The following is a 144179-nucleotide window of genomic DNA, read 5'->3' as shown; positions in this document are numbered from 1 at the left end:
TACGGCTCAACCCGACAAGCTAATCACCCAATTGCGATGGCCTCACGACTAAGTCCTCACACTAGGACATCTACTATGACAAAACCACGCCAAATTTGAATGTGTCAGACCCGATGACGAAGGCTTTACCATGAGCAAAGCATGAGCAACACCGGATAGCCATAGGTGTTTAACAGATCATGTAAACTAGATTATTGACTCTAGTGACAGTGGGAGTTTGTTGGAAGTATTCCCCACAGGCAATAATTTTATATTATTATATTCCCGTTTTCATAATTAAGAGTTTATATTTCATGGTATAACTGCTATGATCCTGGAATATGTGATTCAGTGGAAAACTCATATGCATGTGTGGAACAATAAATGGTAAAGAATGGTTCCCAGTCTCGCCTCTAAGACTGGCTCAAGTGTTATCGCTGATCATGTTTTCCGGATCTTAGAGTATCGACAAGTTTAACGATAGTCCTAAAACAACATTGAGAGTATAACGTTAGAAGAACATTCATATTAAATCGACCGAAAACTTGTTTGTTATACTTTGAGAAAATATATTTTGAAATCAATTGTTATAACCTAGAGTACTAGCATGTGTTTTAGTTCCTCGGACCATGAGAGTATCGTAGTCACTTCCTACCATACGGTGGACTTTGGGGTTGCTCAAAAGTCATATATAACAAGGTGATCATAACGACAACTTACGGGTTCATTGGAAAGTTTGACAATGGACTAGATAGCTCGAGAGTGGGGATTTGATCCTCCGACAATGGGGAGATGTTATTAGTGCCCTCTCGGTGTGATGGCAGCAATCATCATCTGGCCAGACACAGGTGACCATGTCACAGGAATGCTGGAACATTTTAACGAGAAAGAAGAACAAAACCGACAACGAGGATGGCGACATAATGAGCATGTGCATGACTCAGGAGGATACCGGGACACCTCAAGTTTTGTGAAGTACCGTGAAGTAAAGGGAACATAACATGATAACCAAAGGTTCACTCAAATTTCACTCATGTTATCATAGGGATTGATATTGACGTCCACGGTTCCGCTATCGGTCATTCAACAAAGGAGTTTTGTTTATGACCTATGGGGCCACAAGCTTAAGGTAATCATTCTGCTAAGTGTTAGTATGATGAGAGTATCGAGGATTTATTTGTGGAAGTTTCATAAATATTCCGAATAGTATCGAGAGGAACCAGAAGCATTTTTGGGTCACCGGAAGGGTTTCAGAGATTAACGGGCAACATTGGATATTCCAAATAAATAATATAGATGAATTATATTTCCAGAGGTGTTAAATAAATAATAAAAGGCTCTAGTAATTGTTGGAGGGCTTTTATATTTAATTTAATATCAACAGACCTTAAAAGGCCTAGTGGTGGAAGGCAACTTGGGCCACCAAGGCCCAAATGGAGGTGGCGCCCCACCTTTCTTTGAAGGGGAGGCCGAATTGGAGTGGGGGAGGGTTTACCCTTCCCTAGGCCGGTGCACCGAGGGAAACCTTCGCTCCTTGTGTGGTGTCCCTCCCTCTCCCTCCAAAATATATATACTAGAGGATTTTTGTCCATTGAGATAAGTTTTCAAGCCTCCTCTAGTTCATCTATTTCTAGTCTACTTGATCCAAGTTGATCTAATTAGAGTTAGAACTAGTTCCTCTAATCCTCATAATTAGAAGCCCAGTGTGGTACTAATATCCCCTCTCAAATTCTATGGCAATGATTAGCTCTAGACGGTAAAGCGTTGTCTGATCATGAAGATTGTACGCTCACAACCAACAAGAGAGGCCATGCTTTCGGTCTTCCGTTCGAGGGCGGTTCGAGGGATTGTCATCAATGGTTCGAGGGATTCCAAGTAGGATCCACACTGACTCGTCTACTTCCGCTGCACTCAGAGTCAGTAACGATCGTTTTTAACCACAAATAGTAGGAGTACCCCCTACTGTGTATATGTATTAAAATAAATTAGTAACACTGTACATGGTATTTACAATCCATCCCCCTTTGGGGGAGGAATGAAAAGGTTGAATTACAAGGAGGCTAGGATGAGTGGAATGTACTGTTTTTGTTCTTCCCTAACCCTATGAGTGAGCAGGGAGAAATCAGCCTTAAGTCTATCCAACCAGGAAGTTTTCGAGGGTGTGATCCCTCTGAAGTGCTTGTTGTTGCGCTCCTTCCAGATGCTCCAGGCGGCCAGCAAGAATAACTCCATAAAAAGTGGCCGATTCCAGTCTTCCTTTGCTTTGGAAACGTTTTGTAGCCTTGAGTTACCGTGAGGCCAAAGAGGCCAAGGTGGGACCAGCAGTCAGAGCTGAAATGGCACTCGAAGAATAGGTGTTCTAACGTCTCTTCAATTTGTAGGCCACAGAGAATGCAATGATGAACCTCTCCAATATTGTAGTGTCGTCGTTTAAGCATATTCCTAGTGTTGAGGTGGTCTGAGAGAATCAACCACCCGAAGACTTTAATTTTCATGGTGGACTTTGAATTCCATATCCATCCGAAGGCTTGGTGCGCTTGAATTTCTCTGAAGCAGAACATATAATATTTCTTTGTGGTGAAGATGCTAGCGCCCCAAGTGTATGTCCACTGATCAAGCTCATTGGAAAGATGAACATCCATAACTTCAAGTTGTAACTGCCTTAGTTCTGTATGTGCTTGTCGGGAAAGTGGCAGATGAAACGCCTCGCGTACTGACGTGATGCCCAAGAAATCTTTCACGGAAAGATCTTCATTTATTACGTAAGAGAAAGCGCGAGGGTATGACTCAGCCAAGATCTCGTCTCTCCACATGTCTTTCCAGAAGAGGACATTGTGACTGTTTCCCACTATTGCCATCGAAATACCTCTGTATGTTGGCATTAACTTGGACACATCTCTCCACCAGAATGATCCGCATGGATCCGAAGCATGTGGGATTTGGTCCATGTAATATGTCTCCCAAATTAGTTGCACCCATGGTGTCCTAGCCATTGTAGAATTTGTGTGGATATTTTACCAACAGGGCATCGCCTTGAATGAGAAGATTGATCACACCCAGACCACCACTAGCCTTGGGGCAACACACCATGTCCCAAGATGCTAAGGAGTTGATTTTGTCGCCCTGGTCAGTTTTCTTGAGCCATAAGAATTTCCTTCTTATTTTGTCCAGTAGTTCAATGATTTTTGTCGGCAGCCTCAAAGTACAAATGGCAAAGATAATGAGCGAGGTAATCACAGAGTTGAGAAGAGAGAGTTTACCGCCATAGGAGATCATGTTTAGGGTGGCAGATAAACATCTCTCGACCGAGCAGACTAGAGGCATGAGCTCTTGGACAGTAGGCCTAGTAGTGCCAAGTGGTAACCCAAGGTAAGTGAATGGCATTTTTCCCACAACACAACCAAAAATGTTTGCAAGCTCATCACTTTTTTCTGGACTAAAATTGATGGGTATAAGAGTGGATTTGTGAAATTTTATTTTTAACACAATTGAGGAGGCACAATCAGTGAGAATATTCTTGATGATCTGAGCTTGTAGCGTACATGCTGGTATGATCAAAATAGTGTCATCAGCTTACTGGATCACCGGGTAGTCCTTTTGGTTTGGTGAATGAAAAGTCAAACATATAAGATCCCGCTGGAAAGCATCATTGATGGCTGCTTGAAGGAGGTCGGCTGCCAACACGAAGATGAGAGGGGAGAGGGGGTCGCCCTGTCGTACTCCGCATTTGCAAAGGAATTGTCGGCCAGGTGTTCCATTAAGTAGCACCGATGATTTGGCCGAGGAGAAGATGCAACTAATCCAGCTGATCCATTTATCATTAAATCCCATGTTTTTCATAATGTCAATCGTGGCCTCATGTTCGATTGTGTCAAATGCTTTGGCAAAATCTAGTTTAAGGAGCATAATTTCCTTTTTGGAGTGTTGACATTGATAGATGTACTTGTATGCCCAAGCAAGACAATCTTGAATAGTTCTCCCCTTTAAAAACCCATATTGGTTGCGATGAACAATCTTTAATATGATTTTTTGCAAACGGTTAGCCAGAATTTTAGTGATGCTCTTAAGACAACAATTTAAGAGTGCTATTGGTCTATTTTCGTTGATTGTCTCGGGGGAACTGATTTTTGGGATCAGGGTAATGAAACCATCATTTATGCTTTCAAGTGAAAGATTGCCCGTGTTAAATTGGTGGCATAGCTTGTAGAAATCCTCTTTGATTATTGGCCAACATCTCTTCAGAAACACCCATGTGAAGCCATCTGGGCCAGGTGCCCTATCCGCAGACATCTCTCTAATTACATTGTCAGTCTCCTCATTTGATAAGGGAACAGTGAGAGCATCAAGGCCATCACATTTCTTAATAATTCTGTGCAGGTCAAACTTCATATTATGGCCAGACGATGAACCCATCCGTTCCTTGAAAGTTTGGAAGATGATTGATTCTTTCCCTGCATGATCTTCAACAATGGTCCCATCAGCAGTGGCTAGAGATGCAATATTGTTCTTTCTGTATCATTCAGAGGCCATAGCTTGAAAGAACTTAGATGGTTCATCACCAAATTTGACCCATCTAATGGTGCACCTCTTTTTCCAATAAAGTTGTTGATATCTGAGGAGTCGGAGAATATGTTTCTTAAGTATTTTTCTGAAGTTGTTCTCTGGTATAGTGAGAGTACGTGTATTTTCCAGTTCATCTATCTCACAAAGAGCTTTATTTGAGTTCTCTATTGCCACAGAAAGTTTAGAAATTCCCTTGCTCCAATGTTTGAGATCTCTGCGTAGGTTTTTGAGTTTGTGGCAAAGAGTTGTGGCAGGATTAGAGGAGGTGACATTTTTAGCCCAAGAGGTTGCAACCACATCCATAAAGCTTGGGTGTTAAATCCAATATGTTTCAAAATGAAAGAGTTTGGATCTTGGGATGGCAGTTTCAATGTTAACCACACAAGGTATATGATCGGAGACGGGTTTACCTAGTGGTTTTACCATGGTTTATGGTATGCAGTAGTCCAGTTTGTGCTTGTGAATCGGTAATAATCGTTGATCCAAACCTAACATGCATCATCACTATAGGATCGAAAGTATGTCTAGAGGGGGTGATTATACTACTTGACGAGATAAAAATCTATCATTTCCCAATTTTATTTATGGGCAGATTTTAGGAAATTTCACAAGTCAAGCAATCAACCTACACATGCATTTCTAAGAGTATAGCAGCGGAAAGTAAAACATTGCATATGAAGGTAAAGGGAATGATATAGATACGCAAACGCAATGGAGACACGGAGATTTTTTGCGTGGTTTTGATAGATGGTGCTATCGTACATCCATGTTGATGGAGACTTCAACCCACGAAGGGTAATGGTTGCGCGAGTCCATGAAGGTCTCCACCCACGAAGAAGCAACCTTGTCTATCCCACCATGGCCATCGCACATGAAGGACTTGCCTCACTCGGGTAGATTCTCGCGAAGTAAGGCGATCTCCTTGTCCTTACAAACTTCTTGGTTCAACTCCACATCACAACGGAGGCTCCCAAGCGACACCTAACCAATCTAGGAGACACCACTTTCCAAAAGGTAATAGATGGTGTGTTGATGATGAACTCCTTGCTCTTGTGATTCAAATGATAGTCTCCCCAACACTCAACTCTCTCTCTCTCAGATTTGGCTATGGTGGAAGAGGGATTTGAGTGGAAAGCAACTTGGGGAAGGCTAGAAATCAAGGTTCAAATGGTAGGAACGGAATCTCTTGATCTCAACACATGAGTAGGTGGTTCTCCCTCATAAAATGAATGGTGGAAGTGTAGTCACATTCTGATGGCTCTCTCACAAATGGAGATGGGGGTGGAGGGGTATATATAGTCTCCACACGAAATCCAACCGTTACACACATTTGACTCATATCGGTGGCACCGATCAGTCCGAAAATGTGAACTTTAGGTATCTCGGTAGGACCGATGTGCTAGGGCTTAGGGCAAAACGCGTCTCGGTGGAACCAATTGCATCAACACGGTGAGACCAGAGTGAAGCAATAAGGAAATAGAGAGTTGGTCAAGCCATCTCGATGAGACCAATTGCAATTTCGGTGAGATCAAAATAATTGCAACAAGCAAAAGAGAGTTGGAAAGGCCATCTCGGTGAGACCGAGATCTGTATTGGTGAGACCGAATTGTTAGGGTTCCTGGCAGTGGCTATGTCATGAGAACTTGGTGGCTTCGGGTAGAAAGAATCAGTGGGGTCGAGTTGGAGATTAGGGTTTTGACATATTTGAATGGAGAAATTGGTTGGGGGTTTTGGAGCAATATCACTAAGCATTTGGGCAAGTAGACCATTAAGAAACACCTCATCCCCTTTTAATAGTATTGGCTTTCCTGTGGACTCAATGTGATCTTAGATCACTAAAATAGAAATGAAGAGTCTTGAGCTTTTGGCAATGTTTCGTCCTTAGCATTTTGAGGGGTCCTCATCTCTATCTCATGCCATGCTAATCATTGAACGTCCTGAAATATTTAGATTGAATGGATAATAGTTCAATGAGCTATATGTTGTTATGAATTACCAAAACCACCCGGGGATTATTTGCACTTTCAATCTCTCCCTTTTTGGTAATTGATGACAACATATAGATCAAAGCTTCGACAAATGATTAAGTGACTGAAATACATCGTCGCTTTGAGAACACTACAAGAGAAAACACTTCCGCGATGATACGTGTTTTTCACATTAGGTCATGTTTTCTGTATGCATGTACATTCATGACGATTTTATGACAGAATCAAGATAGTCATACCTGTGCTGTCGTAGAAGTGTTCCATAAAAATACCAAAACTATCATCATGGAAGTGTTCACTTCCATGACGATAAATGGCACGTCATGGAAGCGCTTTCGTCAAGGGTAACCGACACGTGGCATCCACCGTAACGGGTCGCCGTTAAGCTATCGGGTTCCGGTTTGGATCCGATAACCTGTTAACAGCCCGAGCCAATGGGGATTCTCCATGTGTAAAATCATCATTGGCTGGAGGAAACACGTGTTTGCTCCTCAGTGGGCCAGATGTCATCCGTCCAATGGAGGAGACATGCCTATGATAGGTCGACACATGGCAGGGCCCAACAGAGGCCCATATAGGTTAAAAAGGCCAGCCAAGTCAAAGGCCCATAATATTTACTTAGGTACTAGTGGGCCAGCCCTATAACGACCTATTTAAACATGGCCCATTTATGGCCCAAAGCCAGATCTGGCCCGTTAATTGTACACCGAATATTTGGGCCCAAATACGGCCAAATGACATTTCGGCCTTTTAGAGGCCCGATGTAGACATGGGCCCATTTCAGCCCGGTGTGTCTTTCGGCCTGGGAATGGCCCGTGCTGCCCATGGGTCATATATGGTCCGATGCGACATCTGGTCCTCTAACGTCCCATGATAAAGGTGGCAACATTTCAGCCCAACGTGACTTTGGGCCTGTTAATGGCCTGCCATATAATTCGGCCCGTTGATGCCTCTACTAAGCTTTCGACCTCTTAAAGGCCCATGATATCAGTGGGCGAACTAAGGCCCGAGATATGTTTCGGCCTGGTAATGGCCCGTCATATAAGTGGGCCAAAAAAGGCTCGGTCCACATTTCAGCCTGCTGAAGGCCCATCGACTACTAGTGAAAATTGAGGCCCAACATGCATTTCGGCCTGCTAAAGCCCATGGTTTCTTCTGGGCCGTAACAGACCAGCAGAATATTCATCCTGTTAATGGCCCAAAGCTACATGGGCCCAACTAAGCGCTGGGTGCACTAAAGGCCCAACTAAATTTTGGGTCGAATATAGACCCGTGTAAGTTGTGGGAGGCGCCAGTTCCGGTTGCGTCACCAACACGGCGCTCTTCTGCCATTACTTCTTCCCTCGAATCCAGACGGGAGGCGCCATTTCCGGTTGCGTCACCTGGATCCGAAGGTCCAAGGGAGCGTACCCGGATGGTGCCATGAAGGAGAGGTGGGAAGAATGGTGGGGCCGGTGGTGCTGGATCGAAGAGAAGGACACGCCGGCGTTCTGCGAAGTTCGCCGAGCGCCGCTGGTTCGCAGAAGCGATTGGACTGACGTCGACGCCGACGACGAGAAGCGCACGGTTGCCACCACCAGGATCCTTCGGCTCACTGAGGTCGGGCTCACCCTCGAGATGATCGGGGCGGACTTCATCCGCCGCCGGATCGCCCCACTTCACAACAAGGGGAGGCCAGCCTGTCTCTTCACCAACCCCGCCGACATCATGCGGCTTCACCCCGGCCTCGACCACAACTTCACGGTGATGGGGCATGCCCACTTCTGCTAGCGAATCTTCCATCTCGATGTGGGCTGTGACGGCGAGGTCGAGTGGACCGGCAAGGTCGCGAGGGCCGCCGCGAAGGCCGGCAAGGTCTTCAAGGGGCCCTTGTTCAAGTTGCCGGCGGGACTGGTCCCATTGTGCAACAATTCGCGCCGGACCGACATCATCACCTTGATACCGGACTGCAACGCGCATGGCCTTGACCCGAGCTGGGCCGAGCCGGAGGAAGCCGAGGTGTAGCAGTTCTTCGACACCCTGCACGAGGGATATGTCAACGCCGACGCCGAGCGGCTGCTCGTCCAGGACACCACCCAGGAGGAACTTGACTACATCGCCACCAGGGCGAGGGAGGTGGAGCTCGCCGAGGAGGTCGGCAGTGCTGGTGGTGTGGAGGACAAGGCTGCGATGGCCGCGGAGGAGGAGGGGCTCGCCCGATGGCGGCGGCCGCCGGGGAAGCCAGCAGCGCCGGCACCGAGGCTCCTCTGGTTGAGGAAGCGGGCGACGAGTCGTCGGAAGAGGGGGTTGGGGCTGTTGACCCTCCGGCCACGGGGAGAGGGCGAGTCCTGTGGCGGGCTGCTTCCGGCGAGCCGGTGCGGCCCGCCAGGGCCGCACGGCGGCCAAAATCCCCGAAGGAGGCCGCGCGTCAGACGAGGGCCGCGGCGACGAGGAAGGTGGTGAAGGCCGCGGCAACGAGGAAGAAGGCATCTGCTTCTTCTTCGTCCACGCGCCCGCAGACTCCGCCCTCCTCCCCTCCTCCGGCAGACGCTGACGCGGGGGTCACTTTTGACTATGGATCCCTCAGCCCGAGGAGGAAGAGGAAAACAGCAGAGGAGGAGGTGGACAACGAGTAAGTATCTGGCCTCTTCTCGTCATCTCTGTCTCCTCGATATGTGTCGCTTGTCTTGACTTGTTCTCATCTTCGCAGGGACGCGGAGACGCTGGCCCAAAGGGTGAAGAGGGCCAAGACCTCGGTGGGCGGCCAGCCCCCGGCTGGTACTTCAAGGGCGCCACTGGTGGTGTTGAGCTGCCCGGACAGCAGCCCCCGGCGTAAGTTCATTACCCTCCCCTCATCGACAGGTGTCGGGGGTACGGTACTTTGGTGCTGACCTTGCCGGGTATGCAGGAGGAGAGCGGCATCAGGAGGAGCTGCAGAGCGCTACTCCCAACACGCCACCCCTATCAACCACGCCGCCCCGAGGGGCGTCTCCGGCAAGGGCGCCAAGCACCGAGCCTATGCACATGGAGCACGAGGAGGAGCAGAACTTGGGTGCTGGCGGCTTTGCCTCGACGCCAATTGTTGGCGGGGAGGGGACTCCTTTTTCCCAGCCTGGTACTAGTGCTGGTAAGTCGCTCACCTCTCGTCCATGTTCCTTTTTCTTTCTTGCTGACCCTTGGTCTTGGCCTTGCCTCACAGCCTTCTTCGGTGTCCAGATTCCTCCTCGGTGAACCCAGAGGACGTGGACGCCGTCATCGAGGACGTCGCCAAGGCCGCCGACGCGGACGCCGAGAGGATCGCCGCCGAGGAGGCCGTCGAGGGTGCTGCTGAGGACGCCGCCAAGGGGCCTGCCGGAGAGGCCGGCAAGGCCACCGCTGAGGAGTCCGGCAAGGGGCCTGCCTGGGAGGCCGGCAGGGCCGCTGCCGAGGAGGAGGAGGAGGAGGTGGCTGATGACCAGCCTTCCTCCTCCGCTGCTTCCGGCTCCGGCAAGTACCTGAGGGTGAGTGACGACTTGTTCGTCCACCTTCTAGGCGCGTCGAGCACCAGGGCACCCATCGAGGGAGAGGTTTTCGACGACGAAGGGCTTGCCCCCGCCGGGCTTGAGGTCGTCGACGAGCCGAGCGTCGGTGGCGACAGCTCGCAGGAAGAGCAGCTCCTCCACGCCATGGGCGCCAGCTTCCGGAAGCTCCAGGCGCTCCACCGCGCTCGCCTAGACAAGGCTAAGTCCAGGACGGCGGTGGTGGAGAAGGCGGAGGCGGACCTCCAGAAGCGCGTCGCCGAGATGCAGGACTGGTTCTGCGAGGCTCACGATGAGTTGAAGGCCGCCCAGGGTGAGCTGGCCAAGTGAGACGTGGAGCTCACCATGAAGCTGGCCGACATCGAGAAGGCCCAGGAGACAGCGGTGGGCTTGGCCGCGGCAGCTGAGGCCGCCCGACCCAAGCACCAGGCCGCGCTGAACTCTCAGGAAGAGGACCTCGCCGCACGCGAGGAGAAGCTTGCCGCCACGCTTCGCGGCAAGGATGAAGAGGTGGAGAAGCATGTCTTGCAGCGGACCAGTGAGCTGGAGCAAAGGCACAAAGAGGCGCTCGAAGCTCAGGCCCAGGTTCACGCCGACAAGGTAAAGGAGCTGGAGGCGGAGTGGGACAGGCTGAAGGAGCAGCCCTTGAAGCTGTCCCAGGAGAAGGACACGCTCAACAGCGCCTTGACGCAGGCGCAGGGCGCGGCCATCAGCAGCGCTGGGGAGCTCTCCGAGGCCAACAAGTCCATCGAGGACTTCACCCTGAAGCTGGAGGGCTTCGAGGGGATGCTCACGGAGGCCAAAACCCGGGAGGGGATCCTGGCAAGGAGCTAGAGACCGAGAAGCAGCTCCAGAAGAACGAGGCCGCCGAGCACAAGGATTTCAAGGAGGGCGTGAACCGCTAGATCGGCCGCCTCGAGGACGTTGCCGGCTGGATCACCGCACAGTTGGCTACCATGGGGATGCCAAGCGTGAGGTACGCCTCGGAGCGCAGCGGGACCAACAACGCCAAGCTGACCTTGTTCTTCGAGTGTGTTCTTGGGGCCCTGGAGCAGCTTCACGCCAACCGGGCGGCCTCGCTGGCCGACGAGGCCCGCAGGCTTTACCAGGGCGCCATGACCAAGGTTCTCACCAAGGTGGCACACTGGTACCCCGACCTCGACTTCGACGCCGCGCTGGAGAGCTTGCCGGAAGGTACCGACCTCGCGCCGCTCAGGGAGCGGATCAAGCCCATCATCAGCCGTGTTGGCGGAATTCTGAGGGTGGAGGGCCAGCGCCGGGATTAGGCACCCCATTTCTTATCGCCGCTGCAGGTTCACAACCAAGACAATTGCTATCTCTAGTTAGAACCGCAACAACAATTTGATGTAATATGACTCTGCAGCACGTTTAATATCATGCATGTTATTTCCCGTCGATTTTCCTTTGTGTGTCCACCCTACGTTAACCGGGTAGGTTTGCCGGCGCGTAAACCCAGGGCGGCGTCTTGGGGACGGATCCCCGTTGGCCTGCCGAGTGTGCTTGCTGCCAGGCGAACCACCTTACCGCCCTTAGCGCGGCCGCCCGAACTATCGAGTTTGACTCGTGTCAGAGTCGGGAGTGTTGCCAAGTGCGGAAGGCTACCCCACCACTCTCGACGCGGCCGCTTTGAGCTGTTGAGCGGACTCGAAACAGAACAAGGGCGTTGCCAATTGCGTGGGGCCCCTTTGCGTGCTGGTTTCTCATACATAGGCATGATCTCCGAGGACGATAACCTTATATATAAAAGGAAGTAACTCAAAGTTCCGAATGACTTAGCTTTTCTGCTGCCGTGCTGGCGTCCTTCGCATTCGCAGGCGGCGCCCTTTTTCTCCCGGCCATCTCCTTCTTGGGAGTCATGGCGATGAGGAACTGCTAGGCCAACTACTAGACCAGATTCTCACAATTGCGCTCCCCTACCTTGCGCGCCAAAGATGTCGATGTGGAACGACACCTATGGGATCACAAGAATCCCTACTACGGTTGCCGGGCCGCAAGGTTGCGAGAAGAGGAGGATCAGCAGTCAGCACAAGGATCATTTACCTAGGTTCGGGCCGCGAGGTTGCGTAAAAACCTAGTTCTGCTTTGGTGAGTGTATTTCAGAGAGTTCTTGAGCTCTCGAACTAGCTATGGTAAGTGCATGGTTCAAAAGAGCCGAATCCTTTACCAGTATGCCATGGGCCTCCTTTTTTAGGCGAAAGGGGATGCCACCGTGGCATACAGGAGGTGGAAAGGCGTACAGTATTGCGAGCTTATCGCTCGCATTACAGGAAAAGTTGCATTTAATGCACCGCTGAGGTGTCCCCTAGCTTTATCGGGGACAAGGGTGAGTCCAGTCCTGTCCGTCGCCGCTCCTCCTCGCTTCGACACACGCCCTGGCCAGCGATGGATGCGGCGCCATGTAGGCAGGCAGGCAGCTGAGGTGGCGCGGTGGTAGGGCCTTCACGAAGATCTGCATGCCACCACGCAGGCGCCTGCTGAGTTGGCCTGGAAGCTGCATGTTGCCACGCAGGTGCCTACCTAGCTGGTTTGGGCTGGCAGCTGCTTGCGAACGGCAGTGGAGACTTGGCTGGTGCGGGCCTGGCAGTGGTCCTGCTGGCGTCTTCGGAGAGAACCTTCCGGGGGCGCCGGGAAGGGTCTTGCCGTGGCACGCTGTCGTCCCTGGCAAGAATCTTGCCGGGGGGGTCTCGTGGCTCTCCTCGGCAAGGATCTTGTCGAGGGTCGTTGTCTTCTGATCCTCATCTGATCTTGAATATGTCTTCACAAAGATCTGCATGCCACCACGGAGGTGCCTCCGAAGCCCTGGCCCCACGCGGCTGATAATGTTGGGGACGTGGGCTCAAGAGTGGCTCGACCTGTTGGTGTTTGGGCGTGCTGCCCCGGCAAGGGTCTTGCCGGGGGAAACTGCTCCGCCCCTCTGCTTCTTTGCATTCTTGGTCTTGGCGTTGCTCTGGCTGTCTTGGGCTTCGGTTTTGCCTTGGTTTACCTCCCCTGTTCTGCTTGGTGTGACCGCGGGCGCGGCTCCGACTACCCGTGCATAGGTAAAGGGGTACAAAGGTGCGCCCCTTCTTTTGTACACCAATAGGAGCCCCCGGGCCTGGGCCACATATAAGCGCGACGCGTTGTTGGGCCAGGCCCAAAACGGTGCGCGGGCAGGCGGGGCAGTTTTTTACCGCGGTAAAAACTTTTCGCGCGCTTCGCTTCCCACGACCCGTGCGCGGCGTGGCGCGGCGTGGATGGGTGCGCGTGACGTGGGTGGCATGTGTGGGGCAGTTCCTGCACGCACGCATCACATCGCAGTAAATGGGCAGCGCAGCCCGCGGCTTCCCCATAAAAAGGGATAACCGCGAGCGCACTGTTCCTTTACCCTTCGCGCAATCCCAATCTCGGAAGCCTCTGCTCGTCTTCCTCTTCTTCCCCAAGCTTCGCCCTTGCTCGCCGCCATTGCGTTCCCGCTGCCCTCTGCTTTTCCCTTCTCCCCCAGCCGCCATGGCGCCGAAATCCGTCAAGGGCAAGGGTGTGGCTAAGGATGCCGGAGCGGCAGAGCCGCCGGAGAGTGCGCAGGCGGTGCAGCGGATGCAATCTGCCCTCTTCCCCTCTACAGTTGACATGTTCGAGCTTCGGGAAGCCTTCAAGCCCTTGTGGGGGGTGAAGACGGTGGGAGAGAAGTCGGGGCCTCCAGCCACGTGCGTCATCCCTGCCAACTGCGCCGAGGCTGCCCCGAATCGGTACCCCTTTTTTGTTGACTATTTTTCCTGCGGGCTTTGTCCGCCCTTCTCGGATTTCTTCAGCGACATCATGCACACCATTGGCTCCCACCTCTTAGATTTTACCCCGAATGCGGTGGCGTGTATGGCCCTTTTCGCGCACCTCTGCAAGGGTTTCGCCGTGGTGCACCCCAACACGGCGCTCTTCTGCCATTATTTCTTCCCTCGAATCCAGACGGGAGGCGCCATTTCCGGTTGCGTCACCTGGATCCTAAGGTCCAAGGGAGCGTACCCGGATGGCGCCATGAAGGAGAGGTGGGAAGAATGGCGGGGCCGGTGGTGCTGGATCGAAGAGAAGGACCCGCCGACGTTCTGCAAAGTTAGCCGGGCGCCGCTGGTTCGCAGAAGCGATTGGAGTGACGTCGATGCCGACGACGAGAAGCTCACGGTTGCCACCACCAGGATCCTTCGGCTCACTGAGGCCGGGATCACCCTCGAGATGACCGGGGCGGACTTCATCCGCCACCGGATCGCCCCACTTCACAACAAGGGGAGGCCAGCCTGGCTCTTCACCAACCCCGCCGACATCATGCGGCTTCGCCCGGCCTCGACCACAACTTCACGATGATGGGGCATGCCCACTTCTGCCAGCGAATCTTCCAGCTCGATGTGGGCTGTGACGGCGAGGTCGAGCGGACCGGCAAGGTCGCGAGGGCCGCAGCCAAGGCCGGCAAGGTCTTCAAGGGGCCCTTGTTCAAGTTGCCGGGGGGAGTGGTCCCGTTGTGCAACAATTCGCGCCGGACCGACATCATCGCCATGATGCCGGACTGCAACACGGATGGCCTTGACCCGAGCTGGGATGAGCCGGAGGACGCCGAGGTGCAGCAGTTCTTTGACACCCTGCACGAGGGATATGTCAACGCCGACGCCGAGCGGCTGCTCGTCCAGGACACCACCCAGGCGGAACTGGACTACATCGCCACTAGGGCGAGGAAGGCGCAGCTCGCCGAGGAGGCCGGCAGCGCTGGTGGTGTGGAGGACAAGGCCGCGATGGCCGCGGAGGAGGAGGAGCTCGCCAGATGGGCGGCGGCCGCCGGGGAAGCCAGCAGCGCCGGCACCGAGGCTCCTCTGGTTGAGGAAGCGGCCGACGACTCGTCGGAAGAGGGGGTTGGGGCAGTTGAACCTCCGGCCACGGGGAGAGGGCGAGTCCTGCGGCGGGCTGCTTCTGGCGAGCCGGTGCAGCCCGTTAGGGCCGCACAGCGGCCAAAATCCCCGGAGGAGGCCACGCGTCAGACGAGGGCCCCGGCGGCGAAGAAGGTGGTGAAGGCCGCGGCAGCGAGGAAGAAGGCATCTGCTTCTTCTTCGTCCACGCGCCCCCAGACTCATCCCTCCTCCCCTCCTCCGGCAGACGCCGACGTGGGGGTCACTTTTGACTACGGATCCCTCAGCCCGAGGAGGAAGAGGAAAATAGAAGAGGAGGAGGTGGACAACGAGTAAGTATCTGGCCTCTTCTCATCATCTCTGTCTCCTCGATCTGTGTCGCTTGTCTTGACTTGTTCTCATCTTCGCAGGGACGCGGAGATGCTGGCCCAAAGGGTGAAGACGGCCAACACCTCGGCGGGCGGCCAGCCCCCGGCTGGTACTTCAAGGGCGCCACTGGTGGTGTTGAGCAGCCCGGACAGCAGCCCCCAGCACAACCCCCAGGGTAAGTTCATTACCCTCCCCTCGTCGACATGTGTCGGGGGCACGGTACTTTGGTGCTGACCTTGCCGGGTATGCAGGAGGAGAGCGGCAGCAGGAGGAGCCGCAGAGCGCTACTCCCAACACGCCGCCCCTCTCAACCACGCCGCCCCGAGGGGCGTCTTCGGCAAGGGCGCCAAGCACCGAGCCTACGCACATGGAGCACGAGGAGGAGGAGAACTTGGGTGCTGGCGGCTTTGCCTCGACGCCAAATGTTGGCGGGGAGGGGACTCCTTTTTCCCAGCCTGGTACTGGTGCTGGTAAGTCTCTCGCCTCTCGTCCCTGTTCCTTTTTATTTCTTGCTGACCCTTGGTCTTGGCCTTGCCTCACCCCCTTCTTTGTTGTCCAGATTCCTCGGTGAACCCAGAGGACACGGACACCGTCATCGAGGACGTTGCCAAGGCCGCCGAGGCGGAGGCCGAGAGGATCGCTGCCAAGGAGGCTGTCGAGGGTGCTGCTGAGGACGCCGCCAAGGGGCCTGCCGGGGAGGCCGGCAAGGCCACCGCTGAGGAGTCTGGCAAGGGGCCTGCTGGGGAGGCCGGCAGGGCCGCTGCCGAGGAGGAGGAGGTGGCTGATGACCAGCCTTCCTCCTCTGCTGCTTCCGGCTCCGGCAAGTACCCGAGGGTGAGTGACGACTTGTTCGTCCACCTTCCAGGCACGTCGAGCACCAGGGCACCCGTCGAGGGAGAGTTGTGCGACGACGAAGGGCTCGCCGCCGCCGGGCTTGAGGTCGTCGATGAGCCGAGCGTCGGTGGCGACGGCTCGCAGGAAGAGCGGCTCCTCAATGCCTTGGGCGCCAGCTTCCGAAAGCTCCAGGCGCTCCATCGCGCCCGCCTGGACAAGGCTAAGTCCAGGACGGCGGTGGTGGAGAAGGCGGAGGCGGACCTTCAAAAGCGCGTCACCGAGACACAGGACTGGTTCCGTGAGGCTCGCGACGAGCTGAAAGCCGCCCAGGGCGAGCTGGCCAAGAGTGACGTGGAGCTCACCATGAAGCTGGCCGACATCGAGAAGACCGAGGAGACAGCAAGGATGAAGAGGTGGAGAAGCTTGTCTTGCAGCGGACCAGTGAGCTAGAGCAGAGGCACAAAGAGGCGCTCGAAGCTCAGGCCCAGGTTCACGCCGACAAGGTAAAGGAGCTGGAGGCGGAGTGGGACGGGCTGAAGGAGCAGGCCTTGAAGCTGTCCCAGGAGAAGGACACGCTCAACAGCGCCCTGACGGAGGCGCAGCGCGCGGCCATCAGCAGGGCTGGGGAGCTCTCCGTGGACAACAAGTCCGTCGAGGACCTCACGCTGAAGCTGGAGGGCCTCGAGGGGATGCTCACGGAGGCCAAAACCAGGGAGGGGATCCTGGCCAAGGAGCTGGAGACCGAGAAGCAACTGTAGAAGAACGAGGCCGCCGAGCACAAGGATTTCAAGGAGGGCGTGAACCGCTGGATCGTCCGCCTCGAGGACGTTGCCGGCAGGATCACCGCGCAGTTGGCTACCATGGGGATGCCAAGCGTGAGGTACGCCCCGGAGCGTAGCGGGACCAACAACGCCAAACTGACCTTGTGCTTCGAGTGTGTTCTCGGGGCCCTGGAGCAGCTTCACGCCAACCGGGCGGCCTCGCTGGCCGACGAGGCCCGGAGGCTTTGCCAGGGCGCCATGACCAAGGTTCTCACCAAGGTGGCACACTGGTACCCCGACCTCGACTTCGACGCCGCGCTGGAGAGCTTGCCGGAAGGTACCGACCTCGCGCCGCTCAGGGAGCGCATCAAGCCCATCATCAGCCGTGTCGGCGGAATTCTGAGGGTGGAGGGCCAGCGCCGGGATTAGGCACCCCGTTTCTTATCGCCGTTGTAGGTTCACAACCAAGACAATTGCTATCTCTAGTTAGAACCGCAGCAACAATTTGATGTAATATGACTCTACAGCACGTTTAATATCATGCATGTTATTTTCCCGTTCGATTTTCCTTTGTGTGTCCACCCTACGTTAACCGGGTAGGTTTGCCGGCGCGTAAACCCAGGGCGGCGTCTTGGGGACGGATCCCCATTGGCCTGCCGGGTGTGCTTGCTGCCAGGCGAACCACCTTACCGCCCTTAGGGCGGCCGCCCGAACTGTCGAGTTTGACTCGAGTCAGAGTCGGGAGTGTTGCCAAGTGCGGAAGGCTACCACGCCACTCTCGACGCGGCCGCTTTGAGCTGTTGAGCGGACTCGAAACAGATCAAGGGCGTTGCCAATTGCGGGGGGGGGGGGGGCCCTTTGCGTGCAGGTTTCTCATACATAGGCAAGTCTCCGAGGACGATAACCTTATATATAAAAGGAAGTAACTCAAAGTTCCGAATGACTTAGCTTTTCTGCTGCCATGCTGGCGTCCTTCGCGTTCACAGGCGGCGCCCTTTTTCTCCTGGCCATCTCCTTCTGTGGAGTCATGGCGATGAGGAACTGCTAGGCTAACTACTAGACCAGATTTCACAATTGCGCTCCCCTACCTGGCGCGCCAAAGATGTCGGTGTGGAACGACACCTATGGGATCACAAGAATCCCTACTACGGTTGCCGGGGCGCAGGGTTGCAAGAAGAGCAGGATTAGTAGTCAGGACAAGGATCGTTTACCTAGGTTTGGGCTGCGAGGTTGCGTAAAACCCTAGTCCTGCTTTGGTGGGTGTATTTCAGAGAGTTCTTGAGCTCTCAAACTAGCTATGGTGAGTGCGTGGTTCAAAAGAGCTGAATCCTTTCCCAGTATGCCATGGGCCTCCTTTTATAGGCGAAAGGGGATGCCACAGTGCCATACAGTAGGTGGAAAGGCGTACAGTATTGCGAGCTTATCGCTCGCATTACAGGACAAGTTGCATTTAATGCGCCGCTGAGGTGTCCCCTAGCTTTATCGGGGACGGGGGTGAGGCAAGTCCTGTCCGTCGCCGCTCCTCCTCACTTCGACACACGCCCTGGCCAGCGATGCGTGCGGCACCATGTAGGCAGGCAGGCAGCTGAGGTGGCGCGGTGGTAGGGGCTTCACGAAGATCTGCATGCCACCACGCAGGCGCCTGCTGAGTTGGCCTGGAAGCTGCATGTTGCCACGCAGGTGCCTGCCCAGCTGGTTTGGGCTGGCAGCTGCATGCGAACGGCAGTGGAGACTTGGCTGGTGCGGGCCTGGCAGTGGTCCTACTGGCGTCTTCGGCGAGAGCCTTCCGGGGGCGCCGGCAAGGGTCTTGCCGTGGCACGCTGTTGTCCCTGGCAAGAATCTTGCCGGGGGGGTCTCGTGGCTCTCCTCGGCAAGGATCTTGTCGAGGGTCGTTGTCTTCTAATCCTCATCTGATCTTGAATATGTCTTCACAAAGATCTGCATGCCGCCACGGAGGTGCGTCCCGAGCCCTGGCCCCACGTGGATGATGGTGTTGGGGACGTGGGCTCAAGGGTGGCTCGCCATGTTGGTGTTTGGGCGTGCTGCCCCGGCAAGAGTCTTGCCGGGGCAGCTGAGGCAGTCCCCGGCAAGGGTCTTGCCGGGGGAAACTGCTCCGCCCCTTTGCTTCTTTGCGTTCTTGGTCTTGGCATTGCTCTGGCTGTCTTGGGCTTCGGTTTTGCCTTGGTTTACCTCCCCTGTTCTGCTTGGTGTGACCGCGGGCGCGTCTCCGACTGCCCGTGCATACGTAAAGGGGTACAAAGGTGCGCCCCTTCTTTTGTACACCAACATAGATCTTATAATTTCAAGCAAAGGGAGGATAAAGAAGCGAACATTTACAGTGATGCTACATAATCAAACAACAATGAGTGTAAGTATACTGACAAAGGGCAAGAGGTACTGACAAGAGCAATGCAGAGTCCAGTATTGTTGTGAGATCCTATGATCCTTAGAGCAAGGAGATTCATCTGAAATTAGTTTTCATACAAGAGAGAAGGTGAGGCACATGCAGAAATTTAGGACTTCAAATTTTCAATTGATATCATAGATAGTACCTGACGCTGGGCTCTCATCAGTGCTAATAGGGGTTTGGCCAGTGGAGTAGGGGTAAAGTGTAGTACAGTTGGGCCTTTGTTTTCTGTGGCTGCTGATCTATCTTATTTATCGGGTATCACTACCTTTTCCAAATACCTAGTTTGTACTCCTTGAGGATCTGCACTCACCCTCTTCCTTTTGGACATCTATTACAAAAGAACAACATTTGACTGGAAAAACATAGTATGATGGCACATGGAATAGGTAAAGAAAATGGATAGGTATGGCATATACTCATATATGATGCTTAAACTAAGCAGGTGGTGTAACAAAGTAGAAGTAATGCAAGAGGTCAGATGCACAATATGTGCGACAATTACAACCTTGCCAAGTTAGAGCAAGCACCTTGGTGGGTGAATAAGATAGGCCATCCTCCACCATGCCTAGTTTGTTAGCCAGTGGATTGTTCCAGAATATTCCTCTCGCGAACCCATTCTCATATTTATTTTGATAACGTTCAATACCTGACATGCATGAAAACATAAAAACAAGTGAGATTATCTTTGTAATGCAGAAGTGATTCTAATCCAATACTGCCTCCCTGTAAACCCCTTTGTGCTATCTCTGCAATTCTTCTAAGAGATGCCATGCATGCTGTAATTTGGTGTGTGCATTAATATAATGTGGCCTACAACACAAAATATGACAGCTCCAGAAGTGATGATACTTTGCAGATAACAACTTCACCATATAGTAAAGAAGAACAAGTCGACCTGACCTGATAGATTCAAAATATACTAAGGGAGAACAACTCGACCTCACCAGTCGACCACAAATGTCTCTGCTACTCTTCCCAACAAGGAACATACTTAATAAAGAAGAGAAGAGGATCATCTTAAAGAACAGCAGAAGAGCAAGCAGATTGAAGATATTACAAGTCTTTCTATACAATGTCGGTTGCCCACCCATGATGAACAAGAGCGCACAGAGAAATACTATTCCTACTATTCCTTCTGGTCTCTCCATATGTGGCTCACATGCATTTCGAAACTAAAGTAGGAACATTTAGCTGACCAATTAAACATCTCTCAGTTTTACTAATATCCGCATAATATCATATTTGAATTCGTACAACTAAGCTTGTTTAGCTCGATGGGTTTAGAAATGCTATTACGACACGAACCACGTAGGCTGATCGTGGTCATCATAAAATGGGGAAACCGTATGCATGATGAGTATAGTGTTGACCGTGGCAGTGGGATGGCAGATCTGAAGTTGCAAACCGCACAAAGGGTAGTTAGCAACCGATGTTTTCTTTGAAATAACAACTAAGATTTGGTATGGACAAGAAAGTACAGTCAACAAGTGACAAAGAAATGCAATTCTACTGTCTCTCTATATACCGCGACATGCATTTGGAAACTCAAGTGGAACCTTTAGCTAACCAATTAAATGTGTTTGTTAACTAATATCAGTATCATATCACAATCATATTTGAACGACTAAGCTTTGGAATTTTGAGTGTTGTGTTGTTTAGCTTGAAGGGTGGAATAATGCTAGTACGACAGAAAGCACCTACGCAGATCATAGTAGAGTAGATAAATAGGGAAAACCCTAAGCATCAAGAGTAAAATCAGGAAAGTGGAACTACCTGGACCAGTGGATGGCGCACATGCTTTTCGAAACGAATATAGGAACATTAGGTGAGCAATTAAACATTCTCTGTTTTAGTAATATGAGCATCATACCAGATTCGTATTTCAACACCTAAGCTTTGGAATTATGAGTGGCATGTTGTTTCGCTTGATGGGTTGAGGTCTCGAGGAGCAGTGCTAGCACGACATGAAGCACCTACGATGAGTTGATGATGGTAGTGAATATAAAGGGGTAACACCATAAGCTTTACGAGTATAGTGACCATGCCATGGCGGATCTGAAGGTGCAAACCGGACAAAGCTACTTTGCAACCAATGTTTGCTTTCAACTAGCCACTACGATGTGGTACGGACAAGAAAAGTACAGTAAACAATTTACGATCTATTTTTCGGGTGAGATCAATTACTTAAGCACATATGGAAGAGTGCCACCTCTCTTCCGATGCCGTGTAGGCCCTTGCTGATACGTTGAGCGTGCTGCGGGTGCGATGGCTGTCGACAGCGGGGAAGAAGACTTTAGATGGCAGACGGGCGGGTCGGGGGATAAATCCTGTTGCCGTGGACGAGGCGGTCGTAGGAGCGGCAATGGCAAGGTGGACGACGGCGCCGATGAAGCGAGAAGACGCGATGAAAGGATCCTGGTCCAGCGCCGTGGATTAGAGACGTCCATCTCTTGCGGTCGACGACGGGGTAGTGGCTCCGGCAAGGTGGAGGATGGGGTGGCGGACGGAGGAGGCTGGCCGTAGTTGGGAGGTTGTTGTGGTGCCGACGGTGTATGAATGGGGAAATGGATGGGGAGGGGGATCTCAAACTTTGGGACGCGCTTGTCTGAAATGTGGGAAAGTTACGACTTATCCCCCATTTAAAATTTCGGACATCACGTCGGTTGGGGATAGGACGGTAATCTCGCATCTCCCAAATATTGGCCGGTAGCGATTTCTGGTGAGGAGAGGGTGTTTTGCCGCACACGATTGGTGCCCACGGTGTGTTTGAACGGGGCTGACAGGTAGGGCAGTTGTGTCACGTCTGAGGGAAGTTACACATCTGCCCCTATTTAAAATATTTGCCTACACCGATTTCAGCCGAGGCGAGTCTGTTTTGCTGCCCACCGTGTATGAATGGGGAAATGGAAGGAGAGACACATGTCTTTCGGAAGAGCTTGAATCAAATGTGTTTTGCCGCCCACGTTTGGCGCCCACCGTGTCTGAATGGGCGCAGAGGCGGTTGTGTCACGTCTGATTGAAGTTACTAGTCTACCCCTATCGACAGCAGTGTAAATCTGGTCGATAAGGATGTCAAAGTGTCAGGGGTACATAGTAATTTCCATCTCACAAACACTTGCTTCGGGCAGCCCACAAATGATAGTGGGTGTTTAGCCGCTTCGTTCAAAACTTGGGAGAATTACCATTCACGTTTGCCCTGGGCCCTGGCAACTAAATTTAAATCCAATTTGTATTCGATTACGAATATACACCAATAATTCTATGTTTTGTTATTTATTTCTTCAAAACCAAAATAAAGATTTATTCCACCTTTATATATGATTATGATTTAGAAATGCCGTGATTTTCAAATTGAGTAGGTTGGATACACTTTGAGTCAAACAGTTATTTCATCCAATACACTATGCTCACACGAAAAACAGTTCACCTTATGTCAATCATAAAAGTACTGAGGATTACCTCGCCTAAAAAATTTGGATCATTACAACACATGGACAACATAGGGGGTCTTGCAACATAATCCATTCAGAGACATGACACAACATGCAAGTACAATAATATATTGACAATTTCAACTGGTATCTAAAGAAGAACTGGAATTACCCTAGGCTTCAGATAGCAGAAACAGAAGGACCTCCTCCGTCTTCGAATGCAGCATTCTTATTTCCTCCAATTCTTGGGTTGCTTGAATAATGTGTCAGCTAATTGCATAATTTCCAGCCTCAAGATCAAGATTACCTCATTCATGGCAGCTACACCATCTCTTTCTGCCTCTAGTAGAGCCTCAAGAACTATAATATCTATGCTCAGACTGCTCTCCGGTGGTGTTGCCTTTGAACTTCTACCATCTGGTAACATGGATGGCGCACTGCTTCCACAAATAGATTCTAGGGTTGTACATTGTGTCCTAGTGTGAACGGCATCCTGAAAGGTTTCCGCTAGACATAAGTAAGAGATAGTTATTGCATGATCCAGGGAGTAAGCTTACATGGTAAACGACATATGAACTATTCCCGAGCATGGCAAGCTATATTTAAATGGTTCGAAGCAGCATCAGCCGAAAATAAATTAAAATGGTAAGATGAAACTAGGGATGTACGTGGCAAATAAACTAGTTAGTTTCTGCTAGCTCCCTAGTTCATTTTCCTCAAAAAAAAGCTCTTTTGAACTATCATACCACTAGTTGACTTTAATCGGGATTCAACGGGACCCAGTTGACATCCCTAGTTGAAAGGGAGTGTACCACCACTATATTTAAGTTGCCAAGGCATCTAAGCAGTTCAAATAATCTGAGAAAGCACTTAATAGTGTGGCCTCATATAAACTACGAAGACGGTCTTGTGATGAAGTTCAGAGGAAAAGTTAAGGACTCAAATGAATTAGGCATGCATTTCTTTACGATAGTACATCATGCACTGCTGACATATTGGCCAACTCAGGTATAACCTAACAAGTAACAAACAAGCATTCAAATCAACCAATAGAGCAAAGCAGACAACTGAACTATTTGTAATTCTGTAGGATTACAGGTTGAGGGCACAAGCCAAGAAAGCAGCCCACACGAATTACATTTCACATGTAGTAAAACACACTGGCTTACCATATGTTGCTGTGAAGCCTCGCTGCTCTTGCAATGTTCTTTGAAGATATCATCACCATCCCGTGGTTGCAAATCTAGTTGTTGTAGTTTATTTTGCACCCTCTATTTAGGTAAAATTAATTTTAATCGCATGCAATGGTTCGAATTGATCGTCAATGGTTCATCTAAACTAATGAAAGAAGGGTGTGTGCTTACACGACAATCTATCTACTTCACTCTATTTTTATGCTTGTTCGAGGTGCCAGCCCCAAAAGAACAAATATTTTGCTTGATGGGGTTGGCAGCTCCATAATTAATAGAAGCATCAAATTAGTCATGCAACTTGGGAAGATCAAGAACACACCACAAATGTAATGAACCGAGGCTCGCGGCAGTGATGTAATAGCTAGCATCAGAAAATGTAGGGTAAAACCAACAAAAAGCAGCGGAACCACATGCTAGTTTGCTAATGTGTAATTAAGCATAGAGAACATGAAGCATTCTGATGGAACCAACAGGTGGCATCAGAGCAACACCATTATCATAAATATAGCATGCAAGAAGTAAAATAGTAGGCAGTAATATGTAGGAAGTACAGTAATACTTAGGACAAAACTAAAGCATATTAACTATATGTGCACTGGTATGTAATTTAGCACATGTAACATGTTCACTCCGAGAAGTATGGCCCTACAGGTGCAAGCAAAACAACGCGTCTCATGAAAAATTGAATGATGCCCTGAAGAAATTCAAAGGTGTGGTGCTAATGCTAAGAAAGTGAACGTAGGCGCCGGCCGTTGGATAATAGTACCTAATTCTCGGCGACGTATGGGTATAGTTGTCATACTCGATGGTGCTCGTGTTGCGGTTGAGTTTGGGCCGGCTGTCGCCGTCGCTGAAGCGGCTCCGGTGCTTCGGTTGCGGCGCCTGTCGACATACAAGAAAGCTCATCTGTGGTAAGTGAACAGTTGCACGATAAAGAAGAGAAAAACCGAAGAAGTACAAATCGAAATAACCTGATGAGGCTGCGGCATCAGTAAAGCTGGGCCGGTGGAGTTGAATATGGTGTCCGTGGAGTGGGTCTGGTGCAGTGGACGAAGGCTTCGGCCGGCGCGGTGTACAGTGCTTTCGGTGAGGCGAATCTGTTGCGGCGGACGAGGGCTTGTATGAAGGGCCAGCGATGGGGCGGACGAGGGATTCAGTGAAGGGCCTACAATGTGGTGGATGAGGGCGCCGGTTAAGCAGATCCGGTGCGGTGGACCATGATGGCGGTCAAGGAGATCTGGAGCGATGGACAAGCCAGTCGGTGAAGCGGCTCCGGTGAAGTGGTGAGTTGGCAGTACTAGTAGTAAATAATAGCCTCACCCCTTCGCTACAGTTGGAAGGAACGATCTACAGTTGGAAGGGACAAGGCCCTGCGGTTACTACGCTCTTATCTCCTCCTCGCCAGTTCCCCTCCCCCCGAAGAGAAGGCAGTTCGTCGCTGCTCCCATGGATTTGGTAGCCGGTTCTCCTCCTCGTCGGGGCCGGGAGACCTTCGACGACGATCCTCTGGGAGAAATCACACGCCGCTCCGACGTCCTCACCGCCGCAAGTCTCGGTGCTTCCTGCACCAACTTTTTCAAGACGGTGCTTAAACAGGCTTGGGAAAAGGCCATGCTTGTTGGTCTTCCATGCGTCCTCGAGGAGAAGGTTATTCTATGGGACAATCCTTCGAACAGTCCAACGCTCCCTCGCCATGGTTGCACGTTGACTCCGCTAGAGTTGCCGACGTTGAGAGGTAGTCGGATTTTGTCCGATGAGCTGGTCAGTAATGGAGTCTGATCATGTAGTACTTAGTTATTCCATTTCCATCCCGTAATTTCTCCGCTGCCCACTGTCTTATGTAAGTGCATCTTGTGCCCCTTAGTGATTTTGGTGTATTGAAGACTTATAGGTTAAGGGACTGATGTGTTTGTGGGTGTACACAAGTCTATAATTGTATGAGGAGTTTGATGTTTACATAGAAAGTCGACCTCTAAAAATGAATGTCTTCTACTGGAGACTTTGGATTTCTGAAGACTTTGAAAGTGAAGAAATTGGTGTGACCATGAAGACATGATATTCATACGAGGAACATGAAGCGTGAAGACTTTTGTTTTCGTAGTTTCATCTTCTATTTCTTGAGTCATAGGAAACACCGTACTGTTGAAGGGGGTCGAGGAAAAACTAAGGAAATGTTTCCAAGTGATGCTCATCTCAAAATCCTACACCTACCAATCCCTTCGAGTGAAGCCATTGGAAATCTCATACAGTTCAGTAAATTTCATCAGTGACAGAGACAAAGTTCTTCTGGTCTCTGAAAAATTTGTTCTGACTAAGGAGTTAGGAATACGCCAGTGCGGATTGCCTACAAGTGAGGAACATGATAGCCCTAAGGAATTTAAGCCTCAAATTTCCGACCGTTGTTGTGCTACGTGCCAGCTGTCCCAAAATATCTACTCACCTAACGGTCATATCATTGAAGGGCATTTATGTATTATCATGTTGGGCTGCTCACTAGGGAATAAATAGTCGCCCCATACAACCACTAGCTGGTTGGCTGCTCCAAGAGAAACTGACACTTGTCATTGAGAGCATCCCATCCTCCGAGGACTTTGAGCGAAAATCATCAAGTGAGGAAAACACAAACCCAAAGTGATTGAGCATCACTAAAGAAATTGTTCCTATGTGGATCCGACGCTTGTTACCTTTGAAGATTGTGCATCTTCCAGTCGGTTAGGCGTCATGGTCTAGAGCATCCAAGAGGAAATTGTGGATAGCCGAGTGACCGGGTTTGTGAAGGTTTGTAAGTCACCTGAAGACTTACCATGAGTGATTGGGCGAGGTCTGTGTGACCTTAGCTCAAGGAGAATACGGTGAGCGCTGTGTGTCCTTAGGTTTAAATACCTAGCCGCTCCAACCAGACGTACAACTGTCACAACAGTTGGAACTGGTCCACCAAATCATTGTCTTCACCAAGCCTACTGGTTCTATTTCCTCAACCCTTCAAGTTTCCTCATACTGTGTTGCGTGCTTGTTCATATCTGTTTGAAGACTTTGATTGAATACTTTCTCAATTTCCTCAGTTCAATTTCTTCAGTCTGTTTGTCTTCATCATGTTTATCATGTGCTTATGCTTTCTGTACTATGTGCTTGTTTTCATTTCATCATGACGAATGTTCTTATGTTCTGTTATGTTTGCATATGAGTACTTATTCCGCTACAAGTAGTTCTTCGCTAAGGAATTTTATCACCCTGAAATTCCTCAGTGAAGAATTCATAAAAATCGCCTATTCACCCCCCTCTAGTCGACTTAACGCACTTTCAATTAGTATCAGAGCAAGGTACTCCCTTGTTCTGTGTGATTTTGGTTTAACCACCTGGAGTTTTAGTTATGTCGACCGCAGGTATGATCAAGGTCTCTACAGGGTGTCCTATCTTCGATGGGGCGGACTACCCCTACTGGAAGAATAAGATGTGAATGCATCTTGAGGCAATTGATAACGATCTCTGGTATGTTGTGGAGAATGGTGTCCCCTCTGTCACTCCTACCATCAACATTGCTGACGTAAAGAGATTCAAGCAACTCGACTCTCAAGCTAAGAACATCATATGTGGCCATCTGAGCAAAGGGCAGTATGGTAGAGTGAGTGCTTTGGAAACTGCTAAGCTTATCTGGGATAGGCTGTCCAAGGTCAATGAGGGAGTCTCAACACAGCGTGACTCTCGAGTTGACGTTCTTTGCAATCTCTTCAACCGCTTCAAAAGACTCGACAATGAAAATGTTCAGCAAACCTTCGATCGCCTCACTAACATATCAAATGAGCTTCAAGCACTTGGTGCCACTAACATCACCAACCATGAGGTGGTGAAGAAATTGCTGAGATCGCTTGATTCCTCATTTAACACTCTGGCACTGATGATACAAGAACGTGGTGATTACAAGTCACCTGATCCCTCTGATATCCTCGAGAGGCTAAACACTCATGAGTTCCAGCTTGCTGAAAAGAGGGATCTCTATGGATCAAGCTATGGCAGATCACGCGCTCTGAAGGCCAAGGCAGTGTCCGAATCTGAAGGTGAAGATTTTGGTAGCAGCCTTGGTGATCCTGAAGAACTGAGCCAGAAGCTAGTAATGCTCGTGAAGAAATTCTAGAAGTTCTCAAGACGAGGTCGCTTCAAAAAATCCTCAAGAAGTGATGATTCCTCATCCCATGACTGTGCCACAAGTGTAAGAAACCTGGTCACTACATTCAATACTATCCTCAGTGGGAAAAGGAATCAAAGAAGAAGAAATACAAGGATTACAGTTCTGATGACCCAAAGAAGAAGAAGAAATCTTCGAAGTCTTCATCATCAAAATCATGAAAGTCTTCATCTCACAAGAAGAGCAGCTCTATGAAGGCTTGGGCATTCATTGGCAAGGAAATGGACTCTGAAGCTGAATCTAAGGAACATGAGGAAGAGGAGGCATCTGAGGAGTCATAATTTGGTGTGGCAAGCCTAGACCTCGCCACTACATTTTCCAGCAAGTCAATCTTCAACTCTGGCGGAGAATGACTTCCACAACAACGCTGACGATGGCGATGATGACTATTCTCCCACCTATTGCTTCATGGCAAAGGGGGACAAGGTACTCAACTATCCCTCCTCTGATTCTAGTGAGGATGAATCTGATGAAAACCTCAAGCCTAGCTACTCTAAACTTGCTAAGATTGCTGTGAAACAACAAAAGGGTTTTGAAAAGGTTCAAAACAAGCTAGACAAGAGCGATGATATGTTGGGTGAAGAAATGGATCGCACTAAAACCTTGACTGAAAATCTTCAGAGACTTCAGTACAAGTTTCACAATCTTCAAAGTCATCATAACACTCTCTTATCTGATCATGAGAAGCTTTCTTATGAATTTCTTCAAAGAAAGCAAGACCTTGAGAAGCTAAGGGAGAGTTATGAAGATCTTCAGAAGGAGCGTGATTCATTACTTCCTCAAAAAATCGGTGCTGCTTAGGAAGAATTTATTCCTGCATGTTTGAAGTGCATTGAATGTGAATCTGCTAATTCTTCACCTGAATGTTCAAATGCTTCTACTACTACAAATTCTTCACCTGTCTCTGCTATCACTAATTCCTCATATGAGGATATTGCTAGTATCACTGACAATGCAGGGCTGGAGGAATTGTATATGACAGGCATGTACAAAAGCCTCAAAGGGCATCAGGATCTTTGTGATGTGCTTAAAAAGCATGCCCTCAACAGGAACCCTAGTAAAGAGGGTATTACCTTTGAGAGGAAACTCAATGCTGACGGAACATACTGGAATCCTGAGTAGTACCCCAAAACCTCATGGGTTGCTGCAAAGGGACCTCCAGTATATTCATCTACTTTATCAGGCTTTCACTACTGGAATCAGCTAATTTGCCATCTGCCAGCTCTTTGCCGTCTGCTAGCTGACGGCAAAGCAGCTCTTTGCCATCAGCTACGCATAAGCAGACGGCAAAGAAAAGGCTGACGGCAAAGAAGCTCTTTGCCATCTGCCAGCTCTTTGCCGTCTGCCAGCTGACGGCAAAGAATCTTTGCCGTCCGCTGGCGGACGGCAAAGAGTGTGGTGGCCCCCACCCCCCGCTCATTTGAAAAAATGTTAACGGCCCACCTCTTTGCCGTCCGCTAGCAGACGGCAAAGAGGCAAAAAGGCGGACGGCAAAGGCTGGCGGACGGCAAAGAGGGCACTTGACTAACGGCAAGTGCCCCCCCGCCCGTTACTCACTTCGTCCTCGCGCGCCCTTCTCCTCCGACCCCGCCGCCGCCGCCGCCGCCCGCTGCCCCGTCACCCCCGCCGCCCCGGCTCCCCGCCGCCCCACCGCCCCGTCGCCCCCCGCCCCGGCCCCCCGCCGCCCCGCGCCCCACCGCCGCCCCGGCCCACCGCCGCCCCGGCCTCCCGCCACCCCGCGCCCCCCACCGCCTCCTCCACCGCCCCGCCCCGGCCCCCCGCCGCCTGGGCCCCCGCCGCCCGGCCCCCCCGCCGCCCCGGGCCCCCGCCACCCCGCCTCCTCCACCGCCCCGCCTCGGCCCCCCGCCGGCCGGGCCCCCCGCCGCCCCGGCCCCCCGCCGGCCGGGCCCCCGCCGCCCCGCCTCCTCCACCGCCCCGCCCCGGCCCCCCGTCGCCGGCCCCTCCCCGACCCGTCGGCGCCCCCCACAGTGAGCCCCTCCCATTTTTTTTCTTTTTTTTGTTTTTTTTTTCTGTTTAGATAAGGTTTTTTAGTTTATGTTTTTTCAGTTTAGAATTAATTAGTTTAGGTTATTTAGTTTAATTAGTTTAGTTTTAATTAGTTTAGGTTTTTAGTTTAGGTTTAGGTTAAGTAGAAGGGGGAAGAAGAAGAAGAAGAAGAAGAAGAAGAAGAAGAGGAAGATGAGGAGGAGGAGGAGAAAGAAGAAGAAGAAGAAGAAGAAGAAGAGGAGGAGGAGGAGGAGGAGGAGGAGGAGAAAGAAGAAGAAGAAGAAGAAGAAGAAGAAGAAGAAGAAGAAGAAGAAGAAGAAGAAGAAGAGGAGGAGGAGGAGAAAGAAGAAGAAGAAGAAGAAGACGGGGGATGAGAAGAAGTAGAAGAATGAGAAGAAGTAGAAGTAGTAGAAGAATGAGAAGACCCCCTGACCCCCTAACCCCCCAACCCCGACACCACACCCCGACACCCGACCCCGACTTCACCCCGACACCCGACCACCTAACCCCCTGACCCCGACACGACACCCCGACCCCCTAACCCCCTGACCCCAACACGACACCCCGACCCCCCGACCCCGAAACAGCACCCCGACCCCGACACGGCACCCCGACACCGACACGGCACCCCGACACCGACACGACACCCCGACCCCCGACACGACACCCCCGACACCCCGACACCCCGACCCCGAGACCCCGACCCCGACCCCGAGACCCCGACCCCGACCCCGACCCCGACACCCCGACCCCGAGCCTGACCCGACACCCCGACCCCGACACCGACACGGCACCCCGACCCGACACCCCGACCCCGACACGGCACCCCGAGACCGACACGAGACCCCGACCCCCGACACCTCCCGAAAAGGTGTTCTTTGGCCTTCCAGAAGCCGACGGGGTCATATATTTGTGAATTATTAGTTAGGTCATATATCTTTCGATTTTGTTATGAAAAACATCATATATAATTGTGTTGATCGGGTAGTTTTAAATGTGCAAATGTTTCATCGCTGCGAGGTTTGGTGTTCGACGACCTCGCCGTGCGTTTGACGAGCTCTGCCCCTTCGTTCGTGGGTGAGCACAAATGACATGTCCTCCTCCCCCATTAATTATTTGATCTATTCCGATGAAACTTGATAGCTAGATATATACGTGTCTTGAATCATCAGTATGCGTAACCAATATGTGTCTCCCATTCGAAAGAGTCATAGTTATAAATATGCATGCATTTGCATATTTATAACCTTGATTCTTTCGAATTGTCCAACGCTATCCATGGACAGCCCGAGTATGTTTAGATTGGGTTCGTTTTCCCATATGCTTTGCTCCGGATCCGACGCATAAATTTCGTCAGTGCCTCCCCTGTTGTTCTCCGGGTACACATCCTCTCTGTTTATTGCAGAGACGTGTATCAGGAGAACAGCGGGGAGGTGCTGCCGAAATTTTGCGTAGGATCCGGGGCATAGCATGGGAAAATGAACCCAATCTAAACATACTCGGGTGGGATTAGGACCTATCATTACCTATTAGAGTGTAGGTTGCATGGACGTAATAAAATTGACAAAGTAGATCAACTGATGAATACATACATGGTGAATTATATATATATATATTTGTTGTGTGTCTAGTAGCTCTGAAAGTCAAGATGAAAGATCGTGCGTGGATGTACACCGGTCACACTGGTCAGAACAAATGGAGCACTGAATGGTTCACAAAAACCAAGGGGTTTGTGCGAGCCGCATTTGCAAATGGCCAGAGAAAAACCTGGTGCCCCTGTTTACGGTGCGGCAATTGGGAAAAGAGGACAGAGGCTGAAATGGGCAAACACCTGCAGAAGAGTGGTTTTACGCCCGATTATACGGTGTGGACATTTCATGGTGAGTCTGCCCAACGTGACCGAGCTGAGGTGGATCGTCGTCGCACCAACGAGCATGGTACCGGGATGGAAAACATGGTGCAAGACTTTGATGATGCTCGGGATTCGGACTAGGAGATGGAGGAATCTGCAAAGGCCTTCAATGAAATGTTGGATTCTTCAAAACGTCCGCTCCATGAGCACACTGAGCTTTGTCAGTTGGATGCCATCTCACAAGTAATGGCTCTGAAGGCTCAGTTCAACTTGGGCAGAGAATGCTACGATGCAATGATGACAGTATTTGGACGCTTTCTACCCAAAGGCCATGTAATGCTTGCAAACCTGTACCAGTCGGACAAAATCCTCCGTGCACTGAAGATGCCCTATGATAAGATACATGCCTATGAGAAAGGATGTGTCTTGTTTAGGCTTGACTATGCGGACTTGAACTATTGTCCCATTTGCAAGTCTTCCAGGTATGTTGTGGTAGACAATGGTATGGGTGAGAAGACACAGACCAAAATCCCCGTTAGTGTTCTTCGGTATATGCCAATCGTACCAAGACTTCAACGTCTTTTCATGGTCGAAGAGACGGCCAGACAGATGACATGGCACAAAACGGGCAAAAGAACCGAACTAGATGCAGATGGGAATCTGATGATTGTACACACATCGGATGGTGTTGCGTGGAAAAAGTTTGATGAATTACATGGTGACAAAGCGGCAGATCCGAGGCATCCTCGAGTCGGCATCAGCACGGATGGGTTCAGTGTGTTTGGTATGACGGCAGCCCAATACAGTTGTTGGCCCGTATTTGTCTTTCCACTCAATCTCCCCCCCGGACAGATTATGCAAAGAAAGAACATTTTCCTGACGTTGATAATTCCAGGGCCCAACTATCCGGGGAAAACTATGAATGTGTACATGCAACCGCTTAAGGACGAATTGCAAGAAGCCTGGGATAATGGGTTCAAGACATACGATGCCTATAGCAAACGGAACTTCATAATGCGTGTCTGGTACATGTACTCGACGGATGACTTGCCGGCGTATGCGCTATTCGTTGGCTGGTGTGTGCATGGAAGGTTCCCGTGCCCCACATGCAAGGGAGCTCTTGAGTTTCGTTGGCTTCAGGCCGGTCGCAAGTTTTCTTGCTTCGACATGCATGGACAGTTCCTGAATCCTCGCCATAAGTTCAGGAAAGACAAGAAGAACTTCATCAGAGGTAGAGTTGTCAAAAACTCTGCACCACATGCATTGACAGGCCAACAGACCCTGGATCAGTTAAACGCTCTCGAGCCAGATCCAGAGCGTCCAGGGTACTTCAAGGGGTATAATTCTAAGCACGCCTGGACTCACAAAACATGCTTATGGGATCTGCCTTACTTCAAAGACCTCCTTTGCCCACACAACATCGACGTGATGCACACTGAGAAGAATATCGCCGAGGCACTTTTTGGTACATTGTTCGGCATAGATGGGAAGTCAAAGGATAATACTAAGGCTAGAGTCGATCTGGAGGCGCTATGTGATAGGCCGTTACAAAACATGAAAGAACCGAAAGGAAAGCAGAACTGGACGAAGCCAAAGGCATGGTTCAATCTTGGAAGGCCAGCTATGAGGGAAATTATCTTGAGGGTGAAAATGCAGTTGATGTTCCCCGATGGGTATGCAGCGAATCTACAGAGGGGAGCCAGTCTTGATAAATTGAAGATATTTGGTCTCAAGAGTCATGATTGGCACATATGGATTGAGCGGGTAATGCCGGTGATGTTGCGTGGCTTCATCCCTGAGGATGAATGGCTAGTACTGGCAGAACTCAACTATTTCTTCCGTGTTCTTTGTGCGAAAGAACTATCGCCTGGCGTGCTAGAAGAAATGGAAGAGTTGGCGCCGGAGTTGATCTGCAAGTTAGAGAAGATCTTTCCACCGGGCTTCTTTAATCCAATGCAACATTTGATTTTGCATCTCCCGACTGAGGCAAGATTGGGGGGGCCCGTGCAAAATCGTTGGTGCTACCCAACTGAGAGGATGCAGAAGATGCTTCGACAAAAATGTAAAAATAAACGTAGAATTGAAGCATCGATGGCTGAGGCATTCATCACTGAGGAGGCGGCAAACTTCGTGACAGCACACTACGAAGCCAAAAATCGTCATTTGCATAATCCGAAGCCTCGGTACAATGCTGGCGACCCTAAAAAGGGTGGATCCAACCTCAGCCTTTTCAAAGGGAATCTCGCACCAGCCAGTGTTTCAAATCCAGTATCTTTGGATAACGAACAATGGCGGACCATTTCGTTGTATATCTTCAACAACCTGATAGAAGTGCGGCCGTACATCGAGTAAGTTCTCGGTACATAGTTTCGCAACTTCTATTTCCTTTGAACTGCTCTTATTCCTGGATATTTCATACAGTCGATACGTCGCCTTATTCTCGTATGGAGCGGTGATCCAAAAGGATTCTGTCGAAGAGTATGAGCTTCTCGCAAAGCAAGGAGGCGGCTATCCCAGTTTCATCTCTTGGTTCAAACAAACGGTAATTTCTATTAGACTTGTAGGCTAATTTGTAGGCGGCTATCCCGGTTTCATTCGCTAATTTGTGCGTAATGCAACAATCCTTTCATATTAAACTTGTAGGCTAATTCAGAGTCTATGGACGCCGAATTGAGACAAGTGGCTAATGGTTTTGACTATAAGGTCCGTTCATTTGACAAATACGACATCAACGGGTATCGCTTTTGTACCTATGGCAAAGAGCTATCTATGGCCGACCGAAAGTCTACAAATTGTTGTGTATCTGCTATCGGCGAAGGAGGTACCGAGTATTATGGGAGAGTTGAAGCAATTTATGAACTTCTATTCTATGGTGAAAACCCACCGAATGTCGTAGTCTTCAAATGTTATTGGTTTCAGCCGAAGGAGACTAGAAGGACTCATGAACATATAGGGCTAGTTGAAATCAACCAAAGCACCCATTTAGATGTTCCTGATGTCTATATTACGGCTCAACAGGCGACCCAAGTATTCTATCTACCGTGGGCCTGCCAAACTAATCCAAATCTAAAAGGTTGGGATGTCGTTTATGAACTGCCGCCACGTGCTAAACTATCTCCCCCAAAGGAAGAGGATTATGAACCTCACATTAACCCAGACACATATGAAGGAGAATTCTTCCAAGAGACACGTCTTTCCAAAAAGCGTTTCAAGAACCGCTATACTTCACCCCAAAATATTGAAGTAGACAGCGACAGTGAATCCGACATCACCCCAGAGGAGGAAGAAGAAGAGCCGGAACAAGAAGAGGTTACTGCTGCGGATGACCTGTCATTGCTTGACCGATTACGTCAAGGTGGCCTTGCTCATGCTGATGCCACTGAACCCTATGAGCCCGTCATTGATTATAGTGATGATGATGATTATGCATTTATTGATGATACTGATCGAGATTATTAGTAGTGTGAGGTATTAAATTTTTTAATGTTGTACTTGATGATGATACACTTAAGTGATACACATATTATTATTCATGTCGGTCTTTTTTTTATGTTGTACTAATTTCGTTTACTGTTTGTCATGGCAGGTGTTGAAAGATGGTGGGCGCTGGTCGGGAGCGCGCCAAGGCCCCTTCTTCGTCGGCGCGTGGTCTGAGGTCTTCGATTCCAGACGTACCTCTCCGCCGAGCGTTGCTGGACAGTATGTCCACACCGCCGGGCCCTTCTTCGTCGACCGCGGTGCCCAGCAGGGGACGAGGTAGGAAGAGAGGAGGTGGGGCACGTGGTCGCGGGAGAGGAGGTAGGGTGACTGCTAGGGCACCTTCCTCGCCGCCACCCCCAGCTGTTTCACCCGAGCACGTGACTGCTAGGGTGGACTCATCCGAGGAGGAGGCTACATGGACTCCGGTCCACGAGCCTCCAGTCCACGGGTCTTTGGCCCACGAGCCTCGGGTCGACTGGCCTTCGGCCCACGAGACCCCGGAGGAGCACACGTCCGGATGGGGTACCTGGCCGGATCAGCCCGAGGAGCCGAGTGGCCATGCTGATGATGGCGGGGAGCCGACTGATCTTGAGGAGGAGGGTGGCACCGTCTACCAGCGTGGTGCTACACGGCTCCCGTCCGTGCCGGCGACCCGCGAGCAGAGGTGGTTGATCTTCCCTGATGGGGAGAGGTACGTAAGTGCATTTAATATTTTTGTACCTTCTGCATTCACGTTTCTTGAAATAACTAATGCGTTGGCCTTGTCATGCTGCAGGGGTTGGGACCACCATCATAGTGTCCGCCGGCCCAACTCCGTCCTTGGAGTTCTTTGCCGGCAAAACTTCCCGGGGTTTGTCACGTTGCCTGGTGAGGGTCGGCTTCCAGAGCTTGGGTTGAGCTGGGACCACTACGTGGCTGCCCCGGCCCCGCCGGATGTCATTATCGACGGTGTCGTGTGCGACACGAGGGCTGACATGGTGATCAGGACGTTCTGGGTAATTTCTCCTTTACACATTTCAAAATCTTCAACTAGCTAGTTATTAATTGTACTAATAAATATTCTCTCATTTGATTGCAGACATTCTACAAGTGTGAGGAGGGATACGAGGAGGACAGCGCAAATGTTATCCAGAATGTCTGCAAGCGCCTACTCCAGAACTTACGGCACGAGGCTCGGGTGCAGGCTGTTCGAGACTACTACGCCTTGCGTGGTATCAAGAAGACCAAGCCGGCGTGCCGCGATAAGTTCCTGAGTAAGGAGCAGTACATGAAGGTAATTCTTAAGGCCTTCTACTTAAGTTCCTTCATTTAGTAATTCTTAGCCGTAGCGCTCAAGTTTCTATTTGCTAACTTATAGGCGCCTCCGAGATGGTGTGCGGATCGGATGGATTGTTGGGAGGTGTTGGTCGATGAGTGGTGCTCACAAGAATGGCTAGCCCTCCACACCCAGGCCAAGGACAAACGTGCCCAAATGGAAGGTGTGCCACACCATCAAGGCAGCTCCAACTTATATCAGTTCGGGCGCAACTGGGTATGTGGTTTGCTTCATGATTCATGCAATTCATTCATCATGCTAGCTTGAGCCCTTTAATTACTAATTTTCATTGTTTCTCTCTTTCAGGCACGCCACAATAAGGCGGATAAGGTGCCAGAGGTGTACGACCTGTATGCCATGGCCCACACTGGCTCTTTCAAGAAAGTCAAGGCTTTCTCTCAGTCTGACCTCGATGATGCAAACAACTTCACCAACATCTCCTCCCACAACAAGCTCGTGAGATATAGACATGAGGGGAAGGCGAGGAAAGGGGAGGACTTTAACCCGAGCCAGGGTCCCATTGATCCAGAGCTAGTGATGATATCTGGTGGCGGGAGGTCCCATGGCTCCATAGCCATTGGAGATGGACTTATCCGTTGTCCTAGCACTCTCCCGGAGATCAAGGCGCGCCAGTCGAGCTCCACTCCTGAGATAAGGCCTCGTGAACGGCCAGTGCAACTCGCCATTAAGGTTAGTGATACGTACTCAGTTATCTTTCTCCATTACATTGTGTGCGCTTCCATCAATGATTACAAATGGTCATGTGAGTGGTGTTGCAGGCTGCTATACAGACTGAGAGAGATAGAACGGAGAAACTTCTGGCGGAGGCGGCGGAGAGGCAGCGGGAGATGGAGGAGAGGACGAGAAAGATGATGGAGGAGGAGAGGGCACGGAATGACATGCAGGCAAGGGCCATGTACGAGCTCCTTGTGGTAAGTTTCTTCTGCAGATTACTTGCTAGTCTTAACATTTGAGTCTCATTACTAACTAGTATGACTCTGTTCTGAAAACCAAATGTGCAGTCTGTGTGCGAGAAGTCCGGTCAGCCCGCTCCGCCGATGCCAGTGATTGCTCCTGGGAGCACGGTGAGTTTAGTTTGAATGGACATTACTTGGTAGTCTTAACATTTGTGTGTCGTAATGGTAACGAGACATTGGAAATGATCTTTGGTGCAGCTTAACTCCAGAAACGCATCGTACGATCCTTCTCCAGGTAGCGGCACTAGCCACCCCGCTCCTACACCTCCCTGATCACGGTAAGTTTCTCTACTGTTTTGCTTAACAAATGCATAAAGACCTAGACTTAGCTTTATTTCCTCCAATATGCTTACCATAATGACCTAGAGTTAGCTTATTTTCCTCCAAAATGACCCATTTTACCTAGGTTAGCTTATAAATGATGCAGTTCATCCAAGTTAGCTCAAAAATGACCCATTTTACCTAGATTAGCTCCTAAATGATCCATTTTACCTACGTTAGCTTTAAAATGGCCCATTTCACCTAGGTTAACTCCAAAATGACCCATCTTACCTAGGTTATCTCATAAATGATCCATTTCAACTAATTTAGCTCATAAACGATCCATTTGACCTAAGTGAGCTAAAAAACGACCCATTTCACCTAAATTAGCTCTTAAATGATCCATTTCACCTAAGTTAGCTCAAAAAGATCCATTTCAACTAAATTAGCTCTAAAATGACCCATTTTACGTAGATGAGCTCCTAAATGATCCATTTTACCTACGTTAGCTTTAAAATGACCCATTTCACCTAGGTTAGCTCCAAACTGACCCATTTCACCTAGATTAGCTCCAAAATGACCCATTTCACCTAGGTTAGCTCCAAAATGACCCATTTCACCTTACTTAGCTCAAAAACGATGCCCTTCACCTTAGTTAGCTCATAAACGACCCATTTCAACTAAGTTAGCTCATAAATGATCCATTTCAACTAAGTTAGATCATAAACAACCCATTTCAACTTAGTTAGCTCATATATGATCCATTTCACCTAAGTTAGCTCATAAATGACATATACTTCTTGTTCTAGTCACCTATTTCTAACTTTCTTATTTACCATTTTGCAGATTTCATTCACTTCATGGAAGCTAGCTTGCTATGATGGAGTGCTTGCTTTTCCTTTCATGAAACTTTGCATTGTATCTAGCTTGTTATGATGGATGGAACTATGTGATATGGATCATTGCATCTAACTTGCTATGTTGATGAAACTTTGCATTGTAATATATATATATGGATGGAACTATGTGTATGGATGGAACTTGCTTATGTATGAACAATGTGTATGGATGAAACTGATGTGATATGTGATATGAAACTTATGTGCTGGATATGTGCTGGATATGTGATATGAAACTTATATATTTTCTGTGCAAATTGTGGGATTTAATAAAAAACAGAAAAAACAGACAATATGCAGGCTCTTTGCCGTCTGCCACCGACGGCAAAGAGCTCTTTGCTGTCTGCCGCGGACGGCAAAGAAGCCACGTGGCAGCCAACTGTGCTTCCTGGGAGCTGACCCATTTGGTCAGTTTGCCTACAGTGGCAGACGGCAAAGACTTTGCCGTCCATGGCAGACGGCAAAGAACCTGCCATCTAGTGACGTGTAGATGACATCATAAGGCGGACGGCAAAGAACCTGCCATCTAGTGACGTGTAGATGACATCATAAGGCGGACGGCAAAGACCAGAGAAATTTTGCCGTCTGCGGCGGACGGCAAAGGTCTGCCGTTAGCCACTTATAGGACTGACAGCGCAATTACTGCCGTCCGCCCTCTTTGCCGTCAGCCGCAGACGGCAAAGAGCCTTTGCCGTCCGCCTCCAGGAAGCAGACGGCAAAGCAGCTGTTTACCATAGCCTTCTTTGCCGGAGCCTTTTGCCGTCCGCGGCTGACGGCAAAGGTCTTTGCCGTCCGCCTTTCGAGCCTTTGCCGTCCGCCGTGGCAGACGGCAAAGTAGCTGTTTCCTGTAGTGTTTACATGTGAATCTCCTCATTCTTCTGATGAGTCATTTGACTCCAACTATAAACTGTTGAAAAATCAGAATGGTAAAGTATTTGCTAGATATGTTGGCACTAACTGCAGGAATGGTTCCCCTATGAAGAAAATCTGGGTTCCCAAAAGGTGCCTTTAAAGTCTTCACGTGAATGTCATCATGACACCACATGTGAAGAATAGGAACCCCAGATCAAATTCTTCATATGGACCAAATTCTTCATATGGATCCAAGTCCTCATACGGACCGAATTCCTCACGTGGATCTAATTCCTCAAAAAGATCAAAATCGTGTTAACACTTCTGTTTCGTAGGGAAGATCTAAGGGCTATTAATATGAGCATTATTCTTCTAACCATTATGTTCATAAGTCCTCTAAGAATTTCTTTGCTTATTCATATGCTTACCCTAACTCCTCTTATGTGAAACGAAGTTGACTGGCTTCTATGCCATCCTTCTCTTATGGAGCTCGCAGAATGATGAACTCTTTGCCACCCCTTCAGATGTGGGTGGTGAAGAAAAATAACAAATCTCTTATGCAGGGTTAGGTCTTCAAACGTACCTAAACGTCTAAAAAATTTGCTGGAGACCTGGATTTGCTTGAAAGGATGCAAGCTAAACATGAAGAAATGAATTTTCATTTATCACGTCCTTATATTGCTATATCTGTTCTATTGCTTGAAGAAATTGATCTCATGAATTTGATGTCACATTCCTCACTGATGAAGTATATGAGTTCGTAAGATGCACTAATTCATCTGCAGGATGATCAACCCAAAGCCACTGAGTGGGTCCTTGATAGTGGATGTACAAATCACATGACTGGTGACAAGAATCTATTGATGGATGCTCCCTTATCTCCATCGCATCTGAAGCATATCACCAATGCTGACAAAGAAAAAAGCAAGGTATTGGGTCTAGGTAAGGTTGCGATCTCAAAGGATCGACACATGGACAAAGTCATGCTTGTCGAGTCCTTAGGATTCAACCTAATGTCAGTCTCAATGCTTTGTGATCTCGATATGGTTGTTATCTTTGGCAAGTATCGTTGTGTTGTGATCATGGAAGCTGACCATTCCAAAGTCTTCGAAGGCTTTAGGAGAGGAGATCTGTATATTGTTGATTTCTCTACAGGACCACAACCAGCTATATGTCTACTTGCAAAAGCTTCAGAAGGCTGGCTATGGCATCGACGACTTGGTCATGCTGGCATGAGGAACTTGCACACACTCGCGAAGAAGAAGCATGTCTTCACTACAAAAAAAGACACATTCGTGACATTTTGGGCTGAACGAAATATATTTCTGTCATACTTATGACACTTCTATGATGGTAACTGTAACAAAACCCGGTATCATCATAGATGTGGTGGGGTCCTACTTCTATGACAAAAAATCATGATAGAAAATGGGTTTTTCGTCTTGGGCGGGCCAGAGACGTAGCTGCATGACATTCTTCGGGCCGTCCATGATGGAAAAAACCGTGGTAGAAGCGAGGGCGAGGAAAATATCAGGGTGTTCCCGGTTACGGTGGGTGGTCGGGGCCGAGCGATGCACGTTTCTCTCGTACACGCACGTGCATGGGTGCGAGGTGTTGGGCTCTAACTGAACCCGAGTGAGGCGTTGGGCTCTAACTGAACCCGAGCGATTGCACTGCAGGCTACGCGTTACTGAACCCGAGCGATCGATCGATGGCTGTTAACTAAACCCGATCGAGTGATTCCTTCGCTACTACTTCTAACTTTAGCCGATCAATGCTGCCTCTGGATGAACAGTGAGCGTTGCTGGGGGGGTTGGGTGAACAGTTCGCGGTGGGGGTGGATGAACAGGACCCCATGGTGTTGCCTCTGGATGAACAGGACACCGATCGATCGAGCCGGTTGGGGCTCGATGAACAGGACCTTGTGGAGGGCTGGATGAACAGGACCACCTCGTGGAGGGCAGGATGAACAGTAGATGGTGGAGGGCTGGATGAACAGTAGCCCGTGGAGGGGTGGTTGAACAGGAGCCCATGGAGAGGGTTGGTTGAACAGTAGCCGGTTTAGTAGCGCGCGGTGGAGGCTGGATGAACAGGAGCCCGTGGATGAACAGTCGCATGTGGAGGCAGGAGGAGGTCGACGGTGGATGAACAGTAGCCCGTGGAGGCTGGAGGGGGTCGACGGTGGAGATGAACATTATCCCGTGGAGTCCCGTTTTGCGGTACGCCACACCCCTCCCGATGAACAGGACCCCCGTTTCGACCGTAGCACTCCAACACAAGTCCGTTTCCTCCGTTTTGCGGTACGCCACACCCCTCCCGATCAACAGGACCCCCGTTTCGACCGTAGGAGGTCCGTTTCCTCCGTTTTGCGGTACGCCAGACCCCTCCCGATGAACAGGATCCCGTTTCGACCGTGGCCGGTCAAACATAAGGCCGTTTCCTCCGTTCTGTGGTACGCCAGGCCTCATTTCCATCGGTCATTCCATCCAAGCCCTCCCGATGAACACGACGACGCATTCCGTTCCGACCAAGCCGGTTGGCTCCCCATGAACACGACGACGACGCAGTTTCTCCGTTCCGACCCAGCCATGTACACGAGCCCTGGCCGTACGTATGCGTGAGTAGGCGTTCGAGACCTTGCCCGTATGTACGTATGTGGACGTATTTTCTTTCTTGCACACTTGCCGCTGTAAGTACGTGTACATGCTACGTGCGCGCCTCTACTACGACACGTGCGCGCCTCTACATCGACCAGTATGTACATACACGTTCGCGACCAGAATGACAACGCTACGTACGCTTCGACCAGGTGGGTCCCGACTATTAGGCACTTCCTTGCCTGCGAAGATGTAGCTGGTGGGTCCCAGCAGTCAGGGGCGAATCATTTTGTTTCCCCGGACACACTTCCTTGCATCCGAAGATGTAGCTGGTGGGTCCCAGCAGTCAGGGGGAAACTTTTTTTTGCAAAATACGGTGGCCCGTCCGGTGGGTCCCTGCTGTCAGGTGGAGGAATAATTATTTTGCGCGTAATAAGGAAGCACTTCCTTGCTGTGGCCGTGGATCCAGCTGTCAGCCTCTCCACGTAAAGTCCATGTCCGATGGAAGCTGTTCCTTGACCACATTGACCATGCTGCACCGAGAGCACTAGGGAGGTGGACGACATCGAGGCCTAGGAAGGGGACGACGCAGAGCCGGGGAAGACGCGGCAGTGGATGCCCACGCGTAGAGGAGTATGAGGGTTCACTGGTTCGCTGCGGTGTGAGGCTGCCGTCGCCGCAGAATAACAGGGGGTGTGGGTGTGTAGAGGGATGACCTGGCCAGCGGTGGGAGTAGTAGGGGGCAGTGAGGCCTCCGCCGCATCGCAGCCGGCCACGGGAGGCAGGAGCACGAGGCACAACCAGCGCTGGTTTGGGCGGCTGGAGCAAGGAGACCATAGGTTGAAGAAGCACTGTGGCCGTTGGATGGACATCCTACGGTCACTGGAGCTAGAATCGTGCATATTGACTAAGTTGACAAAGCCCTCTGTCCCCGTCAACTTAGTAGGCCCACAAGTCAGCCTGCCACTATACTGGGTCGCAGCTAGCAGGGGGAGTATTCATTTTTTTTGTGTAATAAGGAGGCACTTCCTTGCGTGCGAAGATATAGCTGGTGTGTCCAAGCTGTCAGCGGCGGTAACGTTTTTTTTTCATGAAATACAGAGGCCCTTTCGGTGGGTCCCAGATGTCAGGTGGAGGAATCATTATTTTGCGCATAATAAGGAGGCATTTCCTTGCGTGCAGCCATGGACCCAGCTGTCAGCCTCTCCACGTACAGTCCACTTCAGATGCATGTCGGTTGTTGACCACGTTGACCAGGCCACGCCGCGGGCACCAGGGCGGTGGACGACGGCGAGACCTAGGAAGGGAATGACACGGAGGCAGGGAAGACTCGGCAGTTGTTTCCCGTGCGGAGGGGAGTACGACTGTACGAGGGTTTATTGGTTCGTCTGCCGTCGCCGGAGAATAACAGCAGGTGTGGGTGAGTAGAGGGATGGCTAGGCCAGCGATGGGAGTACGGTGGGGTGGTGAGGCCTGCGCGGCAGCACAGCCGGCCACGGGGAGGAGGGAGCAAGCAGTCCCGCCGGCGCTTGTTTGAGCGGCTGGAGTAGGAAGAGCAGAGATTGAAGAAGCACGACGGCCGTTGGATGGACATCCAACAGTCACTGCTTGTGCGTCAACCTTTTTTTAGGAAAGCCTCAAATCTGTGGAAAACATCATACAGCCCATCTGCCATTCTTTCTAATAATTTACAGCCCATTTGCTAATTCTTCAGGTTATTTTTGGAGCCCATATTCTTTTTGTTAGCATTACAGCCCATATTGCGGCCACGGTTAAAAAATTATACTAAATTTTGCATATTTCGGTGCGGTCCGAACTGTTTTTAATCCCGAAATTTCGAGTCACATTCAAACTGATTTTAAAAATCAATGTATATCAATATAAAATCCAACAAATTGTCCACGCAAAAAAATCAATGCAATTTAAAATCTCAAAATTCAAAAAAGAAATTTGAAACTAATTGCCGGTTTGATGTGTTTTAAAAATGCACAACCCATTTCTCATTACGGATAGGCCATTTTCTTGGCCGGCCGAATGAAGCTCTACTCGTCTTGAAAGATTTGCAGCCCAACAGGCGTGACAAAGCGACTTACTTGGCAAATCACAAAAAAACTGGGTTGTGGCCGTGGACCCAGCTGTCAGCCTCTCCACGTACAGTATCTTCCGATGGAAGTCGGTCGTTGACCACATTGGCCACGCCGCGCCGAGAGCACCAAGGCGGTGGACGACGGTGAGGCCTAGGAACGGGATGACCCGGAGCCGGGGAAGACGCAGCAGTGGATGCCCACGCAGAGAGGAGTATGAGGGTTCACTGGTTCGGCTGTGGTGTGAGGCTGTCGTCGCCGCAGAATAATAGGGGGTGTGGGTGAGTGGAGGGATGGCCTGGCCAGCGGTGGGAGTAGTATGGGGGCGGTGAGGCCTCCACGGCAGCACAACTGGCCACGGGAGGCAGGAGCAGGCGGCACGACCGACGCTGCTTTGGGAGGCTGGAGCAAGAAGACCAGAGGTTGAAGAAGCACTAAGGCCGTTGGATGGACATCGTATGGTCGCTGGAGCTAGAATCGTTCATATTGACTAAGTTAACAACGCCCTCCATCCTCATCAACTTAGTAGGCCCACAAGTCAGCCTCCCACAGTGGTGGGTCTCAGTTGGCAGGGGGGTATTCATTTTTTTGTGCGCAATAAGGAGGCACTTCCTTCCGTGCGAAGATATAGTTGGTGGGTCCGACCTGTCAGCGGAGGGAACGTGTTTTTCGTGAAATACAGAGGCCCTTGCGGCGGGTCCCAGATGTCAGGTGGAGGAATCATTATTTTGCGCGTAATAAGGAGGCATTTTCTTGTGTGCGGCCGTGGACCCAGCTATTAGCCTCTCCACGTACAGTCCACTTCCGATGGATGTCGTTCGTTGACCACGTTGACCACGCCGCGTCGAGAGCACCAGGGCGGTGGACAACGGCGAGGCCTACGAAGGGAACAACACGGAGCCGGGGAAGAGACGGCAGTGGCTGCCCACGCGGTGGAGAGTACGAGGGTTGACTGGTTCGGCTGCCGTCGCTGGAAAATAACAGGAGGTGTGGGTGAGTAGAGGGATAGACAGGCCAGGGATGCGAGTATATGATGGGGTCGTGAGGCCTGCCCGGCAGCACAGCCGGCCACGGGAGGCAGGAGCAGGCGGTTCCGACGGCGCTGGTTTGGGCGGCTGGGGCAGGAAGATCAGAGACTGAAGAAGCACGATTGCCGTTAGATTGACATCTAACGGTCTGATGCTGGTAGAGTTGATTGTTGACTAAGTTTGTCTTTTGATAAACCTTGTGTACGCATGAACTTAGTAGGCCCACAAGTCAGCCTCCAAATCTGTGGCACACAACATAGAGCCCATTTGCTATTTTTTAATAATTTGCAGCCCATTTGCTAATTCTTAAGTAATTTATTACAGCCCATTTTCTGCCCAGGACCACGGTCAAAAAGTTCAACCTTATTTTGCATATTTCGATGGAGTCCGAACTTTTGTAATCCCGAAATGATAAACATTTTTAAGAACTTATTGATTTGCCATAAAATCGTTTAGTTTTTGTAAGCAAATAAGACATGGGACAATTGAGTTGGTTTAAGGGAAAACTAGTGGTAAGAAAAATCAGCGCTGGGAGGGAAAACAACAACAAAAATAAGGATGTAAATATGAAATGTGAATTTTATGTATTTTCAATATAATGATACGTGTATATGAACTAGTAAAACTATAGGTAGAGATTAGAAAACGGATGTAGGACATGCGTTTCAAGAGGAAAATAGAACTGGGTTGTGTGTTTGATTCAGTAAAAAAAGTGTCTGCGGATGTTGTAAGACAAAATATAACTAACGCTGGCGGGCCAGAGGCCAGTATATACCTGCTGGATCTTTGTGCCCCGTTGTCATCATGGGCTGGGCCTGTTAAAAACAAAACTAAGCCTGGGCAGTCTACAGCCCAGTAAAAACAAAACTAAGCCTGGCGGGTATATGTGCTCAATAAACGAGAGAATTCTGCAAGTACAGACTGATAACTGGGATGCAGCAGGGATATTGTTTTATCATCGTGATAATAAGAGCATGCACTTGTTTTGAAAAATTTGGAGAACTGGGAATTCGAACGGCAGGTGCTTATGCTACCCATCAAATAAAAATCAGGTGCCTGAAAATTTGTTTCGAAACAAATGATTCAGCTTCATATCCACGTCGACCCTCGGCATGATGGTTGGAAGAAAATGCCAAGTTCATACCAAAAGATCGTTAACAACAATACCAACTTGCGGACGACAAGGTAGTACAAGTACCAATACCAAACTAACTTATAATCTTTTTACTCCTGGACCTAGTGTTCGTCTGGTAGAAAATCTTGTAGAGGACCAGCTCCCACTCCTTCTCTTGCTCCAGGTCCTCGAGGTGGTACTGGTGCATTATCCAGTTGGTCCTCTGCTGGTCGAAGTTCTTGTTGGTGTGCAGCACCAGAACCTTTTTGCTGCCCGTGTGCCGGCCGTTGACCATCACCAGCAAGGTATTGCCGGTGTTGTGCCACATCGCGTGCATGCCGCACTCCGACTGTATCTTGCGACGCGTCCACGTGCCCCTTTTGAACACCCTGGAATTGCACTGGAAGAAATGCTTGCTTAGGCCACTCAGTGTGATACCTGCAGTATTGTCGAATACAGGTTTTAGTGTACGTAGTTGGCATTTTCATAACATCTTTGGCATGTTGCAGTCACTTGTTTCACTTTTTATTAACTGTCAAATTGTAATTGCTTCACCAGGTCTGCGTCTAAAAAGAAAAATAGAGCTATAAACAGAGGAATATGTTTGTGCAAGTAGACGGCCGATCGGTGTCTTACCTGGAAGTTTCTCAGGATGGGTGTAGCATATGCCGTGCTCGCTGTCGATGGATGGTATGAACAAATCGATGAGAGGGTGAGATCTCGCGCTGTGAGCACTCACTTTGGCCTCAAGGTGCTCGATCAGCTCCTGATCCGTGGGATCGAACTTGACACCAACCGGCAGCACCAGCCAATCCTTCTTCGACTTGCATGGGTTAATTCCAGTTATATGGTACTCAATGTATGATCAATGGACTGTTTTAAGTGAATGATGAAAGATTTCGACAGGTAAGTGCTACTCCAAATCTGAAGTCCAGAATACCCGAACATGCCGCCGGGATTCTTGTGTCACCTCATGCGCAGCGTGTTGTCACGTCAATTCAATGTGTGGACATGATGAATAATTTGACCGACGTATACTAGTACTGCTACTGTACTACTTACTAGTCGTATTTAGTGTCACATTTTAACCATAGGTTTAACTAACAAGTACACACTTGAAGGCTAAGTGATATATATATATATACATAATGCACATCATCTCCATCATCATTATCAGTACATCCTGCGCAGGTGAGTTAGGATGGACTTGATCCCAGAAAGGTATCTATCCTTCAAACCAGAGGAGTGCTTCAAACTAACAATAGTACATAATATCCAACAAAAGAGGGTCGTGCTACAGCAGCAGAATACATGGCTCAGTCTACATATCAGTACGAATCAAGTTGTGCATATTTGCTATTGGCATGAACCACATCGCTGCATGTCGGGTTTGCAAAAGCCATCCATCGCATGGAAGCTTGATGCCTTTCACACACTGAAGATTATCTGGCAACAAGCTGGGTCGACGAATCTCTGGATATGGTGATTCATGAAACCCATGGTATGATGTGTAAACACAGTCCCCCCTGGCGAATGGAAGTTGCATAGCACGGTAATCATCGCCGGTGATATGATCGATGATTGGTTGGATGCTTGGATAATTGAGCCCGATGAACATGGAGTGGTTGCCGAGGCTGTAAACCCGCCACCAGTTGAATACGCCTGGCCCAACGGAGCTGGGATCTTTCTCGAACACGAAGCAACCATAGCCATCAATGTCACGAACGCCCCAGGCATTGTACTGCATGTGGTTTGATGAAATGGTTTGGTCAATTTGGTACGTGCAAATGAGCATCAACTGACCACCGTCAGCTGAACGAGCGATAAACCACCACCCATCGGCTGGTATGATTCCAGGTCCTGGAATCTTGAAGGCCGGCGCATTTGCGTCTGCTGCAACAATTCAAATTGGAGACCAAAAGGACAAAAATAAGCAATCATGTTCAAAGTATGTGTGGAATTAAGATTATTATAACAATGACACATATCATAGACAGAGAATTGCAATGTCGTGGTCATAATCATACCCCAAGTTTAAAAAAATAAGCCAATGGCTTTCATATTCTAGCAATATATCATGGTTCAAACATCATGTAACAATGAGAGGCAAACAGATATGACATGGCCTACTCATATTCTGCCATAGCACTTACTACAGTTATCATATCAACTCTAAGCAATAACATGCATTGTTATAAAAATCCTAGAAATGCGAGTAACATATAGCAATCATGAGGTTAAACACATAATATCTATTCTAACAATCATTAGATACCAATTGTTCTCATATCAACTCTAACAATAACATGTGTGGTCATAAAAATCTAGGAAATGAGAGGAACATATAGCAATGATGTGGTTATAGACATACTATATATTCTAAATTTGTAACAATGAACAGGCAGTCGTATTCTTAAGGTAAAGATGAGATGAGATAGAACAATTACACGACGATAGATTCCACCAGTATAGGCAGCCAATCTGTGCGTCGACCGCATAAACGATGCCATCGTACACTATAGCATCAGACAGAAGTGTTGGGTAAAGAGGATCGACGATGAGCCATAACCATGTACGGCGACCGGATTCCAGATAGACTAATCCCATGTCGAACACGGCAATGAGCTCCATGTAGTCTTCTGATGGTGTGGGCACTTCGCAGATTACAACCTTCAGCAAACAGAGGTCGAGCCAAAAGCTCGACGCGTCTCATCCGTAGTAGGCAGGAGTGTCGGGCGGGCCGCGAGGCTCGATGGCGGTGGTATCCAAAGATAGAAGGGTGATCTCTCGCTGGGTGTAGTTATTCTCGAGACACCACGAACTACCGGATTGGTGGATGAGGACGATCCAGTTGGCCTTCATGCCCGCATAGTGGTGGCCGCGCATGAAGGACAGGTGGACGGGTAGTGGTAGCATGTCGAGGGGCACCACGACAACCTCCGTAGGATCATCAAGTCGGTGTCTGGGCCACCTGCGAGGATCGGGCAACAGCAAGCAGGGTGTCTTGAAAAGAGCCGGCCGGTTGCGGACGAGTAGATGGTACAAAGACACCGAGCATGCGGCTAGATAGACGGTGCTGAGTAGGTCCATACGATGACAGATCTGCTCCAAGAGAACATCGGGGAGGGAAATTCCAATCGCGGCTCTGTGTGTCAGTCGATTCTGCCATTGGGGTTTTCGGTGCCTGCGAGCCAGCGGGGAAGTGGATTCGGGTGGGCGAGCGAAGAAGCTTCTCCTCGTGTGGCCGAGCAGTGAGCGGGGGGATATGGTACGCGCGAGCTATCAAGGAAGATAGCGCGGGCGGGCGAGCCGAGAGCGGGGGGAAACAGTGTGCGGCCGACGATGGGGAAGAGGGGAGGAAGAAGAAGAGAGGAGGAAGAAGAGTGGAAGACGGGGAAGAAAGTGCATTAAATCTCAATTCTACTACTACTACCAGGATATACCGTCCTTCGGAATGTAAATAGTTACACCGATGACATATGTGTCTACCACAAGAGGGCCCATATGTCAGTTAATGGAGGATAGAAGTGTGCTCTACTGGCAAACATGATGGCAGTACTGGGTAAAGCTAATTTAGTAACACCAACACGCTGGTTCAGCTTATTAATTATGTGTCCCATCTGCTGCAGCGTGTATTGTCACTTCACTACGAAGACTACTTGAATAGTTCTCTCTAACCGAGATGGGGAATAATGGATCGCGAAGACTTCCTTTCTACATTATCCCTATGCCTCTACGCTCACTTCACTCATTTTGCTCCGTACGTAGTCACTCGTTGAAATCTCTAGAAAGACAAAAACTCCGTATTTTGGAACAGAGGGAGTATCACCATATGGAGGGAATAGAGGAAGCTTGAAATATGAACATGTCAATGGGAGGCACTAAGCCCCATGCATGCATGCATGCATGCAACATGCAACACTCACACGTACACATGGACGCACGCAACACTCACGCACCCATGCGGCACACGGCACACGACGCAACACACACGCTCACGTTCAAGTGCTCAACCTACTCCATACGTCCGTGAAAGACTGTACATTTAGAGGTTTACACATTGACCATGGCATAATTAACGCCCAAAAGTAGCAAACTTATGTGTGCATGCGACCATTGAGAGAAGAAGATTAAATGAAGGTCGTTGCATGCTGTAATTAAGGATAGACATGTAGCCTATACCTAGAGCACAAGTTGGTGCATTAGTCAATCAATATCGATTTAGATTAAAGGCTAAATGCATTGGAAGTGTAGATGTACTACACTCTTTGTTTTTTAGCTAATTTCTTTGCTCTGCCAACAGACAGGTGGGACCCAGAAACCAGGTGACAATTTAACCAGTCAACAAACTGCCACGTCGACTATGTGGCTAGTCAGTAGGGTGCAATACGGTGCTCTACGATGAGCTAGTGATCGTATAATTACCGCAAAACTATATATAGTGACCGTAAAGAGCGTATTGTTACATACATTGACCGCTAGTGTATTTTTCTCATTTCAAATTGAGCCATATTAACCGGAAAGGACGTAGTATGGACTAGTACTAGTACTGCTTTGATGTGTCCCATCAACTCGCCGAACGAGGAGAAGCTTGCTTACTACGCCTCTCCCTCGCCCACGCGAGCGGTGGTTCGCAGGACGAGGAGAGGGTTTTGACTACAGCGCCCTCTCCTTCTCCCTCACCCTCGCCCTCACGGTGGACGTGCAGCAGTTCAATCGGTGTCAGATTACCAGAAGCATGATGTGTACTGTAGTATCATCATTGTTGGACCTTCCGAAGAGGTGAAGAGCCAAGTGCAAGGTTCACACGAGTACGAACTATTGAACCTCCCGAAGAGGCAAAGAGCCAAGCGCAAGGTTTTATAGGAGTTGTCGTCCTAGTAGGAGGTACTACAACTATAGCGAATGATGCTACTGTATGATGCCGCCACGTCACGTATATCCAAAGTCGTGCCACCTTTTTTTCTCAAAGAGCGTGTTGGAGCCTGTGCAACAACCACACAAGTTGCACATACACATAACACATTTACTAGTAATAAATTCTAAAGGACAAATGCCAGTATGCCACACTAGTTCATCTCCAATTCACGTGATAAATTTGTGCACGACTAGTCTACATATATTCACAGCGCCACCGTTCACAATTTACCGTACTCCACTTACACGTTATAGATGGGCTACATGTCCTCCTCCAGGTTCCAGTCCCAGGTGTTCTTCATGGATGGCACGATCCATAGCAGTGAGCAACGAGAATCATTGTCGCAGCTTTCTAGTCCGGTTCCACACGATGGAGACTCATCCAAGCTGAAGCGGCATAAATCAGGGATAGCGTGTCCCAGCATGTCGTTCATCGGGCTGTGCGCACTGAAGACACAACCATGCTTCATGAACGGCAGGCCTTCCGTGTCGTGCACGGAAGGTGGCATCCGCTTCACAATGGGGTAGCTGTCCCCAATGAAAAGCGAGTACTCTCCAAGAGTGTTCCTCGGCAACCACGTAGCATCACGGGGGTCGAACTCGGCGTCGTTCATCTGGTACACGCGGCATCTCAGATCTGGACACATGGTGACGTACATAGTCAAGGTCCATGCATAATAATGTTGTGCGCAAATATGATGGTCAGTAATACTGTGCAGCAAATAGTACTACTCCGGTATAGAGGAAGTAAAATAACCAGCTTATTATATATAGCCACTCTTGGCTACATGGATGAGATAGTAAGACATGCAAAAACAAAAATGGTGGCAGCTAGTGGGTTCAAGTCTTCAAGGGCCTAGCTAGCTATACGCGTCCTCCAAGGTAAAAAGTACTCCTACTAGTACGTAAGTAGAGTACTAGTACAACAATGAAAGAGAAGGCGAGAGGGTTAAAAAATGGAATACCTGGGTAGATGGCGAGTGTCCGATCGTGGTAGATTGTGTGACCATGTTGCACATCAGTGGTACCATGGGTAACGACTGCTAAGATAGTTGATCCCAATATGCCAAAGTCATCTACAAGGTTCCAGGTTAGACCGAATCGCGGATGCAAATGCACATCCTGGATCGGCGATCTTATTTTGATCGCGGGATGACTGGTCCCTGCAAAATAATGGAGTACCTTGGTTTGTGCATTCCGTTTGTAATCTCCCGTACCGTAGGATGGCAACCAGATGAAACAAGTCCCCTGGCTTGTCACCACGAAGATGCGGCCTAGATGGCGGACGACGTCTTCGAACGTGTAGGGGTACAAATCTGCCGCCGCCAACATGCGCCAGCCTCTGCCGTTACTGCCTCTTGCATTGATGGAAATCCTTATGTCGAACACCACGATGAGATAGTAATCATCCTAGCCGCGTCGCTTTGTCTGCGGGTCAGCAATTGCTATCTTCTTCAATCTCATGTAGGCATCATCATACGTATTCAAGCCCAGCCAATCCGGAAGGCCGATCCCAATGGTGGAGAAGGGGTCTACCAGAACGGCCGCATTGTTGTGGATGTTGTGCAAAATGATGGTGGTATCCGGCCGGAGGTATGCAAGCCAATCTTCGTTTGCACCGACCCAGACCTATATATAAGACGGTGGGCAGCGGAGAAATTATGCAATGGAAATGGAATAACTAAGTACTACATGATCAAACTCCATTACTGACCTGCTCATCGGACAAAATCCGACTACCTCTCAACGTCGGCAACTCTAGCGGAGTCAACGTGCAACCCTGGCCAGGGAGTGGTGGACTATTTGAAGGATTGTCCCATAGAAGAACCTTCTGCTCGAGAACGCATGGAAGACCAACAAGCATGGCCTTTTCCCAAGCCATTTTAAGCACCGTCATGAAATAGTTGGTGCAGGAAGCACCGAGCCTTGCGGCGGTGAGGACGTCGGAGCGGCGTGCAATTTCTCCCAGAGGATTGTTGTCCAAGGTCTCCCAGCCCCGACGAGGAGGAGAACCGCTTGGCGAATCCATGTGAGCAGCGACGAACTGCCTTCTCTTCAGGCGGAGGGAAACTGGCGAGGAGGAGATAAGAGCGTAGTAACCGCAGGGCCTTGTCCCTTCCAACTGTAGATCGTTCCTTCCAACTGTAGTGAAGGGGTGAGGCTATTATTTACTACTAGTACTAGCATTACGGGACGTTAGGGGGTTGCATTATACTGTAAATAATAGCACTAGTAAGAAATTTTTGGCACTAGCTAGTAGTTTTTGGCGTGGATTAAGAAATTTTGGGTATGTTTTTGCTATTTTCTGTACACACCAACTAGTGTCAAAAAACGTTTTACATTATGTGACGGAGGGGTACGTACTCGTACTGTAGCAGTACTAGTACTACTTTCTCAACTAGTAGTGCGAGGGTACTACTAGTGCTATGTACTGTACTTCTAGTATAGTGCAGCAGTTTTGAACTCTTGAATCTCAAGGCCAAGGAGCTACAGTTGGAAGTGGAGGGTACTACTGTTCTCTAGAACCATCGCTGTACTATCAATGCAGGGAAAGTACACCTGCATAGTGGCCTAGTGGGTACTCTCGGTGCCCTATTCAGCCGCTCCTCTCACGTAGCTGGCCTACTCAGCCGCTCCTCTCACGCACACACTAGCAGCCTGTTTATCAGCGACGGTTACTGCGGGGGCAGAACATTTGAGTTATTTGATACAGTGAGACTAGGCTTTTCGCTTTGTGGAGGTGTAATGGATCTCGTCGAACTTTGTTAGTAGTTCCTTCTTTATGAATGAGATGAAGCAAAGCTTTTGCCTCCGTTTCAAAAAAAACACATCAAGAGGAATTTCTTTTATAGTAGAGCCGATAATGGAGTGAAGTCCATGCGTGCAACGCCACAAGCTACAGAGTAGTAGTAGAGCACTTTACGTACAAAGCCATATTGCACAGTTCCAATGCGCTGCCAGGCTTTTCCAGCTCCTCGGGCTTAATTGGGAGGCGCTAGTTTAAATATGCTACTAGCTGATGAGGAAGCTGCAAGCGAGGTGCGGCTAGGGCGAGCATGCGTGCCACGAGATGCTGGGAAGGAAAACCCGTTCACGTGGCTAGGCTATATAGTGCACCCAGATTGTGGTGCCGCACGTCCGTTTGACTTCAAAACTCAAACTACCCATGTAAAAATTGGCTCGCAGCGAAGTTACTATTTTAAAAAAGGCCACCGTGCGTTCGGCCGGGATCAAACCCACAAAACGAGGTATACACTCCCGCGGCCACTAGTAGTACTCGTTGGAGTACAACGCAACCTAGAATCGCCTTTTGTCGCTAGTAGTACATTGTTCCTTACAAGAAACCACTAATAATGCAAGAAACCACTAATAATGCCAAGAAACTACTACCACTTGTATACGTGGCAGACTTAAGATAAGACTACCTTATCAACCATTGTACATGCTCTTACCAACCAGCCCTACCAAGAAACGACTACTCTACAAAGTGCCGTTATAGGCACGTTTCAACCCATGGCCCTGTTTGGATACATTTGTTGTCAATCTAACCCTGCCATCCAAACACCACTTTGGTTAGAGTTAGTTCAGGGTTAGAATCTAACCTCTGACTTAGAGTATCCAAACAGGGCCCATGTCGCCCATTAAGTCAACGCCTTCTATTCGACCGGGCGTTATGACTTGTGGGACCTACATGTCAGTCTGCACAAAAATCCCCGATTGACCTCCTACCTCCGGCCCGTCCACCTAGTCATCCTCGGCCATGGGACGCAGCTACCGCCGCCGGCAGAAGGCGAGGTCAAAACCGCCGGCGGTGCGGAGCCCATATTGCGGCAGCCCGGATACCAGCTCCGTCCGGCGCTCACGGCCGCTAGCTAGCCAAGATAGCTCCGTCCAGCTGCTTATCTGCAAGGTTTGCTAGCTAGATTGGCACGGCAGCGCGGCGGCTTGCTCGCGCATGCCGCGCTAAGGCCAGCCATCTGGCTCGAGCAAAGGCCAGCGCGGTGGCTTGCTCGCTCGTGAGTCATGCTCGGGCCAGCCTGCCAACCCGTGCGGAGGCCAGCGCGGCGTCCGGCCCGTCCGGCGGAGCGGCGGCCAACTCGCTCATCACCGGCGCCACCGACGAACACGCATCTGTACTGTTTGAAGTAATGTTCAGGAAAAATAATGATTTGAGGGGGAATAACAGGATAGAAGGTCAGATGTGGGTCCCTCGTGTCAACGGTTAAACAAAATGTGTTGGTTTAAGCTGCCTCGTCAGCACGGACGTGTGGGCCAACCCTGTCATAAATGGGTTTAAACTAACCTAATCGGTAGGTAGTAGTTTTTGGCGTGGATTAAGAAATTTTGGATATGGTTTTGCTATTTTTTGTAGAATAGATTCTTCCTAGGGCTGGTTGAAAGTGGTAGTTTTTTGTTAAATACTCTACATATTGTAAGTAGGAGTGAAAGTTCAGCTTTGGAACCCAATAAGCAAGGCTAGTTACATAGTGCATATGTGTACATGATTGAAAGTAAATATCAACCATGAGTGACTAATATCTTGATGGAAAACTCGAAACTACGGAATACTAGGGAAAACATTGCATGGTTGGAAATACTAGTAATGTTCATGTGCATTGCAACGAATCATAATTAGAATAATACTTATTAACAAACTTGATACGAAACACTCTAATTTTGATACACATATATCACTAGAGATATATTATGTTTCAATTAGAATATATTTCTTGGGCTGTTTTGGTGAGGTCAGGGAGGGATGTGGTTGGTTTTAAGATACTAATTATGGGTTTTTCTGCAAATTGGTAGAAAAGTGGGATGTTTGTGACAAAAGGCAACAACTTACCTCACAGTCATTAGATGTTGATCTAATGGTCACAGACGACGGATGGCAGACACACCATCATCACCAACTTAGTCTTCTGTAGGAGTACTAGTAAGATCCGTGCATTGCACGGAACATCAAGATGCATTTTTTTATAAAAACACTCGTTGTGATTGACCCATGCGGGAGTAATCCCATGTGTAAAAACTAATAATATCTCGAGAAATAGGAGATAAGGTGAAGAGGAGTGGGGCGTGGTGGTTATTGGTGGTCGGACTGAGCGGAGGCATGGGGATTGACGACGTCGGCAGCGGCCACCGGGACAGTTTGTTCCAGAGGCTTCCTTTCTTAATGGCTCAACAACGAGGTTGTTGGAGATAAGGATGAACGAGGGAAGGCCTTGTCTGCAAATGTGGAGAGGGGTGCGGGTATCTTTTAGTTTAATTTCCATCAGTCGGATATAGATGGGACGGTCTATATTGCAAGATGGCACGCGTACCATCATCACCAACTCGGTTTTTTATAAGAGAAGAAATATAAGTATGGAAATACAAACGTATTATCGATACTTGTTTCCGTAAACTAGCATCTACATTCTATTCAACGCCTCAGCATGTGAGGCCTTAGCACAATGACTTCTCGACTGTGTAAAACAAAGGTTTTCCCGTCGCCGATAAGGAGGGGGTGACGACGGCGCGCTTTTTGGCTTGCTCTAGTCCTAGTAGCCATACTAGGTGGTCTACGCACGTGTAGATTTATTCTTTTTCACGTCTCGTGTTCGTCGTACTGCCATGACTGTTGATGAATAGAAGGTAAGTTATTCACGGGGAAACCCTTGTTGAGCGTGTTTGCGAGAGAGAGAGAGGGAGAGATAGTGTGCGTGTGTGATATGTCTAGAGACTGAGGCAATGATAACAGATTCTTTGTGTCTATGTGTGTGAGGATAGAGAGAGACATGTACATGGGGCTTTGTGTTGTGTAACGTGGAGACACAAATACATAATTAGAGAGTGAGTGTGCGAGATACACATGCGGACATGGGGAGAGATGAGGATCCAGATTAATGGGTGTTTGTGCGTGTTTGTGTGTGTTTGTGCGCGCGTTTGTGTGTGAGAGGGAGTGTGTGTATGTGGAGTAGAGAGACCACTAATGATGTAAACCCAGTATAAGGGAAGGGGGAATGGTGTGACATGTGTAGTAGCGGGATAGCATGGGTGCGGGCGGGGGGAGCAGACTATTTGGAAGAGACATCGATTGTGTGTGGGAGAGGGGTGTGAGAGCGAGAGAGAGAGAGAGAGAGAGAGCTAGCGACGGAGAGAGAGAGAGGAAGAGAGGGGGCGTTTGTGTCCATAAATGGCGTATAGATAGGGAGACAATGTTGATGTTGTTTGAAATTGGCCTATGTCCGGAGACGCAAGGGAAGCGAGTCATCGTGTGTGTGATAGGGACTTCAAGAGATATCTCGAATAGATGGTGTAGAGAACAATGTGTGAGATCGAGAACGATGATACATTAGGGAGCTATGGAAAGAGTCACGACATATATCTATACAGCAGGGAGGAGCTGGGGCGGGTCCGCATGTTGGAGAGATAGAAAGAGGAGAGTGGTGCACAAGGATACAAAGTGTGCTTGTTTTGTAGTGGGGGTGGTGTGTGAGGTGAGTGTGCGAGAACCACATAACTAGGGAGATAGATGTTTGGGGGCGACGTTTTGTGTGTATGGGAAAGATACACTCTACATAGTGTGTGTGCTTGGGAAAGAGAGATGCCGGGAGACCTAGCTAGAGAGTGGGGGAAGAGATGTGTGCATGCCCATGAGACAAAGTGATAGAGACCTATATTGGGGTCCGGACTTTAGAAGAGAGAGGGGTGTTAATGTGCTCGTGTGTTGGTGTTTGGGGGACAGAACGACTTCTCTGTGTGTGTGGGGGGGCGACGAGGGGGGGTGGCTTCAGATAAAGAGTGAGGTGTCTATATTTGAGGGACTTAGCGTAATTGAGATATACATGGTCGATAGTGTGTGCACTCAAGGTTGATCAATTTGTTTCACAGTTTGGACTATGAGATAACGATACTTTTGAACATGCGTGATAGACTTTAATGTACCAGAATTACAAACCTAAGATTGGAATTTTGGAATTCGACTCCATCATTAGCTTTTGTAATTCATTTAAACGGAGGTACATTTTTAAGACGGGATTTCGTGATTTCAAATTCATATATCAAACCTGGAGATATACACATACGAGCATGTTCAAACTTTATAATCATCCACTTTATTCATACACATACACATTTTTGCTTTTGTCATCATATTTAGGATAAACACATTTGTAATTTCATTTGAATTGGACCATATGATGGTATTTACTTGTAGTAGCTCAATGATCCATATTTGAATTGAATGGACAATCTAAGTTTCGAGTTGGAGACATTGATTTTCAAAACTTGCACTTTGTTTTGCGTGCAAAACAAACAAATTCTCGGCCATGATATCATAGTCGGCCGTACAAGAGCAGAATGTAATTTCAGGCACCAAAAGCTTTCAAACTTCCCGCTCACATCGAAATATCTCGCGCCCGAAAGTTTAGCCCTGCGATATTCCTGTTTTACCCCTGCCACATGAACGGAAAAGGGCTGCTTTGGTAACTCCATTGTTTTCCCCTCTTTTGCCCCCAACATTCTTCCCCAGAGCCCCTCCCCTTCCCCTCCCCGACCCCCCCCAACCACGGCAAGCCGCCGAATCTATTCCTCCGCCGCAGCGATGGACCTCACACCCCGACGGATCTACCTTCCGCAGCTTGGAACCCGCAACTGCCAACTCACCACTTCACTGGAGCCGCTTCAGCGACTGGCTTGTACACGGCTCCAGATCTCCTTGACCGCCATCATGGTCCACCGCACCGGATCTGCTTAACCGGTGCCCTCGTCCACCACAGTGTAGGCCCTTCACTGACTCGCTCGTCCGTCCCTTCGCTGGCCCTTCATACAAGCCCTCGTCCGCCGCAACAGATCCGCCTCACCGAAAGCACTATACAACGTGCCCGTCGAAGCCTTCGTCCACTGCACCGGACCCGCTCCACGGACGCCATATTCAACTCCATCGGCCATGCTTTACCGACGCTACAGCCTCATCGGGTTATTTCGATCTGTACTCCTTCGGTTTTTCTCTTTATCGTGCAACTGTTCACTTACCACAGATGAGCTTTCTTGTATGTCGACGGGCGCCGCAACCGTAGCGCCGGAGCCGTTTTAGCGACGTCGACAGCCGGCCCAAGCTCAACCACAACACGAGCACCATCGACGATCCTTAGCTATCAAGTATGCCAACAATACCCATACGCCGCCGAGAATCAGGTACTATTATCCAACGGCCGGCGCCTACGTTCACTTTCTTAGCATAAGCACCGACCTTTGAATTTCTTCGGGGCATCATTCAGTTTTTCATGAGACGCGTTATTCTGCTTGCACCTGTAGGGCCATACTTCTGGCAGTGAACATGTTACATGTGCTAAATTACATACTAGTGCACATATAGTTAATATGCTTTAGTTTTGTCCTAAGTATTATTGTACTTCCTAGATATCACTGCCTATTATTTTACTTCTTGCATGCTGTATTTATGATAATGGTGTTGTTCTGATGCCACCTGTTGGTTCCATTAGACTGCTTCATGTTCTCTATGCTTAATTACACATCAGCAAACTAGCATGTGGTTCCGCTGGTTTTTGTTCGTTTTACCCTACATTTTCTGATGCGAGCTATTACATGACTGCTACGAGCCTCTATTCATTACTTTTTTGTGTGTTCTTGATCTTCCCAAGTTGCATGACTAATTTTATGCTTCTATTAATTATGGATCTGCCAACCCCATCAAGCAAAATATTTGTTCTTTTGGGGCTGGCACCTCGAACAAGCATAAAAATAGTGGGAAGCGGATATATTGTCATGTATGCACACACCATTCTTTCATTAGTTTAGATGAACCATTGATGATCAATTCGAACCAGTGCATGCGATTAAAATTAATTTTTCCTAAATAGAGGGTGCAGAATAAACTACAACAAGTAGATTTGCAACCACGGGATGCTGACGATATCTTCAAAGAACATTGCAACAGCAGCGAGGCTTCACAGCAATATATGGTAACCCAGTGCGTTTTAGTACATGTGAAATGTAATGCGTGTGGGCTGTTTCTTGGCTTGTGCCCTCAACCTGTAATCCTACAGAATAACAAATAGTTCAGTTGTCTGCTTTGCTGTATTGCTTGATTCGAATGCTTGTTTGTTACTTGTTACGCTTAACCTGAGTTGGCCAATATGTCAGCAGTGCTTGCTGTACTATCGTAAAGAAATGCATGCCTAGTTCATTTGAGTCCTTAACTTTTCTTCCGAACTTCATCACAAGACTGTCTTCGTAGTTTATATGAGGCCACACTGTTAAGTGCTTTCTCAGATTATTTCAACTGCTTAGATGCCCTGGTAACTTAAATATAGCGGTGGTACAGTCCCTTTCAACTAGGGATGTCAACTGGGTCCCGTTTAATCCCGATTAAAGTCCACTAGTGGTATGATAGTTCAAAAGAGTTTTTGTTTTTTGAGGAAAATGAACCAGGGAGCTAGCAAAAACTAACTAGATGGGACTGGCGGATGTCGTTTATTTGCCACTTACATCCCTAGTTTCATCTTACCATTTTAATTTCTTTTCGGATGATGCTGCTTCGAACCATTTAAATATAGCTTGCCATGCTCGACAATAATTCATATGTCGTTTACCATGTAAGCTTACTGCCTGGATCATGCGATAACTATCTCTTACATATGTCCAGCGGAAACCTTTCAGGATGCCGTTCACACTAGGACACAATGTACAACCCCAGAATCTATTTGTGGAAGCAGTGCGCCATCCATGTTACCAAATGGTAGCAGTTCAGAGGCAACACCGCCGGAGAGCAGTCTGAGCACATATATTATAGTTCTTGAGGCTCTACTAGCGGCAGAAAGAGATGGTGTAGCTGCCATGAATGAGGTAATCTCGATCTTGAAGCTGGAAATTATGCAATTAGCTGCACGCATTATGCAAGCAACCCAAGAATTGGAGGAAGTAAGAATGTTGCATTTGAAGACGGAGGAGGTCCTGCTGCTTCTGCTATCTGAAGCCCAGGGTAATCCCAGTTCTTCTTTAGATACCAGTTGAAATTGTCATTAGATTATTGTACTTGCATGTTGTGTCATGTCTCGGAATGGATTATGTTCTAAGACCCCCTATGTTGTCCATGTGTTGTAATGATCCGAATTTTTAAGGCGAGGTAATCCTCAGTACTTGTATGATTGACATAAGCTGAACAGTTTTTCGTGTGAGCATATTGTATTGGATGAAATAACTGTTTGACTCAAAGTGTATCCAACCTACTGAATTCGAAGATCACGACATTTCTAAATCATAATCATATATAAAGGGGGAATAAATCTTTGTTGTGGTTTTGAAGAAATAAATAACAAAGCATAGAATTATCTGTGGATATTCGTAATCGAATAAAAATTGGATTTGGATTTAGTTGCCAGGGCCCAGGGCAAACGTGAATGCTAATTCTCCCAAGTTTTGAACGAAGCGGCTAAACACCCACTATCATTTGTGGGCTTCCCGAAGCAAGTGTTTGCGAGATGGAAATTACTGTCTACCCCTAACACTTGACATCCTTATCGACCGGATTTACACTGCTGTCGATAGGGGTAGACTAGTAACTTCAATCAGACGTGACACGACGGCCTCTGAGCCCATTCAGACACAGTGGGCGCAAAACACATTTGATTCAAGCTCGTCCGAAAGACATGTGTCTCTCCCTCCATTTCCCCATTCATCCATCGTGGGCGGCAAAACAAACTCTCCTCGTCCGAAATCGATGTTGGCTAATATTTTAAATAGGGGCAGATGTGTAACTTCCCTCAGACGTGACACAACCGCCCTACCTATCAGCCCCGCTCATACACCGTGGGCGCCAACCATGGGCGGCAAAACACCCTCTGCTTGCCCAAAATCGTTACCGGCAAATATTTGGGAGATGCGAGATTACTGACCTATCCCCAACCGACGTGATGTCCGAAATTTTAAATGGGGGATAAGTTCGTAACATTGCCACATTTCAGACAAGCACGTCCCAAAGTTTGAGATCCCCCCTCCCCCTCCATTTCCCCATTCATACACCGTCGGCGCCACGGCAACCTCCCCACTACGGCCAGCCTCCTCTGTCCGCCACCCCATCCTCCACCTTTCCGGAGCCGCTACCCCTACCCCATCGTCCACTTCAAGAGATGGACGTCTCTCATCCACGGCGTTGGACCAGGATCCTTTCATCGCGTCGTCTCGCTTCATCGGCGCCGTCGTCCAATTTGCTGTTGCCGCTCCTACGACCGCCTCGTCCACGGCAACAGGATTTATCCCCCAACCCAGGCGTCTCCCATCTAAAGTCTTCTTCCCCGCCGCCGACATCCATCGCACCCGCAGCACCCTCAACGTATCAGCAGGGGCCTACACGACGTTGCAAGAGAGGTGGTACTCTTCCATATGTGCTTAAGTTATTGATCTCACCCAAAAAATAGATCTTAAATTGTTTAGTGTACTTTTCTTGTCCGTACCAAATCGTAGTGGCTAGTTGAATGCAAACATTGGTTGCGAAGTAGCTTTGTCCGGTTTGCACCTTCAGATCCGCCATGTCACGGTCACTATACTCGTAAAGCTTATGGTTTCCCCCCTTTATATTCACTACCATCATCGTAGGTGCTTCACTGCTTCGTGTCGTGCTAGCACTGCTCCTCAAGACCTCAACCCATCAAGCGAAACAACATGCCACTCATAATTCCAAAGCTTACGTGTTGAAATACGAATCTGGTATGATGCTCATATTACTAAAACAGAGAATGTTTATTTGCTCACCTAATGTTCCTATATTCGTTTCGAAAAGCATGTGCGCCACTCGCTGGTCCTGCTAGTTCCACTTTCCTGATTTTACTCTTGATGCTTAGGGTTTTCCCCTTTTATCTACTCTACTATGATCTGCGTAGGTGCTTTCTATCATACTAGCATTACTCCACCCTTCAAGCTAAACAACACAACACTGAAAATTCCAAAGCTTAGTTGTTCAAATAGGATTGTGATATGATACTGATATTAGTTAACAGACACATTTAATTGGTTAGCTAAAGGTCCCACTTGAGTTTGCAAATGCATGTTGCGACATGTAGAGAGACAGCAGAATTGCATTTCTTTGTCACTTGTTGACTGTACTTTCTTGTCCATACCAAATCTTAGTTGTTATTTCAAAGCAAATATTGGTTGCTAACTACCCTTTGCGTGGTTTGCAGCTTCAGATCTGCCATCCCACTGCCACGGTCAACACTATACTCATCATGCTTACGGTTTCCCCATTTTATGATGACCACGATCATCCTACGTGGTTCGTGTCGTAATAGCACTACTCCACCCATCGAGCTAAACAAGCTTAGTTGAACAAATTCAAATCTGATATTATGCTGATATTAGTAAAACTGAGAGATGTTTAATTGGTCAGCTAAATGTTCCTACTTTAGTTTCGAAATGCATGTGAGCCACATATGGAGAGGCCGGAAGGAATAGTATTTCTCTGTGCGCTCTGGTTCATCATGGGTGGCCAACCGACATTGTATAGAAAGACTTGTAATATCTTCAATCTGCTTGCTCTTCTGCTCTTCTTTAAGATGACCCTCTTCTCTTGCGGTCGACAGCTCAGGTCGAGTTATTCTCCCTTAGTATATTTTGAATCTGTCAGGTCTGGTCGACTTGTTCTTCTTTACTATATGTTGAAGCTGTCATCTGCGAAGTATCATTACTTCTGGAGCTATCATATTTTGAGTAGTAGGCCACATTATATTAATGCACACACCAAATTACAGCATGCATGGCACCTCTTAGAAGAATTGCAGAGATAGCACAAAGGGGTTTACAGGGAGGAAGTATTGGATTAGAATCACTTCTGCATTACAAAGATAATCTCACTTGTTTTTATGTTTTAATGCATGTCAGGTATTGAACATTATCAAAATGAATATGAGAATGGGCGGACGAGAGGAATATTGCGGAACAATCCATTGGCTAACAAACTTGGCATGGTGGAGGATGGCCTATCTTATTCACCCATCAAGGTGCATGCTCTAACTTGGCAATGTTGTATTGGTCGCACATATTTTGCATCTGACCTCTTGCATTAATTCTACTTTGTTACACCATCTGCTTAGTTTAAGCATCATATATGAGTATATGCCATACCTATCCATTTTCTGTACCTATTCCATGTGTCGTCATACTATGTTTTTCCAGTCAAATGTTGTTCTTTCGTAATAGATGTCCAAAGGGAAGCGGGTGATTGCAGATCCTCAAGGAGTACAAACTAGGTATTTGGAAAAGGTAGTGATACCTGTTAAATCAGATAGATCAGCATCCACAGAAAACACAGGCCCAACTGTAATAGACTTTACCCCTACTCCAGTGGCCAAACTCCTATTAGAACTGCTGACAGCCCAGCGTCAGGTACTATCTATGATATCAATTCAAAATTTGAACTCCTAAATTTCTGCATGTGCCTTACATTCTCTCTTGTATGAAAACTAATTTCAAATGAATCTCCTTGCTCAAAGGATCATAGGATCTCACGACAATACTGGGTCTGCATTGCTCTTGTCAGTACCTCTTGCCCTTTGTCAGCATACTTACACTCATTGCTGTTTGATTATGTAGCATCACTGTAAATGTTCGCTTCTTTATCCTCCCTTTGCTTGAAATTATAAGATCTATATTTTCTCTTAGATAAATGTAGAATTAACACAATGGTTATGAAGTTTTGGATTGCTCATGTAAGTACCTGTTGTCATGTAGTCCCTCTGTATCGAATTAATTGTTGATCAATTGGATGTATTTATAAATTAATAGTGCTAGGTACATCCATTTGAGCGACAACTAATAACGGACGGTGGTGGTATTACTGTACATGCATCGCGAGATAGTTGATTGTCTAGCATTACTCTGCATCTTATCTGCCCTGCCCTCTACTTTCTCCAAATTATCATATCTACATTTACTCTTACCAAAATGTTGAATAAAGCCAATGCCACTCCACATGTTGATGTATGCATTCCTCTTGTCAGTACCTTTTGCCTTGTAACGTTGTACTTAATTAATTGCTATTTGATTATGTATCATCAGTCTGCACCTGAGCTTCATTATCCTCTATTTCTTCCAATATTATTTGATCTATATTTACTCTTTGCAAAATGTAGAATAATGGCAACACTTATAAATAATTTTCTTTCGGGAATTTATTGAATTATCTTTCCATCAACATGGAGAAGGGCTTTGTCCAGCCCGTGTTAACATGTAATGTAAGTTCATCCTTCTCAAGCTTTCAAACTTTGTTCTAGTATAGATTTGGATAGGCATCATTTCCTCCACTGTTGTTTACATCTGATTGGATGTTTGCAACAACTACCAGTTTTAAATTGTAGTAGTAAAAACATGTTCCTTATGCAGAACAAATCCATTTATTTGCTTATATAATTGTGAAACCTGTTACGTGTCTCCTTGTTTCTCTTTCAGAGTCGTATCTCTTATGCCAGGCAGAACTTTAGGAAAGATAGTGAGCCAAACCATCTTGAGGACAGTGAGATGACCCCAAGGTCCTGTCTTGATGAAGACAGTGAGTTGAAGCTACTCACCAGCAGGTGTGAGACAACCTCTATGCAGTCACTGCCTCAATCAGTTCGACTTCTTCAGTGTCAACTTAAAGCGGAAAGGCTTGCTTCAGCTCAGCTCCGACTTGAAGTCAAAGATGTAATGAAGATATCAGGGGACTGCCTTGCGCACTATGGTGCCATACAGCTAGGGATGAAGCATCTATCGTTGGCACAACTGAGGTCTCATGAGCTTGTTCGGCTACTTGCGGGGCCCGAGCTTGCCAGGTCAAGTGCCTTCTGAAGTGCTCTCAGTTTTGTATATTCTTCTGTCGGCGCGTTTATATGCACTGGTGGCGACCTTTGATGCCCAGTGTAAGTAATCTGTGGTCATGTTGCGCTTTATTATCACCTGTAGCAAACTTTGATTCCCAGTGGATGTAATATGCCGTAATTTCTTTGTTGTATAGTCTAGGTTTATTCTTTGTTCGGTATGTTGTAATTTAGGCCGGAAGGTTCAGTGGATCTCAGTGTTGTCTGTCTTCAGGCCGGCCTGTTACTCATATGGGCCAAAACATGGGCCTATAATCATCTTGGGCCATTAGCAGGTCTAAACCTATAGTAGTTTCCCGCCTTTAACAGGACATGGGCTACATATTTACTGTAGTGACACTGGGCTTCCTACGGGCCGTAGTAACAATGGGCCTTCTACGGTCCATAGAAACAATGGGCCTTCTATAGGCCGTATCATCAATGGGCCTTAGACGGGTCGTATGATCGATTGGCTAAACATGGGCCAAAAACAGACCACATTATGGCCGTAAAGGGGCTAGAGTTGGAGTCGTCCGTTTATGGGCCGACCATAATGGGCCGTCATTAATAGGCCGTATTTGATGACGCTATGAAAACGGACCAACATATTAACGGGCCACAAACGCGTTGACTATAACCACGGGCTGAATTTGGTCCACAAGCAGAAAAAGGCAGTAACGGGCCGTAAGTAACCGAATGCTGGAAATGAGCCCAAGAATAAATGGGCCCTGAGAAGGCCGAAAGATAACATGGGCTGCAAACGGCCCAATGGATTAATGGGCCGTTAATGGGTATAAAGTGATACACTGTTCATTACGGGCCAGTTTCACCACGGGCCGTTAGTGGGCCAAGAGTTACAAAGGGCCTCATATGGGCCAAAGACGTCATGGGCCATACATGGGCCGGAACCTAAAATGGGCTCGAATCATATTGGACGGCCCAGATGACGCTACTGGGCCTAATTCGGATAGGTCATAACGGACCCTGGGTTAGTGGGCTGTAAATGGGCTATATGCAAACAAGCCGTTAACAGGCTTCTCGTGGGCCGGCCCGCCACCTTTTGACCAAGTCAAACGGGCCGTCCTTTTCACAGGAATGGGCCTCTGTTCGGCCGTGCCATGTGTCAACGTATCATACGCGCCTTAGGTCCAATGAGTGGATGACATCTGTCCCAACGGTGAGCCGACACATGTTTCCTCCAGCCAATGATGATTTTACACGTGGAAAATCCCCATTGGCCGGGGCTGTTAGCGGGTTATCGGATCCAAAACCAGACCCGATAGCTTAACGGCCTTCCATTACGGTGGATGCCACATGTCGGTCACCCTTGACGAAAGCACTTCTATGACGCGCGATTTATCGTCATGGAAGTGGACTCTTCCGTGATGATAATTTTGGTAATGTCATGGAACACTTCTACGACAACACATGTATGACTATCTTGATTCTGTCATAAAATTGTCATGGATGTACATGCATGACAAAAAACACGACCTAGTGTGACAAACACGTATCATCATGGAAGTGTATTTTTTTGTAGTGCTTGGCATTGAGAATGTCAAATTCCTCAAGGATCACTTGTGCGGATCCTGTGAAGCTGGAAAGATGACTAAGGCCAAGCATCCAGCGAAGACTATCATGACTACAACTCGACCGTTTGAATTGCTTCAAATGGATCTCTTTGGTCCTAACCATTATTCTGCATTCACTAATGAAGCATCTCTATATGGCTTTGTTATTGTTGATGATTACTCTCGTTACACATGGGTGCATATTGTTACTTACAAACGTGAAGTGCGGGAAGTCTTCAACCGATTTTCCTCGAGGGCTTCAAACAACTTTGGTGTGAAGATCAAGCACATCAGAAGTGACAATGGAACTGAGTTCAAGAATACTGGTCTTGATGACTATCTTGATGAACTTGGTATTACTCAAGAGTTATCTGCTCCTTATACTCCTTAGCAAAATGGCGTCGTGGAGCGCAAGAATAGGACTCTTGTTGAGATGGCTCGCACTATGCTTGATGAATACAAGACGCCTTGTCATTTCTGGATTGAGGCACTTGATACTGCGTGCCACATCATCAACAGGGTATATCTTCACAAATTCTTCAAGAAGACTGCATATGAACTCCTCACTGACAAGAAACCCAATAGCCCACTAAGGTAGATGAAGCATTTCTGAAGCCTGAGTGGATTCAAGCTATGCAAGAGGAATTACATCAATTCAAGCTCAACAACGTCTGGGAACTGGTCAAACGTTCAGACCCTCGCAAGCACAGTATCATCAACACAAAGTGGATCTACCGCAACAAGCAAGATGAAAATGGCCTTGAGGTGAGGAATAAGGCACGGCTTGTAGCTCAAGGCTACACACGGATTGAAGGAATTGATTTTGATGAAACTATTGCACCTGTTGCTAGACTTGAGGCTATTGGCATATTACTTGCTTATGCTAACCATCATGATATCATCTTATATCAAATGGATGTGAAAAGTGTATTCCTCAATGGTAAGGTTGAGGAAGAAGTATATGTTGCTCACCCCCCAGGTTTTGAAGATCCAAAGCATCCTGACAAAGTCTTCAGACTCAATAAGGCCATCTATGGCCTCAAGCAGGCCCCTCAGGCGTGGTATGATACTTTGAAGGAATTCCTCAAGAAGAAAGGCTTCAAACCTGGTTCACTTGATCCAACTCTTTTCACTAAATCTTATCATGGTGAATTATTTGTGTGCCAAATATACGTTGATGATATTATCTTTGGCTGTATTGACCAATGTTACACTGACGAATTTGGATATATGATGAGGGAGGAATATGAAATGTCTATGATGGGAGAATTGAAATTCTTCTTATGTTTACAAATTCGTCAACAGCGCAATGGCATATTCATATCTCAGGAGAAATACCTCAAGGATCTATTGAGGAGATTCGGCATGCAAGATTGCAAAGGCGTCAAAATCCCTATGCCCACAAATGGCCATCTATGCACTGATGAAAATGGTATTAACTTCGACCAAAAGGTATACCGCTCCATGATTGGTTCATTATTGTACTTTTGTGCAACTAGGCCAGATATTATGCTTAGCCTTTGCAGGTGTGCCCGATTTCAAGCTACACCGAAGGAGTCACACCATAAGGCTATGAAGCATATTCTTCGATATCTAGCTCACACTCCAACACTTGGATTATGGTATCCCAAGGGCTCGACTTTTGATCTCATTGGATATTCAGACTCTGACTATGCTGGTGATCGTGTGGACCGCAAGTCAACATCAGGCACGTGCCATTTCCTCGGACAATCCTTAGTCTGTTGGTCCTCGAAGAAAGAGAATTGTGTATCACTGTCTACTGCTGAAGCTGAGTACATTGCTGCTGGTTCGTGCTGTGCTCAATTACTATGGATGAAGCAAACCCTCAAGGACTATGGCGTCAACGTGAAGAATGTGCCTCTCTATACAAAGCACATTCAGATTTGTCATCATTTTCTTCGTGATCATGTGTTGAAGGGGGACATCTCTAACGAGCATGTGAAGACTGAAGAATAGCTAGCCGATATCTTCACAAAGCCCTTGGATGAGAAGATATTTAGCAAGTTGCGGTGTGAGCTAAATATCTTAGAATCTTCGAATGTCCTTTGAAAAGGACACACATCCTAACACTTATGCAAAATTGATGACTTAGATGTGCAACACACAAAGTAACTGTTTTTCTTAAAATGAAGACTAACACTCTAAGTGTGAAGAAATTAATGAAGAATTTGATTCTTAGATCCCTACGACAATTGTACGCGGTGTCTGAAATCATCATTCTTATACGATGGGTCTCGCCACCAACAAAAGTTGAAAATATTCAATTTGAGTTTTTCTTCATTTTGAATTTCCTCAGTTGTTCAATTTCTTCAACTTCGCATTATCTTCACTGTTTCCGTTGTTGTTCTTCATTGGCTATATATATATTTGAGTTTATGTCCTCTACAGCATTCACTTATTGCTATTTCTTCAAGCTGTTTTTCTGCTAAGTGAATGTGATCGGACCCTTCCCCCTCTATGCTAAAATCAACCCAGTCTGTTCACAAATTCTTCATGTGCGTTCTATTTAGAACCCGTTCAAAATCATCACGGTGTCCTTGTCAGCTGAAGAATATGCGAACGAAACATTAAAATTTTCATCTCTAAATTTTTGGCTGTTGCCGCTCAAACCGTTCCACGTTCCACGATATATTATCCTATTCACCCACGATCTCCACCTCTGTACGTGGGTGACACATGTCGCACGAGTGAGAAGGGTCAGGGGCACATTCATCCATTTTCCTTGGGCGAGCGGTTTTTCACCTTGGCTATAAATACCCCTCACCCTCCTCACTTTGTTTTTACTCTGCTCGACCTCACTCCCTCGCTCAAGCTCTCAAAACCTAGCGCCGCCGCTACTTCCATTGTCGCCGGTGAGGAAGAGGTTCGCTGCCTCGACCTCGTCGCCGTCGTACTCACGCCGGCCGCAGATTTCTTCACTCCGCCGCCGCCATAGCTGTCTTCCTCTGCCAAGTTAGGGTGTGGAAGATCTGAACTGACGAGCTTCAAATCTACTATTCATAGTTCATCGTGTTCTTCGTCAAGGGTAATTAAAAATCACTTTTACTGCCCTTGTTGATTCTAGTGTTTTCTACAAAATCTTCAAAAGGTGTTGATTCTTCAATCTTCACACTCTAAACACCTATCACAATCATCTGTTCTTGATCTGTTTTCCTAAGCAACATTTTTCTTCAAGATTCCTCAATTGTGTGGATTTTCAATCTATACAACTCTGGAACCTAAGTCAAAGAACGCTTAGTGAAATTCTTCAAGACACATCTGGTCAAATTCCTCAAACTTGTTCTTTTTGCAAAAACTTCCGAGAACGCATATGACCTCTCCAAATTCTTCGCACCTATACTCTGTTCACAGGTACTCATGTTCGCTACTGAATCACTAGGTTCTCATCAACTTAACTCATTTGCAGCGTTCCTCGAAGAAAAGTTGCATACCTCTTTAGAGAACTCAATAGTTCAAAATCATCAGCTGAAGAAAATGGCAGATTGCAAGAAACCTTAGAAGGGAGGGAAGAAATTGGAAGTCAACACAGCGTTTGAAATCCCTGTGGATATCTATGATGAATATTGCACTCCAGATGAGGCCAAACATGGCAAGGAGACCAAAAAGCAGCGCAAGGTGCGCATACAAAAGATAGAGAGGAGATGGGCCAGAGAATGGAGGGAATATCGCTATGTCACTCCCAAGTACATAAAGAAATTCGATGTACACCCTCCTTGCCCAAGCCCTCCATTGGCACTAGGCCAAGAAGTTGATCCCTCTAGCATCAGAAGAGGTGAGGAATTTCCCACGGAATGGGACAAGCGTCAAGCCAAGTTGGCTAAAATGGCAAAAGAGGCAGTGAAGAAATTTAATGAAGATTATGTTGCTGCCACTGCTGAGGCCTCTGCTAGCAAGCCTAAGAAGGCTATGCCCAAGAAGCCTGCTCACAAGCCCAGTGCTTTAGCTTCAATGCCCTCGTGGCCAAGCTCCTCAGCAATGCCTTCACAGCCCAGCTCTTCAAAGCCCTCACGGCCAATTCCTCACACTGCTCCAGTCCCTCAAGTTCCAAAACCCTCAGCTCCTCCGGCAAAGTCCTCAGCACCTGTGCATCTCGCCTCGTACCAAAGGACCTCAGGAAAATCTATTGCATCAGGAGCCTCTGCAAGTTCTTCAGCTCCTCCGAATTCCTCAACAGGCCACACTCTGATGAAGACCAAGGCCACTACTGGACGAGGCACTAGACCAAGTCCTCACAAGAAGTAGGTCGCCTTTCAAGTACCGTCTGATGAAGACGAAGCTGATGATGAGGAACTTGCTGAAATCATCAAAGATAGATAGCAAAGGGCTGGTAGAGCCAAAGGCACAAATGTGCCCCTGCTTTTGGATCCAAAGTTGATCCTTGATTTCATTGACCTCTGGCACAAGGAGCCCAACAATCCTATGCCTGACTGCAATCTTACACCTTGCCAAAGTCACATGCTTACCGCCTTCATAGGCGAAGAAAAATGGAAATGCGAGAAGGCTAGGCAGTTGAAGAAAGCGCAATACAAGGAGCGCTATCTGAAGAAAAATGTTGTCAGAATGACAACTGATGAACTTGTGGATGTTTAGTCTGACATCAAGAATCTGAGTGATGAATTTGATCGCTACTATGATGACTGGCTTGGAGCCAAAGTCAGATTCGTCAATCTGACGAAGGGATTCACCTCCAATGTTGCTGCCAAAACGCAACATGAATCTCCTCAAGCTGAGGCATCTGCTCAGCCGAATGAACATGATGCCATCACCGCTGATGAAAATCAGGCTGCTGATGAAACAGAGAGTACCAGGGGTGATGACTGCATTCCAGCCGCTGATGAAATTGCCAGGGCAACCACTAGTGTTGCGCCTGAAGAACAAGCCAGGCCAGCTGAAGCTTCATCCGTTGTGCCTGAAGAAACTGACCAATCCAGGGCAACTGCATCAGTTGTGCCTGAAGTAATTGCACCAATTTCCTCTGCTCCTCCTGCACCAACTTCAAGTCCATTTCTTCCTTCTGCATCAGAAGCGAAGAAAACAAAGGCTACAGAGCGAGCAGCAGTGAAGAAGAGGAAAGCGTTTGCTTCATCAGAATCTTCAGCTCCGAAGAAGATGAAGAAATTAACAAGCTCTTTTTGAGAACCCAATTGATGGTGTTCCCGTCTAAAGCATGCCATCAAAGGAACTCATTCCTTTTGGTGAACAATATGAGATCCCATGCGAATCTGATGAAGATATTCATCATGCTGCTTCTTCAGAGCAGTTGGATGAAGAAATTGAAGTGGATAATATCCCTTCAACCCCAGTTGTCTCATCGCCTATGCCCCAGTTCGCAGCTGAAGAGGCAGGCCTTGAAGAATTAAGTGAAGAAGATGAAGACGTGGACATTCGGAGCACCACACGTGTGATGAATGATGACTTTTGGGAAAGTCAGCACCCCAAATATCCTTTGTTCACACCACCGCTACAATTCCCTCAGTCCCCTGTGCACACTGATGTTCAAATGGGCTCTAAAGAACCTTGCACCACTCCGCCCATTGCTAAAGAGATTCTAGCCACTAGTGCTGATGAAATTTCTGCTGAAGAAATGAAGACCCAAGCTGCAACTGAAGCTGAAACTGAAATTCCTCAGTCTGTGCCTCCTGAGAATGTGATTCCTGAGGCTGTGATGCTTTTGACTGATACTCCTCAGCCCAAGCCGAAGAATCCCTTCTCTAAGAAGCAAACCTTCAAGGCTGATGACTTCTTCCACAAGCACGTGTTCTTCACAGATTACAACCCATATGACTCTGCTCGTCTTAGAAGGAAGCGTTTCTAGACTACCAGCCAAGCAAACTTCTATTCTTCACTGCTTTATGATAAGGAAAAAGTCTTTGACCATGAGCGCATTCCTCGCGCGGACATGGAATCACTGCCTTGCTTCACGCCAGTCCTCAGTGTTCTGCATGATGCTGGACTGCTCAACTTCTGCACAGATATATGTGATTGGAATGAAGAACTAATTCTTCAGCTCTATGCAACACTTCACATCACAGGAAATGCTGCTGATGTGAACTCTTGGGTGTTGGATTGGATGACAGAGAACACTCATTTGAAAGCACCAGCCTATGAATTGCTTCATGCCCTGCCTGCCAGTCCTCCCCTTGAAGGTGCACGTTGTATATACCATGAACCTGAACTTACTGACCACTATATGCAAGTGTTGATGAAGCCGCTGAAGCCCGGTCAGGCCCCAAGGACCAAATTCCTCGTGAAGGAATTGCTATATGTGCCACGGACTGTCTACCGCATTCTGACCAAGACACTGAGTCCAATCAAAGGCCACGACTCGAATGAAGAAGAGGTTGTTGGCATCATGAAGAATCTGCTGTTCAACATCATTGATGGCGTTCCTGTCAACTACCATGATTTCTTCATGAGGACTCTGGCCAATATTGCATTATCTCCATTTGAATTGAAGCCTTACACTCCCTGGATTATGAGATTCCTCAGATGAAGGTCTTCAATCAATTACAAGGCTGATACACTCAACCATGGCAGCTACTTGCCCCCATTGATGTCCTCAAGCGGACATTTTCCTCAGCTAATGAAAAGGGCAAGGCCACTGCTGTTATTGATGAAGGCACTCGTCCATTGGAGGTCAGTTCTACAAAGCTGAATCTTACTCCACCAAGGATGACTCTGCTGCAAATGCCTCAAAGCAAAATCCTCAAGGCACAGCTCCAATGGTGATGACTGATTGTGAGCTTCTCCTCAGTCTTCACCAGAAGGTCGATCGCAACCACAAATCAGTTAAGCGTTACTTTGGTTCAACTCTTCACAACATGACTGCTACACACAACGCAGTGAAGAAAAACCATTACTACCTCCATGAAGTCTTTGGTCGCACCTGGGCTGTTCTATCACATCTTTATGGTGAAGAAGATCTGAAGCAAATGGGTCTCAAGTAGGACTTTGACTGGTCTCAACCACCAGTGAAGAAATTCAAGAAAGTCAAAGTTCCTTCCTTGGTGGCCAGCTCATATTCTTCATCGCGCGACACCGATGAGCATGAAGATTTGGACGACACTGCGGCAGGACCTACTACAACAACCAACCCCAACAACGCTAGCGCTCCTCCATCAACATGGTATTCTTCAGGGGCGTTAGTCTCATTTTTCGTCCCTTTTGTCATTCGATGACAAAGGGGGAGAAATTTGAGTTAGTCTTCAACCGGGTCTATATATGGGCGTTTTCTTACTAAGTTACAACTCTCGTTATTTTGAAGACTTTGTTGGATCGAGTTGTAATCTTAAACCCGATGGTGGTCTGATACTTTTGCTCTATTTTTCTGCATGCTATTTCCTCAGTTATGTTAATGCACACATGCTGAATCACATCAGTCACCATATTTCATCATGCATTTCAAATTCTTCAAATCATATGATAAATGTGTGTATGAATTTACAAGATATAGGGGGAGATCTCCATGATTCTACTCTTCCAATGTGCATTGCTTCAAAAGCAAATTCCTCACTATGCATATCTTCAGGGGGGGTTCTTCTATATCTTGCAATCAAAATCCTCAATATCTGTATTTACACTTCACATGTTTATCCCCGTTGAAAACTTAACCTATATTGTCATCAATCACCAAAATGAGGGAGATTGTAAGTGCATCTAGTGCCCCTTAGTGATTTTGGTGTATTGAAGACTTACAGGTTAAGAGACTGATGCGTTTGTGAGTGTACACGGGTCTATAAGTCTATGAGGAGTTTGATGTTTACAGAGAAAGTCGACCCCTATAAATGAATGTCTTCGACTGAAGACTTTGGATTTCTGAAGACTTTTTGAAGACTTTGAAAGTGAAGAAATTGGTGTGACCATGAAGACTTGATATTCATACGTGGAGCATGAAGCGTGAAGACTTTTGTTTTCATAGTCTCATCTTCTCTTTCTTGAGTCATAGGAAACAAAGTACTGTTAAAGGGGGTCGAGGAAAAACTAAGGAAAAGTTTCCAAGTAATCCTCATCTCAAAATCCTACACCTACCAATCCCTTCGAGTGAAGCCATTGGAAATCTCATACAGTTCAGTAAATTTCTTCCGTGACAGGGACAAAGTTCTTCTAGTCTCTGAGGAATTTGTTCTGACTGAGGAGTTAGGAATTCGCCAGTGCGGAACATGATAGCCCTGAGGAATTTAAGCCTCAAATTTCTGACCGTTGTTGTGCTACGTGCCAGCTGTCCCAAAATATCTACCCACCTAGTGGTATCATTGAAGGGCATTTATGTCTTATCATGTCGGACTGCTCCCTAGGCTATAAATAGTCGCCCCCTACAACCACTACCTGGTTGGCTGCTCCGAGAGAAACTGACACTTGTCATTGAGAGCATCCCATCCTCCAAGGACTTTGAGCGAAAATCATCAAGTGAGGAAAACCCAAACCCAAACACCTACAAACCCAAAGTGATTGAGCATCACTGAAGAAATTGTTCCTGCGTGGATCCGACGCTTGTTACCTTTGAAGACTGTGCATCTTCTAGACGGTTAGGCGTCATGGTCTAGAGCATCCAAGAGGAAATTGTGGATCGCCGAGTGGCCGAGTTTGTGAAGGTTTGGAAGTCACCTGAAGACTTACCACGAGTGATTGGGCGAGGTCTGTGTGACCTTAGCTCAAGGAGAATACGGTGAGGACTGTGTGTTGTTAGCTTTAAATACCTAGCCGCTCCAACCAGACGTACAACTATCACAGCAGTTAGAACTGGTCTACCAAATCATTGTCTTCACTAAGCCTACTGGTTCTATTTCATCAACCCTTCAAATTTCCTCATACTGTGTTGTGTGCTTGTTCATATCTGTTTGAAGACTTTGACTGAAGACTTTCTCAATTTCCTCAGTTCAATTTCTTCAGTCTGTTTGCCTTCATCTTGTTTATCTTGTGCTTACGCTTTCTGTACTCTGTGCTTGTTTTCATTTCATCATGACGACTGTTCTTTTGTTCAGTTATGTTTGCATCTGAGTAGTTATTCCGCTGCAAGTAATTCTTCGCTAAGGAATTTCCTCACCCTGAAATTCCTCAGTGAAGAATTCATAAAAATCGCCTATTCACCCCCCCTCTAGTCGACTTAACGCACTTTCAATGTCTTATATATAGGTCTGGGTCGGTGCCAACGAAGATTGGCTTACATACCTCCGGCCGGATATCACCATCATTTTGCACAACATCCACAGCAGTGCGGCCGTTCCCGTAGACCCCTTCTCAGGCTTGAATACGTATGATGATGCCAACATGAGATTGAAGAAGATAGCAATTGCGGACCCGCCGACAAAGCGACGCGCCTACGACGATTACTATCTCATCGCGGTGTTCGACATAAGGATTGCCATCAATACAAGAGGCAGTAACGGCAGACAGGGCAGAGGCTGGCGCATGTTGGCCGCGGCAGATTTGTACCCCTACACGTTCGAAGACGCCGTGTTCCATCTAGGCCGCATCTTCGCGGTGACAAGCCAGGGGACTTGTTTCATCTGGTTGCCATCCTACGGCACGGGAGATTACAAACGGAATGCACAAACCATCATTTGCATCCCTAACGGTACTCCATTATTTTGCAGGGACCAGTCATCCCCCGATCAAAATAATATCGCCGATCCTGGATGTGCATTTGCATCCGCGATTCAGTCTAACCTGGAACCTTGTAGCTGACTTTGGCATATTGGGATCAACTATCTTAGCAGTCATTACCCATGGTACCACTGATGTGCAACATGGTCAAACAATCTACCACGATCGGACCGTCACCATCTACCCAGGTATTCCATTTAGTATACTAGCAAAACTGAATGTGCGTTGCAACGGGAGAATGTAAGGTGCGAGATTCAGGCTTCGGTATTGTAGTGGTGGAATACTTATCATGTAACTTTTTTATTAAATCACTCTTCTTTCTTAGTTACAATATACCATAAATCATATTTGTTCTCCTCCGTAGCTCACAAATAATTGGTTAAAAAAACTTTAGCCGTTATTTAGTTCAAGAAATTAGCCAAAAAATTAATAGTACCTCTAAAATTATGTATAAACAAAACTTGCTCCCTGGTTAACATGTTTGCTATCACAAATTATTTTACAATGTAAGATTATACAAACAATAATAGATGTCCCAGCCATTTCTCAACTAACACTTCATACACACATGAATTGTTGCCTAAAACTGCTAGATTATGAGTTGATCCAGTGGTGCGTTGTTTCAACTCATAATCTTACTTATAGACTGACATGTATGATGCTTATAAACCGAAATATATTTTACAGCAGATAAAAAAGAATGTACAGGGACTTACAGTTGCATAAATATAATCGATGGTTATATATGAAACATCTAAAATTTTATGAATCAAACATGATCTAAGGAAGTGACACACATCTGCAAGTATCTAATAATAAAATCCATATTAAAGATAACCTTTATTGATGCAAATATTGCAAGTTCCACCCCTTTGTTTCAATAAAAAGGCCACTCAGTCCAGCACATCCTTTTTCTCATAGATCAATAGAAAGAAAAATGGATACATATTTATTTGGGCCTACTCCTATCATAGTTTACATAGTAAAAAACTAAGATTACATATGTCTACATAATGAGATTCTTTTGCATCATCGTGTTCTTACTTTGAAAAAATGGTAGCAGCAAATAGAAAGACTCCAATGTGATGGTTTTGGCACAATGGAAAATTCAGTTAATATACCTATACTCAACACCAGCTATCATGGTCACCCTCATCTCGATTTAGTACCAATCAAGCAACACCAAGTTGAGTAACGAACAAACTTTAGTCACTATCTGCTGGATTTTTTAGCCATAATAGTAAGGAAAGCATCTGAACAAATCTCAGTATTACAAACCTGTGTGTCCTTCTAACTGTCCTGATGTGATATGCCTAAAAATTCTCAGCGCAAATTTAGTATCAACTATAATTGGGTAGGACAATGATATGCTTACAGAATCAGCATGTAGCTCCTTTCGCCACTGCACAGTCGATATCCACCACCAGGGAGCCTCGGAATACATTAAATAATTCCTTCAGTACAACCAGAATAACGCTGGCATCGCCCTCGACAGTTCTGCATGCACCCAGCTACCTATCTGCAAGCAATTTTTGTATCATCTCTGGTACCCCATGCGCATAGTTGGCGTGATTATAGCGTTGTAGGCCGAAAAGGCATCTGTATATAATCTGAATCTTCACTGAACTTTTCAAGTTTGACCATCCAGGAGATTGATCACACAAAATTTTACAGCTCAAACTTTTACCCTTACTGGTCTACCATCAACCATGGCATATCCACCACATACTTGGCTTCACATTGAGACAGTTCACCACCTTCCTCTCACATAACTTGTCACACTGCATATCAACGAACCAATCCAGTTAATGCTTGACGACGTGAAAAAATTCAGAGTAAATCAACGGGATGCATGAATACATTGATCAGTGTGTTGTAACGGGAGAAAAAAAATATCACACACACATGCCACCAAGCTCTAGGACCTTTGGCTCTGACGTGACAATCAAGCATATTCGGTGCCCATGCACTGGGCCGCACGATGATCTTGTACCCTTCGGCCCAACCGGCGACGTCGGCGGCGAGTCAAGGCAGCAACGATTGACAAGTGCTGGCGACCTACAGAGGATGGATAAGAGAAAGGCTGAAGAGGGAGTCTTGTATCTGTCAAGCATAAATATTTACTAAATAAAATCGATCTTATCCGTACAAATTTGAGCAGGATTGCCGTATAGCTTCCTCTTATATAGCATCTCCATCAGAAATCCAGCACACCAAATATATAATTATGTTTAGCAATGACACGGAAATCAGATTGTTTCAAAGATAGTGAGGATCGACAGAGGGTCTTGAAGAATTCTATCAATGTAAACTGTAATAAGTTAGAAACTCCACCACACGTGTAATTTTATCAAATTGACAAGGGAAGTTATAGGAATTGTATCCTCAAAAATGGTTCCATCTAAATCATGCTATGTATTAATGTTTGAGGTCCTTTATAGAATCAATAAAATATGACGACATTAGGGATCAATGATCAAAGATCGATTAAGGAACTCAGGGATTAGGGAATCATACTTACCTTGTTAGGAATGACACTGATGGAATTAGTGAAGGCATGTGTGGTGCGCAGGCCAATGGATCCGTCCGTCCTTGATACACACATGTGCGTACATGAAGGTTGCTGGGTTGAAACTTGAAAGGAGATTGATTCATCTGTCAGCCGGACATACACAGACACGATTTTGTTCTATATCTTTAGCACAAGCACCCCTGTCTCCGTGTTCTCTTATTTCTCTGCACCGTCCTCATCACCTTGGCATCCCGGTCTAGCTGAAATGCAGTCTGGGAGATGAGAGCAGAGATGAGAGCAATGCATCTCAGAGAAAGAAGTACAAGAGAAGCATGTATGCAAGAGTGGTCTCCTTACATTGAGCAAGGAGAATGCATGCGTGATCAAAACTCAAGCGATGGCTAGTGATTCCACCAGAAAACATATTTAGTTTGCAACAAACAGTAGGTGTTTGTGTAGATATTATGCCAGTGGTTGCTAGGCCAATCGTTGTCCAGCTTTCTTCTTGTTCCGAGTTGTTGTGTCAGGCAACGTACGTCTTGGCCTTCTCTGCATATTCCTCAAGCTCCTACTCCCTGAATAACCAACAGTTACCATTGTTTTATGTACTGATTAAAGAAAATCGTTGTTTCTGAAGATTTATCTACAGCTTTAAGCTACTTAATAGTGACACTGGTCTGCAGAATATCTAGATTCAGAGAGCAATGCTGAACCCCATTACAAAATTCAGATCGGCTTCAGATTGAACCAACCCTAAAATAGTTGTTGCTGAAGATTTACCTACAAATTTAAGCTAATTAAGGACACGGACCTGCCAAATATATATGTATATATATATATATCTAGACAGCAAAGCCTGATATACAAAATTCTGCTGGGGCCTGTCATGGCGCGCCACCGCCAATTTCATCGCTCGCACACGGCTTCCTACCTCGCTGCACCGTGCTGTTGACAATGACGTCATTGTCGCCTGCTCTCTTTTGCAAACCACCGCCAATGAATAGATAACAACGCAGATTGATCTCTCAAATCAAAGAAGGATGGCAAATTCTATCAATCAAGGAATGGATCTGATTTTCATTGCATGGGAGGTATCAATCAAACAGACCATGCCTATAAATTATGGAAAATCACACAAAATTGTCCGTTAAATACAACTAAAAATTCCCTCGTTCTAAGATCCTCTCCTTTTACCCTGGAAAATCTTCTCCTTTTCTATTTTCTGTCAAATCTGTCGCTCCTTATCCATGGACAACAAAGCAACATTGAGAAGCAGGCGAGGGTGACGACGTATTCATGAACGCAGGGAGGTGCGGCTAGGGGGAGGAGGTGCGCAGGGTAGGGAGTGTGGCGGCTGGGCAACCCTCATCGTGCAGCGGGAAGGAGAGGAATCCGAAAATCAAACCTAGATCCGCCGACAGGAGGCACCGCCGGACCAGCAGCAGGAAGCCGCGTCGTCCCTACTCTGTCTTATCTTCTCTCCATCTCACCTCCTCTCTCCCTCCTCTCTTCGTCCCAGAGGCCGAGCCCCCATGGCCATGGAGCGTTGCCGCCGCCGGCCTCCGCACCGCCGCACTAGATCCCGACATGATCCGCCTCGCCCCGACCTCCGCCACTTCCCCACTGTTCCCGGCATCCCGGAGGCCCGCGGCCATCGTCCTGCATCCCGATCGGATCGGGAGCGCCGCCGCTCAATCTGAAGCGTGCACAGAGGGTTTGAGGAAAAAAAGATCGAACCGTTTTTCTTCACTTACCGAGGACTACGGGTTAAATTAGCCAAAATACATGGACTTTTGTGTAAAAGCATCGCAACGGTGAGCGAGCGGGCAGAAGCAATAGTTGCTTTATTATTATAGGGAAAGATATTTTGCAACCCTCTCGCCTTCTCTTTCGTTGTTGTACTACTAACTAGTACTAGCAGACGTACTTTTTACCTTGGAGGACGCGTATAGCTAGATAGGCCCTTGAAGACATGAACTCACTAGCTACCACCATTTTTGTTTTTCCATGGCTTACTATCTCATGCATGTAGCCAAGAGTGGCTATATATAATAAGCCGGTTATTTTACTTCCTCTATACCGGAGTAGTACTATTTGCTGCACAGTATTACTGACCGCCATATTTGAGCACAACATTATTATGCATGGACCTTGACTGGGTACGTCACCATGTGTCCAGATCTGAGATGCCACGTGTACCAGATGAACGGCGCCGAGTTCGACCTCCGTGATGCTATGTGGGTGCCGAGGAACACTCTTGGGGAGTACTCGCTTTTCATTGGGGACAGCTACCTCATTGTGAAGCGGATGCCACCTTCCGTGCACGACGCCGAAGGCCTGCCGTTCATGAAGCATGGTTGTGTCTTTAGTGCGCACCACCGGATGAGTGACATGTTGGGACACGCTATCCCTGATTTATGCCGCTTCAGCTTGGATGAGTCTCCATCGTGTGGAACTGGACTAGAAAGCTCCAACAATGATTCCCGTTGCCCACCGCTATGGATCGTGCCATCCATGAAGAACACCTGGGACTGGAACCTGGAGGAGGACATGTAGCCCCTCTATAACGTGTAAGTGGGGTATGCTAAATTGTGAACGGTAGCGCTGTGAATATATGTACACTAGTCGTGCACAAATTTATCACATGAATTGAAAATGAACTTGTGTGGCATACTGGCCTTTGTCCTTTAGAATTTATTACTAGTAAATGTGTTATGTGTAGGTGCAACTTGTGTGGTTGTTGCACGGGCTCCAACACGCTCTTTGAAAAAAAAGGTGGCACAGCTTTGGATATAGGTGATGTGGCGGTATCATATAGTAGCATCGTTCGCTATAGTTGAAGTATACTCCTACTAGGACGACAACTCCTATAAAACCTTGCGCTTGGCTCTTTGCCTCTTCGGGAGGTTCAACAGTTCGTACTCGTGTGAACCTTGCACTTGCCTCTTCGCCTCTTCGGAAGGTCCAACAATGAAGATACTACAGTACAATATGCTTCCAGCAATCTGACACCGATTGAATAGCTGCACGTCGACCGCAAGGGCGAGGGCGAGCGAGAGGGAGTGGGAGAGGGCGCTGTAGTCGAAACCCTCTCCTCGTCCTGCAAGCCACCGCGCGCGTGGGCGAGGGAGAGGCGTAGTAAGCAAGCTTCTCCTCATTCGGAGAGTTGACGGGACACATCAAAGCAGTACAAGTACTAGTCCTTTCCAGTTAATATGGCTTAATATGAAACAAGAAAAATACACAGGCGGTCAATGTATGTAACAATACGCTCTTTACGGTCACTATATATAGTTTTGCGGTGATTAAACAATCACTAGCTCATCGTAGAGCACCGTATTGCACCCTACTGACCAGCCACATAGTCAACGTGGCACTTTGTTGACTGGTTAAATTGTCACATGGTTTCTGGGTCCCACCTCTCAGTTGGCAGAGCAAACAAATCAGTTGAACAAAACTTTACGCAGGCGCGACAGGAGTCCAACCCTTGCGCACAAACCACCCTGGCTGTGTATGTGAGTGCATGCACGTGTACTCCCTCGGTCTTCCAACAAAGAGTGTACATCGGCTAAAAAAAAGAGTGGACATCTACACTTCCAATGCATTTAGCTTTTAATCTAAAATCGATATTGATTGACTAATGCACCAACTTGTTCTCTAGCTATAGGCTACATGTCTATCCTTAATTACAACATGCAACAACCTTCATTTAATCTTCTTCTCTCAATGGTCGCATGCACACATAAATCTGCTACTTCTGGGCGTTAATTATGCCCTGGTCAATGTGTAAATCTCTAAATGTACAGTCTTTCACGGACGTAGGGAGTAGGTTGAGCACTTGAGCATGAGCGTGTGTGTTGCATCGCGTGCTGTGTGCCGCATGGTTGCGTGAGTGTTGCGTGCGTCCATGTGTACGTGTGAGTGTTGCATGTTGCATGCATGCATGAGGCTTTTACTCCCTCCCATTGACATGTTCATATTTCAAGCTTCCTCTGTTCCCTCCATATTGTGATACTCCCTCTCTTCCCAAATACGGAGTAAAAGCCTCCCTCTATTCACACGGAGTATTTTTCTTTCTAGAGATTTCAACAAGTGACTACGTACGGAGCAAAATGAGTGAATCTACACTCTAAAATATGTCTACATACATCCGTATGTTGTATTACATTTGAATGTCTAAAAAGACAATATTTATGAATGGAGGGAGTAGCAAATAAACATTAAGTTCTCTTGTTTTTCCCTCCTTGGTCACGGTGCACAACCAAAGATGACTTATTCACCTCGATGGAGGGAGTAGATGGTCAAAGTTTGACACAAAATTAATGCATTGGTAAACATAATTTTTTGAGGAAAACGGGTGCATTAATGGAATGTTTTTGCAAACTACAAAAATTATTCCACCACTCATCATCTACCTTGGTTGATGAGATTTTTAAATTGAGCCCTATAAACCGGAAAGGAGGCAGTACTAGTACTCCTACATTATTGGCGTCGGGTGCCTTGGGCAATGTTTCATCTTGTTGGACAGGATGAGGCTACTTCCAATGCATCGGTGCTTACATGGGGTGCTAAGCACATTAAAACTTTAGCAACTAAAGCTCCCAATGCTTATATGTACAGGTGCTTAATTTGTTGGTGCTAAGCATCCTTTATTTAATGATTTTGTAACTAAAGTTCTTCATGCATTGGTGGGATTCTTCCATTTAAGTCTTTTGTCTAGGTTCTCGCGCTTAGTACTGGGGTCACCACACTTATCTCTCCTCTTAGTTACCTTGCCACATCAGACTTTTTGCCTACATGGCAGCCTTAGCACCTGTACAAGGCAGAGCATTGGGAGGGGCCCGAGCGTACAGGCATAGGGATACTGTAGATAGGATGTCTTCGCGATCCATTGTTCCCCATCTCGGTCAGAGAGAACTATTCAACTAGTCTTCACAGTGAAGTGACAATACACGCTGCAGCAGATGGGACACTTGATTAATAAGCTGAACTAGCGTGTTGGTGTTACTAAATCAGCCTTACCCAGTACTACCATCATGTTTGCCAGTGGAACATGCTTCCGCAAATATGACTACGCACCTCTCTCCTCCATTAACTAACATATGGGCCCTCTTGAAGTAGACCCACATGTCATCGGCGTAAGTATTTACACTCCGAAGGACAGTATATCCTGGTAGTAGTACTAGTAGAATTGAGATTTAATGCACTTTCTTCCCCGTCTTTCACTCTTATTCCTCCTCTCTTCCTCATCATCGCCGCACACCATTTCTCCCCGCTCACTGCTCGGCCACACACGCCATCTTCTTCGCTCACCCACCCGAATCCAGTTCCCCGCTGGCTCGCAGGCACCGAAAACCCCAGTCACTCAGTGCCCAAAAAACCCTATGGCAGAACCGACTGACACACAGAACCGCGATTGGAATTCCCTCCCCGATGTTCTCTTGGAGCAGATCTGTAATCGTATGGAGCTGCTCAGCACCGTCCGTCTGGCCGCATGCTCGGTGTCTTTGTACCATCTACTCGTCTGCAACCGGCCGGCTCTTTTCAAGACACCCTGCTTGGTGATGCCCGATCCTCGCAGGTGGCCCAGACACCGACTTGACGATCCTATGGAGGTTGCCGTGGTGCCCCTCGACATGCTACCACTACCCGTCCACATGTCCTTCATCCGCGGCCACTACTGGGCGGGCATGAAGGCCAACTGGATCGTCCTCATCCACCAATCCGGTAGTCCGTGGCGTCTCGTGGATATCTACACCCAGCGAGAGATCACCCTTCCATCGTTGGATACCGCCGCCATCGAGCCTCGCGGCCCGCCGGACACTCCTGCCTACTACGCACGAGACGCGTCGAGCTTTTGGCTCGACCTCTGTTTGCTCAAGGTTGTAATCTGCGAAGTGCCCACACCATCAGAAGACTACATGGATTACAAGCTCATTGCCGTGTTCAACATGGGATTAGTCTATCTGGAATCCGGTCGCCATACATGGTTAGGCTCATCGTCGATCCTCTTCACCCAACATTTCTGTCTGATGCTATAGTGCACGATGGCATCGTTTATGCGGTCGACACACAGATTGGCTGCCTATACTGGTGGAATCTATCGTCGTGTAATTGTTCTATCTCGTCTCATCTTTACCTTAAGAATACGACTGCCCGTTCATTGTTACAAATTTAGAATATATAGTACGTCTATAACCACATCATTGCTATATGTTCCTCTCTTTTCCTAGATTTTTATGACCGGACATGTTATTGTTAGAGTTGATACGAGAACAATTGGCATCTAATGATTGTTAAAATAAATATTATGAGTATAACCTCATGATTGCTATGAGTTACTCTCATTTCAAGGATTTTTATAACAACGCATGTTATTGCGTAGAGTTGATATGATAACTACAGTAAGTGCTATGGCAGAATATGAGTAGGCCCTGTCATATCTGTTTTCCTCTCATTATTACATGATGTTTGAACCATGATATATTGCTAGAATATGAAAGCCATTGGCTTAATTTTTTTAACTTGGGGTATGATTATGACCATGGCATTGCAATTCTCTGTCCATGGCATTGCAATTCACTATTATATTCATATACCCTGAAGACATCTAGGAACACCACGAAACCGTATTTCCATCGCTGCAACCTTCTGTACCCGTGAGATCCCATCTTGGGGCCTTTTCCGGCGCTCCGCCGGAGGGGGAATGGATAACGGAGGGCTTCTACATCAACACGATAGCCTGTCCGATGATGTGTGAGTAGTTTACCACAGACCTTCGGGTCCATAGTTATTAGCTAGATGGCTTCTGCTCTCTCTTTGGATCTCAATACAAAGTTCTCCTCGATTCTCTTGGAGATCTATTTGATGTAATCCTTTTTGCGGTGTGTTTTTCGAGATCCGATGAATTGTGGGTTTATGCTCAAAATTATCTATGAACAATATTTGATTCTTCTCTGAATTCTTATATGCATGATTTAATATCTTTGCAAGTCTCTTCGAATTATCAGTTTGGTTTCGCCTACTAGATTGATCTTTCTTGCAATGGGAGAAGTGCTTAGCTTTGGGTTCAATCTTGCGGCGTCCTTTCCCAGTGACAAGAGGGGCATCAAGGCGCGTATTGTATTGTCGCCATCAAGGATAAAAAGATGGGCTTTATATCATATTGCTTGAGTTTATCCCTCTACATCATGCCATCTTGCCTAATGCGTTAGTCTGTTCTTATGAACTTAATACTCTAGCTGCATGATGTATAGCGGTCGATGTGTGGAGTAATAGTAGTAGATGCAGAATCATTTCGGTCTACTTGTGACGGACGTGATGCCTATGTTCATGATCATGCCTAGATATTCTCATAACTATGCGCTTTTCTATCAATTGCTCGACAGTAATTTGTTCACCCACCGTAGAATTTGCTATCTTGAGAGAAGGCACTAGTGAAACCTATGGCCCCTAGGTCTATCTTCCATCATATTAATCTCCCGCCTACTTGCTATTTCTGTCGCCGTTTATTTTTGCAATCTTTAATTTTCAATCTATACAACAAAAATACCAAAAATATTTATCTTATTATCTCTATCAAATCTCACTTTCGCAAGTGGCCTTGAAGGGATTGACAACCCCTTTATCACGTTGGTTGCAAGGTTCTTATTTGTTTGTGCAGGTACTAGGGATTTGCGTGTAGTCTCCAACTGGATTGATTCCTTGGTTCTCAAATACTGAGGGAAATACTTACGCTACTTTGTTGCATCACCCTTTCCTCTTCAAGGGAAAACCAACGCATGCTCAAGAGGTAGCAGTGGCTGGGTCGGAACAAAGAAACTGCGTCGTCGTCGTGTTCATGGGAAGGCAACGGAATGCGTTGTGTTCATCGGGAGGCAACGGAACGCGTGATTTTCATCGGGAGCCAACCGGCTTGGACGGAACAGCCAATGGAAACGAGGCTTGGCCTACCGCTGAACGGAGAAACGACCTTCTGTTCGACCGGCCAAGGTGGAAACGGGATCCTGTTCATCGGGAGGGGTCTGGCGTACCTAAACATGGAAGAAACGGACCTCCTGTGGTCGAAACGGGGTCCTGTTGATTGGGAGGGGTGTGGCATACCGCAAAACGGAAGAAACGGACTTGTGTTGGAGCGCTACGGTCCAAATGGGGGTCCTCTTCATCGGGAGGGGTGTGGTGTACCATAAAATGGGACTCCACGGGATACTGTTCATCTCCACCGTCGACCTCCTCGAGCCTCCACGGGCTACTATTCATCCACCGTCGACCTCCTCCAGCATCCACCTGCGACTGTTCATCCACGGGCTCCTGTTCATCCAGCCTCCACTACGCGCTCCTCCACCGGCTACTTTTCAACCAGCCCTCTCCACGGGGTCCTATTCAACGACCCCTCCACCGGCTACTGTTCAACCAGCCCTCCACCGGCTACTGTGCAACCAGCCCTCCACGGGGTCCTGTTCATCTAGCCCTCCAGGGGGTTCTGTTCATCCACCGGCTCGATCGATCGGGGTCCTGTTCATCCAGCGGCAATGGCCTCTACTACCACGGGGTCCTGTTCATCCAACCCCCCATCAGGAACTGTTCATCCAAACCCCCCAACAACGCTCACCGTTCATCAAGGGAAGGAGGCAGCAGTGTTCGATCGGCTTCAATTAGCAGCAGTAGCGAAGGAATCACTCGGGTTTAGTTAACAGCAAGGGATCGATCGATCGCTCGGGTTCAGTAACGCATAGCCTGCAATGCAATCACTCGGGTTCAGTTAGAGCGGAATGCCTCACACACACGCGTGTACGTACGAGAGAAACGCGCATTGCTCGGCCCCGACCACCCACCGTAACCGGGAACTCCGCCGATATTTTCCTCGCCCTCGCTTCTACCACAGTTTTCTTCGTCATGGACGGCCCAAAGAATGTCATGCAGCTGCGTCTCCGGCCCGCCCAGGACGAAAAGCCCATTTTCTGTCATGATTTTTTGTCATAGAGGTAGGATCCCACCACACCTATGATGAGACCGGGTTTTGTCACAATTATCATCATAGAAGTGTCATAAGCATGACAGAAAAAAATTCGTTTGGCCCAAAATGTCACGGATGTGTCTTTTTTTGTAGTGACATCTGGTGAGAGCTCGAAGTCGATGCCCGAGCCGGCCGTCGCCGCTACGGCCTGGAAAGCCACGCATCCCGAGTGTTGGCGGGTGTCGACCAGATGAAGCAAGAAGAAATGGCAAAAGAAGGCAACAGAAGGGGCAATGCCCACCATAGCCTCACAAAGGAAGTTGAAGACAACAACGAGGATGATGGACTGAGGGTCCAGATGCAGCGCCTCGATTTGGTAATGCGAGATTATAGCATTGAAGAAATCAGAGAAAGGGGGATAAGCCCAGCCAAGAGAGCATGAAGATGGATGGGGATCTCGGTGGCTTCCATGTCGATCATGGCCTGGGAAGCGGTCCAAGCCATTGTCGCCTTCCACTCGTTGGAATCGGGGGCAAGGGCCGAACGGACCTTGGTCAATCCCTCTTGATTGATCACCGTCGACCGCTCAAGAGCAGGCTCCAAGACTGGCTGGGATTTGGCCAGAGTGCAGGTTTTCCCCTTCTTCTTCGACTGCGGGGCCATGGCGGCAAGAGAGGGTCAGTGCCGGCGTCGAATCTGGAAGAAGAGCCGCGGGTTCTCAGGAAGGTGGAGGAGCCAAGGGCGAGCAGGACAAGCAATGAACACGGAGCTGCGCTGGTAACGGGCTGCCGCCGTGCCACGCGGATATCAAGGCTATGTGGAGAAGTGGGGGCGCCCACGTCCTGTCAAGCGCCACACGTCTACCAAGGCCGCAAGTGGTTGGGGCCCACGGCGCTTCGCCCTTGCCCTTTGGCTTCGCCTCGAAGCCAAGTCCGAGTGCGCCTTGGACCCGGGGGCTACTGTCGGTGTTCTTGGCACGGTTGTACCCAGACTTGCCTGCCTACGGCCCATGACGTGGCTTCATCAACGGCCTGGTATAGCCCAGCTTCAACATCAACAACTCAAGACGCTCGTGAGGGGCCAAGCCTCGCGAGGTGGATGACACCAAGACCTTCAGGAGGAGCAGCCTCCTCAGGCTGGCTCCCGAGGAGCGGAGATTTCCATGCAAGCCTCACCTCGCGAGGTCCGGATGACGTGAGCCATGACGACAAAGGCCAGGCGGGCGCAGTGTATTAGTTTCCTCTCTGGTGCTAAGGAGGCAAGCGCAGGCGTGGAGTCCCGAGGAATCAGCAAAATGTTTCCATTCCTGTGCAACTAGACCAAGACCGCCAGGACGGCAGGACGGAGGCCATCGCCGACCCCACCGCGGCGTCATGACCAGAGGCTTTTGCAGGAGAATACTACTTTTGTCAGGATAGCATGTACTAGTTGTCTCCCTTCAAAACTGGTTGTTGTGGGATCCCTTCCTGCCTTCATTCGGGAAGAGGACCAATGCCACTATAAATAGAGCAGCACCACCACTGTAGAGAGGGGAGAGACCCCCAGAGACCGGATCGGATCCATTCCATCCTCACACTCACCAAGATCACCCGAGCACAAGAACACTCCACCTCCTGAGGTTGTTCTCCCACTGTATCAGTTCATCCTCAGCCCCTCGAGGCCAATCCACCACAAAGCAGGAGTAGGGTCTTACACTGCAAGGTGGCGCAACCCTGGGTAAACTGTTGTGTCCCGTTTCCCTCCAGTTCATCGAGCTAGGCCATGAGATTGGCGAGTTGGCAGACTGGGGAGGTCGAGTTCTTCGCACGCACCCCAGAGTTCGAACCTCTCAAGGGTCTGCGGAACCCAAAATCCGACAGGTCTCACCGGCAATTCGCAACCTGAAAGTCACAAAGATGTTGGTTGACGACGGGGCCGGGTTGAATCTGATTTCCCCAAAGGTTATTATCAAGCTTCAGAAAGCAGAGGAAGAACTAAAGGTCACGGACACATTTCAAGGAGTCATTCCCGGTAGGAGTCATCCTAAGGGAAAGATCACGTTGCCAGTGAAATTTGGGGAGAATTGAACTACCAGACTGAGAATGTTGTGTTTGATGTGGTCGACCTCCCCTTGCCGTACAATGGGATCCTTGGACGCCCAGCTCTGGCAAAATTCGTGGCGGCATCCCACTATGCCTACAACACTTTGAAGATGCCAGGGCCGGCAGGAGTCATTTCCATCCTGTCAGACGAGAAAGACACAATCATTTGCGTGGATAAGATATACCGGGACACAGTCGGGGCAGACACTGGTACGCACCGGTGCTATACTAACGGTTTTTAACCCCTTTCCGCGACGATATTTGGATCCGTCGCCAAGTGAGTGTGGGCGATAGGGGGTCCTTCTCACATGACCCAGAAACCGTCGGGGATATGCCCTCCTGGCACACACGCTCGGCAAAATGAGGTCATGTGCGACTGGCGAGCACTCAAATATGGAAATACGTGCAGTAGAGATAGAAAAGTACAATTATATAGGAAAAATTGTTTCCGGTTGCAAGTACATCCCACACAGCCAGTCCCCACTAAACGTTTCCGTTCGTATGTACATCCCACACAGTCGTTCCAAGGAAAACATTTCCGTTCACAGTTACATCACACACAATTTTTCCCGTTAAATCGTTTGTGATAGCGTTGCCATTGCACACGATATTAATAATTTTATCATTTGCGCTATTGAATGCATCACACACGGTGCGTAGAAGAAACTGTGTGGCAAAGGCTGTCCATCACACACACTTTTTATGTGGTAAACGTTTGCGCAAGGTGGCCTAACGCAAACAATTTTCAAGAGAAAGTCGTGTGTGCAGTGGAGATTGATCGCACACGTAGTGGATCCTAGAAACGTTTCTGATCTCCACGTATATCGCAGATGTTTCGCTTTCGCAAACCGTGTGCAGTGTAATCCCTAATTTAAAAATCACATGTTTTGAATTTGAAAGTAGGCAATCACTTATTTCATATCCAACCATGTTTATTACAAATATAGGTTCAACCACGAATCCATAATTCGATGCACATGTACATATACTGAAGAACTATAGAAGCACCAAGTAAAGAATGATGAACCACAGTTGTACTAAAGACTGTAAAGAGAGAGGCGAAAGACATTCTGGTTTTTTTGACAGAAAGACTGTAAGGGAACCCCCTACAGTATAATTGGTGCAACAACCTCAAATTGCAAGTACCATGCCTTGAACCTGGGTGGGTGGGAAGGCATCAGCCCCTTCCCACCACTAGGCTATGCCTTAGTCTGCGAAAGACATTCTGGTTGTTGGAGAAGGTGAAGCGGAATGCCCATATTGTGCCCTCCTCCATGCGTAATGCGTGCACGACTCTAGGTCAACCCCTTGTGATGGCTGCCCGTCCATCCTTCACTGTCTTCATTAGGACTTCTTGATACTCATTGTAGTATGGATGAAATACTTTGACCTTCATTGCGTGTCCACCAATCATGTACTTTGCGAGGTAATCTTGAGTGAACTACTTCGGGAACCACTGGGAACGAAAAAGATTCAGACATTGTTGTCTAATAACTCATTATGGGCAGTAAAAAGAGAAGGCTACAGAGTTTCTAGTTACCATCCTATAGCTCATTGTTGTGTTGGATAGATCATAAATAAATAATTTGCTTGCCACCATTCGTATCTTTTTGCTAATAATCCTTATCAGTTTCCTTACTTGATGCTTGTTCGTCAATATCTCATTGCCCCATACGCAAAAAGGGTCGATGCGTGGATCCTTGCCATGGTCATATGTACCTACAAGCAACAAGTAAATATTAGAAGCTAACTAGTGTCTAGGCCTGGATCTATATGCACTACATTATGGAACGACGGGGGGAGTACAAGCCGAGGGATGAAGCTAACCTCGGCGGAAAATGGTGGCCACTCCTGTTGTTGTCCTGCATAAGTAGTGGAAAGGCATGATAAGTACAACAACCTTAACATCAAACAAATATAGCAAAGGTAAACAACATCATCTCCAAATGATAGCTTGAATGTGTCCGTTTCAGCATGCTGTTAAAGTAGATATAAAACGGAAGGCAATGTTACCGACAGCAGGCTTAACAGCCATCAAATATTGCAATTCAAACTGGTATTGTTGAAAATGAATAGAACGTAGGTAATGCTTAAACATCACACTGGATAAATGTGTAAAACTGAAATAAAGGGCATGTGTTAACTACACCAGGAATAACTGGAACCAAATATAGCTGTTCAAACTGGTATTGATGTAGTCGAGCGGCACAGTTCTGACTTGCACATAATGAACAACACATTGGGAATGACTGAAATAAACAAGGCATAAATGACCAGTATAACAACCAAATATAGCCATTGAAAACTAGATAGAGTCTCACTGCAACCAACCTAACAAGCAAATATAGATAAACAGGGCATATGCTTGAAAACTGGACAAATGCTCACTGAAATCAACCTAACAAGTAGATAAAGATAAACAAGGCATCTGGTTGATAACTGGACAAATGCTAAAAAAAGCAACCTAACAACCAAATACAGATAAACAAGGCATCTGCTTGATAACAGGACAAATGCTAAAAAAAGCAACCTAGCAACCAAATACAGATAAACAAGGCATCTGTTTGATAACTGGACAAATGCTCACTGCAACCAAACTAAGAACCAAATACAGATATACAAGGCATCTGCTCGATAACTGAAAAAATGCTCACTCCAACCAACCTAACAACCAAATACAGATAAACAAGGCATCTACTCACTATAAATAACCAAATATAGCCATTCGTGAAACTGAAGTGGACAATTCATACTTAAACATCACATAGACCTATTGAACAATACATTTTTGCATAATTGAAATAATTAAACACGGCACAGTTAAAGCATCGCATGGGAAATGCTACTATGACAAAGGGTATGGGTTGGCAAGCTAGAAAAGGTAAGATTTGTTGATAGAATGTTGCCTCACTTCATGGATGGGATCCTTCCAGTTGGAAGAGCACAGACACATGGTGCACTCTCTGATGTAACAGATGGGCTGTTTCACCTTGGAAGAACCTTCGTGGGTGCCCTCCTCGTGGTCGTGGTCATGGTCGATGAGATCTGACTTGGCAATTGAGGATCCCAAGCCGCCGCCGTAGCACGTGTCCTTCAGAAATGACAAAATGGGCTTGATGGCGTATAAAGCTCGCAAATCCTTGACCGCTTGGCGGAGGAGATCAGCGGCAGAGCCGTTGAAGAGATTGACGGCGGTTGAACCAGAGGAGTTGGGGATGCACCACTTAACCTGTGACATGGCCCGCGTGAAGCCGTCGGTGTGGATGAGCTTGATGTCGTAGCCAGCTTTCCCGAGATACAGTAATATGCTAGCCCGCTGACATGAAGCCTTCGGCATGGCAACGTAGTCAACGTCTTCGTCGGCTTCCACGACGATGTGTTGCTCCGGGATCGACAGGTCGGGGCGAATGGCGGCCACCTCGCCAACGTCCGCCAAAGAGTCCATGATAAACCTCTTCTTGGCCGAACGCTCGCCGGGCACCCCGGGATACGTGGTCGAGCTTAGGCTGCGACATTCTGGAGTAGGGATGTGGATCGGGCGGGGAGGGACACCGCAGGCCTCATCTAAAATCTTAGGGGGAGTGGGTCGACGGTATGGGAATCGCTAGGTAACCTGAACTTTATTATCTAAGCTAGAAGGAACGGGCAGACCGGCAGGGGTTGGCGACGGTACTAGCGGCCGCTGGAAAATTTAGTGATGGTGGGTGGAAATGGTGGTGGACGACGGATGGGTGGGGGACTGTGGAGGGGGCGGGGTTGGTGTTTGAGGATACGTCGCGGCTACTGAAAAATTTAGTAATGGTGGGTGGAAATGGTGGTGGACGACGGATGGCTATGGTTCAAATGCCTTGGCTACTGCAATTTTACTATAAGGTTGGTGCTGGAGGAGTGTGGGCGACGGTCTTAGTGCGGCGGCTACTAAAATTTGGGTAAAGGAATTGATGCGGGGCGGGAGTGCCCAAGATCGCGCACGGTTCAATAACAATAAGCGTGTATGATAATAAGGAAAAGTGGCGCGGATCCGCGGATTTTTGCAACGCTCAAGGAGGGTAGTTTGTTTTTTATATTTCTAGCTAGCTGGTCTATCGCACACGGTTCGTCCTAATTTCAAAATAAACTTACCCGCCTTTAGCTTGCACAGGTGGTGGTTTTACAGCACACGGTTAAGCCAGTACCTCCACTCTTTGCTCGCGCTTGGGCGGTCGTGGTGACTTCACCACTTGAATCGCACACGGTTGAGCCAGTACCTCCACGTTAATTTTCTCGCGCTTGTGCGGTCGTGGTGATTTCAGCGCACTTGCATCGCACATAGTTGAGCCAGTACCTCCACCTTAATTTGCTCACGCTTGCGCAGGCGTGGTGATTCACATCGCACTTGTATCAAACACGGTTAAGATATTATACCCCGTGTCCGTTGAGGGTCATCAGAGTCTTTGCAGCAAAAAATAACATTAGAGAGGGTCAAAAGACAGCCACTTCAGCATGTGGCCCAAATATATATGAGTGAAAAGGGTGGTCTGTGATGTTCAAAATTCCAATGCACAACTTTGACCCCGCGGGCCCACGGCTGGGCGCGTCGTTGAAGATCGATGAGAGGGGCCAGAAGTCAAGAACCACCTGGAAGTGGCCAAATATATGTACAAATATTGGGGACATTTAAAACTCTAAATACACAATGCATAACTTTGGTGGCACCTGCCTCACAAACCCGAAAGCACCCTAACAACCACCGAGCTAGGATATATATAATGACATAATGTCGTACCTAGCTAGGATGCTTGGCCCACCACCTCCCACTTCGTGTCAGCGGGGCGGATGCACGTAATGATTGATACTTTGGTCATACATGCATGTCTCCATGACCTTCCATAAGACGGACAAATGAATCTATCGTTTGGTCAAATGACAGTTGTTGTTGTCGATAAACCACTTGGGCAAATAGATTGAACCATCATAAAAATCGCACGAGAGGGACCACAAAACCAGCACCTCTCGCATGTGGCCCAAAATGATGTAGGCTGGGAAGGGGTGATGTGTGTTTTCAGTATAGAATAATGTACAATTTAGATGTGGTGCCTACCTCTTGATACAGACAACAACCATGAACGCAAGGTAGTTAAGGACGAGATACGCAGGGTTTGATGTAGGTCAAACCCAGCAATCCGAGCATCTGGGAGGGAATCCTGACAGCGCATGAGCTCGAGCTTTGGTTTACTGACATTTGACGGTGACCGACCCTAACACGAACTAGGAGGAATCCATTCATGTCCAACACATACCCCTCATTACCGGTCAAAGGGATCATATATATACACTTGGGGAGCCCACAGATATCCGTGTCGTCACAAAAAACCGCACAAGGGAGACGTGGTCGATCAGAAGACCCCGTATACACTGCATGCGGCCCGAAAATATGTATGGGTATGATGGTGTATGATGTGTTTAAATCCCAAATGCACAACTTTGATGGGCCACCAACGACATTACAAACTTTATTTTGTCCCACGTACCCATAGAACACCGTACCCGAGTCCTAGCCTGGTTCAATACGTATGGTGTCAGTTTCCCAACTTCGAGGCGGCGGCGGGGGGGGGGGGGGGGGGGTTCGTCCCACGCATGCGCTCAAACTTTATTTTGTCTAGCATGGGACACATCTATATATATATCTATACATCTATACAGTGTGCGAATAACTTTGAAAGTTGCTCGTTGGATGAAGCCAATTCGACGGTACAGAGATGGCAAAAATCTGAGCACTACTGGCCGTTAGATATCATCTACGTTCTACCAGATTCTGCCACATGTACAATCTAGAAGACTCCGTGGTTGAACTTAAGCATAATGCACAAACCTCAAAACACAAGCACTTCTCCTTTGTTCTCTAGAATCTTCCATATCTTAATTGCCCAAACTTTTTTTCTAAATGAATTGTCACTTTTTGTTTTTACCTTTACAATGCACAATTCCATGAATCTTAAAATAGATTTTTTTTATAAAACTAATTGATTTTGGATGAGATGAACTATTTGAATTAAACGAACATCTACATCATGCATATCTGGGAGAAGAGGCAGGAAACCGATGAGAGGAGTGGCGAGAAACGGTAGCCTGTTTTGAATGAAAACGTAGTAGAGAAGGAAGCGTGGACTACATGATGCATGCGCACAGTGCTCACTCATGTACTGCATGTGCTGTCGAAAGGGCTCAGGGTTGCCGTTCGATCTGGGAGCATCCAACGGTGCACACGTACGATCCGCTGGGTTTGGGTTCTGGCCAGTCAGAACACACGACTCAAATCGCGCACGCAGCGGGGGGGGGGATATCATACAGAAACCAACATTCGGTGGAAACCGGTGAAAACCATGAGAAAAAGATGTTTTTGTTGGGTTCTACAGTAGGGTGCGTTGACTACAAATTAAAATTTTCCTACACGCAAAACAACCAAGAACATGCTACGGGAGATGGATCACAGTTCGTTACCACTAGACGCGCAGTGCCGTGCAGCGGAAGAAGAGTTGGGGCAGCGCGTCCGCATGGATCATCTCCTCCTCGTACGATCTCCCTCGAATAGCCGGTCGTCGGTTCCAACGTACAGGTTCGCCGGAGCAGCGCAAGTGCACCGCCTCTAACGGTATCCGCGTGTGCAGGAGGAACACCATGCGGCGGACTGCTAGGTCCGATCACACAGTCAGCGGCGAGTGGAGGTGTCTATTCGCAACACATGTAAACCCTAGTGACAGCGCCAAAGCGATCAACCGCATGAGTGTGCCGCACCTCCACTTTATATAGGCGTCCGTCGCTGGCTCAACACTTGGGCCTTGCACGGACCCTAAAGCCCATAAATCTAATCGGCCACAATCCGAATACAGCTCGGATCACATCCGACCAGTGTCCTCGGATCCGACCTTGTAGGTTCGCTTGGTCGCAGTTCGGATCACCTCCGAACTGCGCGGTTGGTAGCAGCCTCTAGTAAGGCATTCCGAACACCAAGCAGACTATGAAGCTGGTTAGGCGAACCTGTACATCACACTTCCAATTATTTTGCCACACGATATATGTTGTCGGGCTCAAGGCGAGTCTGTCATCCTTGTGCTAGCCTGACCTCTTTCTCGTTCTAGTGATGCCGACCACAAACCGGATTATCTCATAATCCATGTCGCATGGCCATGCTTATCTTGGTCGGATCACACGAGGGGCCCAGGGTAGATCTCTCCTGATCGGAGGGGCAAATCCCATCTTGCTCGACCACGTCTCGCAGCATGGGTCTGGACAAGCCCGAAACCTACCTTTGTAACTACCCAGTCACGGAGTAGTGTTTGGTCGGCCCAAAGCAGGTCTATCACCATCCCGAGTACATGTGCCAGCTCAGGTCTTAGGACATAGAACGTATGTTGTACTAGAGACTCAAAGATGACATATAGCTGCGTCTCATAGTTGGGTCTGTCCGACTCGGACCTTATCTCGACTCGGATACGACTACGTCGAATCCGACCAGGTCCTTCCAAGTCCATATTATCCGGTTAGCATCCAATGCTCCATGGCTAGTGAGACCAAGCCATTGACCGTGTCATATGCTAGTCTAATCGGCTGCGCGTCCACACAACCCTTTCAACTAGGGACCTTTTACGACAGTCATCATACAATGCATAGTCCCACAAACAAGTCACGTACTTGCTGATACACATCATTGATAATGTCCAAGGACTATCTTTATTCATAAACACATAGGAAATATCATCATACATGATTGCCTCTAGGGCATATCTCCAACAGTCTCCCACTTGCACTAGAGTCAATCAAATAGACATCGAATGCCTATAGCTCTAACGTGCCCCTCATGCTTGGGTTGTGGAAGCGGCTTAGTCAACGGATCTGCAACATTTGCATCTGTGTGAATTTTGCATAACTTAACATCACCATTCTTTACAATCTTTCGTATCAGGTGATATTTCCGATCTATGTGTCTGGTCTTGTGATGATTCCTCGGCTCCTTGGCTTGTGTGATGGCACCAGAATTATCACAATAAAGGTCCAACGGTTTTCCCGAGGCTTGGAAAATACCAAGATCATCCAGAAAGTTTCACATCCAAACACCTTCCTTTGCAGCTTCACAAGCCGCAATGTATTCGGCTTCTGTTGTAGAATCGGCCACCCTATCTTGCTTGGAACTCATCCAGCTCACTGCTCCTCCGTTCATTACGTACACGAATCCGGACTGTGATCGACAGTCGTCTCTGTCGGTTTGGAAACTAGCATCGGCGTAACCCCTTACGACGAGCTCTTCCTCACCTCCATAAACAAGGAACATATCTTTAGTCCTTTTCAGGTACTTCAAAATAGTCTTTACCGCTGCCCAGTGCCTCTCACCTGGGTTGGCTTGGTATCTGCTTGTTAGGCTTATTGCAAAAGCAACATCTGGCCTTGTACATATCATAGCATACATGATGGATCCGATTGCCGAGGCATACGGAATCCTACTCATCCTGCTTCACTCATCAGATGTCGAAGGACTCTGAGTCTTGCTTAGCCTTATACCATGTGAGAGTGGCAAGAACCCTTTCTTTTCCTCACTCATGTTGAACCGCTTCAACACTTTATCTATGTACGTGCTCTGGCCTAAGCTGAGCAGCCTCCTCGATCTATCTCTATAGATCTTAATGCCTAAAATGTACATTGCCTCACCAAGGCCCTCCATCGAAAACTTGCCATTCAATGACTACTTGACCGAGTTTAGCATTGAAACATCATTTCCGATCAGTAGTATCTCATCCACATACAAGATCAAAAACACTATCGAGCTCCCACTTAACTTCTTGTATAAACAAGAGTCCTCTTTGCTTTTGATGAAACCGAGACCAGTGACGAGCTCTTCAAAACGAATATTCCAGCTCCGAGATGCTTGCCTCAACCCATAAATGGATCTCTTGATCTTGCATACCTTACTAGTGCTAGTTGGATCGACAAAACCCTCTGGCTGTATCATATACACGTCCTCGGTTAAATTTCCGTGAAGGAAAGCCGTCTTGACATCCATCTGCCATATCTCGTAATCGAAATATGCAGCTATAGCTAGTACGATCCTCACCGACTTCAGCATTGCTACCGGCGAGTAAGTCTTGTCGTAGTCAATTCCTTGAACTTATCCATAACCCTTAGCGACAAGCCGAGCTTTGTGGATCTGAACATTTGCATCCACATCAGTTTTCTTCTTAAATACCCATTTGCAACCAATGGTCGTTACGCCAGGCGGCAGATCAACCAAGTCCCAGACTTGATTCTCATCCATGGACTTTAACTCGGATCTCATGGCCTCTAGCCATGCCACGGAATCTGGGCTCACCATTAGTTCCGCATACGTGGCCGGCTCGTCGCTTTCTAGCAACAATACATCACGCACTTTGCGTAATCTTTCTGACCTCCGTGGTTCTGGTGCCGCTTCCACTACGGGTTCCTTGACTGACTCCGGTATGATCTCATCACAAGCCGAGCCGTCCCCGAGTGGTCCTCGAATTTCTTTGAGTTGGACCTTCCTCCCACCGGCCTCCCGACTGAGAAACTCTTTCTCAAGGAAAACCCCGTTCCGAGCAACAAACACTTTGTTCTCTTCCCGGTTGTAGAAGCTATATCCCAAGGTTTCCCTCGGATATCCCACGAATATGCATTTATCCGACTTGGGTGTAAGCTTGTCTGACATAAGTCGCTTGACAAATGCTTCACAGCCCCAAATCTTTAGAAAAGACAAACTGGGACTCTTCCCGGTCCACATCTCATGTGGTGTCTTGTCTACGGATTTTGATGGTAACCTGTTAAGTGTGAAAGCTGCAGTTTCTAGAGCGTATCCCCAGAATGACAAGGGTAAATCTGATTTGCTCACCATTGACCGTACCATGTCCAACAAGGTACGATTCCTCCGTTCCGACACACCCTTTCTCTGTGGCATACCCGGAGGTGTGCGCTGAGGTATTATACCTCAGCTTTTCAGATGATCATCAAACTCCTGGCTCATGTACTCACCTCCACGATCTGATCGTAGAAGTTTTATAGTCTTCCCGAGTTGATTCTCAACCTTGTTCTGAAACTCTTTGAACTTTTCAAAAGTTTCCGACTTGTGCCTCATCAAATAGATATATCCATATCTACTCAAGTCGTCGGTGAAAGTCACGAAGTAGTGATAGCCACCTTTGGCAGTTGTGCTCATTGGACCACACACATCACTATGTATAAGTTCCAACAACTTGGATGCCCTCTCACAACTCTTTGCGAAAGGAGACTTAGTCATCTTGCCGAGCAAGCATGATTCACATGTCTTGAACGACCCGAAGTCGGACGAAGTTAGGAGCCCATCATCATGGAGCTTGTTCATGTGTTTCAGACTAATGTGTCCAAGCCGGCAATGCCAGAAGTATGTCGGATTTATCGCATTAGGCTTATGCCTCTTGACATTCATGTTATAGACCGGTTCCTGTTCTAGATTCAATATAAATAGCCCATCAACAATGGGTGCATAGACGTGGAACATACCATTCAAATAAAATGAACAACCATTGTTCTTTAAATTGAATTCATAACCCTGACTCATCAAGCAGGAGGCAGAAATAATGTTCCGACTAAGTGCAGGAATGTAATAACAATTATTCAATTGCAAAATAAATCCAGAAGGAAGATGGAGCTGCATCGTGCCGACTTCCAACGCAGCAACTCTTGCTTTGTTGTCACCCTGATGTCAATCTCCCCTTGTGCCACACGCCTAGTTCTTACCAGCCCCTACATCCAGTTGCAAATATGAACAACTGATCCGGTAACAAAAACCCAAGAGCTACTAGGTATGTCAGCAAGGTAAATGTCTATAACATATGCAACAAGTGACCTTTGCCTGAAGCAGCATTCCCGGCCTTCTTGCCATGCTCTACAAGCCACTTGCTACAATTCCTCTTCCAATGACCAGTTTCCTTGCAATGATAGCAAATGGTCTTTGAGTCCGGTCCAGACTTTGGCGCAGCTGCGGAAGTTACCATTTCTGTGCCCTTTGCCTTAGCCTTCTTCTTAGATCAACTCTACTTGAACTTAGGCGATTTCTGCACCATCAACACTTGATGCGTGCCTTTCTTAATATCCTACTCTGCCACTTTGAGCATCCCATGCAATTCAGTGAGCTTCTTATCCATGCCATGCATATGATAGTTTGAGATGAACGTCCCATAGCTCGGCGGAAGAGAACCCATAACTGCATCAGTAGCCAGCTCATCCAAGAGCGGGTAGCCCAACCTATCCAAAGCTTGCACATATCCGATCATCTTAATCACATGTGGGCTCAGTGGATCACCTTTCTTCAGCTTGCAATCCATCAAGGATCGCCAGACGTTGAACCTTTCGGTCCTAGCCTGTGTCTGAAACATGCTCTTGAGACTCTCGATCATATCGTAAGCCTCAACATTTTCGAAATGCTATTGCAAATCGGGCTCCATACAAGCCAGCATCAGACAACTGATCTCTGTTGATTCATCAACGAGTTTCTGGTAGGCATTCTTAGTTGTGGTATTAGCATTATCGGCAGGTTCCTCTGGAAGTGGATCCTCTAGAACATGTTCCTTTTTATCATGCTTGAGAACAATTCTCAGATTTCTATACCAGGTGGTAAAGTTTGTTCCATTCAGTTTATCCTTTTCCAGAATTGATTTCAATGCAAAGTTGGGTTGAGCAGGTGGTGCCATTGATCTACAACAGAAAATATGCAATCACTAAGCAATGTGTTTATGTAGAGTAATTATAGCCTTAAATGATAATACTCCCACTGAAGTTGGCATCCCTTCACAAACTCTCAGTGATTCAGGATCCAACTAGCACATGCGAATAGTGAGCTTTAGCATCACTGCTAGACAACATGCCTATCCGATAAGCAACTCCTTGCTAATCGTATCTCTATACGACTCCTGTCGGTCGGGTAGGTATCTCATACCCCGGCTCCCGACCTCCTCACAAGGCCCAAAACCATTTTGATAGCCTTGTCAAGTTAACCTGATGCAGTGCATGTCCGTGTCCGACACGAACCCTTCAGTTCAAGGACACCTAGCAGCACCCCAATTTTATGAGCCCACTACTAGACGTACTTGACGTGCGAAGGTGCAACATCAGGAATGGCAATTTACTTGATATTCATGAGGGATATTTCTACCATTCAAACATGCATAGAAAGTAAGAAGCATAACAATCACAAATAAACATATATTGTGAAATAGTATGGCTCCTTCATGGATGTTCTTCTAGGTCGGCTCCGACTCCGATGACCATCTATGAAATCCATCTTGTTTGTCACGCCGGGGCGCCAAGCCACCAACCTGATCTCTATAATCCAACTACTACTAGTAGTGATGAATTTTACATAGAGTCACAAGTCGACACGCAGGTCGTTATACAATATAATGACATCACTTTGGCTCCTGCCGGCTGACAAACATGACACGCAGGCCATGTATAAATTACACACATGCATCACATACACATGAGCCATACTATTCACATCAAACCTGCAAAACAAAGTTACGCATAGAATCGCATTCTACCGGTTTGAGTGATCGTGTACGAAATACAAGGCGCTATGCACATGTTTTCGGAAACCACAGATCACATCTGAACTCCGATCACGTCAAATTCTCTGATCTGACAGATCTTATCGACCATCGTGAATCCGATTCGGATTTACGTTTCACTGTTAACCCCGATGGCGGATAACCGACCAGTAGGGGTAGATCGTGTCATGACCTCATCGATACCGATCATCGGAAAACATAGCCACACCAATCCCCATGTGTAGTTGATCTCATCAACCGTGCACAAAGCCGATCTCATCAACGACAACAGATCTCATCTGCCGCCTCCACATATCTAATATGCATACGACCTGAATCCCAATCCTATAGCAGAGGCTCTGATACCACTATAGGGTTCTATGGTAGGGTGCGTCGACTGCAAATTAAAATTTTCCTACGCGCAGAACAACCAAGAACATGCTACGAGAGATGGATCATAGTTTGTTACCACTAGACGTGCAGTGCCGTGCAGCGGAAGAAGAGTTGGGGCAGCGCGTCCGGGTGGATCGTCTCCTCCTCGTACGATCTCCCTCGAACAGCCGGTCGTCAGTTCCCACGTACAGGTTTGCCGGAGCGGCGCAAGTGCACCGCCTCTAACAGTGTATGCGTGTACAGGAGGAACATTGTGAAGCGGACTGCTAGGTCCGATCACACAGTCGGCGGCGAGTGGAGGTGTCTATTCGCAACACATGCAAACCCTAGTGATAGCGCCGAAGCGATCAACCGCATGAGTGTCCGCACCTCCACTTTATATAGGCGTCCGTCGCTGGCTCGACACTTGGGCCTTGCACGGACCCTAAAGCCCATAAATCTACTCGGCCACAATCCGAATACAGCTCGGATCACATCCGACCAGTGTCCTCGGATCCGACCTCGTAGGTTCCTTCCGTTAAGCACGCAACCCCTTAGGTTCAAGCCGGCTTGGTCGCAGTTCGGATCACCTCCGAACTGCACGGTTGGTACCGGCCTCTAGCAAGGCATGCCGAACACCAAGCAGACTATGAAGCTGGTTAGGCGAACCTGTACATCACACTTCCTATCCTTTTGCCACACAATATATTTTGTCGGGCTCAAGGCAAGTCTGTCATCCTTGTGCTAGCCCGACCATATTCTCGTTCCAGTGATGCCGACCACAAACCGGATTATCTCATAATCCATGTTGCATTGCCATGCTTATCTTGGTCGGATCACACGAGGGGCCCAGAGTATATCTCTCCTGATCGGAGGTGCAAATCCTATCTTGCTCGACCACGTCTCGCAGCATGGGTCTGGACAAGCCCGAAACCTACCTTTGTAACTACCCAGTCATGGAGTAGCATTTGGTCGGCCCAAAGCAGGTCTGTCACCATCCCGAGTACATGTGCCAGCTCAGGTCTTAGGACATAGAACGTATGTTGTACTAGAGACTCACAGATGACAAATCGCTGCGTCTCATTGTTGGGTATGTCCGACTCGGACCTTATCTCGACTCGGATCCGACTACGTCGAATCCGACGAGATCCTTCCAAGTCCATATTATCCGGTTAGCATCCAATGCTCCATGGCTAGTGAGACCAAGCCATCGACCGTGTCATATGCTAGTCTAGTTGGCTATGCGTCCACACAGCCCTTTCGACTAGGGACCTTTTAGGACAGTCATCATACAATGCATAGTCCCACAAACAAGTCAAGTACTTGCTGATACACATCATTGATAATATCCAAGGACTATCTTTATTTATAAACACATAGGAAATATCATCATACATGATTGCCTCTAGGGCATATCTCCAACAGTTTTGAAGTTCCAAAAAAATTTGAAAAAAATGCGGGATGTTAAGAGGATGATGTTTTATTGCCACACAAAATTTCAAGTTGAAACACATTACGAGATGTGAGCTATGAAAAAGACAAAATCTGCGTTGAATATTGCCGAATAGTAATGTCACTATTCAGGGCTGAATTTGTCTTTTTCATAGCTCACATCTCGTAATGTTTTTCAACTTGAAATTTTGTGTCGCAGTAAAACATCACCTTCTTAACATCCCACATTTTTTCAGATTTTTTTTGAAACTTTAAAATATGGTTTCCACGAAGTTTTCATTGAATATCGACTTTCGTGGGTGAACCGTGTGCTATTTCAAAACATTTCATGAGAAGAACCTCGGTTTTTCAATCCCCGTAAATCCAAAACTAAGCCAAAAATCATGAAACCTGCCATGGTGTCACGACATGGAACTTATATGTCGAGGAATTTTTTTTCGTCCATTGTGGCGCAAGTTTTATTACAAGCCTCTTACAAACCGGAGCTTCTCTCAAAAAAGCCTCGTGGTCTCGATAGGGAAACGTGTCCCCTTGTGGGCGAAATGTAATCACTGCCTCTTTTCGCCTTGTATTTTCTTCTACGGGCAACATGGAACGACATGATATCCGTGCTGAAATTTAAACTTATTCAGGGTTCGTTTGGCCTTTTTATACAGTAATTGAGTTTCCTAGGCATTTAATGTCCATAATACAAATCTAAACTACAAATACATGCTCCAGTTCACAAAAATGGCTAGAAAAATTATACATGTGTCCTTGGGTGCATGTTTAGGTCCCATGCCAGGAATGGGAACGAATTACAACTGTACCGGTGTCATGGCTCGTCCTCAAACATTTCGAATATCGGTTTTTAAGTCCCATAAATCCTAAACTCACCAGAAAGTCATCAAAGGTGGCATGGTGTCACGTCATGGCACATATATGTCGTGGTAAAAATATTGTCCAATTTGGGCCAAGCTTTATTACAAACCTCTTACAAAAACTAGAGCTTCTTTCAAAGCAAACTCGCGGTTCCGATAGGGAAATGTGTTCCCCTTGTGGGAGAAACGTAATCACTGCCTCTTTTCGCCGTGTATTTTCTTCCACGGGCAACATGGAACGACATGATATCCATGCTGAAATTTAAACTTATTCAGGGTTTGTTTGGCCTTTTTATACACTAATTGAGTTTCCTAGGCATTTAATGTCCATAATTCAAATCTGAACTACAAATACATGCTCCAGTTCACCAAAATGGCTAGAAAAATTATACATGTGTCCTTGGGTGCATGTTTAGGTCTCATGCAAAGAATGGGAACAAATTACAATCGTACCGGAGTCCTGGCTCGTCCTCAAACATTTCGAATCTCGGTTTTTAATTCCCCATAAATCCTAAACTCACCAGAAAGTCATCAAAGGTGGCATGGTGTCACGTCATGGCACATATATGTCGTGGTAAATTGCCAATTTGGGCCAAGCTTTATTACAAACCTCTTACATACCGGAGCCTGTCGCAAGAACCCTCGTGGTTTCGATAGGGAAACGTGTCCCCTTGTGGGCCAAATGATAATCACTCCCTCTTCTAGCCTTGTATTTTCTTCTACATGCGACATGGAACAACTGGAGATTCGCGCTAAACTTTGAAATTATTCAAGGTTTGTTTGACCTTTTTTATTCATTAATTGAGTTTTCAAGGCATTGAATGTCCATAATTCAAATCCAAACTACAAATACATGCTCTAGTGCACCAAAATGGCTAGAAAAAACGTACATGTTTCCTTGGGGTGCATGTTTAGGTCCCATGGAACAAATTGGAATGAATTCAACCGTATCGCCGTCCTGGCTTGGCCACAAACATTGCGAATCTCGGTTTTTAAATCTCTGTAAATCCAAAACTCACCAGGAAATCATGAAACTTGGCATGGTGTCACTACATGTACATATAATTGTCCAATTCGGGCGTAGCTATATTACAAGCCTTTTACAACCGGAGCCTCTCACAACCCTCGTGGTTCCGGTCGGGAAACATGCCCCTCTTGTGGGCGAAACGATAATCGCTGCCTCTTCTCGCCTTGAACTTTGTTTTCTACAGGCAACCTAGAATAACAGGAGTGTCGGGCTGAAATTTGAAACTGTTCAGGGTTCGTTTGGCCATTGTATATATATTACTAATTACTAAGTTTTCTATGCATTTAATGTAGTCCATAATTCAAATTTGAACTACAACCAAATGCTCCAGTGAAGCAAAATGGGTGGGAAATCATACATGTGTCATTGGGTGCATGTTTAGGTCTCATTTAAGGAATGGGAATGAATTAGAAACTTGTCATCGTCCCGAAACATTGAGAATCTTGGTTTTCAAAACCCCAGTAAATCAAAAAGACACCCAAAAAACATGAAACTTGGCATGGTTTCATGACATGGCACATATATGTCGTGGTAAAAAAAATCGTCGAGTTTGAGAAGAGGCGCACACATTAGTAGCTAACGAAGTCCTTTTTGAAACAAAAAACTGACACATTAATATCGCACTGTTGTATTATATTAACCGTGTCGAAATTTAACCATACTCGGTGGCGTGCGTGCAGCTGTTTGATTAGACGGGACGGGCGCGAGAAGTCCGCCGTGCAGGCACGACGGGATTGTGACGCCCGGATAATTAGGCTACAGTAATCCCACGTTAATGATGCCACGTCACCTCGATTACTGCTGCTAATCTCGCGTTAGTTCGAAACCAGTTCGAATTCAAATTCAGAATCAAGCAAACAATAAAATATTTTCAAATATTAAAACTAAAATGTTGGGGTGTTGCCAAATAATGCATAGGTAATTATTGTGGAGAAACCACAATTTTATAAAAGGTTTAAGTGCACTAAAATATTTAAAACAGCAGCAAAAGATTTAACTAACTACCCTTTTCAAATTGATAAAATATTAAACTATTTTGTTTTAGTTGCGGAGCTAATTGTGGTAGTGGCATAATTATTAATGCTCTTTTAGGTACAACTTCTGTATTCTATAAAAGCTAAAATTTAATAAAATAGAAAGGAAAATTAAATAAAAAGAGAAAGACAAAACAAAATAAAAGGAACAAAAAAAGGGCAAAGCCCCCCTCTCCTTGGGCCGAGTGGCCCAACTGGCCACCCAGGCCACCAGGAGGCCCACCCCGTACTCCCCATATCCCCCGAAACCCTAGCCTAACTACCCCACACTCCTCCCCCACTCGCTCTCTGCTTTCCTCCCGATCCAGATTGGATCGGGCACTCGACGGCGCCCCTCGCCGCGTCGACCACCGCCGCCGCACGAGGACCGTGCCACCCGGAGCGCCTCCGCCTCGCCGTCCTCCTCCTCGTCGCATCTCCGAATCGTCGTCCCGGTCATTCTCCTTGACACCCACTGCCCCGTACCCCTACAACTCCCCCCGTGAGCTCCCCCCTCTCCTCCTCCGCCCTCTCTCTCGCACCCGCCCATGCGACCACGTCGCCGCGCCCCTGCTCCTGGCTGTGCCGAAGCGCGCGCGCGAACCGCACCCGTGGCGACCCCCATCGCGCGCTTGGGGCGCGCTGATGTCGCCTCCCCACTCCATCGCTCCGGCCATCCTCGCCTTCTCGCACCACCACTGCGGCCATCTACGCCTGTGCGCGTCCGGCGCCCCGCCCGCGCGGCCTTGCGCCTTGCTGCCGCTTGTGCGGTGGCCGCCGGCGCCTACCGCGCTCCCCCGCACCTGCCGAAGGCCGCCACTGCTCGTCTCGCCGGCGTGTGTGCCCCGCAGCTCCTCGCACCCGGTGCTGCTCCTGTCGTCGCCGGCCACCGAGGCCCCCAGGCGCGCTCGCCCTTGCCTCTCCTGGCGTCGGGTGCGAGCACCCGCACAAGTTCGCCTGTCGCCCGCTTTCCCCTCGCCCGTTCGGGCGGCGCCCGTTGGCCGACCCGCTATGGCCCCTAGGGCCTATGATAGATGGGCCCCACGCCCAGAACGTTTTTAGATAGAAAAAGATAATAATAATAAAAATATATTTAACTATTTAATTAACTAAATTAATTAAGTGAATTAATACTATTTAATTAATCTAATTAACTAGTTAGTTTAATTAAACAGATATTAGATTAGTTAAACCCTAATTAGACTAAACAGTCAATGACGAACGGGACCCACACGTCAGTTAACCAGTCAACTCCTCTGTTGACTGCTGATGTCATGCTGACGTCAGCATGCACTGTTCTGGATAATGTTGGAATAAAATAATTAAATAAATGCTAAAAAATGATTTAAACCTTTTAAAATTAATATAAAATAAACCATAGCTCGGATGAAAAAACTTTGTACATGAAAGTTGCTCCGAACGACGAGACGAATCCGGATACGCGGCCCGTTCGTCCGCCACACATCCCTAGCATAGCAAACATGCAACTTCCCTCTCTGGTTCATCTGTCCAAAAACGTGAAACACCGGGGATACTTTCCCGGATGTTTCCCCCCTTCGCTGGTATCACATATCCCTGCGATACGTCACCCCTAGCACACGTATTGCCGCGTCTTGCTTTGTGTTACATTTGATTGCTCTGTTATTTATTGTGTTCCCCCTCCGTTACTTCTTTCCCGTAGGCTCCGAGACCGTTGCCGATACACCTGTGATCGGCTACATCGACGACGACCCCTTCTTCGTGCCAGAGCAACCAGGAAAGCCCCCCTTGATCACCAGATATCGCCTATTCTTCTCTATACTGCTTGCATTAGAAGAGTGTAGCATGTTACTACTTTCGGTTAATCCTATTCTGTTGCATAGCCTGTCATTGTTGCTACAGTTGTTACCCTTACCTGCTATCCTACTGCTTAGTATAGGATGCTAGTGTTCCATCAGTGGCCCTACACTCTTGTCCGTCTGCCATGCTATACTACTGGGCCGTGATCACTTCGGGAGGTGATCACGGGTATATACTATATACTTTATATACATGACACATGTGGTGACTAAAGTCGGGTCAGCTCGTTGAGTACCCGCAAGTGATTCTGATGAGGGGGCTGAAAGGACAGGTGGCTCCATCCCGGTAGAGGTGGGCCTGGGTTCCTAACGGCCCCCGACTGTTACTTTATGGCGGAGCGACATGGCAGGTTGAGACCACCTAGGAGAGAGGTGGGCCTGGCCCTGGTCGGCGTTCGCGGATACTTAACACGCTTAACAAGATCTTGGTATTTGATCTGAGTCTGGCCATTTGGTCTATACGCACTAACCAACTACGCGGGAACAGTTATGGGCACTCGACGTCGTGGTATCAGCCGAAGCTCTTCTTGACGTCAGCGACGGAGCGGCGCGCGCCGGATTGGACTGGAACGCCTGCTAGGCTAGGTCTGCTTCCGGCCGCGTACGCAACGTGCAGGTGTGCAATGGGCGATGGGCCCAGACCCCTGCGCGCATAGGATTTAGGCCGGCGTGCTGACCTCTCTATTGAGCCTAGGTGGGGCTGTGACGTGTTGATCTTCCGAGGCCGGGCATGACCCAGGAAAGTGTGTCCGGCCAAATGGGATCGAGCGTGTTGGGTTATGTGGTGCACCCCTGCAGGGAAGTTTATCTATTCGAATAGCCGTGTCCCTCGGTAAAAGGACGACCCGGAGTTGTACCTTGACCTTATGACAACTAGAACTGGATACTTAATAAAACACACTCTTCCAAGTGCCAGAGATAACCCGGTGATCGCTCTCTAACAGGGCGACGAGGAGGGGATTGCCGGGTAGGATTATGCTATGCGATGCTACTTGATGAACTTACCATCTACTCTCTTCTACATGCTGCAAGATGGAGGTGGCCAGAAGCGTAGTCTTCGACAGGATTAGCTATGCCCCTCTTATTCTGGCATTCTGCAGTTCAGTCCACTGATATGGCCCTTTACACATATACCCATGCATATGTAGTGTAGCTCCTTGCTTGCGAGTACTTTGGATGAGTACTCACGGTTGCTTTTCTCCCTCTTTTCCCCTTTCTATACCTGGTTGTCGCAACCAGATGCTGGAGTCCAGGAGCTAGAGATCCCGAGGATGATTCTACATGGAGTTCGGCTTCGAGGAGTAGTTACGAGGTCCCAGGCAGGAGGCCTTGCCTTTTCGATCGTTGCTACTTTTGTGCTAGCCTTCTTAAGGCAAACTTGTTTAACTTATGTCTGTACTCAGATATTGTTGCTTCCGCTGACTCGTCTATGATCACGCACTTGTATTCGAGCCCTCGATGGCCCCCTGGCTTGTATTATGATGCTTGTATGACTTATTTATGTTTTAGAGTTGTGTTGTGATATCTTCCCGCGAGTCCCTGATCTTGATCGTACACGTTTGCGTGCATGATTAGTGTACGATTGAATCGGGGGCGTCACAGCGATGCGTGTGACCGGTCCATCACGCAGGCTCAACGGGACGCATGCATCCTGTCCACCTCGCAGGCTCGACGGGACACGTGCGAGCAGTATGGCCGCCCATGCTCACCGGGAAGCGAGTTCTTTGACCTCCATGCACCAGCCGCCGCCTGCCTCACTCACAACTTCTCCATTAATGGGTTAATTGAAGCACCTGGATGGAGGGTGTTTGCTTGTGATCCCATGGCAACATTTGCTTTGTTTGTGCTTTCAACTTGTATTCCGCCCTAATTTAAATTTCCACATAGGGCAATGGATAATACGACCACAAATAAAATGGAAATGGATAATACGATGACAAATTTACAATGGCACATATAATAATTGTCTTACATATTCCGGATAATTTAAAATGCCACATGCGGCAAAGCCTGAAAGACAAGGGGCAAGAGAAGAAGGAAATTGCAGACAATGATCTGGGTCGCTACTGTCTCTACTCGTCGATGGATCACCGGGCGCCGAAATCCTCCAGCTCTTTCTTCAATTCCTCACGACTTGTCTTGAAAGCAGCCACAGATTCCTCCACCTCCTCCTTGCGCTCGATCCGGAGCTTCCTCAAGCCACCCATCAGTACCTCGACGACCGCTTTCAGTGTCATATCCGAGGCACTGCTCTGCTCCATGCAGCATCTTCCAGCTGGCGGCCTCCTCCTCCTTCTCGGCGACCAACTTGAGGAGCTTCACATTGTCACCCATGAGTTGCTCGACGAGGCCGGTCGCCTTGTCAACCGAGGCATACCTAATCTTGAGCAGCTTCATCAAGCCGTCGACCAGCTCCTGCTACGTAGTGACGCTAGCAAGAATGGCGTCGTCGCCGGCGAAGGACTTCAGGAACGCCAGCTTGTCGCGATGGCCGATGCCGTGAATGCGTTGTGAGAGCCCTCGCGTGCCCGTGAGAGCTCGTTCGAGGGCTCCGCGGCGCGCCGGGACATCTCTACTGCGGCTGCGGCTTCGCGGCGGGACCTCTCTAGTGCTTTCATGGCCTTGTTCTTTACTGCCTGGTTATATGTCCACACTAAAATCCTCCTACCAGTCATGGCGGAATGACTTGACAGAATAAACCAGTTTTGTGGGTGATGAGGAGAGGAACTGTGATGTAATTTTTGAGTTGGTAGTTTTTATAGCCCGGTGCTAAGTGTGAACACATATTAGTTTGATAGGTGTGAACAGATTTGCAATTACTTATTGCGTTGTAATCAGCAATTTGACGAGAAAAAGGTCAAAATTTATTGATGGCAGAAGGTTTACCACGTGGTTGCTCGCCATTGAGGCGGCCGCAGCGCATGCTCTGCTCGCCGTTGAGGCAAAGTTACAATGGCAACGGTTAATAATTCTTTAAAATTGTCTTACATATTCAGGATAATTTAAAATGCCAAATGCGGCAAGGCCGAAAACACTCACGACTACATATGCATACAATTATAATAAAATATAAGCTAAAAGGCTGAGCTGGCAGCCTTCCAACGATGGTCTTCTCAGACTCCATGATCAGCATAACACCCTTGCGGCCGTTCACACCGAGTGTCCTGGCCCGCCTCCGCCTATGGAGTTGTTGGCGCTGGGATGCTCTTGGGCCTGCTGGGCCTCTTCTAGAAGAGCTTGATAGCGTGCAATCACGTGCATGAAAACTCCGCGGAACCGCTCCATTTCCATGTCTCTGGTCTGGTAGCAAATTTCGTCGATCACCTGCATCCTCAAGATATCACGTTGGCGATGTTCTACTTCATCGGGGATGTCAACTCCGCCAAGGATGCGCTCGTGCCTGGCCACCACATCATCGGGATCGAGGTTGACACGGCCGTCGCGGGCAATGATGAAGCCGCAGGCTGTCTTTGTCTTGACTGAATCGCAGAGGTCCTTTGCCCATTCCTTGTGGGGCATCGGGCTCTCGATGAGCACTGGTGACGACGGTTCTTTGGGTGGGTCGTCGATCATGCCGCCGAGCAGCTCTGGATCTTTTGCACGGTGGATGGCAAACTGCGCATCACACCTCCTCTGCAATATGTCGATTGTGCTCCCATGGACTGTGACGCCGATATCGCTGCCGATGGGCCATGGTGCCTGCACCGGCCGATGAAGCTCTTGCTCCCCGACCTACTCCGGCTCATTCTCCTCGCTGAAGATGTAATGCAGGTAGGCGTCGACGTTGAAGCTTTGGTCATTGCCTGGCATGCTTGGAATAACTAATGGTAGATGGGTGAGGACTAGATCTTCGCAGAGTGTCGCAGCGGTGCGTTGCCGCCTGGGTTATATGCAGCAAGCCGTTAGCTGGTGGCGGGAAACCGGTGAGGGAATAGGCGTGGATTTTACAATTCACCCATGTGGAGCGAGGGAAGCATTCGCTGGAGCACGGGAAGACTAAGTGGAGCACACACACAACCCGAATACCGTATCCGGTGCCACGTATTATTTATCACACAAGTGTTAACATAAGGAAATGCATGTGTAACTTACTAATCATCACACACGAGTATTCGCAGACGCATCGTGTGCGATACTCCTAGCCACAACAAGCAACTAGTTTGCATTTTTCAATGTTTTTTGTACACACAGAATCGCACACAAACTAACTGTATTAACCGTCTGTGTTGTAAATTCTCATCGCAAACAGTTCATCCGAGTCGGCTGTTTGCCACGTATCACACACATCTTGTTAAGTTGAACCGTTTCTATTGCGTTCGCTAATCGAAAGTAGTTCGTCCGAGTGAACCGTATGCTCTATATCACACACACCTTGATCTGGCTAACCGTTTATGTTGCACTCCCTAATAGCAAACAGTTCATCAGAGCGAACTGTATGCCGTATATTGCACACACATTGATATGGCTGCCCATTTATGTTGTTCTGCCTCATCGCAAACAGTTTGAACGGGTTAACCGTGTGCCCTGCATCGCACACGCAACTAAAATATGAACCGTGTTTGATGCATCCTCCATCGCAAATGTTTTGCAACTTTTTTTATGGTTTTTACATCCCCATTTGTGATTAATGCATCGCACATAGTTTCGTCAAAGGGTCTCTGATCGTAGTGTCGCGTTAGCAGCATCCTGCAGTAGTGAGAGGCCACAACAGCAGCACTCCTCGCCAAGGAAAACAAAGGGAAGAAGAAGGATAGCAGGGACACCAGCAAAGAATCTGGGAAGCGTACCTCTTCGGAGTGCGCTACACCTGTTGTCGACTTGCCGGAGAGTTGCAACAGCAAGAGATCCAAGGCTGCTGCACCACATGTGAAAAATGTCCCGGCAGGGCTGGCTGGCATTGATGGTACCTTTACTATCCGCGCCACCCTTGATGACAAATAGGAAAGCGCGCTCGTTGCCTTCCCGCGGGCGAATATCGAGGCAAGCATTTCACCACAATGGGAAAGCTTGACATCTCCTGCACCATGAATGGCTCGCCTGCTGCGCCGCCTCCGGACCTGGACCAGACTCACTCCCCAAGCATCAGCACGAGCACTTGGCATCGTCAGCTCTAAGCTAGGGCCCGGGGCCTGGCTCGGGCTATCCCTTTCAGCATAACCGGGGGAAAGCAGAGGATGGAGGAGAAGGGATACGAGGATGGATGCCTCCGCTCCTCCCCCACCCCTCCTTTTATAGGCATGTCTAGGAAGAGAGCTGATCCCTCAATGAGTAACCCCGCCCTCCTCCACCAATTCAAGAAGACCGGGCCCCCGCCTTGATGCTCTCCTGCACCACGGACCTCGGTTACCTACCCCGCTCAATGCATGCAGCATATGTGGCTAAGGATAAGGGCGTGGTGGGAAGTGTGAATTAGCAGTTACTCGCTCGTGCGTTAAAGTCATTCACGGGCCATTACAAGAGTGGCCCCACCACAATTGGCTTTATGTGACACGCGGGAGAACCAGAAACTGGCCCGGACTCGAGTAATGCAGAATTGAAGAAGATCTCAAGGGGCCAGCCATTTCTACGCCCCTGCTTGTGCACTTTTTAGGGCCTACCCCGATGCCGCCTGGTAACGCGTTCAGGCCAGGCCCGGGGGCTCCTGTCGGTGCAACAAACCCTGGGTCCATTTGCCCAGACTGTGCACAGGCACAAGAACAAGATCACAACACCAAGATCCGATTGGAGCATAAGGGATCAGTTCTTCGAAGGACCAACGTGCAGATCAAGAGGACCAAGACTAGCCAGGGAAGCAAGCTATCATTAAGGGAAAAACCTCCCTTGTCGGGCAGGCGAGCCTGGCAAAGATGGGGTTACCCCCGGAAGCAAGCTTTCGGATCGCCCCAGCAGGCCTGCTGGGGCTTACGGATGCAAACCACTCCATGTCATCACGACGCACGTTGTAGATCAATGCAGTGTCAAGCTCCAAAGTGACTAAGTGGCTGCTATTTGCCACATGGCAGCCACTTCCTATAGAAGATACATCCAAGCGACACCTGTCGTGAGAAGTGTCAAGCAAGAAGGCGTGAAGCTAGCAAAACTGCCCGGTAGGGCCAGCCGGGCAAGCCCTGATGTGACGTCGAGCGGCGCATTTAATGCACTCTGTCAGCCTACAGAGTTAGGTATGATAGCACCGTCTGCTATCTAATATGTGTGTAATGACTGATTTGCCACTATGGTGACCCCTTGATCTATAAAAGGAGGCCCATGGCAAATGGAGAAAGGGACGGCTGATTTAGACCCTCACACACTCATACGTGCGTAGCCGTTCTCGCCCCGAGGCAACCCTGCCGGGCAAACATGTTGCGCTCACCACCATCTTTTCCACCATCAATCCACCAAAGCAGGAGTAGGGTTTTATGCCTCTCGGTGGCCCGAACCTGGGTAAAAACTGCCCATGTGATCTCTGTCGTGCTGTTCCATGCTTCTCCGCTGTTTGTGCAACATGCTATTCCCCCGCCGAACCAGAAAGGGGCTCTTGGTCCCATAGGTGGCCTTGGTTTCCCACGACAACCCGGCTGCTGTCAAGGTACATAATGCGACCGTGGAAGAGATGATGAACGCTCACCTCGAGAAGTCCCGCGTCATGGACAGAAAGAAGAAGATGGCAGAGGAGATGAGCGGATGAAGGTCCTAGAGATGATGAAGAAGCAGTTAGGACTCTGCGGCCAACAACTCTTCATGAAGTAGAGAGCAGCGCCCCAGACTTGTGTCCGCGTCTCTTTGGGGGGGGGGGGGTAATATTCCTTCTTCTTTTGCTCTTGTGTTTCTTCTTTTGCTTCGGGTGTTTTGCCTCATGTGTCACGTTCTCTGCGAGGCATGAATAGAACAATGCTAACGATGAGCAAATTAGATCATTTTTATCACCATGTCGCACTGGGATGCCGTGTTTCGCGCTCCTCCGCCGTACTAGTACTCCAGTGGAAAACTTGAGTATACCGCACGGTTCTTTGCTCCTCCTCAGGCCGTCGGCAACATTTATACGAGTAGTGAAATCACAAGGCCCCACCTTCTAGCAGTAATGAGCCGTCAAATCACAAAGGCCCTCGCCTGTCGTGAAACCGACCAAGCGAGACTGCCTCACTCTCTTGCCTTTTAAATGTACTTTGTACAGTAGTAGTATCGATGGATTGCTCCATGGAGCAAAACTAACAATATGAAATTAAATAAAAAAGGTGGTACATATGCAGAGCGCTCATCGCCAAATTATGCATATAGTACTATTAAAAAAGCTAGTACATGCTTAGATGGGGTGCTAAGGTCTATTAAAGAAATTAGCATACCTATTTAATTCTTTGACAACTAAACTCCTTATTCTTTGGTTAAACATCTCTCATTTAAGTTTCTTAAGAATTACTTATCTCATTTAAGTGTTTTGCATATGTGGCATGCTTAGAGCGTGGTTAATAGTATAGCCAACTGCTGGCTATATGATGTTGGCCATATCATATATAGTACGTATATAATGTGAAGAAACGAGTGGTAGTACTGCCAACTACAAGATGAACTGTAAGAAATACAAGTATGTACGTACTAAAGAGTTAAAGTAACGAGAAAGAACATAACATAGTTCTGTTGGGGGCTCAGCAAAACACACCCCTGAAATAAAACTAAGCACCCTGAAATTAAACTAAGCAACTAAACCGGTAGACACTGCATTAGAACTACCATGAGCAACGACACTAACACCTTACTCGGACTCCTCGTCCACATCCTCGACTTCGTCCTTGTCCCTCTTCCTCTTGTCCGATACTTCTTTGCTTGAACCGCACACTAGGCTCTCGCTCTTCATCCAACCCTTGTAGATATTGAAACAAAGGTAGGCATCCATTGCAGCGTACTGGATGTGGCCTTTATCTATTAAATTCCACTCCCATGCAAGATGAAACTTGTGGTGAGGTTTTGTCAGTTTGCCGTACGAAGGATCAACCATGGCTCATACTAGGGTCAGCATTGAAGGCTGACGGGAGGACTCCCACCTATTCTTCTGGAGGTCGAAGGGCCGGCCTACAACGAGGCCTATCTGACCCAGGACTTCCTTGTTGTTATGAAAGTCTATAGTAACGAATTTGACTCTATCATCCGTGAGGAAGTTCTTGAAATCCTCGCACTTAACGTCGGCATGGCATATGCGGTAGACCAAGCACAAGTTATGCACGCAAACTTGGACCATGGCGGGATCCTTCTTCTCTTCCTCCTTTAGATTCTTCTCTTTTCCTAGCACTATGGTGTATTCAACATCTAGCCCAGCGACCCACTCATCACCATCTGACTTTTCAAACATGTGTTTGAAGCGAGCAAGGCATCCTTTCATCGTCCCGGAAGAACGGGTGTAGATGACGTCGAACTGATCGCCAGTGATGGTACTAACCTTGTACTCACCGCCAATCATGGAGATTTGGGACGCCATGGATTTTGGAGGAGGGTTAGGACTAGCGGAACTGCTGTAATTTGAAAGGACATGATAACTAGGAGAGAACTACCATAAAGTTAAAAGATGGCCGGGGACGAGTAGGAGCAAACTGCTAATTGTTTTCCGATTGTAAAAATGCTGAGTGGGGCATGCGAACGACAGGGTAGTGGCTTGCCCGGTGGATAAATGGCTTCATGCATAGTACTATGGGGGCCCAATTAGATGTCATGTCTACTAGACCCAATTCGTAGGCCTAACAGTATAGCATCCGCGTGTTCGCACCTCAAGCGTCGGTAAAATTACACGTGATAGGAAGCTTTCCATGATCCCATGACACAGGCTTCCGAGAGCCCTTGGATCTGACATCAAATGGACGCATGGCGTGATTATAGACTTATGGGTGAATATCCTATCCTGGAGGGTTATTCTGCAAATTTTCAGCAACTTAGCATGCGACCGTTCGATCTTAGATACAAGGGCTATCAGCAGCCCGTATCATGGTCGCGTCTACCATGACTGTCGCCTCGCTCGTGCGGCGCCCTTGGAGATTTCAGACGGCTATAAATGAGCATTTTTGACTACTTCACGTGCATGAAACTACTTCCTCCGTCCAGGTGCATTAGGCTATCTGATGTTGGCATGTCATACATAGTCATCACTTATAGTCACTTTCTACTTCTTGAGCTTGTGTTGGTTTTTCCCTTGATGAGGAAAGGGTGATCCAGCAAAGTAGAGATAAGTATTTCCCTCAGTTAGAGAGCCAAGGTATCAATCCTGTAGGAGACAACGCACAAATCACCATACCTGCACAAACAATCAAACACTTGCACCCAACGCGATAAAGGGGTTGTCAATCACTTCACGGTCACTTGCAAAGATGAGATCTGATAGAGATAGGTAAAACTAAACAAAAGATAAAGTAAATATTTTTGGGTTTTTGGTTTATAGATCTGAAAATAAAAGATTGCCAAATAGTAGATCGGAAACTTATATGATGGAAAATAGACCCGGGGGCCATAGGTTTCACTAGAGGTTTCTCTCAAGATAGCAAATAGTACAGTGGGTGAACAAATTACTATCAAGCAATTTATAGAAAAGCGCAAAGTTATGAGGACATCGAAGGCAATGATTATGAAATATAGGCATCACGTCCGTGTCAAGTAGACCGACTTTTGCCTGCATCTACTACTATTACTCCAAACATTGACTGACTCCTACCTGCATCTAGAGTATTAAGTTCATAAAGAATAGAGTAACGCTTTAAGTAAGATGACATGATGTAGAGGAATATACTCAAGCAATATGATGTAAACCCCATCTTTTTATCCTCAATGTCAACAATAAAATACGTTCCTCGCTACCCTACTGTCACTTGGTGAGGACACCGCAATATTGAACCGAAAGCTAAGCACTTCTCCCATTGCAAGAAAAACCAATCTAGTTGGCCAAACCAAACTGATAGTTTGAACAGAATTACAAAGATATCAAATCATGCATAAAAGAATTCAGAGAAGATTCAAATAATATTCATAGATAAGCTGATCATAAATCCGCAATTCATCGGATCTCGACAAACACACTGCAAAAGAATATTACATCGGATAGATCTCCAAGAACATCAAGGATAAAATGGTATTGAGAATCAAAGAGAGAGAAGAAGCCATATAGCTACTAGCTATGGACCCATAGGTCTGAGGTAAACTACTCACGCTTCATCGGAAGGGCAAAAGGGTTGATGTAGACGCCCTCCATGATCGAATCCCCCTCTGGCAGGATGCCGGAAAAGGCCCCAAGATGGGATCTCACGGGAACAGAAGGCTGCGGTGGTGGAAAAGTGTTTTCGTGGATGCTTCTGGTGGTTTGGGAATATATGTTAATATTTTTGAATATATGTGAATATATAGGACGAAGATCTAGGTCAGGGGGTCACCGAGGGGCCTAGAAGGTAGGGGGCGCGCCCTAACCCCTGGGCGCGCCCTCCACCCTTGTGGTCGCCTCGTGGCTCCCCTGAATTGCACTCCAAATCTCCTGACTGTCTTTTGGTCCAAGAAAAATCATCGTGAAGGTTTTATTCCGTTTGGTATTCATTTTCTGCGAAGCTCAAAAACAAGGATAAAAATTGAAACTGGCGCTGGGATCTAGGTTAATAAGTTAGTCCCAAAAATAATACAAAATAGCACATTAATGCATATAAAACATCCAAAACATATATAATAGCATGGAACAATGAAAAATTATAGATACGTTGGGGACGTATCAAGCATCCCAAAGCTTAGTTCCCCCTCTTCGTCGAGTAGGTAAATGATAAAAATAGAATTTTTGATGTGGAATGCTGCCTAACTTATTTATCCATGTAATTTTTCTTTATTGTGGCATGAACGTTTAGATCCATGAGATTCAAAACAAAAGTTTAATATTGACATAAAAATAATAATACTTCAAGCATACTAACAAGGCAATTCTGTCTTCTCAAAATAACATGGCCAAAGAAAGCTCATCGCTATAAAATCATATAGTCTGGCTATGCTCCATCTTCATCACACAAAATATTCAAATCTTGCACAACCCCGATGACAAGCCAAGCAATTGTTTCATACTTTTTATGTTCTCAAACCTTTTTAACTTTCATGCAATACATGAGCATGAGCCATGGACATAGCACTATAGGTGGAATAGAATATGGTGGTTGTGGACAATACAAGAAGAAGGAGATAGTATCACATCAACTAGGTGTATCAGCAGGCTATGAGATGTCCATCAATAGATATTAATGTGAGTGAGTAGGGATTGCCATGCAACAGATGCACTAGAGCTATAAGTTTATGAAAGCTCAAGAAGAAACTAAGTGGGTGTGCATCTAACTCGCTTGCTCACGAAGACCTAGGGCAATTTGAGGAAACCCATCATTGGGATATACAAGCCAAGTTCTATAATGAAAAATTCCCACTAGTATATGAAAGTGACAACATCGAAAACCCTCTATCATGAAGATCATGGTGCTACTTTCAAGAACAAGTGTGGTAAAAGGATATTAACATTGCCCCTTCTCTCTTTTCTCTCACTTTTTTATTTTGGGCTCTTTGGCCTTTTTTTCTTTTTTCGTCCGGAGGCTCATCCCGACTTGTGTGGGAATCATAGTCTCCATCATCCTTTCCTCACATGGGACAATGCTCTAATAATGAAGATCATCACACTTTTATTTACTTACAACTCAAGAATTACAACTCAATACTTAGAACAAAATATGGCTTTGTATGAATGCCTCCAGCGGTGTACCATGATGTGCAATGAATCAAGAGTGACATGTATAAAAAATTATGAACGGTGGCTTTGCCACAAATACTATGTCAAGTACATGATCATGCAAAGCAATATGACAATGATGAAGCGTGTCATAATAAATGGAACGGTGGAAAGTTGCATGGCATTATATCTCGGAAAGGCTATGGAAATGCCATAATAGGTAGGTATGGTGGCTGTTTTGAGGAAAGTATATGGTGGGTGTATGATACCGGTGAAAGTTGCGCGGCACTAGAGAGGCTAGCAATGGTGGAAGGGTGAGAGTGCATATAATCCATGGACTCAACGTTAGTCATAAAGAACTCACGCACTTATTGCAAAAACCTATTAGTTATCAAAAAAAATACTACGCGCATGCTCCTCGGGGGATAGATTGGCAGGAAAAGACCATCGCTCGTCCCCGACCGCCACTCATAAGGAGGACAATCAATAAATAAATCATGCTCCGACTTCATCACATAACGGTTCACCATACATGCATGCTATGGGAATCATAAACTTTAACACAAGTATTTCTACAATCCACAATTACTCACTAGCATGATTCTAATATCACCATCTTTATATCTCAACACAATCATAAGGAATCAAACTTCTCATAGTATTCAATGCACTTTATATGAAAGTTTTTATTATATCCCTGTGTCTATCATATTAGGGCTAAATTTATAACCAAAGCAAATTACCATGCTGTTTAAAAAGAATCTCAAAATAATTTAAGTGAAGCATGAGAGTTCAATAATTTCTACAAAATAAAGCCACTGCCGTGCTCTAAAAAGATATAAGTGAAGCACTAGAGCAAAATTGCCTAGCTCAAAATATATAAGTGAAGCACATAGAGTATTCTAGTAAACCATGATTCATGCATGTCCCTCTCAAAAGGTGTGTACAGCAAGGATGATTGTGGCAAACTAAAAAGTAAAGACTCATATCATACAAGACGCTCCAAGCAAATCACATATCATGTGGCGAATAAAAAGATAGCCTCAAGTAAAGTTACCGATAGACGAAGACACTACTAGGAAAAGGCCTATAGATAATACGAACATTAATGGCGCACCACACATGTGGTATGCCACTACTATATAGCAGTGGCGCACCATGCGCCATTAGTGTCCAAATACTAATGGCGCATCACATCCACGGTGCGCCACTACTAACAATTTTTTTTATTTTTTTTCAAAACTAGTAATGGCGCACCACACCCTCGGTGCGCCACTACTAATTTTATTTTCAAAACTAGTAATGGCGCACCGTGGGTGTGGTGCGCCATTACTAGTTGAACTAGCTAGTAATGGCGCACCGACGGAAATGTCAAAAAATAAAATAAAATAAGTTTCCCATGTGATATGTGGTCTAGTTGTTGGGAAAATTTACAAATATGAATTTCGACTTTATTTGCAAAATCTCTCTGGAATTTGTAAAATGGGCATAACTTTTGCATACGAACTCGGATTAAAAAGTTTTTTATATGAAAAATCATCTACTCGAAAAGATACATCCGAATTCAACTGGGGGAACACAGTTGAACATTTTTAGAATCCCCAAAAACCTAACAGAAAAAAGATACATGGCTTTTAGGATCTAGAGGGGGAAAAATGGAAAAAAATTCAAACTTACTAGTGGCGCACCATTTGCTAGGTGCGCCACTAGTAACAGAAAAAATAGTTTCAATTTTTTTTGGAAAAAATGTTCAAAATATGTGATGCAATATGAACGAAAGCTTGAAATATTTTTTCAGAATTTCATCACTCATGAACATGAAGAAAGTCCTAGACATCAACAAGGTTTAATAGGATTGATATGCTAGATATATCAACAAGTGCGTGTTAAGTGAGCTGGTGCTGGGGTTGGATAGAACTCTGAAGTTAAGCGTGCTTGGGCTGGAGTAGTGTGAGGATGGTTGACCTTTCTGGAAGTTTGACCACGGAGTGCGATTTGACTTGAGATTAAGCATATTGACCCGAGATTAAGCCATAGTGACCCGAGATTAAGAAAAAACGAAAAAAAAATTAAAACAAAAATTTTTGAAAAAATTTTGAAAACAAATTGTTAGTAATGGTGCACTTCTATGTGGTGCGCCATTAGTATCTGGTATACTATACTAATGGCGCACCGTGTGATATACTAATGGTGCACTCCCTGGTGCGCCATTAGTATCTGGCATACTAATGGCGCACCAGGGGTGCGCCATTAATATTAATTACTAGTGGCGTGATGCTAGTGGCGCACCTGTAGTGCGCCATTAATGGCCAAAACAGGTGCGCCACTAGCATGCCTTTTCCTAGTAGTGAGACGAAAGAGGGGATGCCTTCCGGGGCATCCCCAAGCTTAGGCTCTTGGTTCTCCTTGAATATTACCTTGGGGTGCCTTGGGCATCCCCAAGCTTAGGCTATTGCGACTCCTTATTCCATAGTCCATCAAATCCTTATCCAATACTTCAAAACTTCACAACACAAAACTCAACAGAAAATCATAAGCTCCGTTAGTATAAGAAAATAAATCACCACTTTTGGTAATGTTGTGAACTCATTCTTTATTTATACTGGTGTAATATCTACTGTATTCCAACTTTTCATGGTTCATACCCTCGATACTACCCACAAATTCATCAAAATAAGCAAACAACACATAGAAAACAAAATCTGTCAAAAACAGAACAGTCTGTACTAATCTGGATACTTCTGTAACTCCAAAAATTCTGAACAATTAGGAAGACAGAGGCAATTTGTATATCAATCTTGTGTAAAAAATTCAAAAATTTATCACACTTCTGTGATTTTTAAAAATTCCGGGACTGGGCGCAAAAGTTTATGTTTTTCAGCAAGATCAAATCAACTATCACCGTAAGCCATCCCAAAGGTCTTACTTGGCACAAACACTAATTAAAAAACAAGAACACATCTAACCAGAGGCTATGAATTATTTATTGAAAAACTGAAAATAAAAAAATTGGGTTGTCTCCCAACAAACGGTTTTCTTTAGAGCCATTAAGCTAGGCATCGATAATTTTAATGATGCTCACAGGAAAGATAGAAATTGAAACACGAAGAGAGCATCATGTATTATATGAAAATCACATCTAAGTCTAACATACTTCCTATGCATAGGTATTTTATAGGAAAACAAATTAGCAAGACAAGCAAGATCTAGCATATGCAAGGAAGAATAAAGAAACAATAGCAATCTGAACATAACGAGAGGAAATTTAATAACATGAGAATTTGTACAACTATACTTTCCTCTCTCATAATAATTACATGTAGGTTCATAAGCAAATTAAAGAATATAACTATCACATAACATATTTTCAACACGATCCACTTTCATGCAAAGTTGACGCTCTTCCAAAATAGTGGGATCATCATCAAATAAAGTTATGACCTGTACAAACCCACTTTTATCAAGAAATTCATAAGATTGAACATTATCCAAATACGTGGGATCTAAAGTTGACACTCTTCCAAACACACTTTCAATATTATTGCAAACATTATTGTCAATCTCATATTCATCATGGGGCTTAAATAAATTTTTAAGATCATAAGAAGAATCACCCCAATCATGATCATTGCAACAAGTAGTGGACATAGCAAAACTAGCATCCCCAAGCTTACGGTTTTGCATATTATTAGCACAATTGACATTAATAGAATTTATAGTAAACCATTGCAATCATTCTTTTTATTGAAGGAGCTATGGAGAATCACTTCATAAATTTATTCAACACAATTTTTAGATTCACGAATTTCAAGTAAAACTTCATAAAGATAATCTAGTGCACAAAACTCACTAGCAATTGGTTCATCATAATTGGATTTCTTAAGAAGATTAGCAACTGGATGAGGATCCATAGACTTAGATATTTCGCAAGCGAAGATGCAAGGAAATAAAGGGCACATGATTACACAAACAAAGATAGCAAATGGGCAAAAGGCCAACGAAAAATACGAATGGAAGAAGGGCGAATAAAAGGGAAAATCCATTCGAAAATTGTTTTAGAAGTGGGGGGAAGGAAAATGAGAGGCGAATGGAGAATAATGTAGTGCAAGAGATGAGAGTTTTATGATAGGTTCTTGGTATGTCTTAACTTGGCGTAGATCTCCCCGGCAACGGCGCCGGAAATTCTTCCTACTACTTCTTGAGCTTGCGTTGGTTTTTCCCTTGAAGAGGAAAGGGTGATGCAGCAAAGTAGAGATAAGTATTTCCCTTAGTTAGAGAACCAAGGTATCAATCCAGTAGGAGACAATGCACAAATCGCCAATACCAGAACAAACAATCAAACACTTGCACCCAATGCGATTAAGGGGTTGTCAATCCCTTCACGGCCACTTGCAAAGTTGAGAACTGATAGAGATAGATAAAACTAAACAAAAGATAAAGTAAATATTTTTGGGTTTTTGGTTCATAGATCTGAAAATAAAAGATTGCAGAATAGTAGATCAGAAACTTATATGATGGAAAATAGACCCGGGGGCAATAGGTTTCACTAGAGGACTCTCTCAAGATAGCAAATAATACGGTGGGTGAACAAATTACTGTCGAGCAATTGATAGAAAAGCGCAAAGTTATGACGATATCCAAGGCAATGATTATGAAATATAGGCATCACGTCTGTGTCAAGTAGATCGGCTCCTGCCTGCATCTACTACTATTACTCCACACATCGACCGACTCCTGCCTGCATCTAGAGTATTAAGTTCATGAAGAATAGAGTAACGCATTAAGTAAGATGACATGATGTAGAGGAATAAACTCAAGAAATATGATGTAAACCCCATCTTTTCATCCTCGATGGCAACAATACAATACGTGCCTCGCTACCCCTACTGTCACTGGGTGAGGATACCGCAAGATGGAACCCAAAGCTAAGCACTTCTCCAATTGCAAGAAAAACCAATCTAGTTGGCCAAACCAAACCGATAGTTTGAAGAGAATTACAAAGATATCAAATCATGCATAAAAGAATTCAGAGAAGATTCCAAAAAATATTCATAGATAAGCTGATCATAAACCCACAATTCATCGGATCTTGACAAACACACCGCAAAAGAATATTACATCGGATAGATCTCCAAGAAAATCGAGGAGAATATGGTATTGGGAATTAAAGAGAGAGAAGAAGCCATCTAGATACTAGCTATGGACTCGTAGGTCTAAGGTAAACTACTCACGCTTCATCGGAGGGGCAATAGGGTTGATGTAGATGCCCTCCGTGATCGAGTCCCCCTCCAGCAGGATGCCGAAAAAGGCCCCAAGATGGGATCTCACGGGAACAGAAGGTTGCGGCAGTGGAAACATGTTTTCTTGGATGCTTTTGGTGGTTTGGGAATATATTTGAATAAATAGGAGGAATATCCAGGTCAGGGGATCATCGAGAGGCCCACAAGGTAGGGGGCGCGCCCTCCACCCTTGTGGCCGCCTCGTGGCTCCCCCAACTGTTGGGGGAAACGACACCTATAGGATCACAGGGATCCCTTCTATGGTTGGCGGGCACGGGGTTGTGCAAGGAGCAGGTCTAGGAGCCAGCACAAAGATCGTTTACCCAGGTTCGGGCCGCGAGGACGCGTAAAACCCTAGTCCTGCTTTTGTGTGTATTTGAGTGTTCTTGAGTTCTTGAACTAGCGACGGTGCGTGTCTAGTCCAAAAAGATCCGAATCTTTCTCCCATATGCCTCGGGCCTCCTTTTATAGACAAAAAGGGTTTGCCACAGTGGCACACATGAGGTGGAAAGGTGTACAGTGGGTGAGTCTATCCTCTAGCACCGTTGGACAAACACATTTAATGCGCTGCCAACGTGACCCTCTTGCTTTATCGGGGATGGCAAGGAAGCTCATCCCAGCTGTCGCCGCCTCGCCTGGCTCCGACGCACGTCCGAGCTGATGAGGCGTTGCAGCGCCATGTTGGCTGGCTGCTGGGCTGGTGTGGTGGTGGAGTCTTCAGGAAGATCTGCATGCCACCACGCAGGTGCTAGCTGAGTCGGCGTGGAGGCCGCATGCTTCCACGCAGGTGCCTGCCCAGCTGGTTGAGCTAGCAGCTGCATGGGAGAGGCGGTGTAGTCTTGGCAGACGAGCGCCTGGCCGCGGCCCTGCTGACGTCCTCGGTGAGGGCCTTGCTGGGGCCCCGGAAAGGGTCTTGCCGTGGCATTGTGGTCGTCCCCGGCAAGGATCTTGCCGGGGGTCTCGTGGATTTCCTCGGCAAGGATCTCGCCGAGGATCGTAGTCTTTTGGTCCTCATCTGATCTTGTGTATTTATGATCTTGACAAAGATCTGCATGCCATCATGGAGGCGCCTACCGAGCCTTGGTTCCAATGTGGTTGATGATGTTGCAACCCTTGGGCTCAAGGGTGGCGCACTCTGCTGGCGTCAGGCAAGTTGCCCCGGCAAGGATCTTATCGGGGCTGCAGAGGCCGCCCCGGCAAGGGTCTTGCCGGGGGAGTCCACCTAGCCCTCTTGCTCTTCTTGGTCTGTGGTCTTGGCGTTGCTTTGATTGCCTTGTGCTCCAGCTTCCCTCTTCTGCCCTACTTAGTGTGGCCGCGGGCGCGGCTCTGACTGCCCGTGCACAAGTAGAGGGGTGCAAAAGAGAGCCCCTACTTTTGTACGCCGACAGGATCCCCTGGGCCCGGGCCACACATAAGCGCGACATGTTGTTGGGCTAGGCCCAGAACGGTGCGCGGGCAGGCGGGGCAGATTTTTACCGTAGTAACTTCCCGCTCGCTGCGCTTCCCCACGACCCGCGCTGAATGCGCGACGTGGAGGGCTGTGCGTGACGTGGGGGTCTTGCGTGTGGCGGTTCCCGCACACATGCGTCCCATTGAAGTAAATGGTAAAGATGCGGCCCGCGCCTTCCCATAAAAAGGAATAACCGCAGGCACGCTGCTCATTTACCCCCTGCGCCTTCTCCAATCTCGGAGCCGTCGTTCCTTCCTCCCTCCTTCTCAAGCTCTTCCTTTCGCTCGCCACCGCCGCGCCCTTATCGTCCTCAACCTCACCTCTTCTCTTGTTGCCATGGCGCCCAAGTCCAGCAGAGGCAAGGGAGTGGCGGAGGACGTCGGGGAGAAGGGGATGCCGGAGAGCGAGCTGGCGGTGCTCCGGACGCAGGTCGCCTTCCTCCCCTCGACGGTTGATGCGGTCCACCTCAGGGACTACTTCAGGCCCCTGTGGGGGGCGAAAACGGGGGGGGGGAGACGATGGGGCATCCGGCCACGCGTATCTTCCCCGCCAATTTTGCTGAGGCTCGCCCAAATCGGTATCCCTTCTTCGCTGATTATTTCTCCTGCGACCTCTGCCCCCCTTTCTCCATTTTTTCAATGACGTCATGCACACCTATGGCTTCCACCTTCTGGATTTTACGCCGAATGTCATGGCGTGCATGGCCCTTTTTTCCCACCTCTGTGAGGGCTTCGCCGGAGTGCTCCCAAGCACGGCGCTCTTCCGCCACTACTTCTATCCCCACATCCAGGCGGGGGGCGCCATCTCCGGCTGTGTCACTTGGATCCCAAGGACCAAGGAGAAAAGCACGTATCCGGAGGGCGCCCAGAAGGAGAGGTGGGAAGAATCTGGGCCGGTGGTTGTGGACCGAGGAGGAGGATCCCCAGGAGTTCTGCCAGGTTCGTCAGAGCCCGCCAGTCCGTCGTGAGGAATGGAGCGACCATGACGCCGATGACAAGAAGCTCATGGTTGTTACCACCAGAATCCATCGCCTCGCCAAGGCCGGGCTCACCCTCGAGATGATTGGGGCCGATTTCCTCTACCGCCGAATCGCTTCACTCCATAACAAGGGGAGGCCGGCCTGGCTCTTCAGGAACGCGGCCGACATCATGAGGATTCGCACCGGCTTGAAGCACAACTTTATGGTGATGGGGCATGCCCATTTTTGTCAGAGGATCTTCCAGCTTGATGTGTTTAGCGACGGCAGGGCCGAGAGAACCGGCAAGGCCGTGAAGGCCGGCAAGGTTGTCGAGGGGCCATTGTTTGGGTTGCCGGTGGGAGTGGTCCCGCTGAGCAAAAACTCCCGCCAATCCGACATCATTGCCATGATGCCGGACTTCAATGTGCATGGCCTTGACCCAAATTGGGTTGTGCCAGAGGCGGAGCGGGTGCAACAGTTCTTCGACAGCCTGTCGGAGAGATACGTCCACGACGAGCCGCTGCTTATCCAGGACACCACCCAAGCGGAGCTGGACTACATCGCCGCCAAGGAGGCCGGCAGCGCCGGCGCCGTGGAGGATGAAGACGAAGTGGCTGCGGAGGACAGGGAGCTCGCCAAGTGGGCGGAGTCTGCTGGGGAGGCCAGCAGTGCTGACACCGGGCCCCCCCCCATTAAGGACGTGGTCGAGGAGTCGACCGAGAAGGAGGACGAGGCCGACGACCCTCCGCCCATGGGGAAGAGACGCACCCTGCGGCAGGCCAGCTCCGGCGAGCCAGTCCGGCCCGGCAGGACTGCGCAATGGCAGGAGGTCCAGGTGGAGTCTGTGCGCCAGACGAGGGCCGCGGCAGCGAGGAAAATGGTGAAGGCCCCGGTGGCGAAGAAGAAGGCAGCTGCCTCCTCTTCGTCCAAGCATTGCCGGACCCCATCTCCTTCCCCTTCTCCCACAGATGTCGGCACGGAGGTCGTCTTCGATTTTGGGTCCCTTAGCCCGAGGAGGAAGAGGAAAGCAGCAGAGGACGAGTAAGCATCTTGTGTTTTTTTGTCATCTGCGTCCCCTCAGACCGTGCCGCTTTTCTTTACTTGTTTTCATCTTTGCAGGGATGTCGAGACGCTGGCCCAGAAGGAGGCGAAGAGGGCCAGGGCCTCGACGGGCGGCCAGCCCTCGGCGCGCACCTCGAGCACGCCGCTGTTGGTGGAGAGCAGCCCGGATAATAGTCCTCGGCGCAGCCCCCAGCATGCGTTCTCCACTCACCCCCCATCAATGTGTGTTGGGGTACAATCCCCTGGCATTGACCTTGCTGTGGTTGCAGGAGGAGGACGGCAGCAGGAGGAGCCACTGGGGGCCACCCCCAACACGCCACCCCCGTCGACCACGCCACCCCAAGGGGCGTCCCCGGCAAGGGTGCCAAGCACCGAGCCCATGCGCACGGAGGAGGAGGAGAAAGACATGGGCGCTGGCGGCTCTGCCCCGGTGCCAAATGTTGGCAGGGAAGGGGCCTCTTCTACCCAGCCCGGCACGGGTAAGTGATTCGCCTTCTGTCCCAGTTTCTTTTTTTTGGTCCTGGCCTCGCCTCACTCCCCTTCTTGGCATCTAGATCCTTCCCCTGCGGACCTGGAGGACATCGACACCGTCATCAAGGATGTCACTAGGGATGCCGCGGCCGAGGCCGACAAGATCGCTGCCGAGGAGGCCACCAAGACTGCCGCTGAAGAGGCCGCCAAGGGGTCTGCTGAGGAGACCGGCAAGCCCGCTGCTGAGGAGGCCGGCAAGGGGCCTGCCGGGGAGGCCGGCAAGGCCGCTGCCGAGGAGGGGGTGGTCGACGACCAACCTTCCTCCTCCGCTGCCTCTGGCTCGGGCAGGTACCTGACAGTGAGCGATGACCTGTTCGTCCACCTCCCAGGGACGGCGAGCACCGGGGCGCCCACCGAGGGGGAGGTGTTTGATAACGAAGTGCTTGCCGCTGCCGGGCTCGAGGTTGTTGACGAGCCGAGCGCCGGTGGCGGCGGTTCCCAGGAAGAGCGGCTCCTCCAGGCCATGAGTGCCAACTTCCAAAAGCTCCAAGCGCTTCACCGCGCCCGCCTGGACAAGGCCAAGTCCAGGATGGCGGTGGTGGAGAAGGAGGAGGCAGACCTCGAGGAGTGCGTAGCCGAGGCGCGGGCTTGGTTCCGCCAGGCCCACAAGGACCTGAAGGCCTCCCAGGATGTGCTGGTCGATCGCAAGCTGGAGCTTGTCATGAAGCAGGACGACATCGAGAAGGCCCAGGAGGCGGCGAAGCAGCAGGCCGCCCAGGACGAGGCCGCTCGGCACCAGCACCAGGCCGCGCTAAGAGGACCTTGCCGCTCGTGAGGAGAAGCTTGCCGCAACACTCCGCGGCAAGGATGAGGAGGTGGAGAAGCTCGTCGTGCAGTGGACCCAAGAGCTGGAGCAGAGGCACGGGGAGGCACTCAATGCCCAGGCTCTGGTTCACGCCGACAAGGTGAAAGAGCTGGAGGCGGAGCGGGACGGGCTGAAGGATCAGGCCCTGAAGTTGGCAAAGGAGAAAGACACGCTCAACGGGGCTCTGGTGGAGGCGCAGGGCACGGTCCTCGGCAAGGATAAGCAGCTCTCCAAGGCCAACGACTCCATCAGAGACCTGAAGCAGAAGCTGGAGGGTCTTGAGGGAACACTTTCGGAGGTCAAGGCCCGGGAGGAGACCCTGACCAAGAATCTGGAGAAGGAGAGGCAGCTACGGAAGAACGAAGCCGCCAACCACGAGGATTTCATGAAGGGCGAAAACCTCTGGATCAGCCACCTCGGTGACGTCGCCGGCAGGATCACCACGCAGCTGGCCACCATGGGGATGCCAAATGTGAGGTACGTCCCGGAGCCGAGCGTGAGTCCCAATGCCAAGCTGACCCTGTTCTTCGAGGGTGTTCTCAGGGCCCTGGAGCAGTTTCGGTCCAGCAGGGCGGCCTCTCTGGCCGCCAAGGCCCGGAAGCTTTGCCGGGGCGCCATGACCAAGGTTCTCACCAAGGTGGCGTACTGGAACCCCGACCTCGACTTTGACGCCATGCTGGAGAGCTTGCCGGAAGGTGCGGACCTTGCGACGCTCGAGGAGCGTATCAAGCCCGTCATCAGCCGCGTCGGCGGAATCCAGAGGGTGGAGGGCCAGCGCCGGGATTAGGCTCCCCGTTTCTCATCGCCGTTGCAGTTTCATGACCAAGACAGTTTTTATCTTTAGCTAGAACCGCAACAAAAATTGATGTAATATAACTCTGCAATACTTTTGGGAAACGATGCATGTTATTTCCATGTTCGATCTCCCTTTGCATGTCCACCCTACGTTAATCAGGTAGAGTCACTGGCGCGTAACCCCGGGCACGGTGCCTTGAGGACGGATCCCCAATAGGCTACCGGGTATGTTTGCTGCCAGGCAAACCACCTTACTGCTCTCAACGCGGCCGCACGAGCTGTCGAGCGGACTCGAGGCAGAACGAGAGCGTTGCCAATTGCAGAAGGCCACCCTGCCATTCTCAACGCAGCCGCTTGAACTGTTGGGTGGACTCAAAATAGAGCAAGGGCGTTGCCAATAGTGGAAGGGCCCCATCGCGTGCAGGTTTTCCATACATAGGGCAAGATCTTCGAGGATGATAACCTTATATATAAAAAGGCATTGCTCAAAGTTTCGCGTGACTTAGCTTTTTCTGTCGTTGCGCGAGCGTTTACTGCATCCGCAGATGACGCCACCCACTTGGTCGTCTTCTTCCTTGGAGTGACGACCACGACGAAGCCGCTACTCCAATCAGACCAGATTTCCACAGCTGCGCCCCCTACCTGGCGCGCCAAAGATGTCGGGGGAAACGACACCTATGGGATCACTGGGATCCCTTCTACGGTTGGCGGGCACGGGGTTGTGCAAAGAGCGAGTCTAGGAGGCAGCACAAAGATCGTTTACCCAGGTTCGGGCCACAAGGATGCGTAAAACCCTAGTCCTTCTTTTCTGTGTATTTGAGTGTTCTTGAGTTCTTGAACTAGCTACGGTGCGTGTCTAGTCCAAAAAGATCTGAATCTTTATCCCGTACGACTCGGGCCTCCTTTTATAGACAAAAAGTGGTTGCCACAGTGGCACACAGGAGGTGGAAAGGTGTACAATGGGTGAGTCTATCCTCTGGCACCGTCGGAAAAACGCATTTAATGCGCTGCCGAAATGCCCCTCTTGCTTTATCAGGGACGGCAAGGAAGCTCGTCCTCGCTGTCGCCGCCTCGCCTGGCTCCGACACGTGTCCGAGCTGATGATGCGTTGCAGCGACACGTTGGCTGGCTGCTGGGCTGGCGTGGTGGTGGAGTCTTCACAAAGATCTGCATGCCACCACGCAGGTGCTAGCTGAGTCGGCGTGGAGGCCGCATGCTGCCACGCAGGTGCCTGCCCAGCTGGTTGAGCTAGCAGCTACATGGGAGCGGCAGTGTAGTCTTGGCAGACGTGGGCCTGGCCGCGGCCCACTGACGTCCTCGGCAAGGGTCTTGCCGGGGCCCCGGCAAGGGTCTTGTCGGGGCATTGCGGTCGTCCCCGGCAAGGATCTTGCCGGGGGTCTCGTGGATTTCCTCGACAAGGATCTCGCCGAGGATCGTCGTCTTCTGGTCCTCATCTGATCTTGTGTATTTATGATCTTGACAAAGATCTGCATGCCATCATGGAGGCGCCTCCCGAGACTTGGTTCCAATGTGGTTGATGGCGTTGGAACCCTTGGGCTCAAGGGTGGTGCACTCTGCTGGCGTCGGGCAAGTTGCCCCGACAAGGATCTTGCTGGGGCTGCGGAGGCCGCCCCGGCAAGGGTCTTGCCGGGGGAGTCCAGCTCGCCCTCTTGCTCTTCTTGGTCTCTGGTCTTGGCGGTTCTTTGATTGCCTTGATCTCCGGCTTCTCTCTTCTACCCTCCTTAGTGTGCCCGTGGGCGCGGCTCTGACTGCCCGTGCACAAGTAGAGGGGTGCAAAAGAGAGACCCTACTTTTGTACACCGACACCCAACTTGCACTCCAAGTCTTCTGGGTGTCTTTTGGTCCAAGAAAAATCATCGCGAAGGTTTTATTCTAATTGGACTCCGTTTGGTATTCCTTTTTTGCGAAGCTCAGAAACAAGGAAAAAACAGAAACTGGCACTGGGCTCTAGGTTAATAAGTTAGTCCCAAAAATAATATAAAATAGCATATTAATGCATATTAAACATCCAAAACAGATAATATCATAGCATGGAACAATAAAAAATTATAGATACATTGGAGACGTATCATCACTCATATAACAAGGTTAGCTATAAGGTTGGTTATAAGAGTATTTTTTTTACTTCTCTCTATCTCTTTCTTCGTAGTATTTATTGCATTCGCCAAGGAGTATGTAGCTAGGGTGTTGCACAAGAGCCCACTCCCACCATTTTGCCCATGTCTCTCTCCTCGACATATAAGCAAAAGTGCCATGTAAGTGGGCTATAAGCCCATTATTGTAGAGTACTTGGTCTTAGCACCTGTATACCATGGAGTGGGTCAGGGGAGACTCAGCCCGGTCATAGTGCCGCAGTAATAATGATAATGGCATGTCAAATAATAGGGTCTCACCTGTCAAGTAGTAACGAGTCATCAAATCACACAGCCCTACGTTTGCAGCAGTAAGTTCAATCAGCTACCCCCTTATCTTCTCGCCTCTTTGTCAAACCGACTAGGGAGAACTGCCCCACCTACCATGCGGGAAAAGCTCCACCCTCAAATTTTAAATATAATTTTGTATCCATGGATTGTGCCATGGAGCAAAGCTAGAAGAAATCTCTAGTACACATGTATAAAGTACGCTTGTCGCGTTCGCATCGCACCCCAAATGGTCGGTCGGTCTGGCACACCGCTCATCGAATGGAACATGCATCATATTGCGTTTGCACACTCCCCCATCCCCACAAGTCGACTGAGTTAATAGAAGAGAGAGACGAGCGATAGTATTAGAGCAGTGATGTACACACGTCGGTGCTTGGATGATCCCTACACGACATGGGAGATTAGTTCATCCATGCATGTGACGAGACTCCAGCAGACGTCTGGATTGACTATCGTCTACATATCATGCAGGTTGTGTTGGACATGGTTGTAGCTCTGATGAGAAATCTAAAAAAAGGTTTCTTGTCATCTTGCAATATTAGGTTTCATGTGCTTCGGATCACTATGAGGGTTAAACAGTGACAACTGTGTTCCTCCAAGGCACTGTTCATTCGGGGCACATGCACGAAGACTACTCAGCTGCCATCTAGGTCAAGCCGACTATGTTAATTAGTACATCTATCGATTGACCCCTTTTCTATGAGTTTGTCACTACTAGAAAAAGGCCTACTAATGGTGCACCTAATCTGGCCATTAATGGCACATTAGTGGTGCGCCATTAGTAGCACGCCATTAGTATATTTTACTAATGGCGCACCACTGGTGCGCCATTAGTATCTGGTATATTAATGGCGCACCCCAGATGCGCCATTAGTATGCCTCCCAGGGGGCCATGTATACCCAGGTGCTTTGGCATACTAATGGCGCACTACAACAGGATGCGCCATTAGTAACTTCGGCATACTAATGGCGCACTATGATGTGATGCGCCATTAGTATGAATGTTAGGTTTTTTTATTTTTTTATTTTCTGTTTTTTGCACAGGTTACAAAATGTATAATTGGACAAAATATAGACAGCACACATCAACAACAGATTCATCGAATACAATAGAAGATTAGTCTCTGAATACAATTCATCATTTTAGTCTCCGAATACAATTCATCATATTAGTCTCCGAATTGAAAAGACCGAAAAAGATAGAACATTATATTACAAGTCTCGAGACCGCGAGTTTGTCTTCACATTACTAGTCGATATCGATCATCTAAACTACCATCACATAGAAGAGAGCTGCGGTCATCACGATGAGCATCATCACGATGAAACTCGTCTTCATCCGGTTCCTCCAACGCTCCCTCCCCTCTCCCGCTAGATAGCGGGCGTATCTAGATTCGGCCTCGGCCCTAGTGGCGTACCCTTTGTAACTGTTACCGCTGAATCGGTGAACCTGTCTCCGACACTCCTCCCAGTCGTCGTAGACTCCGGGAACCTTACCCTTGTACACGACATACCACGGCATCGCTATGCAGTAGCCAAACGAAACGTTAGTACCAATTCACAGACAATACATAAGCAATATATAAGTATGCAACAGAATGATCGGAAGAGAAAAGCAAGACATTAATAGCATCGATTACATCTAAGTTGAAGGACTCTCGAAACCAAAGAGACATACTACAATTTCATTAAAGTTTAATTACAACATGAGCCAATCGATGTTTCAGAACTAGACACAGCATCACTGCTTTCGACTCGACTCAAGGGACCGGAGCGTGGATGAAGCCGCCGTCTATCGTGGGAGTCATGAAACAACGGGCGTTGTCAGCCTGCATTTGTAGGATTGTGTCGATGTCACTGTTGGACGGTTGATTTCTGAGGTAGAACTGCCCCGAGGTACGAAGGACATCTTGATGGATGATTTCCGCAAACTCCGACAGGATGCGAAAGAATTCTTGTCTGATGTCCACGTCCTGGATTGCCGACACGCTCGCGGCCCAATCTTTGAGTCTACTCGGTAGCAGTAGTTGATGATGGTCCCGTACGATCGCCCGCATGTGATGGATGGCGTAGTAGGCACCCTTCTGACCGCCAGGCGGCTGCTTGACGCAGCAGAACGTCGTCTTGTGGGAGAACACGTGCTTGTCGTACTTACGAATAGGCCTGGTGAAGGTGCCTCCAGATTTGACATAGCCGGGGAGAACATCATCAAGAAACTTCTTGACATTTGTGTAGTCTACGTTCGACTGACGGTCCGGGTCGAAATACGTGGCCATGGAATATTTGGGGCTTAGGAGGATGAGCGTGCAATGTGTGTCACTGCAGAAAACACGGAATGTTAAAAGAAAAACGATCGAAATCTAAGAATTCATATGTTACGGGGCGGTTGAGGGGAGGACTTACTCGGGAAAGTAAGGCACGAGGAAGTTGTCCTTATCTTGGTTTGCCAGAATGACGCCTTCGAGGTAAGAACTCGCGACTTGCCGGTCCCCAGCGCTTCCCAAGATCTTGGCACGCATGTAGAAGGGGTCGACTATCACGATGTCCGGGGTCTTGTCGCGAATGATCCGCATCTCCATACTCAGCGAAAATAGCCGAACGGAGGTGTAGTGCAGCGGATGAAGGTTCAACATAGCGTGGATGTCATCAAACCACAGGACGATCGTACCCCCGATGGAGTTATCCACAAAGCCCTTGCCCTCTGGCACCTTGGCCGCGAAAACCGGGTATGCCACATCCTTCTCTCGGAGACGCCGCTTCTCCAAAGAAAGAACACTGTCATGCAGACTCCGCATTGCACCGGTTGCAGCATCGAGCATATTTCTCGGTAGCACCCTCATCGAGATATCCGCAGTTGAAGGTGGCCCGTCCTGAGCACGGATCGTACTCGGTGCCGGCTGGCCCGCACCCTTGTTAGTCTTTCTTTTGCGTGCCTTCTTCTTGATCTCCTGTAATGGGACCGAGTTCTGCTCACAAACCGCCTTCTTGAGTGTGTTGGGGCTGATCATATTTCGCACCTCGCCTATCTGAGGCTCGGTGAAGTCGGCAGCTGGAGGCGTCTCCTGAGAGCTGAACTGCAGACGATGCCTGTTGCAACTTGGCTTCTCCGCGGTACCAGCTAGATCGCACACGTCTTTTGTTGGGTTGGGTTCTTGAGAAGGAGGCCCCATGAAGTCGTCACCGTCCCCATGATCGGCAAAGTACTGATCGACGTTGGCAAATGTATCGTCGTCGTCGTCGTTCTGATCCTGTGCCATATGCATGTTTGGATCCAGTGGCATAGGGATGTCCGGCACCGTTGCGGCGGTCTTGCCATGGGGCCGACTTGGCGCCGGCACGACTGGCGGTGTTGTCTTTGGGGTGGTGTCCCCCTCCCCCAAACGAATCTGGCTCTTCGGCCAAAGCAGGGGCCAGCTCAGGCAGGCGCTGAGGTTCATCACGTCATCATCGTCGGCCCCGATGAGTCGAATCGGAGGTAACACCTCGTCGCAGCCTGGCAGCACCCGAACCAGTTGAACCCTAAACAAGTTCGGTGGCATCTGGGTACCGTGGAACAAGGGGTTGCCCGGTTGAATGATTTTGCCCTTGGCGACATCGACCAACTCGTTGTTCACGAAGTGCAGGAGAGTGCACGAAACGTCGGCGGCGCCCTGCGAAAACATGTAGGGCGTTAGGGATGCCCAGTCAAAGGCAAGGAGATGAAGTCCTCAGCCGAGAGAGGCTTAATTAGTTACCGTGATGATGGCGTCGAGCTCGGCTAATGTCGAGGCACCGCCAACGGCGGGCGTGCAGTTGACGGAGGGGCCGCTTGCTGCAGAGGTGCCGGCCGGCGTACACCCGGGTGCATTAAGCTCCCGTGCCGGCGTCAGAGACACCAATGCCGGCTCCGCCGGAGACACCAATGGCCCCGCCATCGCGTTCTGCGAGTTGCTGGTCGTGAAGCTAGGAATCGGGAGCGGCCCCTGTTGGCCGCCCGCAATCCACGCACTAATCCCCTGGACCAAGGTAGGCACAATGGCGGTGATCGTCGCTCCGAGTTGTTGTTGCACTTGCTCTTGGACAATCTCCGGAATCCGCGCCACCTGTGCCCTGAGTTCTTGAACCTCGCGCGCCTGGCTTTCCGAGCTGGTCTTTTTCTCCTTTCGCCCAGCAGTGTCATAGTATGACGACCATTTTGTCGACAAGCCTTTGCCGGCCACACGACCAGCTGACGTCGGCTTACTGAGCTTATCCTTGTTCTTCATTACATTCAACGCCCTATTTAGAGTGGTGTCCCAAGGGTTGCTCTTAGTCGACCCCGCGCTACTGCTTTCAGTCGCCTGTAGAAGGAATGTGAACCATTTAGAAATTTGGCTTCATTAATTAGAATGCAACCATATGGAGCTAATTACGAGGGGGTGTATTCCTTACCAGAACAAGCTCAAGCGCCCTGGTCTTCGGATCCGTGGTAAGCTCCTTTGTTTTCGGGTCCTTCTTGTACCGGGCCCTGACAAAGTTCCTGGTCTGCTTGTCACCGTATTTATCAAAGAGGGGCGGTAGGCCTTGCTCGGCACGGTCTGCCTCCTCCTTGTCCCATATAGGCTCCGCCACTCTGTAACCGCCGGGACCGAGTGTGTGTTCCCCTAAGTTCAGCTCCCGCATTTCTTTCCCCCACTTACTTGATTCGGAGTGTGCGGTGCTCGAGCAATTGATCTTGAAGTCGTTGTAGTCATCTTCGGTGATCGAAGGATTTTTCTCCTTGATCTTCTCATAACTCTCACCTTTCTCGATCATTCTCTTCACATTGCTTTTCCAAGGAGACAGGGCCTTGCTCATCTTCGTGAGGGCAGCATTGTTCACTTTATTCCCTTTGAGGCTTGTGTTTTCAAATTCAGCGGGGAACTTGTATCGTTCGTGCAGCTTCGTGAAGAGGAGGTTGCGCAAATTCCCTCGGTCAGGATGCCTCAGGTTCTCGGTGTTGATCGAGACGGTGCTCCAGAGAATGCACCCGAGCTGAAGCGAGTACCCCTTGACTATTCGTTCGGGCGCCGTTGGATTCCCGTCGGAGTCCACTTCAGTAACTTCCTCCTTGAGGGTGCGGAGCACGGTCGGGCGCCGGTCCTTCCGTTGCCTCTTCGGTTGGCTGCCATCTGTGCGTGCGCCGCCATCATCAGTGGTGGCATCCTCGGCGGCACCATCAGTGGTGGCATCAGTGGGGTCATCCTCGGCGGTACCATCAGTGGTCTCAGGATCGATGGGGAAGGCGGCGTCCTCATACAAGTGAGGTTGTTCCTCCATCTCCTGGGACAGCTTCCAGAATGGCTTGTCGACGCCCGAACCCCCGGCCTCATCGTTGTTGGCCATGTTTCTCTCTAAATAGGAACAAAGTTTGGTCAAAAAGTTGGTACCTACTAAGATACCCCGGCCCATGCATTAGTCACAAGTACCCCATATGTCCTATTTTTAGCAAAGTCATGCTAAAATTCACGGAAAATTTCAGCATGACCTTTGCTGAAAATAGGACATATGGAGTACCCGAATTTGCCGGAACGGAAGTTAATCGACATTCCGGCAAACTCAAGGGCCTCTCGGGTGGACAAGGCAAAAAAGGCCTCCATCACAACATGGAAAATACATTGGCATGTGAAGAGGTGAAACAATATATGCATCTCCAAGCAGTATCATCTCCAAGCAGTATCATATTTGTAATGACTGAAAATATTTACTTCAGGAAATATTTACTACTGTAGTTTCTGTTACAAACAAAAAAAAGACTGAAGTTTGTCCTAGCTATATTTCAAGATGATTTTTCAGTTGCTCATGCTTTTTACAAATTGTAGCTACTGTTTTTTATACCTAAACAAAATTGCCCTAGCTATATTTGCTACTGTTTTTATACCTAATTTTTTGCTACTGTTTTTTTAATTTGCTACTGCTTTTTTTTATTTGCTACTGTTTTTTTATACATACACCACCAAAGTCCAAAGAGTAACCACTTATTAGCTACCGGGAGTAAGTAACTAACTAAATACACTTCTATAACAAAATAAATCAGAAACTTAGTTTTAAGTGTAATGAAACTAATTTGGCGTTGTAGGTCTTGATATATTTTTCTTATGGACTTGGTCAAATTTCAATAAGGACAAAGCTAGAACTTCAATTAATTTGGAATGGAGAGAGTAATCCACAATAGATAAACTGAAGCATACTAAATGAAGACAAGCTCTTGGATGCTACACCTTAGTTTTAGAATAGACAAACAGACACGTTCTAACTTCTAATGGAAAACATGGTTAGATAGATGATTACAAATTGCACATGAAAGAACAGGGGTAAATATTGTTAACAGAAGACAGCCAAACAAATATATTGCTCTTTATGAGGTTATGAGGTTACAGAGTACAAACTTAACTTGAGAATGACAGTGTTCAAAATAGTCAATGAAAAAATCATAAGGCCCTGGGAGTTATTTCTCTGACAGTTGTAGTGTGAATGTTACCAATTAGTACACTTTCCCAAACAACATAAACTAGGGAACATTGCGGGCAATCAAAATGCAGATGTTACTACAGATCAGTATCATCGCTACAAGGTACTACCACCACATCCGAAGCAAGCAGAGGCGCATCTTGTAGTACAGTATTAAAAATCATAATAACTTCCATGTCAGAAATTAATTGAAATCTCTATTCCTTTTGCTGCTCCTCTGGGATCTTTATAGCACTGTGCAAAACGTAGATGCCATATTTTGTTTGTCAATCTATATAGAAGCTAATGGGTGGCAATGTCCATCTTCATTTGGTCAGTGAAGCGATGGCTGACCAAGCTTTCTACAAGTGAAATATCTGTACCCATTCAGAATTACACTGCATAGATCACATTTCACAAAAATTGAGCTGATTGACATCTCCATTCTCCCGGCACAGTAATAACGGTAAACACTACAAAATTACAACTGCATATATCACAGTTCACAAAAGTTGAGCTGGTTGACATATCCCAATGCAGTACTAATTGTTAACATTCACACTACAACTGTCAGAGAAAGAACTCCCAGGGCCTTATGATTTGTTCTTTTCAACACTGTAACAACATGAAGATAGCTGCAATCTTAAACAAAAATCAAAGCACACTTGTCTGTAAAAAGCTAACAAACTATGTGATGCTTCCAGCTAATATGTTCAGAGAACAGGAGCATGAGAAAAAATAACAGAAACTATATGATTTAACTGGTTTCAAAACATGAAGTCCTAAAAGCTCTTGTTTTTGACTTTGCATCCACTGATAAAGAAGAATCAGAGTAGTGAGCAAGACTGTAAATGTTCTGAAAATTAAAAGAAAAGAGTGCTGTCTCAGAACTCAGCAGTTACAGCAGGAGGTACTGTATTTACTTGGAAACACAAATATTTTCTTCATTATCTGCTCATTACACCCAGAGGTTATTTTTTGGCAAACAAAATTGAGAAATTTTAAGACACTACTGAGTTAATATTAGCCGTTAATTTTTGATGATCCAATGACTCGTGCCTACTATTAATAGGTGAAAGCCTATAAATGACTATATAGGGCTAAAAATATGAAACTTGCAGGCTGTTGAAACGAGAAGGTATATCATATATTGCCATTAAAGCACAATGGTAAATAAATAAAGATATAATTTTAACTAATGCTATCTAGGTTTCTATTTGGCTAGACTACACATCAAAGCTATGGTTCTTATTTTCATTTTGACTTCAAATCTTGACTAAAATATTCATCCGTGACCTTGGACGGTGAGATCAAATATTTATCTTATATCTTAGATGGTAAGCAAAGCATCTTAAGACTGCTGAACAAAATTAACTCCAACAGAAAGTGTAAATAAAAATCCAAAGAGGGATGCAAGGATTCATCAAATAAGTTTGGCTAATATCAGACACCTATGACTTTTTTTTTCAAAAAACAAACAGCACTCAATTCAGTATTTACAAATGGACTGTGACTAGAACATTTTAAGGAATTCATTAAATGAATTTTAGGGAAATGGAGGCGGGGTGATTTGGATGGGGTACCTGCGGGCGTAGAAGATGGGGGCGTCGTCGGGGACGAAGACGTCGACGCTGTGGATGTTGGTGGTGGTGCGACGAGGTCCAGGAGGCAACGAGGTCCGGGTGGTGGTGGTGCTCCGAGGAGACAAGGAGAGTGGCGTCGAGGAGACGAGGACGACGGGGCGGCGGCGTCGGGAGAGGAGAGGGCGGCGTCGCGGCGTCGGGGCGTCGCGGCGGAGACGAGGACGATGGGGCGGCGTCGAGGTGGCGGGGCAGCGGCGTCGGGAGAGGAGAGGGGAAGGGGATCGAGGGCGAGGGCGAGGGAGAGAGAGGGGACAGGTTATCCAACAGGTACATCCATACTAATGGCGCACCTCACCCTGGTGCGCCATAAGTACATCCATACTAATGGCGCACCTCCCCCTGGTGCGCCATTAGTATATTTTTTTTGATTTCTGCTCGAGCCAACAGGTTATCTTCCACCTTACCTAATCCACACCAAGTTCCCTCTACTAGCTCGACTGGTCAGCAGCCAGTTCTCACACCAGGAGGTCCTGGGTTCGATTCCCAGGCTCCACAATTTTTTTATGCATTTAAAATGCTGTTTGATATTTATTTGTGTTTAAATATGTTCAAACTTGTTTAAATCATAACAGTAATATTTTTTTATAAGACAGTAATAATTTTTTTAAAAATATCATCAAACAGTAATGCCGGTGGAGCGGGGGAGGGTGCGCGGGGTGCGGGGGGCCGGTGGATCGGGGGGTGCTCGGCGGCGAGGGGGACCGGATCTGGCGAGGTGGGATAGCGATCGAGATGGAGGGGGATCGAGATCGAGTGTCCATGAAATTTAAAAATATTCATGATAGTTCAAAAAGTGCCCATGAAATAGAATCGAGAAATGAAGGCTACGATTTAAATACAATCGATCTTAGCTAGCTATCTGTTCACAATCTTCTTGCCCTTCTTTT

Source organism: Aegilops tauschii, chromosome 4 (assembly GCF_002575655.3).
Source record: "Aegilops tauschii subsp. strangulata cultivar AL8/78 chromosome 4, Aet v6.0, whole genome shotgun sequence".
NCBI lineage: Eukaryota > Viridiplantae > Streptophyta > Magnoliopsida > Poales > Poaceae > Aegilops > Aegilops tauschii.
Note: the sequence above shows the minus strand (reverse complement) of the source record.